This window comes from Acinonyx jubatus, chromosome F2 (genome assembly GCF_027475565.1).
Source record: "Acinonyx jubatus isolate Ajub_Pintada_27869175 chromosome F2, VMU_Ajub_asm_v1.0, whole genome shotgun sequence".
Lineage (NCBI taxonomy): Eukaryota > Metazoa > Chordata > Mammalia > Carnivora > Felidae > Acinonyx > Acinonyx jubatus.
The window spans coordinates 20206692-20316285 of NC_069394.1; the positions used below are offsets into that span (position 1 = coordinate 20206692).

The 109594-nt window shown below is 39.5% G+C and overlaps 1 protein-coding gene across 2 annotated transcripts; it reads right to left on the reverse strand.

Moving 5' to 3' along the window:
- Positions 1 to 50436: 50436 nt before the first annotated feature.
- Positions 50437 to 89403, reverse strand: COLEC10 (collectin subfamily member 10). Of its 2 annotated transcripts, XM_015072845.3 has the most exons (6): positions 89114 to 89398; positions 68158 to 68229; positions 66713 to 66784; positions 56651 to 56704; positions 54915 to 55010; positions 50437 to 53064 (listed from the first exon to the last, which is right to left on the reverse strand). In XM_015072845.3, exons 1-6 carry the CDS (start codon positions 89259 to 89261, stop codon positions 52673 to 52675), a joined length of 834 nt encoding a protein of 277 aa, XP_014928331.1. In that variant the 5' UTR covers positions 89262 to 89398; the 3' UTR covers positions 50437 to 52672. The 2 variants fall into 2 exon arrangements, with proteins under 2 accessions (XP_014928331.1, XP_053064234.1); XM_053208259.1 differs by lacking the exon at positions 56651 to 56704 and having other exon boundaries at positions 89114 to 89403.
- Between the last annotated feature and the right edge of the window lie 20191 nt (positions 89404 to 109594).

Consider the following 109594-nt stretch of genomic DNA (forward strand, 5'->3'; position numbering starts at 1 on the left):
AGCTGCCAACTCTTGATTTTGGCTCAGGTCATGATCTCACAGCTTGTGAGTTCGAGCCCTGGGTCAGGCTCTGTGCTGACAGTGTGGAGCCCACTTGGGATTCTCTCTCTCCCTCTTTCTCTTCCCCTCTCCTGCTCATGCTTGCTCTTTCTTTCTCAAAATAAATAAATAAAATTAAATACATATATTTAACAAACTTTAGTTTACAAACTCTACAAACTTTAGTCATGTTCCTACCTAAGGGTAAAAGGCAGGCTAAATGATCATTCAGAGATTTTTTTTAATGTTTATTTATTTTTGAGAGACAGAGACAGACACAGAGACAGAGAATCTGAAGCAGGCTCTTCACTATCAGAGCAAAAGCCTGACATGGGGCTCGAGCCCATGAACCGTGAGATCATGACTGGCGCTGAAGTTGATGCTCAACCCACTAAGCCACCTATGCGCCCCTCTCTATATTCTAAGACCAAATTACTCATAAGCCTGATTTCACTGTCTATATTCAGTTTGTGAGAAATAGCTGGGTCTAATTGGCTCCTAAGTCTTTAATCAAAATGGAAAGCATTGGTATCTCATCACAAAGCTCTCCATGGCTTCACTTGGAAAAATAAAGCAACATGTTTTTAAATGATCAGTGGGAGGAGGTAGAGGAAACAGAGCAATTCACAAAGATCTCCCTCAATGAAGGGTCTGATAAAAAGGACTGACAGGCTTTGGATCAGAGGTTCTATAGGTGCTTAGAAACTGGGTCCTGTCCAGGCAGTGCTGGGAGATAGAGGTTTTAAGGGACAGAATGGAGCTGACACTGGAGCGTGAGTGGCTCAGAGCTGGGCACAAACCAAAGAGGAAATGGGTATCCTCGTGTCAGCAATCAAGAACTAGGAGGTTATCGACACCCAAGGGGAAAGTAACATGAAGACTCCAGAGTCTGAATGGGCAGGTAGTTACAAACAGACAGTGCCACAGGGAAGGGAAAGCAGGGAACCAGAAACTTGGGAGGCTGTGTGAGTACCGGCACCAGTAACAAAAGACCTCAATAAAAGGACCAAGCCCTGTTTATGATGTAGTTGGAAAGGCATGAGCCCAAAGAATCTGTCCTCATATCCCTCCCTGACCACACCCTGTGGCCCTGAACTTCTAGCCCAGTGCCCCAGTGCCTGGCACAGAAAAAGGAGAAATAAATCACCATGAAACCCAATTTCTCAAGTGCAGAATAGAGATTTTACTTGCCTCACTGGGTTGCTATCAGGAAAAAAAAAAAAAAAGGAATGTGGTAAAGGTATCAGGAAATACCTAACATGCTTTGAACAGGTACTCCACAAATACCGGTTCCTTTTCCTTCTTGTCAGTGACGATCTTCCACATTTACCTTCAGTTGAGGCAGGAGACAAAGAATGATAATAAGGAAAGGTCAGTGGTTCATGTAACTTGAAAGGGAGGGGAGAGGCCGTAGAAAAAGACTCCTACTGACACATGGTTGGGAACCTGCCGGCAGGATGTGGTGTATTTAAATTGTTGGTAGCTTTTAGAAGCAACTTCCAGCTGCAAATTCTTATTAGGACAGAATTGTGTGATGTTTTCTGTTTTGAACTCAAATAAACTAATGCTTTAAAATAGCCTGGTTAGTTTCTGTGCGTGATCTCTTGACCTTATTTCCATTGTCAGTGAAGTCTCTCTTGGGAGGTCGTGGTGGTCTTGTGGGCAGTATGTATCCACATGTAATGGCAGGTAAGGAGAGAGAGAGGGATTGTCTTGAAGCTGTGTTTGCAAAGTGAGTGTAATGTTTTTCCTTCCATAATGTATTATTTGAAGTGGGTTGTTAGGTGTGTGTGGTGGGGTGGGGGAGGCTTGGTGAAGAGAACTTTCTACTACAAAGAGATGATCTAAAACTAAATTCTGATTATGTCATTCCCTTGGTTATAACCCTCAGCGATCCCGTGGCCTCTCCTCCCCAAACCAGTGCCCCAAGGATAGAATCCCAACTCCTCAAGACGACAGGCAAACCTTGTGATTTATCCTTAGCATTCTGTGTGGCCTCACTGGTCAGTCTTCACCCCTTCACAACAGCCTGAAGCCAGACTAAACTATTTTAGGTTCCAGTAGCATCCCTTGTTCTCTCTGAATCCTTGTAACTGATATTCACTCTACCTGCAATCTTTTTTCTCCTTCTACCCTGTTTATCTTTAAACTCCTGCTTCTGCTTTACATCCTGATTTAGAAGTCGCTTCTTCCAGGAAGTCTCCCTGAATCTCCTAACACCAGGCCAATGTCCTTCTCACCTGTGCGTCCGTAGTACCTGGTGCCTATTTCTATTGCAGCAAAAAAATAAAAAAAAAATAAATAAATAAAAATCACACCATGTACTAGTTATCTACATACTAATCTTTTTTTCCTCCTACAAAACGGTGACTACTTAAGGGATAAGACCTGTCCAGTTAATCCTGTATACCGAACACCTGAAAGATAGTAAATATTCAATGAATATTTGTTAAATAAAGAGTCAACTGACTGTGTCTAACCTCTATATTTCCAGAACTGAAATGAATACCTGGTGCATAGCAGTGTGCAATGAAGTTATGAGGAATAAAAAGATGAGGGAATGAATAAATGGATTATATAGTTGCGAAAGAAATGTGAATACACTATGAAGTTATTATTTGGATCTCAGGATAAGTCTTTGTTTCAGTCTCTGCCTGTACAAGCTTCGCCCTAACTCCCAAATGATGCCTGCCCCCTCATGCTCAGCTTCCAGGCTTATACCCAGGCTGAGTTATGGTGTCTGTCATGTGTTGGGGTCATCACCTTCTGCCTTGGTCTTGGTTTCCAGATACACTGTGACTTCCTGTTGTGACTTCCTGTAATGGCTCGTGTCCAGTGTTGGTCACCAGTGGACACCCTGGAGCTCCTGACATTAGATACTTGCTCTCACATTCTCAGGCTGTTTTCCCACAGGCTTCCCTACATGGTGTGTGGTCCCATGCAGCTATATGGGTGGTGAAAGCAAAATCTCAGTGAGTTTTGAATAGAAGAATGTACTGAGCCTGAAAAACACCAGTACTCTGAAATCTTGGTTTTCTATGTAGGAACCTCAATCCTTGGCCACTGAACTTCACCCATAATGGATTCGAGTTTGCCATAATTCCTTGGGTTTGTTTTGAAACGCTGACACCCTTCATGGTCATTGTTTTCCTCCGGACTCTATTATATGTTGGCCCAGTTTCAAGTTATCTCTTAATTTTATTCCTTTATTATGTTATATCCCATGATTTGGACAATAGGATGTATTTATATTGGCTCTATTCCAAAAAAAACATATTATCGTTTGTTGACATCATATTAAAATTTCAGGACCGAGCTCTGAGGGGAAAACAATCCTATAAGAGTTGAATCTTGAAATACCGTGTGATAAAATGATTGCTCAGTCTCGTGGTGGCATCTTTCACTCCTCCCCCACCATTACTACACTCCGTGTGGAAAAAGTATCTGGTAAGACAGTCTTTAAGGTTTCCCACTTCATTCAGCATACCATGTTCTCCTGTCCCTGGCCTTCACACTACCTGTACTGCCTGCCTCAGCAGTACCCTTCTTTACTCTTCATTCGGCTGATTTGGTTTAGGGTGTTATATTCTCCCAAATCTTTTCACTGAGCACCCAAGACTGAATCTTCATTTGCCCTGTAGTAACAGCCTATTATCTGCTTTTTCTGCAACTAATTAGCTTTCAACCCCTGGATAATAGGATGAATATTGGCCCCCAGGGGCATGGTCCTAAAGCCTAGAACCCATGAACAATACCTTATATGGCAAAAGAGATTTTGCAGACGTTATTAAGAATTTTGAGGTGGGTTATCCAGGTGGGTCTTATATGCAATCGCAAGCACCCTTATAAGAGAGAAGCAGAGGCAGACTGGACACACAGAAGAGGAGGGCATGTGACCACTGAAGCAAGATGCTGTCACGGGCTTTGAAGATGGAGGAAGAAGACTCCATGAGCCAAGGAATGCTAAGGACTCTATATGTTGAAGCTGGAGAAGGCAAGGAAATAAATTCCTCCCAGAGTCTCCAGAGGTAGTTCAATCCTGCCTATACCTTGATTTTGCCCCATGAAACCAATTTTGGGTTCCTGATTTCCAGAACAATAAGAGAATAAAGGAATGTGTTATTTTAATCCACCAAATTTGTGGTAATTTGTTGCAGTAGCTTTAGGGAAGCTAATATCCCTCCAAACTATTATGACCCACTCGTTTGGTTTCTCTGAGGAGAGCTTTTTCTTGCCCTACCTTTACCCCTTTGAGTGTGGTTCATGGGTAGATGCTATTTTCTGCCATAACATCCTTTGTTTCTTTCCCCTTGGCACATTGTTTGTGTGCCTCACTACCTGAAGCATCAGTTTTGTGAGCACAGGGCCCACATTTGTCTGGTTAATCATGGCATCCTTAACCCTTCATCTCAGGTATTTTACATTTGATTGTATGAAATTACTTTTAACCTTAAAAATATAAAACTGCCTGTTACTTTACCAGCCAAAATGGGTTTATTCAGGAATAGCAGAGAATTGGGTCCAGGACAAGCAAGTTATAGGCCAGTCCACAGAACAGAGAGGAATGCTCTGTTATAGAGGAAAGGGGAGGTAGAAAGACTATTACAAACAAAAAATCTCTGGGAGTAAACTGGACGCTTGAGCTATAGTGGGCTTTTCATTGACTGAGTTGTGACTGTTTTTGGCGGGGTGTTGCCAGGGGAGGAGAAAAGCCTTTCTTCCTCCTACTGGGATAGTAAAGTAGTGTCCATGTACAGGGTCCCTCTTTTCCTGTTGGGTGTGCACTTGATAAGGAGTGATAGGGTGTGAGTTCCCCCTGCTTGCCTCCCCACTTCATTCTAAACAAGATTTCCTTTTATTAATTTTCATATTACCCGTGTTAGAACATTTGCAATTTCATATGATTCAGCTCAATAGGTTCACAATAAAGATGTATTGAATGCACACATCTAAGAAGGGTATTTTAAGTGACAGGGGCTGGTCCTGGACACCATCCCCACCTCTTGAAGTTTCCCGATCAAAGAAGCTGGTAAGACCACATAAGTGAGAGAGTCGTGCGGCTGGAAGCCTCTTTTCCTGTAAATCCTGCTCCAAAATACAATAGTTACACCCAATTACTAAATGTTAGCAAATCCAGAATTATAAGACAAAGAACGGGAGTCTGGATCTCATCATGTTAAGTGTTTTGCAAGCATTAGCTCACTAACCCTGGCAGCAGCCCTAATGTAGATGCCATTTGATTCTCAGTTTACAGACAAGGAAATCGAGACCCAGAGAGTTTAAGTAGCTTGTCCAGGGTCGTGTTTCTTGCTAGTGTTAGCGCTGGGATTCAAGTTCAAAGGGACTCCAAACCCCACCCTCCATTGCCTCCTGTTAGAGGCATTAACACAACGAGTAACATATGAGAAATTTGTGTGTGTCTGCCCCTCCTGGCAGGGTGGCTGTCGCTGTGACTTGGCACGCTAGGGAAGGACTCATGAAAGTGTACACGAGCACAGTGGGCCCCACTATTTGGGAAAAGGAGACAGTTCTGCTGATAACGCTTCCTCCGTAATGTAGTAAGTCATGTTTTCTGCCGCATGGGTGCTAATATTTTTGCTAGAAAGCTTACATTTTACAAGACCTGAAAGTTTAAACAGTTCAGAAAGGTCACAGGAAACAAGAGACAAAGAGAGTGGGTCTGTGTGAAAATAAAATAATTGTATACAAACCTTCTTTGGAGTGCTACTATATTATTAAGATAAAATTAACACATTTATGCTATTATCATATGGTCATAAAGAAGGTGGGTTGTTTTGTTTTGAGGATAATTTTCCTTGATAGGCTATTTCCTCCCAGATTTATTAAGGTATAATTGACAAATCAAATTTGTATCTATTTAAAATACACAACAGGATGATTAGATACATGTATATATTGTGAAATGATTACCATAACCCCATTAATTAACACATCCATCACCTCACATAGCTAGCTACCTTTGTGTGTGTGTGTGTGTGTGTGTGTGTGTGTGTGTGGTAAGAATACTTAGGATTTACTCTCTTAGCAGATGTCAACTGTAAAATACGGTATTATTAACTATAGCTATGATGCTCTGCATTAAACAACCAGAACTTACTCATCTTATGACTAGAAGTTTGTACCCTTTGACATCTCTCCATTCTCTCCAACCTCCCAGTGCCTGGACCCTCTGTTTCTATGTTTTTGACTTTTTAGATTCTGCAAGTAAGCGATGCCATGCAGTATTTGTCTATCTCTGTCTGACTTATCATAGATAAGTCTTTACCTTTTTTACATTGCAATTTTCTGAGATCTGTCATTTTGCAAACTCCAACAAGGTTTAGCGAAAATAACCCAAGGTGGGTTTTTGAATAACAGCAATGGTAGATTTATCACTGCCCCACCTGCAACTTGAATGCACTAATTGAGAACCCATGGTTTTTGTTATAATAGAGGCTATAGTAGAGGTAGAGTCTTCTGAGACTAAATGCATGACGCTGGCGCATTTCTCATTATAAACATGTAAAGATCTAAATGTCCAAGTTTTTTTATTCTGGGTATTTAGTTGAGCTTCCAAACATCAAGAGCCACATTTACATGGCAAATGAAAGATGTCAAAGGTAAGGGATATCTGCTGTATCTTATTTCGTACAAGTGTGCCTTACCACAGAGTAATGTCCTTTTTATTAACTGGTGTTGAGACTCAACACTGCAATGCCCACTTGCAATCTCCTTCCTTATCACTTTGGAAATGAGACAGATGGTGAGGGGCACTCAGGACCCACATTTGCTACATGCATCACACTGTCCAAGTTAAATGGAGCTTTTGATTCAATTTTGTCGAGTGCAGTATTTGTTGAAAGCCAGCTATTTCTAAGATGCCTTGATAGTCACAGCTGTTGATTGATGGCTGTTATTCAACCTCATTTTCTGGAGTGCATCCAGAGTAGAAAGGATGACCTGAGAACACTTATTTATACCTGGAGGTTGGGATCGTGAGTGGAGTTTCGTCAGAGGTGTGCTTCAGATGAGTGAATTTTGTGAATACCTATTGTGCTATTCTGTGCCTTTCTCACAACACAACCCCAAATACTTAACTCAGTGGCCGTTCACTGCATATTCAGAGGCTGCCTATCATGAGCCGAGTGCAGCGTGGAGTGGAGGAGATTTGTTGCAGAGCAGTTGAGTCTTCAAAGAATGTACATTCTAGAAGCATGATGAGAAAACAAAGTCAGCAGAGGGGCAGCTACAATACAGCAGAGCCTCAAGCAACTCAGCTTCCGGCCCTGGTTGTTTTCATTTGCTCCTCCTGACTCTGTTTCCCCTTTTCTCAACCCTGCTCTGCACCAAGGAGGCCAGTCTGTAAGTACTGCTTGGGGGACGCCATTTCCCTCTGGCTCCATGTTGTGCATGGGGACCACCAGAAGGAGACTGAAGAAGTGAACACGGTGAGGTCTGGACATGGGTCCCCAGCATCTTCCCTGGTCTCTCCTTTAGACCCTCTAGGCTGTAGCATTTGGCCTACAGGTACTTGACCTGATAGCACAGTTATCTTTGTGGATTCTTTTACCCTACCCACATCTTGTAAATGGTCCCCTTATTCATCAGTCCTTAAACTTCTCCCCGTATGTGGTGTGTGTTTTCTGTATATTGCAGGCACACAACTGTACAGTCCCTCCATTCCCACATGAAGTAGAACCTGCAGCTGACCTATAATAAACCTCTGTTGGCTTAAGTCTCTGAAGTGTGGAGGTTAATGTGCAGTGAGGCTGTGCTTAATATAGCCATCAACACAGCTGAACCGGTGTGTGAAGGTCTTAAACACCATTCAAATCTACAGGATTGGAGGAAACCATCCCAAGGTGTATGGCTTCCTCTAAAATACAGTAAGTTCGGGAAGGGAATGAACTATGTTAAGAGGCTTCACGCTTGAAGACCAATTGGACAATTGGTTACTGAACAAAGAATCTGCACCAGAGATGCCCATCACCAATAGTCTTTGAAGACTTAGGCAGTTGGGCACAATTAGACACTAGAAACTTAGGAGATGTTCCTTCTCTTGATCCCCCTTGGGGATCTACTGGATATGATGAGGGGCGCTGGCCTGACATTCTCCCTAGTATAAATAGATGAGTATCTGGAAAATATTTCTCATCTCCCTTTTCTATCATTTTCCTCCAGTGGAGAGTTGAAGCTTATTAGAATATAAAGCAGAATCAAACAGAGGAGTTATACTTTTGCCAGAAACCTGGCCTTAGTCATGTTAGTCCACACGGATATTTACATAAATGTACAAACTATTGAAGTAAAACCATCAGGCTTTGAATTACCTTAGGCATGAGTGCTTATTTATTTTGGGGGTTCATCCTTAGCAAGTAGCTCAGACCCTAACATAAAGGATAGATTCACATTTATTTAATGAATGAGAAATTAATGAGGGAAAGAATAAGAGTACAAAAGTAAATGGTAGTAGCTTTGTATTATGGCACGCTGTTATTGTCTTTCAGAGTCGGCCATGCATTCTTTTAGATAGTGGCAAATATCAATCCTGTGGGAGTTTAGTTCTTTTGTTTTAAAACTGCTGAAAGTTATACAGACTCACCTTTTGCATGCATGTATATTACATATTGTATGTATGCATAAATATATACATACACACAGTCATATATAGTTTTTAAAAAGGCATGATTGCAAACTAATGAGATAGCTTTCTTTTTATTTTCCCTATTGACACAAATGTGCTACGGACGTAATTGAATTTCAAAGTGTAGCAATTCCACAGATATTCTGAGCAATGCCAGGCTGGAAAAGTGAGTGTATAGTTTACCGAGGTGATTAGTGTGAAGGGTAACAACTGTTTGAATGTTTAGTTTCTGGCCTGTTTCTTGAATAAATGTTACCTTACAGTGCCTGGTACTTGGCAAACATTCAATACAAATTAGTTGAATGAAAGTATCATTTCCTTATAATTACACTTCAGTTTTCCCTCCCTCCCTCCCATCTTCTTTTCCTTCCTTCCTTCCTTCCTTCCTTCCTTCCTTCCTTCCTTCCTTCCTTCCTTCCCTCACTCTGGATCTCTTCCACAATTCATGGCACACTCTCACTGTTGGTCTATGGAAGATCCTACTTTTAAAAAATATCATTTGACCATTTTCCCATTTTTTTCTGATCCTCACTACTGTCCCTCACCCTTCCCCTGTCTGGCACCTTTTAAAATCTATTTGTATATATTTTTGGATGTATATGTGTCTATAATAATGTAGAGTGTTGTTTGAGGAGGCATATTTTTTCCTATTTTTCACTCAATATTATGTTTTAACATTATATTTTCATGTTCCTGGATACGCCTCTAGCTCATTGCTTTTGACTTGCATGGTATGCCCTTGCTTCTAGTGATGGAGACCCAGGGTGCTTTCACCTCCATGCTACAGTTGATATCCTTGGCATGTTCCCTTATGGAACTATGGGTGACTTTTGTCTCTGGGGAGTGTACCGGCAAATGAGACTGCAAATTTAATTCCACTGTGTTATCAAATTTCTCTTCAAAAAAGCGACATTAGAATATGCCCTATCAAATAGTGTGCAAGAGTCTGTGTTTCTTTTCTTCAGGTCCATAGTGTCGTTGGGTATTTTCCAACTTTCTCATTTTTACCACCGTGGCAGATACAAAGTGGTTGCCGTTATCATTTTAAGTTACATTACTCATACGGTCAGTGGGCTGGGGCATCTCTTCATATGCTTGTGGTTCATTTGGAAATCGCCTTCAGAATACTGCCTAATCCTGTTTTTGCCTCTTTTTATCTTGTTTGGTTCCATGCCTATTATCTTGTTGATTTGCTGGAGTTCCTTATACATTCTAATTTTTGTTCCTAACAATCTGGATCTATATTTATTCTTTTCTAAGTGATTCATTCCTGTGACCTGTTGTTATTTTCTAGACTATTTAGCTAGTTTGAGATAAATGGTGCTAATTAACAACACATTAGAAGAATTTTAATGATTCAAGGTCAAATATTCACCCTTCTGTTTTTTAATATATACATTTTTTGTACATTTGATTTATTCTTGATAGACAGAGAGAGGCAGAACACAAGTGGGGGAGGGGCAGAGAGAGACGGAGTCACAGAATCTGAAGCAGGCGACAGGCTCCGAGCTGTCAGCACAGAGCCCGACGCGGGGCTTGAACTCACAAACCGCAAGATCATGACCTAAGCCCAAGCCAGACGCTTAACCGACTGAGCCACCCAGGTGCCCCTAATATTCATCCTTCTTAATACTTGTTCCCAATAAGCTTATTCTGTAGGTAACTTCTGCCATTGCCACAGATGTCTGTCTGATCTAGAGCTCACCGACTTCTGTCTTCTATTAAAGATCTCATCAAGGCTACCAACAAACTTGGGAGTGGCCAGGAGGTGAATCTGTCAGTCATAAAGATTGAGGGCTAAAACACTAAATAAACCATAATATCTAAAGCAAATAATCACAGTGTTGTTTAAATTTAGATTATTCTGTCTGTTGACATGCGTTTTTTTCTTAGCACTGTATATTAAAAACCCCATTTTTTTCCCCCAAAATAAGATTACATCTGAGGAGACTGGTAATACGCAAAGAAATTCCTTCCCAGAGTACTTCATCCTTATGTACCAGGTAGACTGAGAATTAAAGATTAGCCTGATTGTAGCAATACACTGGGATCATCTTTACATAAGGAATGATGCGACTGCCTCGTGAAGGAGGTACCAGTGGAGCAGCGATTTCATACACTTCTTTCCTATGTTTCTTCAACAACCAACAGAATGTTCTAAGTTCAGTACCCTTGCCTGCATATAGCAATGCTCTGGAAGAGCTGACTTAACAATTTAGTTAACATAGATAATATGTGAACCCAACAGTCAGTTTCTTAAACTAAACTTCCAGTCCCTTATCATCTGGCTTCTAATTCCATCTTTGGGTTTTATGCTTTACGACCTTCCTACACATTCCAGACTGAACTGGACACTTCACAATTCCCTGAACTCTTCAACACATTCTCACTTTCATGCTCTTGACCCTCTTCTGGTCAAGAGCTGGTACCTCCTGCTGAAATCCTCCCCATCCTCGAGGCTCAAAAAGAGGCCATGCCTCCATGATGTCATCACACACCTATCACTAGATGTGACCTCACTTTTCTGTTAAACACCATGGCATTTATTTATTTATTTATTTATTTATTTATGAGAGAGTGTGCACACAAGTGGGGGAGGGGGAGAGAGAGAATCTCAAGCAGGCTCCACGCCTAGCATAGAGCCCAATGTGGGGCTCCATCTCATGACCCACCATGAGATTATGACCTGAGCCAAAGTCAGGAGTCACACACTTAACCAACTGAGCCACCCAGGTGTCCCTAAATACCATGGCATTTAAAACATGCATCTTATATGGCTCTTTTAAAATAATCTATTTCTGGGGCACCTGGGTGGCTCCGTCCATTTGGGCATCTGACTTTGGCTCAGGTCATGATCTCACAGCATGTGAGTTCAAGCCCCATGTCAGGCTCTGTGCTGACAGCTCAGAGAGTGGAGCCTGCTTAGGATTCTGTGTCTCCCTCTCTCTCTGCCCCTCCCCTGCACACACTCTGTCTCTCTCCCTCTCTCTCTCCTTCAAAAATAGATAAACATTAAAAAAATAAATAAAATAATCGATTTCCTGGAATTCTGCATACTGGGATATTTGAATTTGTTCACAGATGAGAGTGTTAACTCTGCAGGACAAAGCTCGGGTCTTGTTGATGTCTATCCTAATGGTGCCTGGCATGGTGCTGCTTACAAACCGAGTGTTCAAGTAATAATTACTGAATATTAAATGAATGTGCAGGAGATCAATGAACTGTTAAAAATATTGCACAGAGGATGAGGAAGAAATTGTCTCATATTTGCAGTGGACCAAGGATGTGTGGCAGTAATATCTCTGAAGCCTGGGAAAAGCCAAGACAAGCCTTCTCGATTTACAGCCCTACTCCACCATTTGGAAGACTGTTGTTCTTGACCATGGGCTCAAACACTTTAATCCTTATTTCCTCATTTGTATAATAGCAATAATAATATCACCCACCCAAAGTAATTTTGTTTAGGATTAAATAAAATAATTTGTATGAAAGACTTTTCCTGAATGTCCATATACTCATTATCTGTTGGTTGGGGTAAGTATTGTTTTTGTTAGGATCTTCATGTGGGTACAGATTTTATTTAAAATTATGTTGGTTGTAGGTGGTATTTTGCCTGCCTAAATGACAGTCAGTGATGAGAAATATGTAACCAAAAAATATTAGAAGGTAAAATGAAAACTTAGTCAATGTAATTGGAGAAGTTTTTTGTTAAAACAGAATGTACCCAAGTTCAAGAATAAAATTACAAGATTCTTCTTATATCAGTCATTTCTTTGTATATTACTATTCAATTGAGCAATATTTTTTCATCCAAGAGCTCCTTTAATAACCAAATTGACTTTTTAGATTTGGTTGGAAATGTAGGCTTTGGAAATTAGGTAGAAAAAAACTTTCTAATTTCATCTCAATTTTCCAGGACATGCTCTTTCACAATTTTATCATAAATTAAATATAAGCTTGAACAAACATGAAATGTAGTGTCAAAGCAAATTAATTCTATTGGATATCAGTGCTCAGATCAGTGAGCACATTCCCAGATTGATTTCCCAGTTCTCTGATGAATGTGTAAGGGGAGTAGAAAAGAAAGAGAAAGACATGAGTTAACCTCCAGCTTGCAGTTTCAGCATAAGAGCATGGAGGAGTGAGATTCGTATTTTGAGCTTCAGAACCAGACAGATGGACTCACATCCTGTCTTGCTCAGTCATTCGCTGCATGCGTCTTTCAGGCTTTCAGATGGTTCCTTCATTTACAATATGGGAGAGATGTTAGCTACATTATGAATCTGTTGTCTGAGTGGCTTGTGATTTATGCCAAGTGCTCACATCACAAAATTATCTTAATAATTAATGTAAAATTTTGAGCTCAAAAATGCACTAAAGTACATCCATGACACTGTGAATTTGAGGGGAGGGATGCATCTTTGCATGCCCCATGCCAACCACAAGGCCCGTACATAGTGGGTGAGTGTTAAATATAATCAGATGAAAAGAAAGACTTCAACCTCATTCTGTGGATACAGAGTAAATATCCTATAATTTTCATGCTCTGTATGTATAGACATCTCTTGTCAATTCTTCTTTGGGATACAATGGCATTTGGCAGGAACTCAAGATCCAGGAGTTCTCCAATAGCTGGTTAACACCTCCGTTGATTCAAGAATGCATTCTACCAAAGGGATACTCTAGGAAAAATCGTTCTGTTTATTTTTTAAAGACTTTTCACCAAATCCCAATAGAGTCTTCTTATCGTATAATGCCGTGAGAAAGCCTTTAGCAGGGACTATAGTCAGCAGGACAGCTGGTCTCCTTGGCCTCATTTTTCTAGGTCTACACCCTAATCTCAACTTTCCATCTTAATACCACAATGGTGAATAAAGTAGATCCCAAAGAAAAGAAAGTAGAGCAATTATTTATTTATACTTCTTGTACTAATAATAAAGTAACATGGCCTGAATTGTCCTTGGACTTGATCCCTGCACAGCAATAAATCTCTTGTGAGGGCTCATGTAAAGATGAGCCCTGAACACCAATCACTACTTTCTCATAATTTCCACCATCAATTGAATCTGCACCAGCCCCACTGCATTTTTTTCTTTTCCAATTGAATGTACACAGGTCTCTAGTTGCAGCTTAGCCCTTGCTAATTATGTCATCTTGAAGCAGCTATTTATTATCACTGAGTATTAATTTGTTTATATGGGAAAGGAGTTATCTCACTTCAGGGCTGTTTGAGGGAGAAAATAAAAGATTGTAGAAGAAATTTCTGGAAATTGGCTGGTACTCAAGAAGTATTAATTCTCCAACAAAGCTTTTTTTTCAGATTCATTTGCTTTTCCTATTCATTAGTCACCTTGACTTTAAGAAAGATTGCACATAAACAAAAGGCAGAGATTAATAGGGAAAATAGGAAAACCAAAAGAGCAAAAGATAATATGCCAACTGGGTATTTACTCCAATAAACAGTCATTGCTTTGTCCAGTCATTCCCCTCTCCTCCTTCTGGAAGTTGTTTCTCTGCACTCTCTCCTTTTGGGAAATGATATTTCTCCCACTGAAGCCATCTGTTTTGAACGGGAGCTGTCACTTGTTGTATATCCCAGCAACACTTAATGATCTGAGGTGAGTAAATAAATCCAGAGTAACACCACTTACTGCCTGACCTTAGCTGCTTGGTCTGGGAATGAACCCTTCCGTCAAACTGGACAAAGTACACATCTTCTCCCTGGTTTTTAATTTGAGAAAAAGAGACGGCAGAAGCCAGCCATTTTCTGGTGATGACTCTGGAAGACTGAAGACGGAGGTGCTGCCAGATTCTGTGTTTCCTGCTGGTGGGAAAACCTTTCCTAAGAAAATGAAGCCAACATGTGGATACAAGACATGTAGTACATTCTGGAGACACTGGAGTTTCTATTCCCGGTTGGTCCCTGGGCCATATTTGCTCTTTTTGTGGTTATATGTCTTCCAATAAATTTCCATTTTTTGGCTCAACTAGTTTTGTGTTGGCTTGCTGCCACTTTCAACTAGAAATAAACCTGACTTAGGCAATTTTTCAAAACTCAAGACTCCATAAACTTTCACTCCAGGGCCAACAGGAGATTCTAGGATCTGCCCAGATAGGAGAACTTGAAGCTGGGGCTGACTGAGGAGTGGATGTTGCCCTTGCCTGGCTCTAAGCAGGACTAAGTTGTAAGGGACCCAAGGTGGAGACAAAGGAGAGGCTGGGGACTAAGAGGCCATCCTCATGAATCTTCTAATCCTTATGAGCTCAGTCACATAATAAGTAACAAGAATAACAAACATAGAATCAAAGGAGGGGAGGTATGTCAAAATCCAGAATCTGTGACAGGTCATAGTCAAATGGAGCAAACAGGCTAGAATGGGTAGTTAAGAGTCAGTATCTATCATACAGATGACAGTGTTTGGGGACTGACACAAAAAGGCCAGTACTTTAGTTAAAGAGTGACTGTGACTCTGCTTGCAGAAGGAACCCCATTAATTATTAAATGAGTAATAGTGTTTTAATTCTTTACTTATATTGTCTGTTAGTCCCACGCAGCTACTTTTTCCTAGTTCACATTAAAACAAAATCCTGGTGGCGTATATCCCCACTTTCACAATACTAGGCTTATAAAAATCCAAATTTACAAGACCATTATTTTTCTATAGTGAAGGACTCTTTATTCTATAAAAAAAAATTATCACAGCATTTCTTTAAATAATAACCTGTTTCCAATATGAGTCAATTTGTATGTAACATATTTGGATACATCTCTTACATGAAGAAAAACAAACCTATAAGCATAAGTAAATTGTACAATGTATTTAAATTTGCAAGGTTTTAAGCCTGCTGTCGATGACATGTAGGAGTTCAGAGGTTGGACATAAATGCATCTCATTCCAGATGAGTCATATTTACTTTACTATTTTAACATTTCTGAGATGTTCTTTCTATGTTGATTCATTCATGCTACAATCAGGAAGAAAATGTTGTAAGGTCTTTAGAACTCAACATCCAAGGTCATAAATTCGCTAATACCATGGCAAGGACTATTGAATGGAGAATCATAACCATCATCTCTTAGATGAGTAGTCTTTTAGAACAGAGAGCACTTTCGCATTTATGATCTTATATGAGCCTCATTGTGGTCCTTTGAAGCAGGTATTATAGCCTTTTTAAGGATGATAAAATTGAGACTGTGACATTAAATGACTTGCCCAAGATTATACATGAGAGTAGTACATGGGAGAGCCAGGATTCATATCCATTTCTTGTGACTATTTCCTTTTCCAATACAATACAGCTGCTTCACAGCAAAATACCGTCCTTGTCCTTGAATGAGCTGTCTGAGATATCTTACAAATGACAGTAACAACTTCCTCTTAAGGCAGTTTCCTGTTTTCCAAGCATGATACTGCATAATTGGCCCAGGACTGAACTTCTTGATAGTTGCTCAGAAGTCAGAGCATGAAATGCATTCAAGCAGTTTCTCAATTACTTGGCACCAAACTTTTCTTGGCTATGATCTTGCTGTCAGATAACTGATAGATATGCCCGATTTCTATCTGGTAAATTGACTACTGCTATTTGTCTGTGTTAAACTGATTTAGCGAAACATGTTTATTCTAAAACCAGCTGAAGTATATACTAAAGTGGAGTAAAACTTTGGTGGTTAATTTTGCATGAATAAGTCAGAGAATCATTTTTTAAAAATTGAATCCATATTTAAATATTTGAATTTTATTGCATTTTTAGAGGCTTTATTACATTTTTAGAGGTTTATATATTCACCATGAACATATATTTTTATGAGTGTGAGAAATACATAGTCATCATTTGTATGGCAATGTGTTTGCTTTATTGAGCAAATCCCCAGCTAAATACTCATTAGAGGCTAGGGACAATAACGTAGGATAATGAGATTGCTTTGTTTTAATTGACGGATAGGTTTGTAGAAGGACAAAATATTACAACCATGTTAGAAATAAGACACCTTTAGGGATTCATCAAAAGTATTAGGGAAAGTTAGAATGTGCTTACGATTATAGGCAAGCAAAAACTTGAGAAATAGAGAAACTGTGATTAGCTAGGTTGTTTAATAAATAATTAGAAAAAAATTAACCTTCTCTAGTCAACTAATTCCACCACATCACTTACCCTCCTCAAATGGGAAGTTTTAATTATGTAATAAAACTCTGTTTGTATGAGGGAGTAAATATTACTAGCCTTAACATGTTCTCATTATGGTTTTACATACACATCTACATATTTTAAAAAATAAAAGGAAGAACTTAATCACTTCACACTAGAGAATTTTGAGGGGACAGAGAATTAAGTAGCTGTTATTCTGCTTTAAAATCTGTAACAACTCTATCATATTAATGTTGGTGACATTCAGAGAGCCCCTTAGTGGGCATGTTCAGTCTTCAGCTAATTTGAATCTGTGAAAAGGTAAAAGTTTGTCTGAAGAATCCTATTGTTTCCATGGTTGCTTCCGTCTTAAAATCATTATCTGGTAAGGTTATCTGCTGAGCCCTTTTCCTTCAAATATGTATGCAAAAGACGTTCGATTTAGTACTCCATTTATATGTGTTATTTACAGCACAAATCTTACAGCAAGGATTTCATGCTTGGAAAAGCCCTCTTGAAATGACTGCACGTTTTGCTTAATTTACAGTGTTGCAATCTGCAGCCAGTTTTTCAAATAAATGCCACATTAACAGGGTAATTATTTACATACGGGCTTCATCTTACAGTAGGAGAACCCAGGCCTTCCACATATGGTATCAGACACTCTGACCATGTCACATAATTAAGTCAATAAAACATTATACCTAGACGTGCTTGCAGCATAGGTATTTATACAAACTCTTCCCAGACACTTGGCCCATATTCATGGCCTTAGGGAGAGTGCTCTCAAGGGAAGCCAACCAGTTTTGGCCCTTCATCCTGTCTTGGAATGAGATTTTTGTGGGTTAGATTCCAAATGTTATTGAAGTTGCCTAGCTACCATGTCTCAGTAGAAGAAACAGAACATAGACAGCAATTGGTCATGTAGCCAATTACCAGAGCCTTTCTTGACACCTGGGTGGTACGGAGTTTTCCATTTTCACCTACCAGATCTCCTCTGAGTAAGACTGACTGTGGGCAAGGGCTAGGGTGGATATTCCCCCTTTGCTCCTGATGCACATTAAGTTGTAGAAGCTTTCGGGCCCTTGTGACCTGGGAGAGAAGTTAAAAGTCAGGGAACATGTATTGTGGAGCCCTGATTGTGTGTCAGGATAGGATAGAGAGGTACATAATGCCTGTTCTGAGGGAGCGGTGATGCTGAAGGAAACTTCCCCGAGGAAGAGATCATCAATCTGGAGCAGGAAGAGTGTGCTGGCACAGAAAAGAGCAAGAGACCTGTAGGCAGGAGCCAGTGCCTGTGTGACTCAAGGAAGAGAGCATCATGTGTTCAAGGCTCTTGGGCATGCTTACCGGGGCTGAAAACAAGATGATCACCTAAGAGGAGCAAGAGGTTTGGGCCGATCCTTGCAAGGTCTTAAAAGAATTATGAAGAATCTTAGACTTTCTTCTAAACACAATAGGGAATTATTACAGGGCCTTCGCAGAGGAGATTTATGAGTCACAGTTATGGTTTTCAAGAGAACCTGCTGGCTCCTATAAAGAAAATGGATCGGCACTGGCATGAGTGAGGCGGTATTGGATGCAGGAGACCAACAGGAAGCTATGATGTTTTTATTCTACTATTCCAGACAGAAGATGGTGGAGACATGTACTAGGATAATGCCACCAGAGATGGAGGGGATGAGGGACCCAGGGGGCATTTTAGAGGTACAACTGGCAGGACTGGATGTCTGGTTTGGCAAGTGATAAAGGGGAAGTAGGGGTCAAGGACAAAGACATATTCTCATGAATGCCCATGAGAAGCAGAGGAGGAGCAGGAATCCTTCTTTGGGAAGGTAGAGTTCTAGATACTTGTGAGAAATGCGAATCTTAAGTGATCGCTGGTTTTCACTGGCTCTCCCCTATTGGCTCGTCTGGATCTCTGATGCAGCTGTATTTATGTTCATTGCGTTTGCTGTTTCTTTTTCTGGTTAATTTATGCATATAATAATAGGATCTAGGGGGAAAATAAACCTTTTCTCTTTTTTCTTCCTCTATAATTTTCCCCCTAATTTCTCTTTTGAGGCCATCCAGAAAGGCTATGAAATAGAAAGCAGAAGAGGGTACGTGGATTGTTGTTGGTATTTGGGGAAGTTTTAATTTATGGTGAGTCTACCAATGATTGCTAAAATCGCCTTAAACCCACCACTCCCAAGACTTAAATGAAAAAACTCATGATAGTTCAGTATAATATCTCTGCCAGGAGATTTCTAATAACTATAATTTGTGCTAATAGAAAATGCATGATCTCTCATTACAGAGTTTGTGGGAAGGTAATAATTGCTCTATTGCCTAGACAAGAGGAGGAGTCCTAACCAGTAATGGCAGGGAAGGAAAACAGGAAGAAGCACCCATTTCCCCTGCCTGTTACTCTCAGAATAGTTTTTGTTAAGTCTATTCAAAATTCCTACCTGAGTTTTGGAATCCACATTATTTAGTAATTTCAATCACTCACAATAAGACGTTTATGAAAAACATGGAGCATAAAGCCCCCTTTAGATGAATTCCAACTAAGAAATGCAGAAAGAATGGTAAATTAGAGAAATCACAATTTTATAATTCCTAATCAGGCAGAAGGGCCTTTAGGGCTCCTGTTTATGACTTATCCCCTTAGATCTTGTAGAGTCCCATGGCTAGTAATGACATGGGCAACCGAGCAGAGCGATATGTTTCTGAAGTCGCCATTTTCTACCTGTGGGACCACATAGGGAATTTACATAGCCAGAATACGTTTGTTTTCTCATCTGTAAAATGGTGCCATTAATCACATCTGTCTCTCACTAAGGATGAAATGCTATAAGACATAAAGTGTTTAGCCTTCGTTAACAAAAAGTCTCTAAGTACCTACTCTGTAACAGGCACCAATTTAACACTCAGTTTGTTGTAGACATTGCTCCAGGTGCTAAAAATCAAAAGTGTCGGGGCGCCTGGGTGGCTCAGTCGGTTGAGCGTCCGACTTCGGCTCAGGTCACGATCTCGCGGTCCCTGAGTTCGAGCCCCGCGTCAGGCTCCGGGCTGATGGCTCAGAGCCTGGAGCCTGCTTCCGATTCTGTGTCTCCCTCTCTCTCTGCCCTTCCCCCGTTCATGCTCTGTCTCTCTCTGTCTCAAAAATAAATAAATGTTAAAAAAATTTTTTTTCAAAAGTGGACAAGACACCCCAGCCTCAAGCTTCATAAAACTTACGTGTTTGTGGTGGGAAGGCACCAAACACGGTGTAGAGACCAATAAGGAAACAATTACACGTCATAATAAATGCTGGAAGGAAAGTAACTATCTCATTCTGGGTGGTCAGGGAAGGCATCTCTGAGGAGGTGACATTTTAACAGTGCAAAAAGAGGGCATATGTGGGTGGGGGAAGGAATATTTGTGTCAAGACTCTAAAAAGCTTTGGCTTCTTTGTGGAATCTGCTCTAGATTGAATGTTTGTGCCCACACCCCCAATTCATTTGTTAAAATCTAAGCCACAATGTGATGGTATTAGGAAGCAGAGTCTTTGGGAGATGAATAGGTATATGAGGATGAAACTCTCGTCTATAGGATTGTGCCTTTATTAAAGAGCTCCCTTGACCCTTCTGTCACATGAGACACTATGAAACAGGAAGTGGGCCCTCACCAGACACAGGACCTTGATCTTGGACTTTCCAGCCTTCTGAACTATAAGAAATAAATTTGTGTTGTTTATATGTTACACAGTTCATGGTGTTTTTGTTATAGCAGCATGAACGGACTAAGACAATCCATGGAGATAAAGCCGGCGCTGTGTCAAGGAGCAGGAGAAAATGAGCCTGAAGTCAGAGCCAGAGCCTGATCATTCCAGGTGTTATAGGTAAGGTTAGAAATTAGGATTTTTTTCCCAAGAGTGACAGGAAACCAGAGCATAGCTTTGAGAGAGATACGTTGAGTGACCCGGTGTATGTTTTAAGCACACCTTTAATGTTATACGGACTGAGAGTGGGTAAGAGTGGAGAGTGCACAGTCAGGAGACTGTCGTGCTGATCCGTGAAAGGAACAATGGCGGCCGGTCTAAGGTGGCAGGAGTGGAGAGGGAGAGAAAGACAGGGATTCCAGATGCACTTGTGACAGAATAAAGAGGACTGGATGGCAATTGGTGCAAGGAAATAGAGAGGAGAAAGTGGGAATCAGGATGGGGACCTGGGCTTCTGGCTAATTCACTGGGTGGGTGGCCATGCCATTTACAGGGCTGAGGAGAGAATAGGACCAGGGAGGAAATGGCCAGATCAAATCAGCAGTTCTTTCCAAGAAATGCTAAATGTGAGCCATCTAGGAGAAAATCGAGGACAGAAACTTTATCCAGCATGGGAACAAATCAGTGTCATTCATTATTATTAATAATAACCTTACTATCTTTAGTGAATGGAACTGTTGCTTGGAGTATTTCCTTAGCAATTCTTCCTTGTGAACCTCAGATAATTACAAGTAACTATTCAGATATTTGGGGATTCTATTTTGGCAAAATGTAATTTTATCACGATTAAATTCAGTGTACTAAATGATGTCAGAATTTGTGAATTTTTGAAAACCATAATTTTAAACACCGCACAAATAGAAAAAAAATAAGAACATTAAATCCCGAGTGGCCACATTGAAATGGAGACCTCGCTTCCTTCAGTCAATAAAATCAGTCAGTAAAACTGTGCAGTTTTGAAAGCCAATGATAGCTCACCAATTTTTATTGTAGTTACATGAAAGGACAATATACATTCTTGGATTGAGTTAATGTGTTTGTTTTATGCTCCAAATTACCTTAACAGCAGCATTCTTGAAAAAGCAAATGGTATAATACCTTTCCTTCAAATCCTGGAACGTTTAATCTACATCGCTATAAAAACAGATGTTCATTCACACTTGTCACTTAAAAATATAGATACAAGGCCCCAGAGGGAGGTGATTGGAAGTTACTGTTCCCTCAGCAATTATAAATTGCTTGCGTTCAGCTGACATTTCTTGTTTAACTGAGACCCATATGATTTGAAGGCTTGCACCTTGTTATCATTTGAAAAGTATAAGGCATTGTTATCATTTGAAAAGTATCAGGCACCTTGTTATCATTTGAAAAGTATTACTGATTTTTCAAATAAAGAGATAAATAAAACTAAAACATTCTGTTCATTATGTGTGTTACGTTGACCAACAATCAAATGCTTGGTTGGAGCGAAAGTTTATATATTATTCGTAGCAGAGCACTAGACACAGCTGAGCAAAACCATTGAGCGCTTTTTAAATTAAACTAACTTGAATCTGGTCACGTGTGAGCAGGGTAGCCCTGTGCCCTAGCCCACTCAGGACTGAGGGAGTTTCAGCACAGAGACTGTTTTTAAATTGGGACTTTCTTGGGGCGCCTGGGTGGCGCAGTCGGTTAAGCGTCCGACTTCAGCCAGGTCATGATCTCGCGGTCCGTGAGTTCGAGCCCCGCGTCGGGCTCTGGGCTGATGGCTCAGAGCCTGGAGCCTGTTTCCGATTCTGTGTCTCCCTCTCTCTCTGCCCCTCCCCCGTTCATGCTCTGTCTCTCTCTGTCCCAAAAGTAAAAATAAACGTTGAAAAAAAATTAAAAAAAAAAAAGAAATTTACCTTGGGGGGGAGAGAAATGTGTGAGAAACTTTCAGTTTCCAGACTGATGCAAAAAGTTTTATGAGCCAGAATGCAGCTTGGTAATAAAAGCATTCTCTTCATCAGAACTAGAGTTTGTTATATCGCTGCGACAAAGCCAAATATTAAGCCAAATTTGTCCCTTTTTTTGCTCTTTAATGAAATAGCTGTTCTTTCATGTATTTTTCAATGTTTAACTGAAGCATTTGATTGGTAGATTTTAAAGAAACTAAAGTTAAAGGAAACATTCTCTTTCTGTTCCTTTTATTTAATTTTTACAAAATAAACCCCAGCAAACCAGTTAGTCTACATTCTTGGTAAAGCATTACCTGTTTCTTAACACGAGGAAGTAAAAATACATAAAATATATATAAAGCAGTGTTGGATCAAGGCCACGTACCTCACTGCTTATGTTGTCATTTGAGACCAAAGATCAGAAACTCCCTTTTGCCACCCACATCCTCATTTCCAGCCAAGCAATTGATTCAAAGGAGATGCTAAGTGCATCTGTGAACACAGGTAAAGTTTCATTGTAAATGGGAAAAGGAGCAAGGCAGAAACGTTAGTGGGTTTCCCATTCCTGTCATTTATAAACAGGGATAGATTAAAGTTACTGAACGAGAACTGGGTGTGGGGGATGCCAAGGGAATAGGCGGTAGGGGTGGGGGGTGGGTAGTGCCAGCAAAAGGGGAGGCTTCTGTCACGGGCTTAAACGTCTCAGGAGCAGTGGAATAACAAGACAATTTTCTCACCATGTCGATTATATCCTCATTTTCACAAAATTGGACAAGTTGCATAATGGCAGATATTCTCAAAATCCTGGAAATGTTTGTATCAATAATAGGTGTTCGTTTTAAAGCAAAAATATACTTAGTAGTAGTTTTTGTGACTGCCTGCCAATGTACATGCAGATACACATCTTTTTGCCCCTTTTATTTAAGAACTCTGCATTTAAAGAGATGTCTGACTTAGGTATCTTGTCTTTGGAGATTATAGTTAAATTCCTGTGAATTGCTACAGCAATTTGGAATGAGTTCAGAGAGATTTGAAAAAAAAAATTTTTTTTAACGTTTATTTATTTTTGAGACAGAGAGAGACAGAGCATGAACGGGGGAGGGTCAGAGAGAGGGAGACACAGAATCTGAAACAGGCTCCAGGCTCTGAGCCGTCAGCACAGAGCCCGACGCGGGGCTTGAACTCACAGACCTCGAGATCATGACCTGAGCTGAAGTCGGCCGCTTAACCGACTGAGCCACCCATGCACCCCGAGTTCAGAGAGATTTGGATGGGTTGTGTCTACCCATAAACTATTAGATTAAACAAATTCCGAAAAGAATAAAAGGAAAATGTACTAGTTTCCTATTGCTTCCCTAAGAAATTCAGTGGCATGGAATAAACTTAAATACGTTATCTGACAGTTCTGAAAGCCAGAATTAGTGAAAACATATGTCTAAGAAATTTGCAAATGCATGACCTAAGATGGTTTTCCCAAAATAGCCCCAAACTAAAAACACCCAAAATATCTATCAGTAGGTAAATGGCTGAACGAATTGTGATGTAGCCATTTACCCTACTGAATACACATGACCACATGGATGCGTCTCCCAAACGTTCCACTGATCCAAAGAAGCAGGACAGAAAGGCAGGAATTCATAGGAATTCTGCATGCTTCCATTTATAAGAAGTTTTCCAGAACAGGCAAAATTAACCCGTGGCCGTAGAAATCAGAACAGGGTTTTCCGCAGTTGGAGGTATTGATTGCAAAGGAACACAAGGAAAGTTTCTGGGGTAAAGGGACTGTTCCATACCTCGATGAGGCTATTGGGTATATGGGTACCCACATTTGCCAAAACTTTTTGAACCGCATTTTATTTCTAAAAGGTGTGAATTGTAGTTGATACTAATTTTAGCTTTATAATAAGCAAATAAAAATAATAGCGAACTAAATACATAGCATTATTCTAATTTTATTTTCATGAAAAGTATGTTTTATGTTTTCCACAAATTACTAGAGGTAAATAGATTCATGAATAAGGGTTATCTCCAGTTGGTAAAATCATTGGTACTTTTGCTTCTTTACATTGTCGATGTTGCCTGCAATCTATATTTTGTAAGGAAGTCACTTAATAAATGCCTGCCACCACATACATGTCAGGTCTATGACAAAAGTATTTGTAACTTTTCATATCCTATTTTATATTTATTTATTTAACTTAGATGTTAGTTATTAATAATATTTATTGTATTATATTTATTTACTTATCTATGTGTATATATTTATAATATATCACATATAATGCTTATTTCATTATATTTGGTTGTTTTTATATTTATCTTTATTTTAAATTATATATTACTTATTTTATTATTTTTATTTTATTAATTATGTTATTTTATACAAGTAATCTTTATTGGAAGCCAAACATAATTTTTCAGTATAAACACTGTTTAAAAATTAAAACCAAATTGCGATGCCTGGGTGGCTCAGTCCGTTAAGCATACGACTCTTGGTTTTGGCTCAGCTCATGATCTCATAGTTTGTGATTTGGAGTCCCATGTTGGGCTCTACACTGACAGTGTGGAGCCTGCTTGGGATATTCTCTCTCCTCTCTCTCCTCCCCTCCCCTGCTCACACTCTCAATCCTTCTCAAAATAAATAAATAAAACTTTTTAAAAAATTAAAACCTAACAACAAAGAATGTCTTGAAGAAATCAAGACTTGATCCTGAGAAGCATGGCGGAGCTCTTTAAATGTTGGGTAGTTCCAGGGTTTCTGTCATTGGTTCCCTATCTTTTTATCCACTCTATATGCATTTTCGAGTGACCTTAATTATGTTTAATAACTGCCTCACCGCCAAGCTAACAACTTCCAATGTCTTTTTCTATAGGGCTAATCTCTCTCCTGAGTTTCACTCCTACATATTTATCTACCTTCTGGGTATCTCCAGCTGAATGGCAATTACCTCAAATTCAACACTTTCCTATTGGAAATAATTAACAAACCACTTGCCTAACTTTTTATGCATCTTTAGGACACACACTTGCTCCTCACTTAGCCAGGAACCAAAGGATTCCCCTGGTTTCCCCCTTTACCTTCACTGTGCATCTCATGGGCGCTAAGTTCTGGCCATTGAATCTTCTAGATAGCTCTTGTGTCTGCCTCTTGCTTTTTCTCCTGTTGTCACACAGAACCACAGTTTGGTCTGTCCTTTATTAGCTTGAGCCTGACCCATGTCAGTAACCTGCTGCCTTATTTTTCTGCTCCCACCTCAACTTTTATAGCTATTGTGTTTGGGCCAGGTGCCAGTGTGCCCTTATCAAATGCAACTTGGCTTCCAAAGAGGACAGAGAGCAGTAAGCAGTGTGGGTGCTAGAATTTGCTGCTTACTATGTGCGACGTGGGCTAGGTAATTAACTTTGACTTCCTCATCTACAGTGAGCAAATAATAATACTTATATCAAAGTGCAGTAAGGAGCCTTAAATGAAATGATCGATAAAAAGCGCTTTACATGGTGACTGGCTCATTCCAAGAGATCAATAAATTCTATGTTTTTACCTGTTATTCATTAAAAAAATGTTTTGTCCATTTTTTATTGGTGGTTTCATTCTGTTTTTATTTTTATTTATTTATTTTGAGAGAGAGAGAGGGAGAGAGAAAGCAATCGGGGGTAGGGGGGCAGATAGACGGGGAGAGAGAGAATCCCAAGCAGGCTCCACACTGTCAGCATGGAGCCCAATGCGGGGCCTGAACCCACGAACCTGTGAAATCATGACCTAAGCTGAAACCAAGAGTCGCACGTTGAACCGACTGAGCCACCCAGGAGCCCCTCACCTGTTCTTCATAAACTTAGCTTGATTCTGTAGTTTAGCATATCTGAAATCTTGGAATAACTTATTGCAATTTGCTATTTTCTGTCTACTCAGTCATTTCTGTCCACTGTCTACAGTACAAAAAACAAGGCTGAGGTTAAAAAGAATCCGTTGATTAATGGAATGCACTGAAGTGTACATACTACAAAAACACACCCAAATTCTCTTTTCTTTCTGCAACAGAAGGCATAACCTGACTTCTAACTGAGTAGTCTGTACCTATGTGTACTTCACAAGTTCTGACTAGGAATGTCTCCTTCTCTTTCTTTCCTTTTTCTTTCCTTCTTTCCTTCTTTCCTTCCTTTTCTTTTTCTGTAGTCATAAAAGAAGTTTGCCAAACAGTGAAGGTGACATTGTTTTCCATTTATTTTTTACTACCTATAGAATTAGGCTGTTTCTTTCTCTGTAAAATAGGAATAAAACTGCAATGACCTAGTAGTGCAGTTGTGAGAATTAATTCATGTAAAGCGCATATTCCTGGCACATAGTAAGGACTCTATAAATGTTTATATATATTATTTATTGCTGCTACTATTACTATTATTATTATATCCTCAACTCATTCAAACTCTATGGCAATCTAGAGATGGCATCAAAATGGACACATGCACACACATTTAGACAGCAATATTTGTATATATACGTACATAACACATAAAATACATTAAGGACTTCAGTTCATTTTCTTTGATGTAGTTTGAATTTTCTTTGCAGTAGGAATTTCTCATATTTTCAATAATGATTGAAATGACTTCCATACTGCTTCACCTGTTCAGTTTTGTTCCATTTAACTGATATTTATTGGGCTGAATATTATGTGTCAGGCACTTTTGTGTGGTAATGGGTACCAAGTGGCAGGTGGTATTAATATATCCCTGTTCTTGTGGGGTTTAGAGTCCAATCGTGAATATAAATATTAAACAAGAGATTACAAGTTTGATTAATGTTATGTTTGGGGAGATAAATGGTACTATGGGAAGGTGTGGCTGTCATCCATTGATTTATTGGTTTCCAGGCAGTGCATTAACCGAGTTATTTAATTCATTTTGATAATAGTTTCTCAGACTATATATCCTAAACAAGGAAACTTTTGCACTTCTTGCCTATATTATTTTAAAAACAAAACCTTTGAGCAGTGGACTTACCTTGGTAATCAGACATTTAAAAGCTTAGAATGAAATAACAAAAGTTTTGAACCAGGTTACTCGTAAAATTAGAATGTACAAAGTAAGTGAAAGAAATTTAGGCACTAAATCATACTCTGGAGAGATCAGTGCATTTAACGAATGAATAAGTGAATTCAAGAAGTAGAATAGAAGTTTAATTATTACATAATTAATTATCTAATTAAATTAATTAAATAATAATTAAAAATACATTATTTTTTTTCAGTGCATACTATTTTGCTGCTCGCTTTTTTCTCATAGCAGTACATCATGACTTTCTATATCCATGAATAGAATCATAGTGGGTTTTTTGTTTTGTTTTTTTATTTATTTTTGAGAGACAGAGAGAGACAGACAGTGAGCAGGTGGCAGGGCAGAGAGAGAGGGAGACACAGAATCTGAAGCAGGCTCCGGGCTCTGAGCTGTCAACACAGAGCCTGACGCAGGGCTTAAACCCAAGAACCGTGAGATCATGACCTAAGCTGAAGTCGGAAGCTCAACCAACTGAGCCACCCAGGCACCCCAAATAACATTCTTTAATTTTAGATTTTCCACATACTAACTTTGTAACCCTTGGCAATTCATATTTGATCTCTTTTTCTAAGGTAGCACTTTCAAGACAAACAATTAGAGATAAAATTGTGTATCTTAAAGTCTACAAACTACATCAACTATTTTGAATAAAAGTAGGTAATAAATGTGAGAAATCACATTGTAAAATTTTATAAACTTCAGTTTTTCTTGACATTTAAAAAAGCTATGCTGCCGAATATTGCAGAAACAAACCAGCCTTAGATGTTGTCGTGCATGTTATATCGTTCAAAGGAACCACAGTCCTCTTTAAGGCAGGAAGTTTCATTGATCCATTTAACTTAAACACAATACATAAATATCTTTGCAAGGAATGAAGCGGTTTTATTTATAATTAATCAAATAACTAATGAAAGATTTTTTCCCAATTCATTTATCTATATATGTATGCGTGTGTTCATTGACATAGCCAGCCAGCCAGCCAGCCAGCCATGTGTTTTGAGTTTATGCGAAGTTGACAGTCATTCTTTCAAAAACCCTTTCTAAGCACCTGCTGCATGCAGTGCTAGGCTAGGTGTGGATGGGAAGCGAGATGAACAAGATTGGTCCCTGGCTTCAAGCGGTTTACATTTATTTTCTAAAGATTATTCTCTAAATATAAATTATGTTAATCATTTGTTTGCTCAAAGGCACTAAATTTTTATGGCTGAAACCATGTAATTCATGTAGTTTAATGTAATGTAGACTGCCACTGAAAATAGTATGGACCAAACATTTCTTCAAATAATTTTCCATTTTTACGTTGCAATTCTTTTATAGTTGCAATTTCAGAATTTGAATTGTAATCCTGCCATCAGTCTAATATTTCTCTATCAAAGTCTTTTTCTTGGTTTCTTTCTTAATCTCACTCGCTTTACTATATCTTCAAGTATGTAAATATAATTGTCTATTATGAAATCATAATACCATAATCCTTCCCTTCCTTATAACATATGCTTCATGCCTTACACTGTGTGTGTGCATATATGCAGTACGCACACAGGATGCACACACGTGTATTTACTTCCACATCATGTATGAGACTGCCTTTGTATGAGGGGCACAGTGAGATGCACAGAAATGAGAATGAGCAAACAAGTGAGCAAGAGAGAGACAGAGAGAGAGTTAGGTTTACTGCGAACCTAAAATGGCTGGCAAATAGCACAACTTAGAAGGCCAAGGAGCTTTACAACAGGGTGCCTTTAAGCTGTCAGTCATTAACTCCAGCTTACATACACTTCCTCTTCCTTAGAAAATAAGGGCACCAGGCACCTGGGTGGCTCAGTCGGTTAAGCATCCAACTCTTGGTTCCAGCTCAGGTCATGATCTCATGTTTCCTGAGATGGAGCCCCGTGTCAAGGTCTTGGCTGGCAGCATGGAGCATGCTGGGGATTCTCTCTCCTCTCTCTCTCTCTCTCTCTCTCTGTCTCTGCCCCTCCCCTCTGCTTGCTCACTCTCTCTATTTCAAAATAAATAAACATTAAAAAAAAAGAGAGAGAAAGTAAGGGCACCCAAACTTACGGACCAGCCAGTGAGAACCTAAAGTCATTAAACCCATAATAGGAAAGGATAACTGGTAACTTAACATAAAGAAGGCTAATGTTTATGATGATGATGATGATGATGATGATGATAGCAATAATAATAATAATAATAATAATAATGATATCCAGACACAAAAATTCTGAATGCATAGACATCAGGATTAGTGAAAAACTCCAAATACTTCAGAAGTCCTCAAGGCATTTTTATTTTATAATACAATACCATAATTTATATTCATCATAATCACTTCAGCTATCAAAAATGTTTCTACATTTCATGTGGCCTTTTGAAGAAGAAATGAAGTTATAATGATTTGGTGTGTAAAGTTGTCTTCTAAAATAGTTAACATTGTTTAAGAGTTTGATCACCCCACAGGGAAAGTTCCAAGAATCTAGACACCCTTCTGTGAAATACTTCAATCCCAAATATCTGTGTAAACAAAACACTCACTTCCTTTTCCTGGGCTCTCATGCTATGCTATTCTTTCTTTATGGATCTTCTCCAATTAATTTTCCTCCCCTCAGTAATGAGATTTCCTTTAAACTAATGCAGTATTCTAAGCATCAATAAACAGCAGGTTTGCCTCTGCTGTGCAATGGGGTATCACTTTGTTTGCCATGCCTTGTCAGTGACAAAGTTCTTAGAAGTTTTTACCAGAAATATTGTATTTTCAAAGTTACTCCAAAGTCAAGAATATGACTCAATCATATGATCTTCCATTTGTGGTGTGCAATTCCATTTACTTGGCTTTTTTGTTAATGTATCCAATTTCTCTGAATGACTATAACATTTCTTGGCTGTTGACACCACCGGCCCTTCCAGAATCCTGAAATTTAAAAGCACAAGACCTTATAAATCTTTCAAAAAATATTATCTAATGTCTGTCTTCGATTATTTTAATTCCTTATACAACCACCAAATCTGATTACAATTTGGTTTTCAATCCAGATTCGGTGACTTATTGCTTATGTTGTTTCCAGTTTCTTTTTTCCCTTTCTTCTACTTTTTCCCCCTGGTCGTCTACATCCATTTCTTCTTCTTCTGTTAACCCCAATTTCCCTCCCCTACTAAGGGCAATGGTTGGTGGTCTGCCCATCAGAGTTCCTTGCCCTTTCTTAGCTAAGAGGCGTCTGAAGTCTCAAAGACTGAAGTGTGAATTTGCGTAAATAAGTCATATAGGAATGCAGAAGATTATAGATTTTACGCTATCCACCAGGGAAAAAATGGGTAATATCTTTTCTTCATGTGCCAACTAGGTGATTATCTTTATGAGTTATTCCCATTATTTCCTAGTGCAGATGGCTCTCTTCATGCAAAGGAAGATTTCTGTGATAGCTCTTGTTTCCATAACCTTTATTGTTTATACTCCCAGAGGAAGACAGATGCATAAACTCTACCATCATACAAATATATTAAACCTTGAAAAAAAGTGACTGGACTTGTGCTGGAGTCACATGCCTACTTCTTTTTTTTTTTTTTCTTTTCATGTTTATCTATTTTTGAGAGAAAGAGAGACAGAGCTTGAGCAGGGAAGGGCAGACAGAGGGAGACACAGAATCAGAAGCAAGCTCCAGGCTCAGAGCTATCAGCACAGAGCCAGACACAGGGCTCAAACCCTCGAACAATGAGATCATGACCTGAGCCAAAGTTGGACACTTAACCAACTGGGCTACCCAAGGGCCCCATCACATGCCTCTTTCTGAACCAACCATAATAGTTGGAGAAAGAAATGTATCTAATTGGTCATTTTAGCCCTTGTCCCCATCCATGGCAAGAAAGAGGCCAATTCACATTTGGTAGCTGGATCACAACCACGTAGAAGTATTAAGCAAATTTCACCAATGTCTAATACAGAGAACATTCCAGCACTCTACTTTAGTAGACACCTGGTTTTATTTGTAATATTAAACACACAAATTCTACATTTAAAAAATGCTGTCTTGGGGTCAAATGTCCATTGATTAGACCTGCAGCTTTGTAGTAAATGTTTTTCTTTTCTAAATGGAACATAATAAATTGTCACCTGGAATGCAGGTTGACTTTTTAAAAAATGTAAGTCTGTGGATAGTGCCTAACAATGACAAGTAACAACACGTAAACCAGGAACATGAAAAGATCATATAAGAGCAGAATCATGTTAACAGTGGTGAAGTCTATTTTAAATCCATTAGAAAGGCTTCAGTAGGTACAAGTAATGAGTTTTAAAGCACCTCGGCCAGACACACCAAACAAGCTGCTAGTTCACCACACAGGATTCATTCATCATTTATGTTGCCTGCCAAACTGGTCGCTTAAAATGGACCAGGCATGCGGTGGAGATGCTGATCCAGGAGATTTTCAGACATGAGGCCTGCACAGATGTTAACTACCAACAACAGCTTCAATAAGAAATGCAAGAGTTTTGATACTACAAGGAAGAAAAGATTAGGAAAAATGACTTCTAGAATATTCTAGCCAGACACATATTTCTCCATTTAAGGTTCCAAGCAAAACAGCCAGATGCTCAGCATAGAACTTCACTAGAGGCTCTCTTTTCTTCAAGTCTGATGTGCTGGTTTCTCTGATGTACTTCCTCACTTGGTAAACCATAATGACCCGTTCCTCTGGCTGCTGAATTCCTACAGAGACCAGGCACCTGTGTTACGTCTGCTGCTTCAGCTATTGCCCGCTGATATGCGCGCCTGTTGAGAGTGAAATGGGTGATGTGTTTGTTCCCAAACCTGGTTTGGCCAGGTCGTTTATTACTATAATAAAATAATTAAGTATTAATAAACTGAGGTAGTATTTACAGTAAACGAGAGTTGTTTATATAAAAATTAGGTTAAATCCGTTGTAAAATCTTGGCTAATATAATTTTTTAAATGCTGTGTAATTAGGTGTGTGAACCAATTTTAAAGTGGTTGTGGTGGCCACTTTGTTTTCTACCTCAGATTCATTTTCCTCCATTTTTCACCTGTGATATCATCTGATGCCCCCCACAAATTCACTCTTCTTTCTTTTCCCTCTCTTCTTCGGTTCTTTGGAAGGCTGACCTGCAAGCACTCATTCAGCAACGGGCTCCCCTGATCTCTGACTTCTGCTTGTTTTGGTCAGTGAGGGTCCCTGGCAGGAAATCAAAGAGAAGGAAGTACTGAGTATTTCTTGCCTCGGTTCCTTCCCTGTGGGATCACATTAGGTTGGCTACACTCTTGGACCAAAATTCTCATTTTCTGACAGGGAGCCTTCTCTCTCTGGCTTCTGGCAACCATCCTTTCTCTCTTCCTTTCCAACCTACAGGTAGGAACTTTAGTAAGATTATACCAGCCCTACTGTACAACATTACCCCTGGTGTCTCCTCATACTTTGCCCACATTTTTATTTGTAGTCCCTTTTGAGAACTCACCTTGACTTACCCGTTTTGAGTGCACCAGCCATTTCCTGCCAGTGTTCTGGCTGACATGCTGGAGGGGTGAAACGAGGGGAGCTACTGACACGAGATAACCTGGATGCAAATTTTAACTCTTCTCCTATAGTAAGCGGAGAAAGCAGGCATCAGTGGTATCTTTTCAAACTCCGCATTCTTCTTCTTTTTAAATTTAGAGAGAGAATGTGTATGAGGAGGGGACGGGGCAGAGAGAGAGAGAGAGAGAGAGAGAGAGAGAGAGAGGGACTTAAGCAGGCTCCACACTCAGCATGAAGCCCAAAGAGGGGCTCAGTCCCACGACCCTGGGATCACAACCTGAGCCAAAATCAAGAGTCTGACACTCAACCAACTGAGCCACCCAGGTACCTCTCCACATCCTCCTCCTCCCCCTTCTTCTTCTCTTCTTCTTCTTCGTCTTCTCCTCCTCCTCCTCCTCCCCTCCCCCTTCTCCTCCTCCTCCTTCTTTTTTAAGTTTATTTGTTTACTTTTGAGAGTGACAGAAAGCACAAGCGGGGTGGGGGGGGGGGGTTGGTGGTGGTGGTGGTGAGGATCTGAAGCAGGCTCTGTGCTGACAGCAGAGAGCCTGACACGAAGCTCCAACTCATGGACTGTGACATCATGACCTGAGCCGGAAGTTAGATGCTAACTGACTGAGCCACCCAGGCGCCTCCTTCTTTGTAAAAATGTAGATAATAATAAATGCTACTCCACAGACATACCATCTCCTTCTACTGTCACAGGGAGAATCCATTATGTGTAGCTTTTTTTTGGTTAGCTCAGTGTCTGGCACATGCTAAGTGCTTATTAAGTTTTGATACATGAATCAGTTATTTTATGAATGAACGACAGTTATCTTCTCGTGCAGACTCACTTCTTGGTAAATTTGGCAGTCATCAATCAGACGACTCCTTAAGTGTCTTTAGGAAGAACTCCTCGACTGAGAACACATCTGAAGAACTTTCACTAATGTCTCATCCCACTGGTTTAATACATAATCTGAAATAAATCCTGCAAAACTGAAATGAGCTAAAGTAAAAGGACAAAACGAGTTATGAAGGTTTGCACTATTTTGGCCTTAAAGCCATATGGGTTAGGATGTTTAAATGTCTGACTTCCTAACCAACTAGACTTTCTAGAAAATGGCACAATTGCTAATTATCCTGGTGTGCTCTGTACTGACATATTAACAGTTTGTTATTCAACACTTATATAACCTTACATAACACTTCCTGTGGACCAGACTTATTCGGATTACTCTATATATACAAAAACACCTTGGTTTGTGAGCATAATTCATTCCAGAAACATGCTTATGATACAAAGCACTTGTATATCAAAGCAAATTTATCCATAAAAAAGAATGGAAACTCAGATATTTGTTCCACAACCCCAAAATATTGATATAAAAATGATTACAATACTGTAATCTAATACAAAATAATAAATAAAATACAAAATAAAAATAAACACATCAACCTGCACTTACGTTTGAAAACCTCCATGGCTGGTGTGAGGGAAACAAGAGAGAAGAGGGTTATTGTGTAGGACAACTTTCACTATCCCTATCAGAATCACTGCTATCTATTGGCTCAATGGAATCTATTTCTGTGCGAGGGCCATTGTATACACTTGGCCGGAAGTTGACTACAGTACAGTATTAATAAACTTGTGTCAAATGCTGTATTTAATGTAACTGGGGATAAGGCAGCAGAGGAAAGGATCTACAATCTGCAGGCAGCCTGAACTAGAATGAAGCAAAGTATTCCTAAGCTTCCTCTTGTATGGAAAAGCAAGCAAAGAAAGGACTGTCCACGGGTGCTTTGAAGTGACAAAAAACACACTAGTGCCAGATGTGGGCATCTTCCAATGTTCTGAAACATCACTGATTTCTGCCAAACACCGTGGCCTGACACTGAGCAACCAAGCATGGGAGAAGATTACCCACAATCCTGCAGTGAGAGGGAGAGAGAGAGCGAGAGAGAGAACCATTGGCTCAGTTGTGATCATGTGATGTTCGGGGTCACATACTACTCCTATTGCAAGACATTGCTCGTTTATCAGGTTAAAATTTATTACAAATGTTTGCTCATCTTGCAGAACACTCACAGAACAAGTTACTTGCAATCCAAGGCTTTACTGTATAAACTTATGACCACCCCCCCCACTGCCCGCCATGTACTAATCCTTTTATGAGCCCATTTTACAGAGAAAGAAACTGAAGCACACAGAGGTTAAGTAACTTGCTTAGTGGCCCATGGCCTATGCATGGTGAAATCAGAACCTGTACACTTAACTACTAGCTTGTAGTTGCCTATAGCAGAGAAACGGTTATGTGTTTACTACAATGTTTCCTTTTTCAGATAACACAGAGAGGCTACATTTCCTAGATTGTCCTGCAACTAGATGGGGCCTATTAACTGGGTTCTGGACAGAGGAATGTAGGTAATGGTGTAACCTCCCCTTTCAGGCTTGGCCTTTGAAATCACCGTATGTAGTCCTCCCACTCTTCTGTGGCAGCTTAGGAAGTCAGGGGCCCACAGGGGACCACAGGGGGCCACTATCAGATGGAAAAGGGCTGCCTGACCTATTTTCAACTATGTATGAATAAGAAACTTTCATTACCTCAAACTATTATTATTTAAGAGTGCACTTATTCAGACATAGCTTAGTGTGTGCTAACAAAGAAATTGGTATTTTGAATCATATTGCTTTAACGTAAAACAGTAATCTATGTCATTGGCTTCATTGTTAGGCAACAGCAAGGCCAATATGAGAGATGAGGATATATAAGAAATGAAGTCTCCATTTCATACTGTGGAAGCAGCTGGAAAAAACTGTTGCCTGTAGTAACTTGGGAGACAGAGTAAGTGTCTTTAACTTGTATGTTAAAAGAAATAGAATAATGGGATTAGAGAATTAGTGTCTATTGGCTATTATTGGCTGCCTTTGGAAAGGTTAGTGCCAAAAAAAAAAAATCAGAAGATACCTGGCCAGCATGAAAGCAGAATTGAAAGAGAATAGATTCTGGAAAATGGGGTCCTGCTAAGTGAGAAGATGCAACCAGATAGTTAAAGATGAGACTTTGGGAGACACTCAAGAAAAGAACCAGGCTTCAAAGGTTGTCAGGCCCCCAAAGAAGACATTGTCTCTTACACCCACATCAGACTGTATCCAAGAAGAATAAGGTACAAGGAGGAACTTCCCTGCAGATAGAACCTGGGGCAGCCGAGAACAGTGGTCAAATACACCCCCTGGGAGTAGAGCAGGAGCAGTGGGTCAGCAGAACAAGAGAGTACTCGTGCCCATATTCCCGCACCCTGAACAACTTCACGTTCTCAAACTGGCTGATGGCCCTGTCATATTGCCAGGTACAGTGTGCCAATTTAACAGCGATATCTTGCCTTAAATCATAAAACAGCAGCTTTCTCACCTCAAAAATGCCACCTTGATAAAAAAAAAAAATATAACAGATAATAAGATCACCATGGACATGGCAATAATTTTAAATATCTCATGGCAGCTGCTTTCTGAAAAACTGTAATTGCTCTTTCCGCTTTTGGGAAATATCTAGTAATTGTCAAAACACTTAGGGGAACTGAAATTTTATTTTTTTAATTTTTTTTAACGTTTATTTATTTTTGAGACAGAGAGAGACAGAGCACGAACAGGGGAGGGGCAGAGAGAGAGGGAGACACAGAATCTGAAACAGGCTCCAGGCTCCGAGCTGTCAGCACAGAGCCTGACATGGGGCTCAAACTCACGGACCATGAGATCATGACCTGAGCCGAAGTCGGACGCTTAACCGACCAAGCCACCCAGGCGCCCCGGGAACTGAAATTTTAGTATGAACGTGATACTGGAACACAGGATTGATCTCTGACTGGCAGGCATATCCCCATGGGCTTACCCACGTTTGGTTTCTGTGTGAGGTAGGAAGCTGAACCTTGTCTGTTGGATGAAGGTATTCAGAGCAGGGTGCAGAAGAGGCACAGGACGAAGGAGAAATATGGTGGGCGGCATTCTTCTACTGCTAGTTTTACTTAAATGACTGGTAGATACATTCTTTTACCTTAAAACCAAAACATTACATTGTAGATGAGCTTGTAGCGTCTAGATGAGTTTTTGAGATAAGATATAGAACTACAAATAAATTTATTTCTGCATCATCCATAGACTTCAGCTTCCCTGGGCTGAATCACTTGGCAGGAATGAGTTTGTGTGTCTAAGTTAGCCGAGAAGCCGGGAGGTGAGAGAGAACAGAAGGAAAGAAGGGGTGTAGGAGGCATCTTACAATTTAGCAGAATGGGGGTTGGTGCTTCTTGATATTTATATCTAAATCCCAGTGGTCTTAGGTCACTGGAAAGCAGAACAAAATTCAGGCCTGGGATTTCTAAGGGTGAATGTTCCAAGTAATTATGATGCATGATGCCCTCCTGGCAGAATGAAGATGGAGTAACGGCACACCTGTGCCCTTTGTCCCTTTTCCTTTCTTTCCCTTTCTCTCCTTAAGTCCTTCAGTTCAGTTCAAATGAACATGATTCCAAATGCTACCACTCCAAACAATGGTATATTGATTTCTAGATAAGTGAATGGATGTATGGATAGAAAGATAGAAAGAAAAAGAGAGACACAGAGAAAGGGAGAGATCCCATGAGTTAATTAAAACATTACTCCTCTCCCCCAATCACCATTTCACCCATTCACCTGCCACCGTGATGGCACAAGACCAAGACCAAGCTACTTGGGGACAACAACAGGACATTGTGCCGCAGAAAGCAGGGCACACCGTATTTTTTTCTGCAGTTGGTAAAGTGGAAGAATGGGGACCCGGGCTTGCAAGGGATCATCTTTCTTATCATGGGATGAGTCTGTAGAAAGGAGTCGAGCAAAGACCAGAGAACCCAGAGAAGACAGAGCCTTTTCAGGGCCTGGATCCAGATGAGTCATAGTCTAGCCCTCGTGTTTCCCACTTTCGTTCCCTGCTTCAATTAGTCTGAGTTGAGTTTCTCTTTCTTCCCATTAAAAGATTCTGGGCTGAAGCAGAACGAGAAGGCATCTACAAGAGTTGGTGGTGCAGAGGGAACGGGTGTAGTCTGGAGAAACCATTACTTTTCCAAACGACCTTTTTCTTGATTGAACTGATGTGTTGAGATTTTATTAGAATTTAGATAACATTCAAAAAGGCAACTCACTGGTAATTTTTTTGAAAAACATAAGAATATCATTATAATATAATTATCTAATAATATAATTATAACATAATTATATTATAACATAATTATATTAATAATGTATTTGATTATGTATTTAATACTACATTCATATTTATAATGATAAAATCTATAATAATATATTATTATAATTAGCATATAATTAATATATAATGGTATAATTGATATATAATGTTAATCATTTGTTATATTGTTGTTATGTATGTGCATATATATATATATACATATATATATATATATACATATATGCACTTTATAAGCATGATGGCCGTGATGTCAAAGAATTTCAGAGTCTTTTGGAAATGTTCAAAAATAATTCTCAAGTATTGGGGTCACAAGAGATATGTAATAGAACTGAGATGCTAAGATATGCCAAGGGGTAGACAGCACTCTTGGAATGCATCCAGCCCCTTTGATTTTAGCAATTTAGGATGTTCCTAAAGTTAGGAGTCCTATATTTTTTTTTTTTTAATTTAAATTCGAGTTAGTTAACATACAGTGTAGTCTTGGCTTCAGGAGTAGAACCCAGTGATATATCTCTTACATATGACACCCGGTGGTCATCCCAAAAAGTGCCCTCCTTAATCGCCATCACCCATTTAACTCACCTCCCCACCCACCTCCCCTCCAGTCTCCTATGGTTTGCTTCCCTCTCTATTTTTATCTTATTTTTCCTTCCCTTCCCCTATGTTCATCTATTGTGTTTCTCAAATTCCACATATGAGTGAAATCATATGATATCTGTCTTTGACTTATTTCACCTAGCATAATACATGTAGTTGAAAATGACAAGATTTCATTCTTTTTCATCACCGAGTAGTATTCCATTGCATATATATACCACATCTTCCAGCAATTACATTAGTAGGTATTTATCCAAAGGATACAAAAATGTTGATTTGTAGGTGCACATGCGCCCCAATGTTTGTAGCAGCGCTATCCACAATAGCCAAATTATGGAAAAAGCCCAAATGTCCATGGATTGATGAACATATAAAGAAGGAGTCACATCTTAATCCTCTTTGTTATCTGCCAAAACCAGTTCTGTAGACTTACCAGCTCCTTCTTCACCTATGAGTAAATCTGTATATATTTTGAAAACAAGGCACAACAACCAACTGTATTGTTTTAGATAATTTATCCTGGCCACACCTTCTTTATTTCATTAAAACTACCAGAAATCTGCCTAGCTCTTTACTAGCTCTGATGCTTTATGAGGATTGACCATACTAATCCTGGCTGTACACTATTAGTTGCCTTTCTAATTTTGAAGCTCTTTCAACTTCTCCATCTCATCCTGGTCCCCAGAATTCACAATAAACCATCATCAGACTGCTTGCTAAAGAAGAGTTTGGACTCCAGTCTCTGTGCTGGATACCTTTGTTCAACCTTCGGTTCCAATTCTATCTGGTTCCACCATGTTCAAAGCCTCAGAAGGCTGAATTTTATAGCTTACAACTGGGGAATAAGATTAGGAACTCCCTAGGCTTGCACCAATGGGTTAACAAGGCATAAAGAAGTACAAAGTCATAGGATGAGATGGAGAAGTTGGAAGAGCTTCTTTTCTCAAGTTTGGATAAACAAGATTAAGACCCAGGATAGAAAGGGGGGTGCAAGGCACCCAGAATGGAGAGGGGGTGAAAAGGCACCCAGAATAGAGAGAAGGGCAAAGGCCCCCAAAATCAAAGGTATATGAAGTAAGCAAGATTGGGCATTCAGGGCGAAAATGCCCCCCAATTTAGTATTATAGCAGAAAGCTGCTTTCACAGGAGGGAAGGACCAAATTAGGTAAGCAGATAAATACAGCCATAGACCACTGCACTGTGCTGTGGGTGATGCTGCCCAGAGCACAGATGGTTAACAAAAGAAAAGGTGCTTTGTTAACCCTGAGGTTATTTGCCCTATCTGTCTTATCCCCTAGGCTAGCTAAGATAAATAGATACGGCGCCTCCTGTCTGCTGTTAACAACCATCTGCCCATCTGCTCAGTGCCAGGATTTTGTTTTATATTGACCCAAACCCCAAACACCGTGTATCTTCAAAACCCCTTTTCCCTCATGCCCATGAGTTAATGCTCACCGATTCATTGTCTCTTTGTGCACGCCCATCATGTTTTTAAGCCTCCTGATATTTAATTTTTTTTTTCAACGTTTATTTATCTTTGGGACAGAGAGAGACAGAGCATGAACGGGGGAGGGACACAGAGAGAGGGAGACACAGAATCGGAAGCAGGCTCCAGGCTCTGAGCCATCAGCCCAGAGCCCGACGCGGGGCTCGAACTCACGGACCACGAGATCGTGACCTGGCTGAAGTCGGACGCTTAACCGACTGCGCCACCCAGGCGCCCCAAGCCTCCTGATCTTAATAAATACAGGGCAAGGACCCTTATTCGGGGTTCTTGTCTTTTCCCAGACATCAGCCATGTCTCGCTTTTCATCCTGCATCCTGCTCTCTTGCGGGATACGAGAGAACTTCAGACCCAGAGTCTATGACGACAACAACTGGATCCTTTACCCTCTGGCTCCCAGTTGGGATTGGCCAATGGGAAGCATTTTTATGAGAACAGAGAACAGTGAGAGATGTGAGTCAACTAATGACCTCTTGGCTTCCCTGTGGTCCCAGCAGCAGAAGTGGGACCTCGCTGCTAAGGCCATAGGTCCTGTCAGGTATCTCTCACCTGTGGCTCTTTCCACATCTGGTAAGCTGACTCACGCTGGCTCCTACAGGCTTTGCTGCCCTTCATGTTTCATGACCCCTAATGGTTTCCCTTAATTCTATTTACACCTTTGTGGAAGATTTCCCTTTCAACTCCTCAATTACCTCATTTATGTGTGACATGTCTTTCCCATAAAGACCCGGATTGAAACATCCCTAGTTTCTAGAATTCTGCCCTGCACATAGTGGGGCACCAGGAGACCTTGAATTCTATTCCTGGATTCGCCACTTTTAACATAGTTATTGGGCAAACATGCACTGGTTAGTTCCTATATCCTGGACACTTTGCCTTTGCCTTTAATCCCTGTCCTCAACACAAGATGCCATGACAGGAACATGTAGAGCTGGGCTTACAGAACAGTGGGAGAGCCCCTGAGGGTCTTTGGGAAGCCAAGGTTGTGAGCCGCATCCCACTAGATGCATGAGAGGTTGCTGAACACAAAACAGGGAACAATACACAAGGGCAAAACACACAAATCAGAGAGATGAACTTGTTGTGGAAACTTCTAGCACATGTGTAGATTTGTAGATTTGTAGATTTGCTACCCACCTGGAAGTGGGTAGCATAAGGAGGGACTAAAAAGGCTGGCAGAAGCCATATTACAAAGAGTGCATATTCATTTATCAAATATCCAAGTTTGATAATACATTATATTATGAATTTGTGGCTCTATTCTTTTTTTAAAATTTAAATCCAAGTTAGTTAACACATAGTGTAATGATGGTTTCAGGAATAGAATTTAGTGATTTGCCACTTGCATATAACACCCAGTGCTCATCCCAACAAATGCCCTCCTTAATGCCTGTCACCCATTTAGTCCATCCCCCTACCGACCCCCCCCCTCCAGAAACCCTCAGTGTGTTCTCTGTGTTTAAGAGTCTTTTATGGTTTGCCTCCCTCTCTGTTTTTTGTGTTATTTTTCCTTCCCTTCTCCTATATCCGTTTTGTTTCTTGAGTTTCACATATGGGTGAAATCATATGATATTTGTCTTTCTCTGACTGACTTATTTTGCTTAGCGTAAGACACTCTAGTCCTATCCACGTTGTTTCAAATGGCAAGATTTCATTCTTTGTGATTGTGTGGCTCTATTCTATAAGACTACGGGTACGAGATATAATTGGACATTAGAGTTAAGTGACTTTATACCTGCAACATTTAAAAAGTTGCTTCCATCATGGAATAAGTGATTTTGCATTCTTAAAATTAAATAAAGACAACATATCATATTAAGTACATCACAATAATAAGAGAGGGAGACAGCAATCATTTAAAAGAGCTAGGGGGTTGTTTTCCCAGTCTAGAATACTATCTGTACAGCAGAGGGACCCGAACGCTTTCAGAATCCCAAACAGCGGACTTGATGTCCTCACCACATGGAATTCCCTCCAGAGGCACTCATGGTGTCCTAAAGGAGGATCTTGTGTTCTCCATCTTCCTGTCACACTCCATCCCAGGATAACATCACTTCAGCCCAGGGGACCCCAATTATGTCATTTTTCCTTCTCTTAGAGCAATTGCTTCTCAAGGTTTTTTTCAGAGACTTCATGTTTGGTTTTAAGTGTTTTCAACCAGATCCCCCTGGAACAATCTATCTCTATTAGAATGTTTTCCTTTATGTGAGGCAGTGTTTTTCCTTGCCTTCTGAAGGACAGAATAAAAGAGTTGTCTTCAGAATTCTTGAAATATCTGTTTATTCTTTTTGGGGAATGGATGAAATGTTCCTGAGTTTCCAACCTATTCATAACTGATGGAGGTATTGTGAAACAGTCAGGGCTTTGTACAGTTTTTCCTCTTTTCCATACATCCATCAATACGTGCATTGTATACACAGATAACAAGCTCAGAAAAGTTATGTGAATTGTGAGCAGCCGCATAGAACATGAGTAGCAAGGCAGAAACTCTGGACCTTCCAGATATGCCCATTATCCTATGGTGAGACAGAATAGTGCAGTAATTAATAATGCAAATGCTGGACTGGATGGCCTGCATGGAATCTCAGCAGGGTGAACTTAGGGATGTTACTTAATCTTTGTGTCCCAATTTACCCATAAGCAGACACAGATAATAATAGTATGTACCACATAGGGTTGGTTTGTGGATTAAATTAAAAACCACAAACCTCATGTAAAATGCTTAGCATAACACTCGAGTTACATCAGTTATTACCTTTGTTTTGATTGCCAATGTCCAACCACCATTCTTGATCTTGTTGCTTTAACTCTCCTTTACAGAAGCTTCTTAAAAATATTTTTCGTCAGTAGATGTGACTTCCCTTTTCTGTCAAATCCTGTGGTTTTAAATTAAAACATGTGTCTCACATGGCACTTTTATTTTTTTATTTTTTATTTAAAAATTTTTTTAAACTGTTTATTTATTATTGAGAGACAGAGAGAGACAGAGAGACAGGGAGACACAGAATCCGAAGCAGGCTCCAGGCTCTGAGCTGTCAGCACAGAGCCTGACCCGGGGCTCGAACTCACAAACCGCGAGTTCCTGACCTGAGCTGCAGTCGGACGCTTAACCGAATGAGCCACCCAAAGCGCCCCTCACATTGTACTTTTAAAACGATCTACTTCCTGGAATTCTGTATGTTGGGATGTTTTCTATATATACCATCTCTACCTTCTTACAGCCCATTTCTCCATCAACCCTACTGTACTTTGTCTTCTGCCTCCATCATACTACTGATATGTCTTCTGCTAAGTTCCTTTATGACTTCATGTTGACAAATTCATCATCATTGGGTACCAATAGAAGAAACCATACTAACAGTAAAGGAACTAAGGACCTATAATCCCAGTGGCTACATCGTTATTATACTTCAGGAAAGTGTGAGGGTATTTTCCAACAACTATGGCTAGAAATGCCCAGGAAATAAGGGGCCATAAAGATTATGATAAATGCAAGGATGTTTCAGAATCTTAAACTCCTAAAATTATTTAGGAGTATTTGCAGAAAATTTAACAGTAAATATTTCCAGTGTAAGGAGATTGCACACCAGGACCCAGATATCACGTAATTTCTATCCATACGGATCTGAGGGCGTGTTTGTGGTGCTCAGAGGAACACATTCTTTGGTGTGTATAATTTCACCCCGTAAATATTATCTTGATAATTGGTAGTGGTATGAATCGGTGAGGCCAGAACATTAATGCATACCGAGCTACTGAATTTTTGAAAACGTAGGAAGGAGGGAAACTGATAATATAACATTTTGAAGGAAGGCAGCAGTATCATGCCCCCTCCCATTCCCAATGAGACGTTAGCTGAAAAAGGAAGAGCTTAGGTAGTTTTCCTTTTGCACTTTCAAAGGTGGAGATACAAACACACATATTCACCCCCTTCCTTTTTTTTTTTTTTTTTTTTTTTTTTTTTTTTTTTTTAATAAAATCTCTCCATGCAGGGGCACCTGGGTGGCTCAGTCAGTTAAGCGAACAACTTTTGATTTTGACTCAGGTCACGATCTCAAGATTTATGAGTTCAAGCCCCACACACACACAAAAAAAAAACTCTCTATGAATCCTTCTGGGTTTCTTAACACTAAATATTTTATTTTATTTTATTTTATTTTTTATTTTATTTTATTTTAAAGATTTCTTTTTTTAAATATTTGTTTATTTTTGACAGAGAGAGTGTGTGAGCACGAACTGAAGAGGGTCAGACAGAAGGAGACAGAAGATCCAAAGCAGCTCTGTGCATCAGCGCAGAGCCCGATGCAGGGCTTGAACTCATGAACTGCGAGATCATGACCCGAGCTGAAATCAAGAGTTGGACGCTTAACTGACTGAGCCACCCAGGCGTACCGGCATAGTAAGATTTTATTAAAAAACAAAACAAAACAAAACAAAAAAGTAAGGAAGGGGGTAAATATGTGGGTTTGTATCTCCACCTGTGTAAGTGCAAAAGGAAAACTACCTAAGCTCTTCTTTTTTCAGATAATCTCTTATTGGGAATGGGATGGGACTTGGAGAAATTTAACAGAAGACCATGGGGGAAGGGAAGGAGGAAGACAGTTACAAACAGAGAGGGAGGCAAACCATAAGAGACTCTTGAATACAGAGAACAAACTGAGGGTTGATGGGGGAGGCAAGGGAGAGGGGAAAATGGGTGATGGGCACTGAGGAGGGCACTTGTTGGGAGGAGCGCTGGGTGTTATATGTAAGTGATGAATCATGGGAATCTACTCCCGAAGCAAAGAGCACACTGTATACACTGTATGTTAGCTAACTTGACAATGAATTATATTAAAAAAATAAATGAATAAATAAAAGTTAAAAAAAAAGAAAGAAAGAAACCCAGAAAAAATATTTTCAAGCTTCTTTAAAAACTGCGCTTTTTGGTACTTTATTTTAGCGTCTCCATATGTATTTTTGGATATATCAACTTATCACTTTTCTCAAGTATAGAGACCAAAATTAGAAATAACTTCTTGTGTTCATTCACTCTATTCTTTAAGTTCTAAGGTCCTTTAGGGCAAAGATAATAACCCGATTCTGTGGAAGAGAGAATTATAGTGCTTGTAAGTTGCTAGTACAAAAATCCTCATCCACCCTGAAGGTTGTGTCTCTGTACAATACCAAGCTCATCAAATTCAAAGAGAAGATTACACAAAACGGGGTTGGGGAAGATATTTTTAAACATAAACATTTCCAGAAATCATCCACTTATACAACACATGTTTCTCCTGGTAGCCTTCTCCAGAATCACCCTCTCCAAGTTGATTTAGGAAATATCCATGTGAAATTATTATCTACTATGAGAAGAGTCTCCCATAATTCTTTGCCATGTTAACTGTACTTAATAAAAATATTCATCTAGACTTTATTAGATTTCAATTAAATGTGTTTGCAATTACATCTCTCCTTACCTCAGTTTCTCAAGACTTAGAAAATATTCCTATGCCTGCCTGGGCTTTTCACACATCGTGAAAGAGCTTATGAGTACTCGTCCCTGGAGCTGACATTCTATCAATATATCCAGGGATTGACTGTAGACAGTCCTCATCTCCATCCCCTCTCCCAAAGGCCTACCAATCAGGTTTACACAAAGAGGAAGTATTACCTATTGATAAATTAGTCTGCTTAAGGGTTTTAAAGTGAAAAATACATGTGCCAAAGGGTCATATAGCTTTAAAATTGCGTGGACACACATTAATCTCCATTATCTCTCAAATGCAGAGGCTAACATAGTGATTAATTTGGGGTTGCTGTACTCACATTTTAATGAATTGCAAAATGTCTGACTCACTTCTCGTCCCTTCCTCCTAAGTGTCCCTATTTTATTATGAAAGTGACAATCTATGGCAAATCTGAGTTTCACTGAAGGTCAGCTATAGGTCGCCAGGAAAAAATAAGGCAAGGGGACATTTACCAGGTATCAATGCTCATTTATGCACAACCTCAAGGATACATTCTATCTTTGTGAGGAAGTGATGTGGGTGAGCATAGACACTGATATGAGAGCTTTTTGTTCACCTCAAAATGAGTCAGTTAAAATGGATGTGTAAATGTATTCAAAGGAATGTGTCTATGTTACTCTTTGAGAAAGGGTAATGGGGTATTGTGACATGAAAATTCCTTGCCCAACTTATTTCAGTAGATCTTTGAAGAGGTGTTATGTTGAAGAGGAAGTACACATAAAAATAGGATAGATTTATATATTCCATCCCTGACAATGGAATAAATCTTGGGCCTCAGCGTGGTAGACTTGCTGTTCAATGAGCATGAGGGGAGTTCTGCCCATCAGTCTAGAAATCTGATTTGTCTTCTTTTCCATTGTGTCTCCAGCCTTATCATAGTGCCTGCCACTTAACACATATTCAATGCTCCGTAAATATATTTGATACATTAATGAACTCTACTATCCACCCAGGCCAATTGCTCATAGTGTAGGCTCTATGCACATAGATTCTGATTTTGACTTCATTCTCCCACTAGCATTGGGACACCTGCTCTGAACCCTCTCATCGAGGCCTTCCCCCACCATCTACCTTTTAACTGTATCCTTCCTGGGGTTGAACCCTGTGCACCCATGCACCTTCCTAATAAATAGATTGTTTATGACTGAGATGCCCCACATGACTTCGAACACCATTCATACTCTACCTCTGTGCCCCTCATGCCTCACCAAAAAAATTTGAATTCATTGAATGTGGAGAATACCATCTAGGTTTAAAGAAACGTGTAAAACTGGATATCCACCTTAGTAGTCAGTGCCATACTGAGGACAGTTCTCCTTGCCCTGATTCGTACTTTCATTAAGTACCTGCTCTAGCTTGTCTCTGGGCCAGAACTTTCAGAGATATAAACAGCAGAGACCGTAACAAGGACGATGGGTGGGAATTAGAAGGAAGAAGATTTTAGTTCACCATCAGGAAAATTTCTCTAATGGGGTTAGCAAATTACCAAAACCATTCAAATATGGATTGTATTACCATCTGTTACAAGTGCGGTGAAAGAAATTCCTATATTCAGAGAAAGATTTGTGTATAGAATATCTGTGGCAAATGGTTCCTTTCCTTTAATCTTCACTCTAAAGGACATGACTATTTTCCCTTCAAATTTTAAGGGACGCAGCTAGATGATGAAGGCTTACAACCTCAAGGTGATGGTTTCCTTTTTAATTTTTAAAAAATAGTTACCTTTTTATGTGATCAACATGAGTTCAGATGAACCGCATCTTAGGAAAAGTAGAAACGATTTTAGGCATCAATCATATCCAGGTATGAAACTCAACACTAATTCTAATCAGCAAATTTATTCACTGCCCTGAGGATGAAAATTTTCTCTAGAAATGAGGATAAGAAAAGTTATCTGCCTGTGTATACATACACAGACACACATATACAGCACATTCATATATATATATATACACACACACATACATATATATAATGTGTATATATGTGTATAATGTGTACAGAAATACATGCATATAGCGTATATGCTGTATACATATATTTTTTCACTCAAGTAATTTTTTGTATATAAAATGTATATAGGTATCCCCCACTTTAAGAAAGTTCACATTGTGCCACTTTGCTTTTACAGAAGACCTACATTAGTATCTGCTTTCACTAACTGAAAGAATCTGCAGAGAATTTTCACTTCCCCGGGAAAAAATCTGAAAAGTGAACACAGCGTTCAGCGTTGGTCTTGCAGGAGCTGGGAGAGAAGGAGCCACACCCTGAGGAGCGGGAGTCTTCTGCCAAGCTCCGTCCCTTGTGACCTACACTCAACATCTCAGCATCAACCGCCAGAGCTTTGACGTGTGCCCATGAGCATCTAGGCTTTACCTCGATTTATTTTGCGGATCATTAGCAAGATGTGTCCAAAGGCATCAAAAAAGCCTAAGACAGGTGATCTTTTTTTTTTTTTCTTAGGTCTGGAATGCTCAAAAAATATTCCATATACATTAATAGTAATTGTTTCTTCACACCATTTCAGTTCACAAAAAGGTTTCATGGGAATGCTCTACTTTCGGATACTAGGGGCAAACCTGTAGCTTAGAATATGACTTGTTTCTTTTCAACATGTGGCTGATAGTAATGGTCAAGTTTTATCGCACCCCTGTAATGTGCCTGGCTGGTACCCTGGTTCTTACCTCATTACACATCCTGTCTTTAATTGTCACAGTACTCTGTGGAGGAATTATACAGATTAGGAAAATGAGGTTTAGAGCATGGAAATTTCCTCCTTAATAGGGCTAATAAGTGGCACAGTTGGCATTGGAATTCAAGACATCATGACACCAGATCTGGATTTATAATTTTTTTTTAATTTGTATTTATTTCTGAGAGAGAGAGAGAGAGAGAGAACCAGCAGAGGAGAGGCAGAAAGAGAGGAAGACACAGAATCCAAAGCAGGCTCCAGGCTCTGAGCTGTCAGCACAGAGCCCAAGGCGTGGCTTGGACCCACAAACTGTGAGATCATGACCTGAGCCAAAGTCGGACTCTTAACTGACTGAGCCATCCAAGCATCCCTGGATTTTTACTTTTAAAGTGATACTCAAAGCTGCAGGGTTTTACATGGAATCCCATCATGATTTTCTTTCCTTTTTCTAAGTTTATTTATTTACTTTGAGAAAGAGAGGAAGAGGAAAAGGGAGAGAGAGAGAGAGAGAGAGAGAGAGAGAGATAGACAGACAGACCCGAGCAGGCTCCACATTGCCAGCATGGAGCCTGAAGTGGGGCTTGAACTCACGAACCTCAAGATCATGACCTGAGCCAAAATCTCGAGTCAGAAGCTTAACCGACTGAGTCACCCAGACGCCCCATAATTTTTTTTATTAGAGATCATACCCGAAGACATTTAGTCTCAAATCTGTTGACAATGTAGTGGGTGCTGCTATTTAATTAACCTTTCCTATTCAATAGGTATCTTATTGTCTCAAAGTATGCAATCCAGAGAGCTGAAAATTAGTTGGTTAGTAACAATCAAATCAGCCCATATTTGGTTAATATATATCTAAGCAGGACAAAATACACATATATTTTTAATGCCAAGTTTTTATGGGTGAAGTGTCCAAAGTGTAATCAAGTGTCAGTTGTATATGTCTCAACTCTGGGTATACACCTTTCCACAGTGTTTGGGCAATAACTCAATGATATTTCTTCTCACCTAGTTATGGAATGTGTTCCTCTGAGAAGGTAGTGCTGTGAAGTTGTCAATGTATTTTTAAAATTTTCTTCCCATGGAAACTCTATGTAGTCTTTGGGAGGTACACAGATGTACCCCTGAAAAGTTGAGTATAAACTTAACTTTTTGAGAGTAAAATTGATTTTAAATGCTAATTATTTAAGGGAGTTCTTATGAATTTTATGGGGCAAATAAATTATTTTTTCATCTTTACTTTGAGCAGATCTTGATTTTCATATATCTGTTCTGCTTTCCTTTAGCAGTAGTTATCTGCAAAACTATAGGGAGGTCGTACTAAGTCACCTCCCCAGCACTAAGGCCATGTAAAGACATTTATGAATTAAAAAATAAGCTAGTGAACACCAAATTTGTAAGGCAAGTTTCTCTATCTCCAGCATGTCTGTTAATTGACTCTAATCTTTAGCTTTGGAAAGTAATCAAGAGAGATAATTTGAGTGCCCACTATCATGAGAGAATCATGAATGAGCTTCCATTTAACATGATCAGTAAACAGGCTGGAGAGAACACTGGAGAGAACACTGGATTGGCAGTTGTGATCAGCAGGTTGGTCTTGTTTTTCTCCCAAATGAATTGACTTTGGTAAATTGGTTAGTTTTCTTGGGTTTCAGTATTCTCGTTGTGAAAATGGCAGCAAAATGTCTTCCCTTCCTACTGCACAAAGCGTATCAGGACCAAATTAGAAATGGTGTGTAAGGGAATTTATTTTGCTATTTTGTAAAGCACATAGGGCTTCATAAAACTGAAGCAAGTTTTTAGTAAATCTAAATGTGTGGTACCTTAGACATTCTGTCATCTTCTCTTAAAAGCATTGGCAGCAAAGATGAGTCATTGAAAGAAATGTTTTAATAGTAACAATGATAATAATAACTAATAATAGTGCTTACAGTACACACAATAAATATTCATATTTCTGCCACTTAGAACAAATCAGAATATGGATCTCACTGCAAGTGACCTCTAAGCAATGCTTGCTGTCCATTCTTTCTCTCCTTTCTTCTTATTTCTTTCTTTTCCTCCAACTGTTTCTAGGTTCTTGTTCCTTAGGCTCCATCCAAGGTTACTGGCTTTGATATAGTTTCCTGCTTTGTAATTTTTATTAAACTGTCTTGCCTTCCAAATATCATATGCCACATTCTCAAAAGTCTGATTAAGTAACGAGTTTATTAACTCGATTAATGGCAAACCCTGGACAAATTCCTGTAATTGAGCTGAACTGATTGAAGTACAAATGGGAGACCTTGACTTTGATGTCATTGTATCCTAATGACATTCAACATGGTTAGAACCTTCAGAACTTTTCCTCAGAGGTGAGAAATGAAAAGTTCAGCCTTTTGGCTAGGAGACTGTTTTGTATAACTTAGATATTTGGGCTAAAAATGGACTGATTGCAGTATTTTCAAATATGGATATACATTATGAAGTTGCAGGTTTCTGACTTCTCTTGAAATATCAGAGCATGTAGGGATATTGGATCTTCCATAGGAAAAACAGCAGTGACTGAGGAGCAGCCGGTTTCTTTACGAGAATAAGCTGTGTTCAGCACTGGGATCCCCACCCGTTCCGCTTGATTTATTTATGTCATCTTGTATGGCCCCTGTAGGACCTGAGTCTGTGACTCTCAATAAACCCACAGAAATAACCTAATTAAATCTTATCTCATAACCAGTTAGTCAGGGGTGAAATCATGGACAGATGGTTGAAGGTGAACATATGTTGTTGATCTGTTTCTCTTATTTCATTAACCATTTTGCCAGCATTTTGAATAGTCTGATCATATGTCACAAACTATAACTGGCGCAGCAGTTTAGAAGGGGAAAAATCTAGAGTTTTGTTGACTATATTATTTTCAAATTTGAAACGAAAGCTGCTTTGAGTTTTGATTTGCAGTTCAAAGTAGAATTTTACCAGCTCAATAAATGTGAGTTCTAGGCAAGTTCCAAGCTCCACACCCACCACATTCCTATGATGTCAGAGCATGACAAAGAGCATCTCTGGTATGGGGTTTTTATAACATACAGTTACGGAAAGTAAAAGGTCTCCCATGAAATGTCACCGTAAGTGATATATTAGAGGCAAGAAGGAGAGGACTTAGCAATTTGACATTGGTAGCACCTTGAAGCTTCTAGAGTTTTCTGAAGGTTTCACAAACTCCTTCCTTTGTTCCCCATGCCTACGGGGAAGAAAGTTGATATGGATAAACCCAAGACACAGAAAAATGGAGCGATATTAGTAGCAAGGGGCAATTTAACAGGTTTACAAATAATACTGTTTGGGAAAAAATTCTCCCTTCCTTTTTTCTTTTCAATTTCTAAAGTTCCCCTTTCTTCAAATCAGAGTCAGAACCTGGAGCCCTAGGATTAAGTTGTGGGCCTACAGAAAGAGACCAAAGCAACTTCCTGGTAGATCTCAGTGAACGCTGTTAATCAGAAGCACAGTTCTCTGTGTGATTCCTTACGGTCTGGAACAGGTCATGGGCTAGAAGTTTCTCATACAGAGGCTTGGGGATGAAAATAATCTTATATCTGAGCAAACAAGAGGACCTTGCAAGTGTGGCTACAGGCATGGTGGGTGACCACTAAAAGAATAGGGGATCTCGGCTTCAAAGACAGATAACATCTCTGCACCCCTAGCAGAAGGCCTTCCCATGCATCTGGCTTTGAGCAAGGGTAAGTTAGCCAAATCGTCACCAACCAGCTGTCCAATTATCCACTGGGTTAAATGGACAGTGGTTTAGGAACCTAAGGAGAGACAGCGGAGCAAATGCCAAGAGAACACTTCATCTGACACATGGATAGCCACATTCTGCACAACTAGTAATTCAAACTCTCTCTCAGGATCCCTGTAACTCGGTGAGCTACTGACTCAATAATATACTGTGTATGGAAATGTTCAAGATCATCAGAGAAGACGACAGCAATGGAGATTCCAAACCTCAGTTCAGCATTTTCTACTTGTTTTGAGTCAGAATGAATTTGGCATAATTAGAAAGAAAAGGATGGATAAAAATAACTGCAATGGTAGTCGCAGAGAAAGAACAAATGTGTAGCACGAGGGAAGTTACTTTTTCTTCTTGACAAACTCACAGACAAAGTACATGGTAAGATGGCACTCTGTGTCATTCCATCTGCCTGAACTCAGCATTTCCACACAGTCCTCATGACCATAAGGGTCACTGGGCTCCCCCTCTCTCCAGTTGCTGTAGTTCTGCAGTGGAGTGTTGTCTGTGAACACATACTGTCCCTCCTTCTCAAGGTCGTTCACCCCGATGAACACCCGGAAGAAGCCACTCTTGGCGACATAGTCGGCAATGAGGGTGTTGGCAGCTTCGTCCTTTGGCATGGCCAGCATTCCACCCCGGATCCGGCAGTGGGTCAGGGATTCCCGATAGTTCTTCTCCTCCTGCACGATGTAGTAGAATTTCTCCTCAGTTTCCCTAATCCCTGCGATGACTTGGCAGAGAGGAAAAGATGAGCACGATTATGTATCTCAAAAAGGGAAAAAGCAAGTATATAATATTGCTGTGATTAAATTCGTGTATTCGATGTTCAACAATTATTTTGCAAGCCCCTAGTATGAGGTAGGCACTGGTTTAATATTTTTATCACCCTCGTAGTTATCAAATGGAGAACAAAGCCTTCCCATTTGCCCTCCTTGTCCTTCTTCCTTAACTTCCCACACGACTGTGAAGAAGAGACTGTTTTGACAAAGACTTGTCATATGAACTGCGCTGAGCTCCTCTCAGACTGTTCTCCCATCCTACTTTACGCTCTTCCATACAGAGTCCAACAGCCTGTCCTTCTCTCTTCCACTTCAATGACTTTTATGCCTGGGAAGTCTTCTCACTGATTTACCTGGAAAACTCCTTGTCAATTAGATCTAAGTGGAAGTATTTTCTCCTGTACGAGCTTTTCTAACATTCCCACACAGACACAGGGCTCTTGTGCACCTTCCCCGCGTTTCCACTGCTCTTGGCTTTTTCTCTTGTGTATCCCTCAGTGCCTTCCAGTCTAATGATTTGTCTGTATGTCTCGTGTACTAAACTATGAGTGTCTTGAGGACAATGTCTGTGTCTTTACCACTCTGTAGGCTCAGAGCCTGCAATAGTGCCCAGGATGGTAAAAGCTTATCAAGCGGATATTGGAATAATGCAGAAATGTGTCCGTTTGGGGCCGAATTTCTGGGCTATGAACGTGTACATAGATTGAAATTGTCCATAGTTCACTCCAGATACATGAAGTACTGAGCTACTGAATAAGATTCAGGGCAGAATTGGGGACTCAGAATCATCCTGAGCTCATAATATGGTAAATATGTTTTAGGCTTCAGGGACATCTGCATATATTTCTTAGGGTCTATAAATTAAAATTTGCCAAGAAATCTGTGACCATGCCAATATAGATCAAAAACTGTTGCTCTGTGTTGAACCTCAAGGGTCTGGGGTTTTCATGAGAATCCAAGTCATGTCAGAGACAACATCTCTAAGAGTAGTTTACAAGATGAAGAGGAACACAGATGGTATATGTGTGTTTCTAATAATGTACAACAAACATAGTTGGATTACAGTAAATAAAAGTGTAGCAAAGGAAACCAATTTCAACTGTAACTACCATAGATTCTTCATTCATACTGTCTCCGAAGAGAACACATAGGCCCTACTTTAAGGGTTTCACCGCTAACTACAATGGGGAAATGGACCAGGGATAACAAAAATGGCTAGCGTGGGAAGTTGCACAGTTCTGAGAAACACGTAATGATCTGTTGGTTTGTATTAAGGGTAGAGGAATCAGTGAAACCCACAGTCAAATCCCCGCTCCCCTGTTAATTAGTTCTGTATCTATGGGCAAGGTAATTTCTCTAAGCTTCAGTGTAAACATAATACCCACATGGCGATCACTATTTCAAATTCTCAAGAAAGTAGCTATTGTTTTTACTATTACTTCTCTTTTCTGAGATGCTAACTCTGTTGGATTCTTCCTGTCCTTTTTTATTCTTAAGGCATGGCTTGTTAAACTCTGCCCTTTTCTCCATTCCCTTTTCTCCAAAAAGTATCTTTTTCTATCCATAGGCAAATGAATGTATTATGTATGAATATATGTAGGTAGTGTCCTGGAGTCTGAAGGGATAATTAGCATTTGAGAGACCTGCAAAGTGGTGACACTATCTCAGTAGGCCTTTGCCTGACCCAAGGTATTTGCCGCTAAAATACTGGAAATACTTTGGAATTGTATTCTTGAATACTGGAATTACAGTGTTGAAAGAGGTTGAATTGACAGCATAAAGCAAAAGAGGATATACTCACCATTCTTGACAAACTTCATAGATGTCTTGAGGCGAGCAACACTAATATCCAGTTGTCCAACAACTTTCCGGTATCTTCCACAATCACAGACAGTGCCTTTGAAATGACAAAAACTGTGAATTCATGTTGAAGTACACATAGTTCAGTTGGAAAGGGCAATGACTCCCTTCTCAATATTTACTATCATCTTTTCCTAGTCTGGCTGTGTCTTTCTGTGAATGGCTATAATTTTAGTCTTTTATTTAAAACAAAGTTTCCAGGGGCGCCTAGGTGGCTCAGTCGGTTAAGCGGCCGGCTTCGGCCTGGGTCATGATCTCGCGGTCCATGAGTTCGAGCCCCGCGTCGGGCTCTGTGCTCTGACCGCTCAGAGCCCGGAGCCCGTTTCAGATTCTGTGTCTCCCTCTCTCTGACTCTCCCCTGCTCATGCTCTGTCTCTCCCTGCCTCAAAAATAAAAAAATAAGAAAAATAAAAAATAAATAAGTAAAACAAAGTTTCCAATTGACATTGTCTTCAGGAATTTACAGAATATCTTTTGAAGTATTTTGGATGAGATAAAACACAGCCCTAAGCCAGATTTTTAAAGTGAAGAGTAAATTGTGGCAAACCACTGCACACACACTGTGGACCACTTGGCATTTTTGTTGAACACAGAATGTGCCCATCCAATCTCAAAATAGAATCTTTACAGCTTTCTTAAAACAAACTTCTAGCCAGTCTTCTCTTCTGTTACTGCATTGCTCACTGGCTCACACAACTCTCCCAAGACAGGAGAAAACTTTCATGATGAAATCGAATGGTAATTTTGATTATCCATTTCAAGTATAGCTTGAATGATCCTTGAATGTTTCAAGGACTAAATTTAAATCTTGTGAATAGATTCAACTTATAATTTCAAGAGGCAGTCCCCCCATTTGTGGATTAACTCTGATTTTAATTTCCACCATTCATTCCCGCTTTGCTCATTTACCTTTTCAACTACCTGCTGATGCTGAGGCAGAGAAAGAATTGTAAGGGAAGTGATGTGAAATTCAAATGATTCCCTTTTTCTATTTAATGGCTGCTTCGTGTAATCAGTTCCTTTTGCCTTCTTTTTTGGCAATCGAGAAGCAAAAAAATCTTATTAGCCAAAGGGGGGGAAATTTGTGGCTTTATTTATCCGTGTTCACAGTTAAATATAAGGAATTTAAAACAGTTCTTACAATTAGTCTTCACTGCACCTCTGTGAGCTCCCCTCGAAGCAATCTACCTACTTTCCCTGCACAGAGCATTGGAAACAAAACTCTTTCAGGAGGAAAGAGAAGACTTTCTGGCCACCGAAGGTGTGTCCTGTACCCATGGGGTCTCTCTGGATCAGGCCAGTTTGCTGCGGGCCTCCCCTCCATTTGGTTGAGATGCTGGTGGAATGCAGGGAACGCCGCTTCGGTCCCACTGCCACGGCCACAGTGGATTTTCCTCTGGCTCTGGGAGAATGAGGGCTGCTTCCTGATGTGCTGGGTTTGCTTCTCCCACTAAGCATGACTGGGATGGAATGTGCCATCACTCCCTTCCCCAGGGCTTGGAAAGTCACCAGCAGATGGAAAGGAAAGTTCCCTTCTTTCCTTTCCCCCAGCCCGAGTAAAACCAGGTTAAGCACCGAGAGGACTATTTTTTTCTTTCATAAAAATGTATTTATTTTTAAAGATGAATATATTTGGAATGATGCCAGACATTGAAGAGAAAAATGAGCAAGCCTTACCTGCTTTGCCTTTTCCTCCTGGGATCCCTGGCAAACCCTTTTCCCCTTTGTCACCTGAATAAAAACAATCACCATGAAAAGAACAATGAACTAAAATGGCAGATTGTTTCTGGCAGACAATATCTTATACACCTAAAATCATAGGAAACAGTTTTTGAATTTCACTTGTAGTGTCGCCAACTAATATTCTTTGGTTTTATGTAAATAATTTGATTTTGCGTTGGCTGCACAGGTACGACTAATCAAACAAGTCATCATTTATTTAGATTGAATGTAGAATTCCGATAGAATGGGTAGGGAACATTTAAATTTGTGTCACCTGCCCTACTAACGTGGCCTTCTGAGAAAGGCTAATACAATGCTCTGCATATTTTTAACTTTAAAAGCACCATTGTTTTGTATACCTGGATCAGTTGATTAGCACATTGTGGTGCCCCAATTCTCCCATATGGCTTCACCCTTGGCTTCTCAAAAACATATATTGTGCTTTTCCAATTTAATTCAAATATTTACTATTTATTACTTACACTGTGCAAGACAAAAGGCTTGGTACTTTGAGAAGGTATAAAGAGAGACAAGATTAAACTTCTGACTTGAAGGGGTTTATACATTTTGGAAAAGATGTGATGTATGCAAATATCTGTAATATAAAACTGTGTCAAATATATTACGCCAAAATATCAACCTTGATAATTTTCTCTTCTGCTCTTCTTTGTATGTGTCCATTTTCTTATTCAGTCAGAGGCATCCACAAAATAACTCTCAGAGAATCAGGAGTATTAAAGCAGAGAGGAAAAAATGTTGATTTTTTTTTTTCAACTTCAAAATAAGCCCTTGAAGCCTACATCAGACACAATAATTGAAAGCAAAAGCTTTTGATTTCCAAGAGGAAATGTTTGGCTGAAGTTCTTGAGAATCAAAAGAGAAGACCCTGATAGAATTAAAATAGAGTTTATGCTTCAATGGTGAACTAGAAAAAGAAAGAAAAAAAAAAAAGGAATTTGGGAGGGATGAATATAGGGTGAAGGTCATCCAGGCCAGAAGGGTATGGGGCTTATCTCTGTAGGAGTTTGGTGAGTCCAGGGAATTAGTTATGTGCCCCAAAGGGGCAATATGAATGGAAATGGAGTCAGCATGAAGGTTCTACCTAACCCCATCCTTTACCAGCAAAAGGGAAAAAAATGGGAGCCACTCTAAAACCCGTAGGGTGGCCCATGTTGCCTGCTCATTAGCTATTCTTTTCATCACTGTCTGCTGAGTGCCTTTCATTAAGAGTCCTGTACATATTGGGGGCACCTCAGTGGCTCAGTCCGTTAAGCGTCCCACTTTGGCTTGGGTCCTGATCTCACAGTTGGTGAGTTCGAGCCCGGTGTCAGGCTCTGTGCTGACAGCTCAGAGCCTGGAGCCTGCTTCAGATTCTGTGTCTCCCTCGCTCTCTGCCCTTTCCCCACTCTCACTCTGTCTCTTTATCTCTCTCAAAAACAAAGATTAAAAAAAAAGGAGTCCTGTACGTATTGACTGTTGATCTTTCAGGAAAGCCCGCTTGCCCAGGCCCCAGGAATTTGCTGAACATTTCCAAATTGACCCATGTGGACACTTCTTTTTACAGGGATGCCAGACATTCACAGGCTCCCCAAAGAGAAAAAGCAGTCCTTGAAACCCAAAATGCAATTTAAGTGTGTAGGAGGAAGCCTCAGAACTTGCACTTGAATGAAATAAGGCAATGATGAAACCCATGACAACAGAATGTGATAAATGCTGTAAGAGAGACATTGAACATTGGACAGAGATAACATCCTCTGGTTGGGGGAGGTAGACGAGGCAGTACTTCAGCTGGAGGGATGAAGAAGACAGCACTGGAGCTTGGTTCTGGAGAACTTCAGCAGGTGAAGATGGGAGCAAGTTAGGGGACAATGTCCAACAGAGGTACACTGGAAGAAGCATGGGAAACATGCCATGCACCCTGATGAGGAAGACTGATCTGCTCACACCTAAGTTGTGTCCTGCAAATGCCTCCATTTCTCTTTTATGTAAATTGTTAAAGGTAAAAATAGAATTTGAGGACATATTAATGGAAGAAAGGAATATGCCTTTGCTAAGTGCCAATCATTTTGTAAGTACTGTTCCAGATACTTTATAGATATTCATATTATTATAGATATTATCAAGTTAAATCCATTAAGCTAGCTATTATCATTATCTTTATTCTACAACTGAAAGAATGGAAGATCCTGGAGGCAAAATAACTTGTTCATGGACATCTAGCAATTCAGTGGCAGTGCTGGCATTTTTGACTCCCTAGTTCATGGTGCTTCCCAAATGAGTGAACCAATGATTTAATGAAAGGAAGTGAAGTATTCAAAAAATGCTGTCAGTAGTTGAAAGGCATGCCAAGTCCTTGTCACCACGAGACACAATATGGACTTAAAAGTTCATATGAATATAGTTTAATATGCTATCTTTTTAAAACAGTGTGTTTTCTTTATATGTGGATCCCTTTCAATTCAACATGGGCTGAAAGTTGACTCTAGTCCTGCTATCATCCTAGTTCTGGGCTAAACCCAGTGGTGGACATTAAAGAAGCCTAAATGGAGTATTTGCTTTATAAAAGTAATGGGGTTTTAAGGAAAACAAAGCACACATCGCAGACCAAGGAAATGGGACACGATCACTATTACCTACTCACAGAATGAAATAAAGGAAATGCCTGCTGGGTTTTTGGCCAAGATGGCCGTGGATCCGGGCAGAGAAGATGTTCACTGAAGCAAGAGCCTTCAGCTGGATCCTAATAATGTGGAAAACGGATTTTTGAATTGAAAAATGGCATTTTTTGGAAGCATATAAGTTTACAGATGTAAGCACTGTGACTACTTTCCAGTATTTTCCCATGAATGTCTTTCCTTTTTTGACAGATGGGAAAGTCAAACCAGTGTGGTAGAGTGAACAACCAAGGCAGTCTGAAAAACCAGGACTTCAATCCTGGCTCTGCCGCTCACTAGCTAAACGTGCCCAGGTTACTTAATTTCTTTAAGCCTTTGTTTCTTCATTTTTTAAGTGAAAATAATGGCACCTAAAATCAGAAGATTATTAAGGAGGATTCATTGGATAATGTCATCTTATCATGGGATTAGCTCTGTGCTTAAGCCATAGAGGCTGCTCAACCAATGTGAGCTTCTGCCAAATACTTAGCTGGTTCATGGAGGATGTGGGCTTACAATGCCTGTTTCCTGAAAATGAATTCAGGTTTAAGGCCATACACAAAAACTTATTTTGGCCCATGAGTGGGAACGTGTCAGTAATAACTGTCTTAAGCTTGAAGAATTAGAGGTTGTATTTAAAAAACAAACAAACAAAAAAATCATAATGCTTCCACTGTAAAAGGATTATTGACCTTAAGTAAAAACATTTATTTTGCTATGAGGTTGAATTTGCCTGTACTAAATCATTCTCTCTTATTCCTAAAATGAAATATTGACATCCAGAAAGCTACCTTGTCCACGCAAGTGACAACATTAAGGTCATCCCAGAAAGTTGAGATTAATCTGAGTCAGTGAAAAATTTAGAAGAGCCCCTGACAAAATGAGGACAATAAATTTCAAAGTACAGATTAAAAATGAAATTAATCCAGGTGAGCCAGAACACTAAACCTCAATTTTTTTTAAACTCCGAGACATGCTCATAAATTTTGATGGCATATCTCTGGAAGAGAAAGAAATTAGTGAATGGTGGAAATTGATGTTAAGGGACAGTAGTACTTATAGAAACAAAGAGTCAAAAAGAGGGCCACATCACAGGAAATAAAATATTTTATCATTCACGTTTTCCTTCTTAATGCAAAAAACATTTAGAAAGTTTCCACTGTACAATAGGCACTAGGATAAAAATGATTAAAAGGTAGGGTCCCCACATAGAGCTTATCTTTAAGCGAATAGAGCCAGTAAATCTTTCATTCATTTGTTCTTCCAGAAGTTCACAGTCTAGAGGGGGCAAAAAAGACAAGCTAATAAACCATGACAGTGAATAAAGTAATAACGGTATGCAGGTATGGAATTGTCTTGACGAAGATAAGGTTAGTTAACCCTATAATTTCCAGACTGTTACTTATTCAACATTTGTGGAAATTCATCCACTGAGGCTCAGAAAATCACTGAACTCGACTCTTCATCATCTCTGTTATCTACCACCCTCCCAAGACACATTGTCTTATTCTACGAAAGGTTTAAGACTTGATTCAAGATCACAAACTCCAATTCCCCTAGCTGGAGCCTCATCTGTGTTTGACACACTTAAATCTGGAAAATGAAGTCTTGAATTCTGGACGTGTTCATGAGCGTGACTCTCCCTCCGCCTCCACTTCTGCTCATCTCCAGGGAAATACTTAGGATCTCAACCTTATTGAACATGGCTGTATCTCAGAAATCTTGAAGTCTGGCATCCCACTTTCTGGCTACATCTTTCCTTCTCTTAACTAGTTGCTACATGAAACTGACATAGCCAGGGGCAGATCCATGATTCATTTTATCTGAAACTTATACAATTCGGGGAGCCCTGTTTAAGAAAAATAATACACAATTACAAATAGAAAAGTGGTATAAAAATGAATACTTATAAGAAATAAAAACAAATCATTAAACTTTAAAAGTAGGCAAACACCACAAAATTCACTAATAATCATAACACTTTAATTAATAAATTTGTGCCTCTATAATTCTTTTTTCATACCTATGGCCTGCATATGTTTGGCTGCTTTCATGAGTATCCAATTGACCTCGCACTATTTATCGATAAATGCGTCATTTCCCATTGCCAAGTAATGTCAACTTTGCATAAACCAAATTTAGGAGTCTGTTTCTGCATATTCCATTCCCTTTCATTGGTGTATTTAACAATCTCTGCATAAATTAACACTATCTTGATGGATGTAGCTTTAAAATAAATGTTTAAATTCAGGCTCCCAGCTTTGTTTTTCTTTTTTAAGATTGTCTTTGGGTATTCTTGGCGCCTTTCATTTCCAAATAAATTTTGAATTGGCTTATTAAATTCCAAGAGAGCTGCTTCTGGGATGTTGATGGAGATAACATTGATCGATACATAAATTTGGGGATCAAGTTAACAATATTGATCATCTTAACGATATTGAGTGTTTCAAGCTCTGAATGTAGTTTTAGTTCCATTTTTTCAAACATTCATTAATTTCTCTCATTATCATTATGTATTGTTTGTTGAAGAAGACTAAGCACCTTCTTTTTTAGCTTTGTTTCTAGATATTTAAGAATTTTAATGCTGTAATAAGTGGCATCATTTTAATTTCATTTTTAACTGTTTCTGATATGTAGAAACAAAATTGATTTTGGTGTGGCTGAACTGTGTAAAAAACTTAATACAAATAGTTAATCTGTAGATTCTTTTTTTTTTTTAATTTTTAAAATTTTATTTTTGAGACAGAGAGAGAGAGAGAGCAGGGCAGGGGCAGAGAGAGAGAGGGAGACACAGAATTCCGAAGCAGGCTCCAGGCTCTGAACTGTCAGCACAGAGCCTGACTCAGGGTTTGAACCCACGAACCATGAGGTTGTGACCTGAACCAAAGTCAGACGCTTAACCAACTGAGCCACCCAGGCACCCCAATCTGTAGATTCTTTTGTATTTTCTGATCATGCAGTCACATCATCTGCAAAAAATGGCCCTTTTATTTCTTTGTTTCCAATGATTGTGATTCTTCTCTCTCATGCTTGCAGCTTTACTCTAGCTAGAACCACTGCTATTATGCTGGTTAAAATTGGTGATGAGGGCTCCAAATCTCAGGAGAGAAGTTTCATTATTCGAGGTTTCATTATTGAGTATGATTTTTTTTTTAATTTTTTTTTCAACGTTTATTTATTTTTGGGACAGAGAGAGACAGAGCATGAACAGGGGAGGGGCAGAGAGAGAGGGAGACACAGAATCGGAAACAGGCTCCAGGCTGTGAGCCATCAGCCCAGAGCCTGACTTGGGGCTGGAACTCACGGACCGCGAGATCGTGACCTGGCTGAAGTCGGACGCCTAACCGACTGCGCCACCCAGGCGCCCCTGAGTATGATTTTTAATGGGTTTTTGTTGCTGTTTTTGATGTTCTCTTTCATATTGAATATGTTACCCTCTATTTCTAGCTTGCTAATAGTTTTTGAAACGTGAATGGGTTTATGTTTAATTCAGTGTTTTTCAGAATTTCTGGAGTTCTAACTGAAAATGTTGATTTTTGAAATGAAAAAGAGTACCATTTTCCTGGGCCACCCTTCTTTGGCAGGCCTTGAATACCAACTCAGTTTGAGCAACTTTCTGCTTGAGCTTCTTAGTCTCATAGTGCTGCCTCGCTCATGAATTGATGAACAACTTGAAAGGAAAATTAGAATAGAATGTATAGCTCATCTTACTGTGGTTCCCTTCTCCTCCAGATCAAGACCCTAAAGTCCTATTCAATTTGGTACCTCTCCCATTTGTTTTGTCTTGTGGTTTTTTCTTTTTCCTTTCTTTTTTTCTTTTTTTAATTTTTTGGTGGTGGTTGTTTGCTTTTTTTTTTTCCTTTTTTTTTTTTGACTCAGGTAGTCATTCTTTTTTTCTTTTTGATTTTTTTTAACGTTTATTTATTTTGAGACAGAGAGAGACAGAGCATGAACGGGGGAGGGGCAGAGAGAGAGGGAGACACAGAATCGGAAGCAGGCTCCAGGCTCTGAGCCAACAGCCCAGAGCCCAACGCGGGGCTCGAACTCATGGCCCAAGAGATCGTGACCTGAGTCAAAGTCCGACGCTTAACCAACTGAGCCACCCAGGTACCCCTCCTTTTGATTTTTTTAATGTTTACTTACTTTTGAGAGAGAAAGAGAGAGACAGAGTGCAAGCAGGGGAGGGACAGAGAGAGAGGGAGACACAGAATCTGAAGCAGGCTCCATGCTCTGAGCTGTTAGCACAGGGCCCTACATGGGGCTCAAACTCACAAACAGGGAGATCATGACCTAAGCCAAAGTTGGATGCTTAGCTGACTGAGCCACGTGGGCGCCCCTTAGGTAGTCATTCTTAAAGGATTAATGCAAGTGAATTTCTCATGACTTATAGCAGAAATCTGGCTTTTGTTTTATTATTAATGATGTAAGAAATTTCTTTCACCTTTACAACTTATTATTGATGATGTATGTAAATTAAGAATATTGTCAAATTTGAGAACACCTCTGTAAAGTCTTTTCCATATAGGAGCTGTTGGATTTAGAAAAATTTTCCACAGCCTCTCTCTTGCCCTGTACATTTCAAATGTTGTTTCTTTTCTGCAACTCACACATTTCTTGTGCTGGGGTCCCAAGACACATTCTTGTGATGATTGGATCTCTGCACTTTTTCATCATGACTTCAGATAGATCTGTGCAGTAAGTGGTAGGAATATTCTTGGAAGCTATTCCTACACTGAAATTGTTAGCAATAACTTAATTGTACCTGGAAGTAACTGCACACTATGTAAGTATATCCCATGAAGTCCAAACTAAATGTTTCTTTCCCCCACTCAGATTCCTCTTGGCAAGCTCCCTGAATACTTGTGTCCACTCCCATAAGCAGCTGACACAAAGAGAAGTCTGATGGAAGGAAGCTGGAGCAGAGGGAGACAGTAGGGGCACCTGTGTGGCTCAGTCAGTTAAGTCTGACCTAGATTTCAGCTCAGGTCATGGTCTCATGGTTTGTGAGTTCGAGCCCTGCATCAGGCTCTGTGCTGACAGTGTGGATCTTGCTTGGGACTCTCTCCTTCTTTCTCCCTCTCAAAGTAAATAAACAAACTTTTTTTTTTTTTTAAAGGAAGGAGACAGTAGTGTTAACCTGCGCATTCTTGATAAGGACAATACCAGTTCAAGGATATAAAAGTCGGTTCTAGAAGGGTGAAAAATCTTGCTCTCTTTTATATATAAAGCACAAATATACACATAATACATAATAGGTATATAGTCCATGGATGGTATTAAAAATTCATTGGGAAGGGCAATTAGAAAAAAAATACGCATAAAAAGGCTTGTAAGGGGGGAAATAGTTTTGTTTTGTTTGTTTGTTTGTTTGTTTGTTTGTTTTTATGTTGAGGGGTACTATTTTAACCAATTGAGGATAAATGCCTTACTTCACAAACTTTCCCAAGCCATACGGACATGTGCACCCATTGCTAAGGCTCCTTGTCAGGGTCTTGGGAAGGACCCAAATAAGTGTGGGGCTCCAAAGCCAAACTTCATTCGTTTCATGGTAAAACCACCCCAAATGCATAAAATGGGAAGAGTCATAATCTCTGAGGAGTCCACGTAGCTCTTCCCCAACTATGAGAATTTCAGTCACAGGCAAACATACACTATAAGCCACGGGATAAAAAAAAAGCACAGCACTTTCTTTTCAGTGGCACTACCCTCTGTTCCTGCCCTCAAATGCAGCTGAGGGAAAATTCTCAAAGGAATGAGTTGGAAAAGGATGGGAGAGAGGAGATAACCCAGCTCCAGGATGAATGGAGAGGGACGGCAGCCTCTCTCCCGCTGCGCCAGTTCACCCCTCAAGAACGCACCTCTGGTGACCGGGAGCACAATATTGATTATGCCGCTGCTGGAGACGCGGATGGCAGGAAGGCTCCTGGGTACACATCCAGATTGCAGAGTGCCATCGCCTGTGGCACTGGGTTTCCCCGGATCTGTACCTTTGCACTAGCATCTCTTGCCTCCCCGTCAAATGTCTTTCCCTCCATTTCCATACACATGTCACCGCTCCTCAAGACCTAGGTAGGTTTCTTTATATCAGTCAGGCCTTCCTCTCCCACCTGGCTCCTATAGTAGTCTTTTAGTTATTCAGAATTATGATTCTTTCTGAGCAAGTCCCGTCTTCCCAAATAGTCTATGAACTTCTTGCAAGAAAATTGTGATTCTCATTCAGCTTGGTATCTTCAAACCAAGTGGAACAAAGCATGAACTGCTGACCATCAGGAACAGTTAGAACCTGCTGTCATTGTGGGGCTTTATAAGAAGACAGTAGGGAGGAGTGCTCAGATGATAAAGAGGAAGCCACTCCTATTGTATAAGAGGAAAGCAGTAATGTTGTGCAGGATGGGGACAGGATGCAAAACAAAAGAAAATACATACATACACTCAAAGCTTCTAACCTGTTAATAAATTCCAGATGAAGAATCTTTATTATTTCATTCAGTTTAAGAAAGAAAATTCCAGGGGCGCCTGGGTGGCTCAATCCGTTAAGCATCCAACTTCACCTCAGGTCATGATCTCACCGTTCATGGGTTAAAGCCTTACGTTGGGCTCTGTGCTGACAGTTCAGAGCCTGGAGCCTGCTTCGGATTCTGTGTCTCCCTCTCCCTCTGCTCCTCCCCTGCTCATGCTCTGTCTCTCTGTCTCTGTCTCTGTCTCTCTCAAAAATAAATAAACATTAAAAAAATTTTTTAAAGAAAATTCTACTGCCCTTCACTGCATTGAGTTTTAGGAATAATTGTTTTCTGTTACTGAACATGCATCATGATGGTGATACCCATTTTAATTGTATCAAGGATTACAACCAGCAGATCCCAGGAAATAGTTCAATGTAGAGACCACCAATACTATTTTTTTAATTAATTAATTAATTTATTTATTTATTAATTTTGAGAGAGAGAGAGAGCATGCATACAAGCAGGGGAGGGACAGAGAGAGAATCCCAAGCAGGCTCCACGCTGTCAGCACAGAATCTGACGCAGGGCTGGAACTCACGAACCATGAGCTCATGACCTGAGTCGAAATCAAGGAGTCAGCTGCTTAACGGACTGAGCCACCTGGGCGTCCCAAGGCTACCAGAACTTTATGTTTGATTCTGTCCCTGAATTTCTGTTTAGTTTTGTTCAAGCCCCTTATTTATTTTTTAGACACATTGTTTATGTAAAGAAGGAATAGCCAAGATATGAAGAAAGAAAAAACTCATATTTTAAAAGAAAGACAAGGGGTCATTTTCATGATACAGAACGTTTTGGAATATATCAAGGGTATGCTTGATTTGCCTTAAATTACCACTGGAGGAAAGAAAAATGCAGCTTACCCTTCTTGCCAATGGGCCCGGTCTTGCCAATGTTGCCCTGGTCTCCTGCATCACCCAGCTCCCCCTTAATTCCTGAAAAGCAAAGCATGTGTCATCTTTACATCCTAAGGTTTTAAATTCCCTTTGAAGATGTGGCTAGTACATGATATCCGCTTGAAGGAAATACAAAAAGCATACTCTTCTGTCTGTGGTATGGAACATATATCCTATGTTTTATTATCTATCTTAATAGCATTGTAGTGTATATACGAAAACTAAATGTGGGTAAGAATGACAATCCTGGACCGAATGGTATTGAAATGTTTACTGATACGATATTCCTAAAAGGTCTATAGCAGAGGATGTCTAATCTAGAGGTCAAATAAGGGGCTGAGTGGAAGAATTCTTGAGTTTTATTCTAATTCTGTTCCTTTCTAGATCCTTTTGGGCTTCACTTGGGAATTCTGTTTCCTCCCTATTTCAAAACAAGATTTGACTATCTTAGCCATTTTTAAGAAGGGGAGAGAATGTATAATCGTAAAACTTCATGATCAAGGGGACATCAGAGATTGCCCTACTGAGTTTTTACCCCCCAAAAATATGATCGGGATCATGATTTCCTCCAAAATTATCAGTTTTGTTTTTTTTCTACGATGACCTAAAAAACATTTACCAGTAATAAAGCTGTATAATTTTGCAAGTGATTGTACATAATTATAGAATATTATACATATTTATAGAATAGGAAGAGTATAAATCAGCATTTCTCAAACTGAGGTTTCAAAAGCTTGTGAGTCTTTTCTTCTCTTTAACTTGCTAAAGATTTTGAAGTCAGTGGTCTAGGGCCACCACCTTGTAACAGTTGATGGAGAATATGTCCAGTGCTTGGAAGACACACACTTAGACACCACAATCCAGAAGCTATGTATTGGTTAAGCCACTCTTGGCGTTATGAGTAAAAACACTCCCTAATGGCCTTTGTGTCATTCTCATCTTCCTTTGCCCTGTTCCTCCCACTCCATCGTCTACTGACAGATCTTAGAAAGGTGAGTAAGCCAATGGATCAGTCAACTCTTTCTGTTCTTCTCATCCCCCTCCTTACACTCTAGGTCAGCCAAAAGGAGTTGCTTAGCAGTGGATTCTGAGAAAAGACACAGCTATGAACCCAGCTGTGTTTCTAAAACTCGTGGTTTCTTAGATATTTCTGGAGACTGCTCCTCCCTAGGTCTCCTGGAATACCCCACCCCTGCTCATCCTAAGGAGGCAGCCTGAGAAATGTGTGGTGACTTATTGACAGCCACTGTCATAGGAGCTCTCTGGTAGCAAGTACATTCATATCTGAAGTACCTTTCATTCATCTTTGGAGCCAACAGTGTTCCAAAAGCTGCCAATCTCCAGGACAAGGCCAGTAGAGAGAGGAAAGCAATTCTAATATTACAGTGTCACATTCACATCATTGCACTTACCTTTCGGGCCCATGCGTCCCACTTTGCCATGTTTCCCCTCCTCTCCTGGATCTCCCTTTTCGCCATCATCTCCTTTGGAAATGGAAAATGAATGAGTGGAGCAGCTCGAATAATAACATAGCACATCCTCCCCAGGATATGGTGGTGAACATGGTTGGAATCCATTCCTCAGCCAAGGGCTTGCCTTATAACTCTGATGTGACTATGTTCATGGGCCCACATAGACTGGACAGTCAGGGAAAGAGAGGACACTTCTGGTATCTTTACTCTTTCACTTTTCACACGCTGTTGGGGAAGGTCATTAAAGGGATGTGACCACCCATTGACCTCTGAACCAGACCCAGGAAATCAGTTAAAAGCTACTCACCCCTTTTCCTATCTTGCAATGTATGACCACCATTCCCACAGTGGGAGCCATTTCAAGGATGCAGCTTTGACAGAGTGAGGTGTTGTTGAGACCATCTGGCAGGTATATGTGACTGAACCCTGAAAAGGCATCTATATAAACTTTTGAGATTCTGGCAGGCAGGTGTAGAAACTTTCTTGTCTTACCACCACTGAAGACAAGCCTCATATGTAACTTCCCTTGCTTATTCACATCACCACCTACCAATCTGGAGTGGTCTGCCTCTTTCCTTCATCTCCCCTTGCTCTCAGTATAGGTAGGATAGGAGGGCAGTTTCAAATTTTTCCCAAGAAATTCTCAAGTTTGCAAACCTAGCTAACTGTTTGAAGAAATGTCTTTGCTGGTGAATTCCTGAGAAGTTTGCAAATCTTTTTTTTTTTAATGTTTATTTATTTTTGAGAGAGAGAATGTGCATGAGTGGGGTAGGAGCAGAGAGAGAGAGAGGCAGAGAGGGAATCCCAAGCAGGCTCCACACTGTCCGTGTAGTCAGATGTGGAACTCGATCTTACAAACCATGATATCATAACTTGAGTCCAAATCAAGAGTTGGATGCTTAACCAACTGAGCCACCCACGCTCCCCTCTTTTTTTTTTAACTGAAGTATAGTGGACAATTTTATGTTAGTTTCAGGTATACAAGTCTGATCTGTCAAGTCTGTAGGTCATGTTACGCTTGCCACAAGTGTAGCTACCATCTATCACCATACAAACTATTACAATACCATGGACTATATTCCTTATGCTGTACCTTTCATCTCTGTGATTTATTCATTTCATGACTGGAAGGAAGCCTGTATCTCCTATTCCCCTTCACCCATTTTTCCCATCTCCCCACCTCCTTTCCTTTTGGGAACTACCAGTTAGTTCTCCATATTTACATCTGTTTCTGCTTTTTGTTTGCTCATTTTTTTTGCTTTTTAGGTTCTACATTTAAGTAAAATCATATGGTATTTGTCTTTTTCTGTCTGACTTATTTTACTTAACATAATTCTCTCTAGGTCTATCCATGTTATTGCAAATGGCAGGATCTCACTCTTACTTATGGCTGAGTAATATTCCAGTGTGTGTGTGTGTGTGTGTGTGTGTGTGTGTGTGTGTATCATATCTGGCATGACAAGTCTTTATTTTTATAGTGAATTTGGCCAGTTCTGGAAGCATGTACATGTTCAAACGTGTATATTGATGTGTAATACATATATAAATAATATTCTATACTTATATATAATTATCTAAATATATACAAATTATAAAATATATAAACTATAACTTATACTTTGTAAACTCTTACTCTCGGACTGCATGTTTGAGAGACCCCAAGTAGTAGGCATAGACCAGGAAGCTAAGAATAGAAGACAGGTAGGAAACGGGAACAGCTGCAAAGCAGTTCTGTGTGGGCAGCAACTATCTTTTTTTTTTTTTTTAACGTTTATTATTTATTGAGAGACAGAGCATGAGCATGGGAGGGGCAGAGAGAAGAGGAGACACAGAATACAAAGCAGGCTCCAGGCTCTTAGCTGTTCACACAGAGCCCGATGTGGGGCTCGAACTCACAAACCACAAGATCATGACCTGAGCTGAAGTTGGACCCTTAACCGACTGAGCCACCCAGGTGGGCAGCAACTATCTTAGTCATAGGTGGATCTAGCTCTCACACCCCATCTAGTCAAGGACAGAATGAGTGTTTTAATGAAAAGTGTCCTGGACCATAAATCAGGAGCCCTGGGTTCGAAGGTCATGTTAGTCTCTGATGGGTTGAGCAACCCTTCAAAAGTCAGTGATAGAGTTTATTGGCTTTAGAATAAGGCAGATCTGGACTTTATCACTTGACCACTCATTATCTGGAGAAAGTTAGGTATGTGACGTCCCTTTCTGAGTCTCGATTTCCCCCCATACAAATTGAGCTAATAATGCCTACAAAACAAGGGCCCTTATAAGAACTTTAATAAGATAAAATACATAAAAGACCTGGAACATAATCTGTTCTTAGCAATGGTGGATATTGTTATTCTTTATATCTCAGTGTCCTCATCCTTAATGTGGACTTAATACCTGCCTTCCCTACCTCTCTCAGTTATTTTAGCATCAACAAGGTAAGTATGCAATTGTGCTTTGAAAATAAAGAACACAACACACACGATATTATGACCAGCTACCTTAATTATCACCACAGCAATCTCAGGATATGAAGGAGTCCTGTCCATCACTAATGGAAAGAAGTAGATAAAAAAAAAAACAAAAACAACAACAAAAAAAAAACAACTTCTAAGGACAAAAGTGAAGCTCCTCAGACTAGACAGTTTGGGAGAGAGAAAGTTGAGATGTCATTTACTTGTCCAGAAAAAGCATGCTCAGCCATTCTCTATGTTTTCCTGACAGCAGAACGTGAATATTTTAAATGAAAGCTTAAGTCAAGTATGGAACCGTTGGATTTCCAGGTCAAAAAGCCAAGTATGGAACGGTTGGATTTCCAGGTCATGAGATGGGTCAAGCATTAAAACACTTCCCACGTGAAGCTCTAAAATCTCCTTCCGGGGAAGCTTTCAAAAAAGAACACACAGATGATTTGTGTGATCAGACCAGAGGGGTGAAGTGGATGGACAAAGTGGCATTTCTTTAGATAAAGTTAGTAGCCAATGTTTATTGAGTTATTATATGTATGCCAGCACTGTTGATCATCATACCAATTCTAGGAGGTGAAAACTATTATTGTGCCATTTTTTGAATGGAAAAATAGACTCAGTGAGGTTAAGTTCCTTGCCTAGTGTCATAGAGCTTGTGGATGGCAGAGCTAGGATTCAACATGTGTATTTCTGTGCCTCCAGATCCCTACCAGATCCCTCCATTTATCCCTTCTAATCCAGGATTCTGTGACCCTTAGCAAATTGTGGATTTTAAATAATTTGATATTGTGTCAAATTTTTCAGGGAGAAAAAGGGGAGATGCAGAAAGAATGGCTGTTTTTGTTCCTTTTTGAAAAAAGAAACAGTGGGGAAGAAAACAAACAAAAAAACCAGCCAAGCATCTCAATGACTTAATCCACAGGGAATGTATCCTTGAGGTAGTTCAGTATAATTGAGACCTGGCTTTGCCACTCACTAGCTGACAGAGCTTGGGACGTCCTTGACCTTTGTTGAGCCTTGATTCACTGATTTGGAGAATGGACAAAATACTATCTTCTGCAGAGCTTCAGAGGGTTTTAGTAAAGGTAAAATTAGGAAAGTATTTTCCTTCAGGAAGCCCTTTCTAACACTTTCAGGCTGGGCTAAATCCTCCCTTTAATTACCTTCATTGTTGAAAATATCACTGTATCCTGAGTCCACTTTTCTGTGTTATTCCTTACACTCATCTGTGACCTGTGGGATGGCTGGGGTTATGGGTGATTTAGTCTAGCATCTTCATAAATTAACACATTGTTTGTGTCTGGTGCCTAATAAATACAGTTGAGCTGGATATATTTTGTGAGCCATAAAACATTTTACAAGTGTAATGATAGTGTTTATTGAATACTATGGGCCAAAGGGTACCTAGCACTTGATATACATCTTATCATTTGGCCTCTACAACAACTTTGAGATGGATATTATTCTTAGCTCCATTCTACAGGTGAAGAAATGGGTCAAAGAAAGGTTAAGTAACTTCCTAGGGTCACAGAGCTTGTAACTAATAAAGCCAGGATTCAAACCAGGGCAGTTGCCTTCAAAGCCCATGTTCTTAACAAACTGTCTGATTGGGAACAAATTCTTGTTAACATTTCTGGGTTTTAGATTGCTATTCTGTACAATGGGACCAAAGATACGTGTCCTGCTCACCAAAAAGTGAGATCAAAGGCAGGGATGTATGTGAAACACTTTGTGAATCATGAAACCACAAAAATTATTGGTGCCGTTATTACTTCTCCTTCTTTTCCACCTTCCTCTGAGCTTTCCCATTTGTTTTCAAGCAAGTATCTAACTGAAAGCAGCCAGATGAGGGACTTAGTCATCTACTGCTCCCTGGTGGCTCCTGATGGAGACCTGGGAGGGTGAAAATAGGATTATTATTCTTCTGACCTGTGTGCATGCATCCCAGCCCGGTGCTGAGCAGGCTGCTGGCAGAGATGAAGTAAACAACTCGTGCCCTTGCCTTCAGCTTGAACCCTGGGTTCATTTGATCTTTGAGACTTGCTTTAATGAGAACAGAAGAGAGGTATAAAAGCAAGCTTTGGAAAGGATCCCCCACATGGCTCACAGTTGTCTGCTTTCATCCTCTTGGCAATATTTCATTGGATTAGTAGTGCAATTTAGACTTTCTTTTTTCCTTTTAAAAATAGCTACTTACATTTTAAAATTAAATGAAAAGCTATCAATTGAAATGAACTAATTTCAATTTTACAAAAATGATTTGTTTCGGCCCCCCCAGGCCGCCAGCTTGCTGTGATAATCTCTGCACCAGAATTCCAGCAGAGCGCACAGCTGACTAATTTTTCTTAGGGAAAGGGAAAGTTTTTTTTTCCCCAACAAGCAAAAAGTCTTTAAAAATTAAAGTCTAGTTTGAGTTGAAATTGCTGAACCTAGGTCAGTACCCCCTGCTCAAAGGAAGCAATTATTAAAAATTAGTGAATTGGTTTTGGAAATGCTAAAGAAAAATCACTAGAAGCTGAACTTTTCCCACTGCCAAAATAGTCTTATGGACTAGGAGGAGGTTGTTAGCAATCCTCCTCCTGATCAGCCTTTGAATTGAGTGCAGGAGGTGGTATGGGGTGCTTTATTAACGGGGCCAGCACTCTTCTCTAAAATATATCCCTCTCGTCTCTACCTACACCTTCTTGCCAATTACATTCTCATTCTTGGAAAGCTCTGTTGTCATATCGATTATTCCCTGGACCTCTCCTATACACCACATATCTTAGTGCAGTCATAAAATGGACTATCTCCCAGTACTTTTACCTCCTGGATCACCACCTCATCCTTTTACTGAAATATTCAGCCATCCTTGGGACCTACTACTTTTGCCTTCTCCCCAGTCCCTCTGTTTATCAGTCCCTCTGTGCCTTTACTTCTCTCCCCATTAATCCTGAATTCTTTCAACTCAGTCACTCCTACACAGCTCTCCCTAAGGCAAAGGGACTGCCCTCCTTTGGTGAAGAGAGCTCTGGGACAAATTCTATCATTTTTCTGAATCCCAGTGCCATCCATTAAATGAAGTAACAATAATCGTTACTTCATAGGATTGTTGTAGACTAATGGAGACAATGCATGAAAAGTGTGCAGCACGGTGCCTGGTGCTTGGCAAACTCATCTGTTCTTCTTTTAACAAGAATAGAAGGGAGGTGTAAGAATGATTAGCATCATCATCATCATCACCACCAGAAATGACATTTCTTTTAAACCTTCCTTTGTATTCACTACCTCAATCCTTATCCTACAATCATCACTTACCTTTTTACTTAACTATGTGTGCTAAGTAAATTTTCACACAATTAAAGATAAATGGAAATAGATATATACCCATTACTGAGGTTTAACAATTAACATGTTGTCATTGCTTCATCTATGTATTTTTATTGATTTTTTTTTAAAAAGTATATAACGGACATCACGACATATCTTCCTTAAATACTTCAGCAGGTCTCTAAATGGTAGGAACATTCTCCTGTGTACACATAACATCATTATGTCAATCTTAAATTTTAATTGACTACCGGGATTTGCTAAAGCCATCTTTATAGAGTTCTGTGACCTCGTTTATCTTGAGCCTGTGCTACTGTGCTGCATATAAACTAATAAAAAGAGGTGAGCCCTTAGAAAGAAAGACAGACATTCAGAGGAATAAACCTAGGTTCACTGAAAACAAATCATGACAAAAATTCCATTTTTAATTCTGAAAGGACTCCTAATAAATCAAGAAACTGTCATGACCAGAGTGGCTGGGAGAAGACACATTTCCATTGGTCATTCACAGAAGACTGCAGTCCCTGTGAGGCTGGGAGGATATATTGATAAAATCCATGGGCTTCATTCTTACAGATCTTGAATTCAATTTCTAATTATATCCCTTTGTGTGTGTGGTATTTAACCTCTCAAAGTTTCTGTTTTGTCTGTAAATGGAAATAAATAGAGTAACTACCTGTTTAGTCTCCCGAATTGAGGGCTGTTTCCTTATGCTGAAACACATGATATTTTTCTTTCATTTCAATAGCTTTGTGATGGAAATTGCAGGTAGAGGAAGAAATCAGTACAAAGGTTTCTTATTTCCTTTTTCCCCTATCCAGTGTATTGCCAGGTTATGTCTAGTGTTACCTGCCCATTCCTTGAAGGTGGGATTTTTCAGCTCTCCAAATGGTCTCATATCCTAGGACTGGCAACAAACACTCGGATAACAGGAACCAACAGGAGAAGGTGATCTGTAATTTAAAATCAGGCTTCTGCAAGCATGGCTCACTGACCCTCAAAGATAGTGGTCATAAACTGTGGAGAGATTACAGACCCTTGGTGACATTTCATCACAGCTCTCTTTCCCCATTTCAGACATGGAGGGGGTTTTCTTCATATTTCTTTTAATGAAAGCAGAAAAAATGAGCAAGCATAGTTTTTAAAGGAAGAATGACGTGTAGACATTACTTTGCATCTTCACTGCCATGAGGCAACTTATCTGTGGGTCAAGGGAGACCCAGACCTTGGCCATCTTGGCTTAAGAAGAACAGCAAAATAATAATAATAATAATAATAATAATAATAAAATACTATGTTCCTCATGAATGGAAAAACATCTTTCCATGACAGTAGGGCAGGGGTCCTCTAAGAGATTTTTCTGAGCTCCTCCCTAACATTATCTCACCCAGTTATAAAGAATGTGCATGAAATAAGACCATCCTTGTAAAACAATTAACATCTTTCCCAATACATTTAAAGCATTTGCAAAATGTTTATTTTGGTCCTACAGTCGGGATTTGATTACAAAAGAACTAAGTTCATTTTAGTCCATAGGAAGCTGCCTGCCTCTAAGGAGAAAAGCTGTCCAAGGGACAATCTTCTGTGGAAGAAAGCAGCTCTTAACCAAGATACAATTTGGCAAGGGTCTCAGCCTTCAGAACCACAGGTCTTTGGAAGCTTGGTGCAATGGGAAGAATAGGAGTTTTATAGCCTGTTATGGGCTGAATTGTTTCCTCATCTCCAAAATTCATATTGGAGCCCTTCATGTTGAAGCCCTACTCCCAGTACTTCAGAAGGCAAATGCATTTAGACATAAGGCCTTTAACGAGATGAGTAAGTTAAATTCTGGCTGTTTGGGCAGTCCTAATCCAATCTGGCAGTGTCCTTATGAGAAGAGGAAATTTGGACATACAAAAGGATACAAGGACAAATGTAAAAAAAAAAAAAAATCCCTGCAAAGGCCATGTGCGGACACAGTGAGAAGGCGGCCGTCTGCAAGCCAAGGAGAGAGGTCTTCGCTAAGAGAGACCAAATTTGTCAACAGCTTGGCCTTGGCCTTTCAGCCTCCAGAACTGCAAGACAATGACTTCCCGATGTTTAAGCCACTCAGTTTGTGGTATTTTGTTATGGTAGCCCTAGCAGACTAATGCATAGTCACAGAGACCTGGGCTCAACTCCTACGTCTCCACTTAACGGCGCTTTCATATTATACTAATATGAGTATAGTGGGTACTCTCTCTGCTTCAGTTTCCTAAACTAGAAAGTTGAGATAGTTACATTTTTCTTACACGGAGTTGCTTGAAGATTAAACAATATTATGGATGGCAAATTTCACAGAGGATACCTGTGCACGGAGTGTGCCCTTCATGATCCACTAAATGTTGAGTGTGTAGTGGGGATCTCTTGCTTTTACCTTCCTGGTGTCTTCTTCTGTGCTTCTAGTACCAGTCCCACAAATTTCCATAGGAAACCACGCTTGCTTATTCTACGTCCATGTGTTTTAAACCGAACCCACAGTGATTGGTTCAGCAATGGACATGTGACTCACCAAGAGCCAGTGGGTCTCAATTTGTAGATAAGTCTCCTCAACAACTCAAGCAGTTATAACCTTCAAAAATGGAGACTTGCTCTTTCGGCAAGGGTTGCAGAGAGGATAAACTACTATTGAAATATCTGAATCTATTTGACCACCACGAAGGGAGAAGCTTCTTTAAAGTGAAGTCATTATTGAGGAAAGCAGAAGCAAGGTATGAAGACTGAGTCCTGAGCACCTCACTCCGGACTGGATATAGTGCAGCTTGAATCCCTCCCTGTTACATGAGTCTATAAATTCCCCTTCTCTCCTCTGTTTGCTTGTTTGACTAACCAGTTTAAGTTTACTTCCTTACTAATGTAAGGAAACTTATGTGTCTACTAGACACAGATCAGGACAAAAGGGCCTTCCTATGAGGAAATCAAAACCTCAGGAGAAGATAGGCATGTAATTACTGTGATAAATGCTAGAAGAGGGGCTGTTATGGGAGCACAATGGAGGAAACACCTGCCTTTACCTGCTTACACCTGAAACTCTCTCTTCTTCTTTCTCCGGAAGAAATGGGATCCCTTGCACTGGGCTCCACCAGAATAAATTCATAACTTAAGTGAAAAAATAAGATAAAATACAAATTTGTCATTATAGGAGGGCAGGCTGTTACTACACTGTTCTCATCAATAAAAGTTCATGTGGATTTTTATTTTCCATCCAAACCATGCATCCTATGGGTTCTGCTCACATGTCACGTCCTTTCCCCAGGAGTCTTCTTGGTACAGCCTTTCTTGCTGCCATCTCCCTCCTTAACTGTCAGGATCATCTCATTTTCTGAAGGGAACACCCCTCCTACTTCAAAGCATCCACCACACTGTGTCACATGATGGGACAGGTCAGAGATATGCACTATATTCTCTGTATCCCTAGCACTTGGCACAGCGTCTCAGACGTAATGGGTGCTTTCTCAACAAAGGTTTTCAAAAGAAAGGGAATAACACCCTTAAAGTTAAGATAGATAAATGTGAGCTTAATGAGAATACAGTTAAATAAATTAGTAATTGATTGAAATGTCATTCTCTCAAATGGCTGATTAATGAATTGACTTGAGTCAGCTGAGAAAGGTCTGTGTGATGGCTTGTAATCTAGGAAGGCAGCCAGACTGGCTCTACTACTCTCTCCACCCCATATTTTTGTCCCCTCTTCTTTTTTTTTTTTTTTAAGTTTACTCATTTATTTTGAGAGAGAGAAAGAGAGTAAGTGCATGCACATAAGCGGGGTAGAGGCAGAGAGAGAGGGGAAGAGAGAGAATCCCAAGAGGTTGAACTCATGAACCATGAGATCATGACCTGAGCTGAAATCAAGAGTCAGAGCCCAACCGACTGAGACACCCAGGCATCCCTGTTCCCTCTTCTAATTTGCCCGTGTCTCCCAGTGTTGCCACCATGCTCTAATCTCCCAGGCTCAGTACCCAGATTGGCTTTGGCTATTCCTCCTTCCTAACTTCCACCTTGATTCTTACTTTTTCTCACATGTGTCCTTTCTTTTTCTTCCTAACACTACTGCCATCATTCTACCTCTTCCTGTCCTCATATAATCCCTATTCCTTGTGGGTGGTCCCTAAATGGTCTGCATGGTGTTTTATTCACCAGTGACTCCAAGGGCCTAGAATAGTGTCTATTCAATGAATAATTGTTTAAATACTGGTTTCCTTAGATCTGAACTTCACTTTTTCAAACCATCTTGCAGACTAATCTTTATAAAATAGCATTTTCATTATAAAACTGCCCCATTCAAAACATTTCAGCAGTTCCTCTGTGTTTATAGGCCAAGCCCAAACTAGTTAGTCTAGCATTTGGACTTTCACAGACTGGCATCGGTGGAAATTTCTGGTGTTATTTTCTGTCACTGAGTTGCATAACCTTCTATTCCTGTTCAACTTGGTTATTCATTTTTTTTTATTAAAATGTCTTTCAATTCATGCCTCCATTGAGTGCCACACACTTTTCTCTCTGTTTGAAGTTCGTCTCTTCAGAGGAAAAAAACACAGACGTCATAAAAGAAAAGAAAAACATATATGACCATATGAGAAATTAAAAGTTTTTATATGATAAAAGATGCCTCGTAAATATATACAGTTTATAAACAAATATATGACAGACAAGGGAAAAAATCAAGCACTAAGATACAGAAAATGATTGATATTCTTAACATGCAAAAAGCCTTTGCAAAAAGATAATAAGTGAAATAAAAAGATGATCTAAAAATATAAGTAATAAATGGTAGATGAAAAGTGTCCGTACTATTAGTCAGAACAATAGTACATATGGACATGTCTTTATGGTACTTTGCCTTTAGATTTAGTAATAATCTAAAAAGACTAGTAGCATCAAACGATGCCACAGATGCAGAGAGCACTCAGTCATTGCTTCTGGCAACATCAACTGCTACACCATTTCTGGAAGCTAGTCTGTCAATAAGGATTAAAATAAAGAATCCAAACCATCTATTTTACCTTAGGGAACCTATTTTATGGGAATAACTGTAAGAACTAAAAACTACTTGTAAGAACGTGTGTGTGTGTGTGTGTATTTATGTATATGAAAACACTTGTTTGCTGTGGCAAAAACAAAAACCATAAACCATCTGAAAGTTTGTCATCATGGAACTGATGAAAATACAAGGAGAAATACTGTGCAGTTACTAAAAATAATGAGTTAGAGCGAGACCTCTGGAGAAAGTACGAGCTCCATGTTATAGTATATAAAGAATGTCTCTTGGAGAGTCACATGCATATGATCTTACTTAGAAGAAAGAATAATAAACAGAAAAAATATAGAGAAAAGTGCCAATACCAAGCTCTTCATGATGATTACATGGGAGAAGTGGGTCTGGAAAAGGAAGAGTGACAGTGAAATGTGAAATCATTAGTTTTTTCTTTACACATCTTTATTCTGCATATATTTATACATGCTATATGTTTAACAAGCATAAAATACTCTTTCAATTTAAGAAATAAATCACTAATAATATAAAGAAACTATGGCCCTTCTCTCCCTTTGTAAATTTTACCCATCAGTCTGTCTCAAATTCTAAATTCTCTGAATTTATTGATAGAATTATTTCCTTGGTAATTCACCATCTGCTTCCCTGTTACTACTCTATAATTGCTGCCTTGGAGTATTATTTTAAAATGCACTGTTATTTAACTTTTTTGTGTTAATGTCAACTCCTTAATTGGAGTGTAAGTTCCTTGTGATGAGGGCAGATATTTTACACTTTGCTCTCAAGAGCTGCTCAAAACTTCACAATTTGCTCACTCATTCTTGAACAAATATTTATGGAGTCTCTACCAACTACTAAGTCCTGTGTTGAGTCCTAGGCATACGGCACGGTCTCAGACTAGACATGATCTAAGCCTAAAAGTTTGGTTGGAAGGAGACACCAAACAAGGTCTTCTAAATGTCATGAGTATTACGAAAGGGAAATTGTCATGTGTGTTGTTGGCACCTAACAGGGTGCGATTTTGAAAAGATCAGTGATATGGGAGTAAGGAGATTTGGCTTTTATTAAACTCTACTGCTCTCTCCTCAGATGACAAGATAATGTGTCAAATAAGGAAACAGAAAAGAGCTGCTTGTTCTATATTAATATGCTAAGTAATGCAAGGAAATAACATATATAAGGACATATAATTAAGTTATCTAATAACAATATCAATGTCAGTAATGATAACAACTGTGTTTACGGGGGGCTTCCTGTGATCCAACCCAGGTTGTTGACGTGCATGACCATGATATCAACCAGTTCTTTTATTGTGCCCCATCAGTTTCAGAGACCAAAAAACTTTATTCCTCCTTCAGCTCATTCCTGTATGACCTGGCAAAGAAAAGTGAAGATTTCAAATATCCTGCAATATTTCCCACTTGGATTATAAAGCACCTCCTCTTGTTTTCAGCTTTACTTGGTTTAAAAAGAATTTCTACTTGGAACCTACAAGTCTTTTGTAGTCACTGCATGTCTGAGTAACGGGAAGAAAAAAACCCAACAACAACTAACATTGTACTTAATGAAAAATACAATATCAAGGTTTGTTGGGCAGGTTTCTTCTGCCTGCACATATCATTCACTATTAAAATTCATTCACAGCCATGTCAGTAGAAACAAATGCAAGGAGAAATCCCATCCATCCAGGACTAAGTGGCGAGTGCTTTTGCAATGCAGTGCGGTAGTTAGGAGTGGAAGATCTGGGATCTAAGGGCTCAGTTCAAGTCCTGGATCCATCACTGGCCCACTGGCCACCCACTTAAATTGTACAGGTCTAAGTTGTTTATAAATCAGAGTAGTGAAATATCTCCCTCACAGTGTTGTTGAGGGGAGTAATGTGACAATTCACATGAAGGGTCAAACGGCGCCTGGAATGAGGTGAGCACTGGAGAAATTTATAACAGTATCATCCAATAGCCACCTAGAATTTCTAGCCAGTAGAAATTAGAGGGATGCAAAGAAGAGGCCAAGGGCAAGCAGTGCCTCTTTTAGCCCATTCCTTGGCTGTGCAGATTTGCAACTCCCTGGCTGAAGTGTATTTTTGCTTCCAGAGATTTATGCCACTGGCATTGAAACGTTCACAACACTCTGTAGATGTAACATACAACATTCTGTCTAAAATTCTTTTCAGTACAAAGTGGGGCAGAAACTAATTTGAAGAAAAAGAGTAGCATTGTAAGTAATAACTGTGCGATTATATCCCGGCATCCCAATCCATGGGCGTCCCACCTATCTGTGAGAATGGCGGTGTCCTCCTCCCTGATGATTCCCCTAAATGAGACAAGTCACAAAAACCGTGAGTCAAGACAAATAGTGTGATTTGTTTTTGTAGAGAAGAAATGCCTAAAAAATGTTTGCGATATCTATTTTCAACTGCCTGCTGGACTTTTCCATCTGAATGTCCAGAGGCAGCCCAAACTGTTTAGAACTCGTTATAACCTGCCAGTTTTGCTTCTGAAATCTCTCTTTAATCTCCCCCTCTCTTCTTATCCCAACAGCCCTCATTAATCTCTTGCTTTTAGTTCATATCCCACTGGGAGCTTCTCACATCCTTCAGTGTTTCAGTCTACCTTCAACCTTGCCAAGAGATTCATCTACCTGAAAAAAAAATCTAAGTTGCTTCCTTCTCCTACTCAGACTTCCAATGGCTCTTCTGGTTTAAACTATCATTTGGCTGGTCAGACCTGATACAATCTTACAACTTCTACAAAATAGCATGAAAACTGAAAAAAGAAAAAAAAAAGAAGAAAGAAAACCCAAGGTATAATGAAAATTAGGTTAACAAAATGTAATGAGCTTCCATTTACAATGAAGCCATTGGAGCTGGAATAGGGAAAACATTCTGTGCTCTACTTTATTAAAAGATTGATTTTAATAAAAGGAGATGGAATAACACTTACTTTCTCCTCCAGTGGACACCCCTGTTCCAAGAGTAAGTTGCCACTGACCAGAAAATTAAGTCAATAACTTTGTTGCATTAGTGATGCATTTTTGACATGTTTCTAAATCCAAAAAGTAAGATAGGAAGGAATACAGGAGAACAGGGAGTAAGAGTGATGCATTTGGGAGATTCAGTTCTCAATAGAAAAGCCTTATAGGCAGGTGCAGAAACACCCTGGCATCAATGAATGCTGAGCATTTTAATTTTGCATACACTCATCTGTGCAGAGTTAAAATGTTAGAGAATCAGGAAGAGGGAGCAGGAGAAAGTTCCACATTGGCATGATCGGGTCACCTTCAAAACATACTAACATGATATTTCCTCCTTTGATCATGAGGAGACAAAATATAGAGACAGTTGAGATAGGGAGAGAGAGAGAAAGAGAGAGAGATTAATCAAAATGTTGAGTCCATTCTAATTTGAAAAATAAAATGTTATCTTAATGGTCCTCTAACCCAGGCAAGTTGGTCATCTCCCTTGCTTTTGCACACTCTATGTGAGTATTATTTCAGTCTGTGTCTGTGGACTAGTACTGACTTTGCCCTAAGATCACTGGCCCAGCCTTACTCTTCAAGTGCTAGGGTAACACTGATAAATGCATTCCAGAGAACTTCCTTTGTAATATGTCAAAGTCCCTCCATCTCTTTGGGGACTGTCGCTTTGGTCTAGAGCATATTGTCTTACTTGCTTACTTACTAGAGCATATTGTCCATCTCCCATTGGACATAAGGGTCTGTTTGGTCACAGAGCATGTGGTCTGAGGAGTGGGTGGGGTGGGGAACTTTGGTGCTGCCTGTCAAAATCCTTTTCTAGATTTTTGTTCGTCTCAAGCCAGGCAGAGCAACATCATTTAAACTATTTTTGGCTGTACTCAAGACTGCAGTGCCTGCACATACAGTCGCCCCTGGGTGATAGCAAATAAATGACCCTCAGAAGGGTCACAGGCAAGAGTAGTGTGCTTTAGTTTCTTCTCTTTAAATAGGAATAATGATTCCTGTAGTATGTCACTACAGCCAATGAAAAATAATTGATAAACCTTTGTGAATTCTAAAGACTCGTATTCATATACTTTATTTAACAGATACCAGTATTTTCAAGTGGCCGCAAGAGACGTGAAACGATGCTCTAGAGTTTTCAAATAAAGAATGATTATAGTAAATAATTTGCAAACAATTACATTCTTTAGCTGCTACTTCACTTGAGCCTTTGACTGCCATATTTTCACTGCACATATTTGCAGCAGAGAACGCTACAAACGAATTTTGTGAAAGTATAGAATATTGCAGATCAAGTATGTGGTACAAAAACCAGCCAGACTGGTTATAGGTTGGAATATCCTGAAACTATGTGAAAAGGCCAAAACACACCATTTCTAACAGAAGTATATGTCATAAACATAAAAAAGAGTGAGAGACTTAAGTTTGTATCTGGCCTACGTATATGGTCAAGATCCAAGGAGAACAAACCTGCCGGCCTGGGTCACGGGAAAATATGCTTTAAAGGAAGAAAAAAAGACCCCCAACACAAGAGACACATTCCTGTTCTGTCTTGAGTTTTGCTAATCCACAGTTTTCTAATATTTAAAGAGTCCTTGGCAATCTGTGAGAGACAGTGCTAAGTGCTTTGTGTGGCCTAACTCATTTCTCCTCACCACTAACCTATGAAGTACTCACACTATTATTATCCCATCTTTTCTTACTGGAAAGAAAACTGACTTTTGGTTTTGTGGGTTTTAACGCCTCTAATCCCATTCCATCCATAGGGGTATTTACACTGTTGTTATTCCTGTTTCATTGGTAAAGATTACCGGGCTCAGCTGGAGAACTGCCAACTGCGGAAAGAAGGCAACATTCGAGAAGGGTAAGGGTGGTCTCAAGTCTGCGAGCTACTGATGAACAAAAGTGCGCTTTGCCTTGGGGCTACCCTAGGCAGGAAATTGCAGCAACCTGCAGAAGATAGTGGCATTTCCTGGGTAGGTTTCTATCCATAGAGCCAACTTTACAGTCTGTGAGCCTTTTGTCAGGATGGGGGAAAGAAGCGGCTTATGGTGGCCGGTAATCGAAAATGGAAGCTAATGGCAAAAATGAGGATGGCTAAGCTATATGCCGAACATGTTCTACTTTTCAAATGAAGTATTTGACACGGACAATGTCATCATCTACATTTGAAAAATGGAGGCCCTGAGGCTTGAAGTTCTCGTGAACAGGTAAGTAGCGGAGCTCAAATTCAAAGTCCATGATCTTTACCAACATGCAGGTGCCTACTACTGTGGCCCTAGCAGTGACAAATAGGTGGTCAAGTTACTGTGCAAGAGAGTTGGGGAAAGAGGGGGCATGAGTAAAGGACACATCCTGATTAAAACGAAACAAGCTAACTTTTTTAAATCATTATCATTCAGGGCCTCCTGACTCGTCTTTGCCCACACTTTGATTGACTGGAGTTTTACTCTTCTTTTTCTGGTTTAACCTTGAAGTACTTTCTTGGTATCTATCCAAAAGGAAAAGGAGAGGAAAAATCGTTCAGAACAACCTGGCCAAACCATTTAAAATTTTGGTTTGTCTTCAGGCGTAGAATGCATATTAAAACTCTCAATGAAAGAATCTAGTGAATTAATGCCGTTAATGTAAAGGTCTTGGGAAAACACCTACTTGCTTAACCTCTCTGATAAAGTCACCAGAAAGAAATTAGCAACTCAATTTATATCAAGGTGACCGAGCTAAAACAATTCTGTACCATGTTTATACATTGACCTCACAGAACTCCTTTTCTAATGTTAATTTATAAAACTAAGGGAAGGATCATTTCATGCTTAATGAGAATGACAAAACGTGAGGATGATGATATAACATGGTAGAATGGAACAATGACTGGCCTGACAAATGGAATATGAGTTCCGGTTCTAGCCCTGCCACCAATTAACCACTGTGTGACCTAGACCAAGTTATTCTACCTCTCTGGGCTTCAGCTTTAACGAATGTAAAATTCGTAATTTGGGATGAAACCAAATTACCTCTGATAGTTACATTACAGGTAGTGAGACTTCCAATTTGGCTGTGAAGGTGATCCCGACATTTCTGGGCATATTTGGCCATCCGTCTGGGGAAGTCACAAGAAGGCTTGTTTGCACTAGAGACTGAGAAGATTCCTGGAAACAACTCAAGTTTGTGCCAATTACCAGGACCAGAAAATGAAGGGTATCAGGTAGGGCCTCCTGTGAAAATGGCATTTGAGCTAAAACCTGAATGAGGAGAAGGAACTACCTTTGGGAAAATCTGCACTGGGGTAAGGTTGGGCCAGACAGAGGGGAGCACTGAGTACAAAGGTTCTGGATTAAGAATGAGAGACAAAGCAACAGCGCCTGAAGCAGACTACAGGTGAAGAAGCAGTTTCATGTGGTACAAGTAGGGAGAAGCCAGATGGATCACAAAGGAACTTTTAGGCCACACACACAAAAGTCATTGAAAAGCAAAAATCTCCGAAAGAAAAGAAAACTAATGGAAGCCAACATAAGCTGTTAGGCAAAATACCTTTAATTTCCAAGCGAACTAACAAGGTAATGGAGTTGATTATCAAAGCGGAGGCAATCATTATTTTCAGCATATACTGGTACAATGTTGAGCTGTGATGTTGCATGAACACTGTGTTCTTAGGCATTCTTGCATCCATTTCTTACCAGCAAGGGTCAGTGGAATATACTTCCAAACCTGACTCTAATAGAAACCAGTGGGGGCGCCTGGGTGGCTCAGTCGGTTGGGCGTCCACCTTCGGCTCAGGTCATGATCTCGTGGTCCATGAGTTTGAGCCCCACGTGGGGCTCTGTGCTGACAGTTCAGAGCCTGGAGCCTGTTTCAGATTCTGTGCCTCCCTCTCTCTGACCCTCCCCCGTTCATGCTCTGTCTCTGTCTCAAAGATAAATAAATGTTAAAGAAATTAACAGAAACCAGCAGATGTCATGGAATGGCACTGGACCCAGAGCCAGACGCCCAGGGCTAAAGTTCAAATTGCATATCTGTTCTGTAAGTATGTGAAAGAGTTTGAGAGTTCCTCTTGGCCTCATTGAGATTGTTTCCTTATCTTTAAGTTTAAAGTAATTGCTACCACTTAGGGAAATTGTGAGAATTAAACAAGATAATCTACTTGAAAATACTTTGGAAATTGTGAATCATCACTCAAATATTTATTGTTTTACATTTCTTTTTAACATTTCTTGTTAAAATTTATCACCCCTGCTGTTTTCAATTAAAACCACTAGAGGTCAGAATTTTACACGAATTGTTTAAAGAAACAACGTAGGTGGGAAAGAAAGAACATTTTCTGGCCGAACAGCATACAATAGTAAACTTAAGGCACAGAAAGAAAAGACGACTTTCAACAAAGAAGTTTTGATAATTGGAACAATGCTTATTCCCAAAATTGTTACTCAACAGACTTAGATAAACAGGGAGAGGAAGGAAAGATAAGTAGAATTTAATTATCTATTTATGATGTCTACATGGCTTAAAGTTTACATTGTTTACCTTATATTATTCTTCAAACAGTTCTCTGATGAAGCTCACTTTGCAAATAAAGAAAGTAAAACTCAATAGGTGTAATAACATACCGAAGATCAGATTGAATTCAACTTCTTTCTTACCACCAAGTCATGCTCAGGAAATAATGCAGTAAAAAATGATCAGTGTATGTTGGAAAACATAATATATGACACATTAGCATTACTGGTTTTCCACGTACAACTCTAAATGATGTATTTAGCTCCCAGTCTCCCAAATGAATTTAGGGAAAACTCCTTTTAATGTTTCTCAGGGTATCTAGAGAAGTTTCTGCATGCGATACTAGTAACTATGGTACTGACGTGATTAGCCTTGAAGAAAAATATAGACCAGCTTGCTCGTAGGAAAATATATTGAAAAGAAGCAATAGTTCAGTCCTTTAAAATGTTTCTTTATCCGTCAAGCTTGTTTCTTTATCTTTCTTTTCTTCTTCCTTCCTTCCTTCCTTTTTTTGTGGAAATAAATATGCAAATCTGCCTTGTTGGGAGGGGAGGAGCTATGCTCACTTTCAGGAAGGAATGAGGTAGGGTAGATGGCAGTTTACATCTTGAGAGAAGACAAAAACTAAGTCCTGTTTTTCCCTGTAAGCACAGCATCCAGCACAGTGCCTCGAGTGGCAGAAAGGCAGGGATGAACATGTATAAGTTGCTCCATGTGCGTGCATACAGGCAACTTGCAAAGAGAAAATGAATTAATTGAGCCCTGAGTCCAAGAGTCTGCAATCTGATAGCTTGAAATGCAGACACGTTTTAGGACAAGTGCTTTCATTTGAAACCTTTAGTATCTAACATGAGGCCTGAGATGTCGTAGGTATTCAGTACGTTCCAGAATTGGGGAATCTCTTTTATAAGAAGGGACTTAAAATTCATTTTAATGCAAAGTCCCCAGGCTCTGGGAAAAGAAGAAGACATCATACCAGGTCCCTAATAGACTTAGTTCTGGAACCCAGGGTTCTAGAGGGCTCCTTTCCAAGTATCTCCACCCAGGAAGACTTAGTTCTTCATTCTGTCATATTTTTGCTTGTAATCATCTCATAATTTCTACAAGGCTCAGGAAGAGAGTGAAGGAGATTTACATCGTTTGAAATCTTAGCAAGGTTTCTAGGAGGAAGGGGGAAATTTTGCATTAAGAAATGAGGGTAAGAAGACCATGGCAAATAGGCTGCTGCTACGCAATAAATATTAATTGCCCTCCTTCCCTCCTAAATTTTTTCTCTACTGTTCATGACACTGATGTATGTTATTGAATGCATCTATTATGCCTAAAACAATGCTTGGAACTTAATAGGTACTCAGTATATGTTGGCTGATTGAAATAAATAGAATTGTTGAATAGGAATCCATTATATTTTGGATATTATTTTCGCAGAGCTTTGCCCATTCTTCTTATAGCTTGAACATTGTAGTTTCTCTGCAAGGAAAATTGTTCAACAGTGCTATTCTCAAATGGACTCTCCCATTTGCAGGAACAAAGAAAACTTAATTTTCAGCATTTTCCATGAGAGCCCAGGAATGGCACAAAGTTTCTTATACTCTTGATGGAAAGGCCACTAATGGTTCTAAGTAAATACTTTTATTTCTAATCAAAACTTTCTTTTCTGAACATTTGCCCTCACATTATTCATTTATTCACCCAAGAAATTATTTGGAAGCCCCAAGGTCTCATTGTTCTTCCTTGCATTTATTTTATGGTATCAAAGGTTAAAGCTTGGATTGCAATCTTAGGAGGAAATTAATTCACTGATTACGAAAAATGCACTTTAAGCAATACACATTTAAATAACAGACAAGCATAGGGCGATGTATTTCTGCTTTTTCTGAAAGACCCTTTTTTTCTGCTTAAAATTTTAAGCAGCTGTGATTCTTCCACCCTATAGCCTGGAGAAACATAGCAGGAATTACTAATAAGGGCACCGATCTACACTGCAGTGACCACTTTCAGAACAAAAGGGTCAGAACTGAACCCAGGAAAACAGCAACATTTTTTGTCAACCAGTTGCTTGAAGCACATTTAGACCTTGGCTCTACTGGAAAAAATTTTGCAATAGTCTATCCTCCTTCCACTGAAGGCACTTGGCCCCGAAGACTCCACTTTCAATGAAGAAATGTTCATTTATATACTACCTGCAATCCTCAACAAAAATTTTCCTCCTCTTTGGAAACCAGAACCCCACGAATTTATGAGATATATGAAAGATTTAATTTTCTCTTTACTGAGCTTTTGCCTGGTAGCTTTACCAAAATCAGTACCGAGAAAGGCATTGGAATAGAGCAGCCCAAGAACAGAGATGATCTTCAGGAAAGTATCCCTGAAAGACCAAAGTTGTGGCTTGTGTATCTTCCCCTGGAGCAGCACAGAGGAGGGAATTTTCTCCTGACCTGGGCGCGTCCTGCCCCCTCCCCACATTCTCCTGCCTAACATGAAGGGAGGTTTTAAAATAAATAACAGGTTTTGCAAAATAGAAGGAAAGAAGGAGGAAGAGGGAGAAGAGAAAGTCATTGAGAGCTCCAGTAGGGTTGAGGGAGGAGAAAAGAGAGTTCGCTTATTATATATGAACATTTTGTTTTTCTTTCCTCACCTTTGGGTCCTGGTGCTATAGTGTGTGTGGCACAGACTTCAGTGGTAGGACGACTCTCCATGTCCAGACCCAGACTCTGAATTTGCAAAAGAAAAAGCACCAGAAGGATGAACTGGTTTCTTCCAAGTAGGGCTCCAAAGCCACTCATGGCTGTGGTTCTTCAAAAATGATTGCCCAGAAGTGCCAAACAAGCAGCTTTATTTTAAATAAAACTTCTGCTTTGGGGAAGAAGGTAGTGTATCTGGAGCACACATTCCAAAAAGGGCTACAAAGACAAGAAGAAAGCATATCCTAGGTTGTTTATTTTCTCAGTGCTCCAAATGGACCATACATTATCCAGACTGTTTATTTTCAAGTGACAACAGTTTACTGAAAATTATCTCTGAGCTAAACACTCAAGTGTGCAGGTCAGTAGAAACAACCTAGAGAGCAGAGAGGATAGAGATGCCTTCTGCTCAGTACATGAGCTGACAACTTAATATCCTATGTTGCATTTATATGTTGGGTTCCAGAAAGATGGTGTCAGAGACTGCTTGAATTACCTGCATGACATGGAAGCACTATGCAGGGCTTTGAGCTTTTTCTTAAGGAAATATTCATTACCTGTTGGCGGCAGCTGAAAGCTAGGGCTCCCGGTGTTCTTCATGACCTTATTTCCTTCTCTCATTACAAAGAGTTGTCTTGGGATTAAACCCCCAAGGAATGAACAGCAGCTTTTCTACGAAGCAATTTGGCAATAAGTACCAAGAATATTAAAAATGTTTATAGCCTTTGGTCCAGTTATTGCCTTTCTGTTACACTATTTTAAGAAAATGTTCTGAAATGTGGACAATATTTTATTTGAGAAAATGTGGCAAAAAGAGGAAGGGACATCAATTGCCTAACAATACATTGTGGCTGGCAAATCATAGTAAATAACAAACATATGAGAGAGTATGACATGACAATTTGACAACATTATTAAAATGATGTTTGTAGTAAGTTTTTGCTAAAATGGGGGGGATTCTATATTATTATATTTCTTTTTTTTTTAAGTTTATTCATTTATTTTGAGAGAGAGTGGGGGAAAAGAGAGAAAATCCCAAGCTCCATGCTGTCAGCACCGAGCTCAATGTAGGGCTCGAACTAATGAACCGCGAGATCATAACCTGAGCTGAAATCGAGTCAGACACTTAACCGACTGAGTCAACCAAGTGCCCCTATTATTGTTGCTTAAAAATCAGGACCTTATCCTGATAAGGGCTAATGAAGAATTATTTCTAAGAGATGTCATTACAAGTAATGCTCAATGTAAGAAATACAGGCGTATTCGTTTTTTAGGGCTGCTGTTAACAAAGTGCTGCAAGCTGAGTGGCTTAAGCAAAGAAAAATTCACTTTTTCATAGTTCTGGAGGCTGGAAGTCTAAGACCAAGGTATTGACAAAGCCATGCTTGCTCTGAAGACACCAGAAAAGGATCTATTCCAAGCCCCTCTCCTAGTTTCTGGTATTTGCTTGCCTTGGGACAGTACAACTCCAGTCTTCTCACAGCTTTCTCCCTGTGTGTTTCTCGATGTCAAAATGTTTCCCTTTTAATAAGCCTACCCATTCTTAGTGGATTAGGGCTGCCCCCCAATGATCTCATTTTAACTTGAATACCTCTTATAATCCTATCTCTGAATATGGTTATGTTATAAGGTACTAGGATTTAGGACTTCAACATATGAAATTTTTTTTTTTTTTTTTTTTTGGTCTGGGAAGACACAATTCAACCCCTAACAAAAGGTTTATCATATGACATAACTGGACCTTTTTATTAGCAATACGAAGAGAGGGAGGAAAGGAAACTGGCATTAATCGAATAGTCATTATGTGCAAAATAGGGTTGATCTCTTAAGTGTATCTTTTTTAAGCCTTAAGATAGCCCTGTGGCATGCCCATTTTGCAGACAAAGTACTTGAGGTTCAAAAAGATAAGCATTCTGTTTAACATCACTGTGAAGGTTAATTTTATGTATCAACTTGACTGCATCATAGAGTGCCCAAGTATTGGGCTAAACATTGTTTCTGGGCTGTATGTGTCACTGTTTCCAGAGGAGGTTAGCAGTGGAATCTGTAGACTGTGTCAAGCAGATTTCCCTCCCCAATCCAGGTAGGCCTCATCCACATCACTGAGGGTTTTACTAGAACAAAAAGGTAGAGGAAGGAAGAATTCCCTCTCTGCCTCATTGGTGAAACTGAGATTTCAGTCTTTTCCTGCACTTGGATTGGCGCTCACAGCATCATCTCCCTGGGTCTCGGGCCTTTGCACCTAGACTGAACTTAACACCATTACTTCCCTGATTCTCAGGCTTTTGGGCTTGGACTGAAACTATGCCACCAGCTTTCTCAGGCCTCCAGCTAGCAGATGGCAGATCATGGGACTTCTCAGCCTCCATAATCATGTGAGCCAATGTCTTCTAACAAATCCTTCCATCTCTCAATTTAGAGATAATACTGATGTATACAGAATATGGATATCGATACAGACATATCTTGATGGTTCTGTTTCCTTGGAGAACTCTGATTAATAGTCACCAATTGAAAAAGGGACCAAAAAAGGAGTGCCGGGGTGGCTCAGTGGGCTAAGTGTTGGACTTCAGCTCAGGTCATGATCTTACAGTTCGTGAGTTGGAGCCCCATGTCAGGTTCTGTGCTGACGGCTCAGAGCCTGGAGCCTGCTTCGGATTCTGTGTCTCCCTCTCTTTCTCCCTCTCTCTCTACCCCTACCCTGCTAGCGCTCTGTTTCTCTCTGTATCTCTCAAAAATAAATAAACATTTAAAAAAACAAAAAAAAAAAAAAAGAAAAAGGGACCAAAATAAGTCTAATCCAAATCACTTCCCCAAATTCCTGCTTTTTAAAATGCTACTTGTCTTCCATAAAGGTGAATAAGCTTAAGCTTTGAAGATGCATTAATTTTCACATATTCTTAAAATGTCAAAATGGTTTCATTTGCCATATTAACAGTGATGGGATAATAGTGGGAATCCATAGAATGGTGTGAGCAACCTCAAATTCCACATCTATCATAACCAGACAAATGACAGAGCAAAACACTCAATTTCAATTGCTATAAGGCGTATAAAGTGAGTTTAGACTTGATATATAATGTATTTTCTTAATTCTAAGATACTCTGAGAATAGGTGTTATTTAAGTTGTTTAGACTATTCTTTTTTTTTTTTCAACGTTTATTTATTTTTGGGACAGAGAGAGACAGAGCATGAACGGGGGAGGGGCAGAGAGAGAGGGAGACACAGAATCGGAAACAGGCTCCAGGCTCTGAGCCATCAGCCCAGAGCCCGACGCGGGGCTCGAACTCAGGGACCGCGAGATCGTGACCTGGCTGAAGTCGGACGCTTAACCGACTGCGCCACCCAGGCGCCCCTAGACTATTCTAAATCTATTTCATTTTTTTTTTCAAGCATTTCCTGGCAAACAGTGAAATACATTCATTACATTTATATGTAGAAATCCACTGGTAGCAGTTTGAAGCAAATAATAGTTCTTAGTACTTTTCCTTGGGATAGCCTATGCCTATTTTTTCCAACCTCTCCCTTCCCCCCGCTCCTTTTTTTTTAGTTCAACAATTAATAGAGACTTCCAGAGAAGATGGCAGAGTAAACTCACTCATCCCACAGATACATCTAGATACACTCAGTTTAAATAACCCAGAAAATGACCCAAAGACTGGTAGAACAGACTCTCCCCAGCTAGATGTAGAGAAGAGGCAACATTGAAGAGGGTGGGAAGGGCAGAGACATGGTCAGAAGCCAAACAGACCCCCAGTACTATCTGTGAGAGGGAGGAACACCACAGGTGTGAAGAGGGGGGAGGACCAGATCCCACCCCAGGCACCCCAGGCATGGGGAACTTGCAGGAAAAACAGAGGGACACAATTGCATGAGTTCTTACTCAGCTACATGCAAAAGAGTGAAACTGGACCACTTTCTTACAGCATACACAAAAATAGACGCAAAATGGGCTAAAGACATACATGTGAGACTTGAAACCATAAAAATCCTACGAGAGAGCACAGGCAGTAATTTCTCTGACATCAGCCATCGCAGGTCTTTCTAGATATTACTCCTGAGGCAAGGGGCATGAGCAGCATGGAGTCTGCTTAAGATTCTCTCTCTCTCCCTCTGCCCCTCCCCTGCTCTTTCTTTCTCAAAATAAATAAATAAATAAATAAATAACCTTTAAAAAATAAATAAAATAGAATAGGTCAGGTGATTGGATAAATGAAAAGAAGTGGTCAAATTATGTTAAGTGTATTCATTTTAGTGTGAGAATAATATACCTAATGCCCAGACAGATACCTAATGCCCCAAAGAATTTCTACTGAGATGTAAAACAATTCAATTGTTTTCTTTTTAGAAAAACATGGTTTGGAAATAGACAATAAAACCTATCAAGTTTTCAGCAGGTATAAAATTGGAAGAAGTTAATGGTAACTCTAAAAAGACAGGACTTAGTGACTGGCTTATGAAACTGTCTCTGTAATTCCACATTTTCCCGAATGTTTTTGTCTTCCTCTTCCCAAGGCATTGAAATTTCAGGCTTGGTTTTGTGCTTGTCTGAATAAAACATTCCACTAAAGCGAATGATATGTGATATTTCCCCATTCTTATTCTTTGACCCATTTTTCATGGGGTTGAATGGTGAGCCCATGAAAAATATGCCCACAACTTAATCCCTAGAACTTGTAAATGTGATCTTAGTTGGCAAAAGTGTCTTTGCAGATGTAATTAAGCTAAGGCTCTCAAGAGGGAATAATCTTGTATTATCTGGGTGATGGTGACAAGTGTCCTTAGGAGACACCCACAGGAGGGACATAGGGACAAAAGGAGAAGGTCATGTGAAGACAGAGTCTGGAGAGGCTGAAATTATGCAGCTGAGGAACACTGGGAGCCACCAGAAACTAGAAGAGACAAGGAAGGGTCCTCTTGAACCTTCAGAAGGCATGCAGCTCTGCTGATGCCTTGATTCACTTCAGGCCTTCAGAACTGTGAGTTCATAAATTTTTCTTCTTTTTAATAATTTTTTTAATGTTTAATTATTTTGGGGGGGGAGAGAGAGAGAGCATGAGTGGGGGAGGAGCAGAGAGAGAGAGAGGGAGACATAGAATCCCACGCAGGCTCCACACACACTGTCAGCACACAGCCTGGTGTTGGGCTCGAACCCATGAACTGTGAGGTCATGACCTGAGCTGAAATAAAGAGTTGGATGCTCAACTGACTGAGCCACCCAGGTGCCCCCTCAAATTTTCTTGTTTTAAGCCATCACATTTGTGGTAATTTGTTACAGGAGCCCTAGGGAATTAATACACCATTCTTATGATATTCATATACAGTTACTGGAAGGAATGACACATCAAAACGTTTACTCAGTGCCTGACAGAGACCGAGCAACATCTATTCTTGTGCATTTAGTTGTCATGCATCCAGCTTATGTGATATCTGGAGGGAGATGAAATACATATGAAACCAGCACATCCTAGGCAGAACTCAGGCTATCTTCAGGATGGCAACAAAATGACACACTCCTCTCCTGAAGGAATCTCCTGACAAATTGCTATACTTCCATTTTGGACTTGGTTTTGTATGTGTCCATTCACATAAGCATCTTATTGGACTCAGGTTCTCTCTTGTGAGTTAATTCAATTGAATGCAGTTTGTAAAAAAATGGGAATGAGTAGAATAGCTTTTAAAATGACATATAGTTAGGAAACAACATGCTAACAAACACACTCATAAAATTATTTTATTATCGTTCGCTTTTTAAATTTCATATTTATAAAAGCATATTTTTAAAAAATGGTTTTAACTGGCTTCTGAGATTAAATAGAAACCTCCTACTGTTCCCATCCCATTCTTGATTCTTACTTCTGTAAGAAAATTATTTTAATAATTGTAATGCTTCTTCTTTTATCTCTTCCATATTTTAAAATAAATTTATGCTAATGTTCTTGATTTTTATTTGTTTCAATTTGGATACTCATTGTCTTCTTAATATGGAAAATGGAGATTTTTTTTCTCTTTCATTCTTAGCCCTACACCCCCCTCCATACACATTTCCTTTCTTTCTCTTGGTAATTTAATAATGTTATCATTTAATATAATATTCAATATTTATATCATAAGGATGCTATAACAATTATTCATGCCGAATCACATGGTGCATTATGATTACATTCTGTTTCTTGTACTAATTTTGTTTTCACAAGGTTTAATAATTGGGTTGTTTTCTTTTGCATAGCTTTCAATGTACCAATCCCACAATAACTACTAATTCTTTGAGATTTGTCAGTTCTGTGGAAAATGCAAAATGTCCAATTAGTTTTCATTGCTTTTCTAAGAAATACTTATTCTGGAACACTCATGCTTTTTGCTGCATCTGGACTGGATATTCTTTAGGCTTCTGGTAGAGCTATTCAATTGGGATGGGTCTTTGCCATTGTTTAGCAATCTGTTACAGCTCCTTTTCCTGTATCCACCTCTTTTTTTTTCTGGTTTCATAGTTGGTTTCTTTTCTCATTTTATGGTAGCATAAGTAATTTCTTATAAAGCATGTAGCTGTATATACATTTTTGAGATAGTGCACATCTGAAAATATGATAACTGTACCTCCAAATTATGACTATTTTGGCTGGGTATAGAATAAAACTTGTAGAAGAAAACATAATAGAAGATCGTTGTGACCTTGGGTTAGGGAAAAATTTCTTAGATATTGCACCCAAGCCATGGTTCATAAAAAAAATTTGATAAATCATACCAATTCAAAAGGTAAAATATTTATGCTTCGAACACACACACACACATGCACGCACACATCTTTAAGGAAAAAAAAACAGACAAATCACAGACTGGAAGAAAATATTTGCAAATCATACATCCAATAAAGGACTTTTATCTAACTCAATAATAAGAATACTAATGACTAAGAAACATGACCTAAGTACTTGAACAGACACATCTACAAAGAAGATGAATAGCTAATATACGTAGGAAAAGATGCCCTATGTCATCATTTATTAAATCACAATGAGATACCACTACACACAGAGGAGACTAGTCACAATACTAAAGATTGTGACAAGAGTAAGTGTTGGCTAATAAACTGGAACTCTGATATACTGTTGGTATGGATGTAAAGTGGCACAGTCACTTTAGAAAGCAGTTTGGCAGTTTCTTAAGAAGTTAGTATAAACTTAAAATATAACCCAACAATTCAACTCTTAGATATCCAACCAAGAGAAATTAAAAAGTGTGTCCACACAAACACTTGTACATGAATGTTCATAATAGTATTATTCATAGTAGTAAAACACTGGAAACAATACACATGTCCATCAGGCAGTGAATGCATTTTGCCTGTCAAGTAGCGTATGTGTACAATGGAATGCTCTTCAATAATAAAAGGGAAAAACGACTGACAGATGCAGCAACATGGATGACATCTCCTCTCCAAATTATGCTACGTGAAAGAATTAAGAAACAAATGACTACGTACGACATGATTCTTTTTACATTACATTTCTAGAAAAAGCAAGATTTTACAGATAGAAAGTAGATGAGTGATTGCCTAGAACTGGGGGTAGAAGCAGGGATTGATCGCATATTGGCACGATGGAACTTCTGGAAGCGACAGATAGCTATGTTGTAAAACCGAATCACAGGGATGGTTGTGCAAGTACACAAATACACTAAAGAATCCAACTCTCTACTTCCAGCGGGTCTGTTGTATGGTATATGATTTGTACCTCCATAAAACTGTAAAAAATTTAACAATTTGCAATCAAAACTCTTAGAACATTTTCATTCTCAAGAAGTGTTTGTAAGCCTGGAAATCATGAATGAGACAAACTTGGTTTTGCTCTACTTCGGAAAGCAGTCCTTACATGTTCAGTAAGTCATCGATCCTAAGATTGTTTCCAGTCCAGTGTACGTGGGTTTGGCACACCTAAAGAGTGTCTTTTTTCAGTTAAAGAAATCGATAGAAAATTACCAGAGAAAAGAAAAAATATGACTATACGTACACAGCTAAATTATATTACTTAAATACATCTAAGTATAAAGTTAATTATAACAATTAATTACAGTAAAGAGCACAGGCATCGCCAATCTTTTTTACCTACTAAGGGATCAATACCTTCTGCTGGCCCTAATGGAACTAGGGGCGAATTCTTGATTTTCATTATGTTTGTTCTGTGATTAATTATATATAGTAATCTCTTGAATAATATTGGATTAATGAGAATGGATAATTATACAGGCACATAATGATGGAAGTTTGAGTTTGGAAGATAGAAATGTGTGATGAAAATGCATTAATTCATCTACTCATTCGACAACTGGTACAATATCTGTAGCTACAATCACCCACAAGACAGTCTCTTCCTTAAGGATTTTATCATTGTCTTGTTGAGAAAACATAGAAGTTTAAAGTAGTTGTCATTACCTTTTTTTCCCCACCATTCAGATGGAGATAAATACCAGGTATCCAATTTCATAGAAGCCTAGAGGAGAGGGACCTAGCTTAGACTTGGAGGCTCAGGAAACGTTTCCTTTAGGGGATATTTCCTAAGTGGGGTTTGGGAACCTGTCAGCGTTAGACAAATAGACTTGAAAAGGAATAAAGGGAAGATATTCCACATAAACAGACTAGTATATGCTAGTCTGTAGGAAGTAAAAGTAGTTCACTGAGGCTAGAGTTTGGAACTTGGTGGGGAAGATGAGGCTCAAGCTATCAATAAAAACCAGATCCTGAAAGCACTTATGTGCCGCTCAAGAGTTTGAAAAATATTCTAAGGCCAGTGGGAGCACATAAAGGATTTTAAGAAAAGGGATGTCACTATTAGAACTAATAATCAGAATGTAAGAGATGTGTCAGAGATAAAACTTCATCAGCTTCGTGTAATAGAAACCCAGCAACAGTAACTTACTGGCTTAGTGAAATAAGACGTGTTTGGTTTGTTTGTTTGTTTGTTTTGATAATAAGGAATCTGAAGGCAGAGAATCCTAACAGAGCATTTCCATGCTGTCACCGTCACCAGGAACTATGACTTCCACTTTCTGGCTTTTCCGTAATTTATTTGTGGCTTTTCTCCTCATTGTCACAAAAGGGCTGCTATAGTTCAAACACTCCACCTAAATTCTAGGCAGGATGAAGGGAATGGTTGTAGACAAAAGACTAAGAAAACAAGACAGCGAAGTTAGTCACATTTTTAAAGAACATTCCTGGAGAGCTTCTGGGGTGAAATCAATTTACACCTCATTAGCCAGGATTAGGTCCTACTGTGGCAGCAAGGGAGGCTAAGAGATCAACTATTTCAATTGGGTAAACCTGGGCTTTGGAAGCAAGAATGGATAGTAAGCAGGTAAACAGTAGTGCCTGACTCTGCGTGCCCTGAACTTTAGCAGGGCCAATGGGAATATAGAGAAGCAAATGGATTAAAAAAAAAAAAAAGGGGAGGTAGCAAGACTTACTGTTTAGAAATGGAAGGGAGGGGAGGGAAGAGTCTGAGGGATTCTCAGGTTCTTAACTTGAACAGTTGGACGTGGTGCCATTTACTGGGATATGAAAAGCAAATTTGGGGGGAAAGATGCTGAATTAAATTTTTGGATACATTAGTTCAATGTCCTTCTGTATTATTCAAGGGGATGCATCTGACGACCTGGAAGAAATCTCAGATTAGGTACAGTTTAGAACGTCATCCCCATATACACTATATTTAAAGCCATGGGAGTGGATAAGACCTTGAGAGAATAAAAAGTGAGAAGAAAAGATAGTCAAGGTATTTCAAAGGTAGAATCAATAGAGTTTGGTAAGTTGTCAAATCTGTGTAGAGAAGGAAAGTTCACATTTTATAACCGGGAGATGCTTGGATGCTTTTAGCAGCACAAAAACGAAATAATACTTTATGGCGTTTTTTTTTTTTTCCTTTTGACAAGGCATTTTATTATTTGCAGTCTGCTCAAATACATGATCTCTTTAGAATTGCTTTAATGCTCTCAAGGACAAATAGATGATTAAATTGAATACGTTTAATAGAAACTATGTTAAACAGTCGTCATGACTTGACATTTAAGAGGCCTGAGCCCAACTTTCAATTCCATCGCAGACTTTGCCTCTGGGAAGATTATTTACTTGTTCTACATCTTGCCTCTCCATGTGGCAAATGTGGAGACCCACATCCCTGCTCTGCTCGTGCAGATGGGTCAAATAAAGGTTCACGGTACCTGAGAGCCAGGACACAGGCACCAGACAGATATAGATCGAGTGACTAAAGGGCATCTTTGTCTCTCTCTTCACTGTGCACAGAGGTCAGGGAAGAGGATTCTTCAGGGTAATTGCTACTGTGCACTCGTCCCCTACCCCTTGCTTCCAAAAAGCCTAAAGCAGCAGGGTTTCCACACAGACAGAGAGTATGTGGTTGACCTACTGTATCTGTTTGACACTCAACATAGAGGAGTTAAAGACAGACTATCAGGCATTTGTTGAACTGATGAAATGCAGAATATAAGCCATTCCTGGGAAAATATTTCCTGCACTGTGGAGATAAATATTTATTTCAGCTGTGCTGGGAAGCATGTGACTAACAAATGGCATGCTCCTTTTTTTTTAACGGTCTGTTTATGTTTTAGAGACTTCACATCACAAATCTTGGTCATTTACATCATATAGAACTCTCAAAACATATTTTCCTGAAATACTTTTGAGAAGATCTAAACTTAATAATCAAGCGAATATCCTTCGTTGCCTAAATTCTCATAAACGACTCTGAAGTTTCTAGTTGATAACATGCAGAGATACTGAAGCCTTTTACGCATGTAATTATTTTTCCTTCAAAGGATCCAAAAGCTCACAAGGATGTGTCACAATATATACAACACCGAAGGACATGTTTGTTTAAAAAATGAGTATTTCGTTACTAAAAATATTTTTTTAATGTGTTAATTTCAGAGGCAAGACTGTATCATAGAAAATGGAAGGCAGAACTTAGGGACTCCCAGGAATAATTTTGTGTATGTTTCTGGGCGCCGCAAGGATAGGTATGCAGGGGAATGTGTTAGGATATTGGGGCCGTACCTCTGAGCTCTGTTCACTTTTGGTGTCGTGTTCTGTTCCTCACTCTCAGTCCCCTGGTGCCTCTGCTAAGCGGCTCCCTGTCTGTCACATGCAATTCATCTCAATGTTCCACCCTGCTTCACTCACATGTAGGTGAACTCTTTCCTTAGATTTCTCTGACGCGTCACCGGCTCGAGATGGTTATATGCGGTCAGCGTCCTACGGGAGCTGACAATTTCAGGGAATCTCAAACAACTGAAGTGTGAGTAGCAGGCATGTTCTTCAAGGTTCTGGAGCCAATAACATATGAGGAATATCCTCTTTGCTATCTTCTCTCGGGCTTTCCTTCTCCACATTTTTCTTGGAAATTTTACCTCTGCTCCTCTCTTGTTGGTTCCAGATACCCTCAGTTTCCATCTTCCCTGAGCTGCCAAAGAAGTTCCAAAATCATTTTTTGGGTTTGTTTTCATTTTGCAGATACTTTTGCTTTCTCACTGTGCGCCTTCACCTAAATTTACCCCATAATTTCTAAAATAAAATACCTTTTTCCCAGTATGAATTGCCACCAGCAACGCTTCTTTCAATTAAATTAAAATGCGAAAATGGTTATTTTTTTCTCTCCTCTAAAAATGGAATGGGCACAAAAACAACATCACCAGCTGATGGGAGAGAACATTGGCTTGCTTTACTGTTTATAATTTGTTCTACAGATATTGCAGTGGTCTGATAGTCTTGTTAAGTAGGCGGAAATGGAGGTTCAGGGACTTTAAGCGACATAATAAATTTGTATAACTAATAAGTGCCACGAACAGAACTTGAGTTATAGGAAATAAAGTATAGAAATTAAGCATAGAATTTAGAAGTTAAAGTACAGAAATTATACTTAAGTAATTAAATAAACACTTAGAATAAATATATATTAAATAAATTATAGATGTATAGTGAAATATTACTCAGCCACAAAAAAGAGTAAAGTCTTGCCGTTTGCAACAACCCAGACCTAGAAGGTATTATGCTGAGTAAAGAAGTCAGGCAGAGAAAGACAGATATCATATGATTTCACTCACGTGGAATCTAAACACCAAACCAAACAAAACAAATGAATAAACAAACAGAAATAGACTCAGAGATACAGACAACAAACTGGCGGTTGCCGGAGGGGAGGCGAGTGGGAAGGTGGATGAAATTGTTAAAGGGGATTAACAGGTACAAACTTCCAGTTATAAGGTAAGAGCACAGCCAAGGGAATATAGTCGATAATATTGTAATAGTGGTAACACTATTGTGGTAATAGTGGTGACCACTGTTACCAGTGGTAATATCTGGTGACAGATGGTAACTACATTTATTGTGGTGAGAATTGTCCAACCCCTACCTTGTACACCTGAAGCTAACGTGGCATTGTATGTCAACTGTACTTCACTAAAAAAATAATAATAATAAACAAAGTAAAAGAAAATTTGTTCGAAAAAATTAAAGTCAGCAATTGTCAGCTGTAGTAGCCTTAAAAACTGAATGAAATTATACCTCGGGAAACGGAAGGATCTGTCATTGTCATCTTAAAACACTTGCCTGGCAGACAAACTTGTACGTGGCTCTCAGGGTTAAGTGTAGGTGACATTACCATCATCTTTGTGACAGATCAGTATGTGCACAGGCTTGGTGTTGCTACTATCCTCCACACCTTGGCTAGCATCTGGCCTACTAGAAAAAAATGCATGTGTCTTGTGAGCCCTCGCCAGACTATGGGATGTTGGTGGAACCACAGCGAATGAAATGTTTTGCTACGACCAAACCAAATGACTTCTACGAATGAGAAACTTTGATAACCTTGCGGGTGAGGATGATTACAGCAATTTCGCCATCCTGGTATATTTTCTATCAGTTCTTCAGGGGCTTACATAGTTACCCCGCAAAGGTCCTATTTTGCTGAGTCCTGGGCACTCTGGCTATCTCTTTTGATGCTGTAAAAATATTAAAAATACATAATAAATAAAACTGTTACCTTTCCCATTGTACATGAGAGAAAACTGAGACACAGAGCGTTTAAGTGGCTGGCTTAGTATCACACGGCAATTGAGGCTCAGAGATGGGATTCAAGCGTGCCCTGGATTTAAGCTGTACTCGGGCTGAGCCTGGGAGTCTCCGAGCTCTGCCACCAGTTTGCCAAGTTGCTTCAACGTGTTAAGCAAAGGGCATGTTACGCATTTGAGACCCTGACAACTTAAACGCGCTCACTGCCTCAAATGAGGGTGATGTCTGTGCCTTTGTCCATACCGGATGCATTTTTTTCTTTTCTTTTCTTTTCTTTTTAAGTTTTAGTTAACATACAGTGCAATATTGGTCTCAGAGGTAGAATTCAGTGCCTCATCGCTTACTTATGACACCCGCTGCTCATCACAGGTGCCCCCCTTAATACATCACCCGTCTAGCCCATCTCCCACCCACCTCCCTCCATCGACTCTCAATTTGTTCTCTATCATTAAGAGTCTCCTGCGGTTTGTTTCCTTCTCTTCTCTCCACCCGACTTCCCATATGCCCATCTGTTTTGTTTCTTAAATTCTACATATGAGTGAAATGAGTTGCAGTTTTATTTTCCTTCCTCAAGCGAAGATAAATGTCACAATCTTTCATCTATTGTACATTAATTTATTCATCCACGCATTGATAAACATTCAAAGAACACGTATTTGGCTCCATCTGTGTGCCAAGCACACTTGTGTGTGATAAAGACCCAGACTTCCTGAGCAAAGTATTTTTGTTGCTGTTTTAAGACACTGATAACATTTTCATTAGATACATGATATTCATCTTCCTCATAAAAACCTGATTTTATAAATATAATAACTCAGGCTCAGGAAGGTCAAAAGACTTGCTTCAGCCTGCTGGTTAGGAAATAGCAGGGACTCGAGTTCAGAGCCTCTGATTGGCTCTCGTGGCTTTTGTCACCGCAGCGCTGAAAAGGAAAGCAGTTGCTGTCAAGCAAGTTCTGCCTAAAACAGTTATCTGGGAAGAGCCAATAATGGGTACATTACTTGTATTTCGTGCTTTTAGTTATTTATTTCATGCTTTTGTTTCCAGTTCTCACAGGTGAATTGAAAATTTTTATTTTATTACAGACTCTTAATGTCCACAAGTAAATGCAGGTATGTTTTGAATTTTGCAGATCTTGGGGCGCCTGGGTGGCTCAGTCAGTTAAGCGTCCAACTCCAGCTCAGGTCATGATCTTGCGATTCGTGAGTTCAAGCCCGCGTGGGGCTCTGTGCTGACAGCTCAGAGCCTGGAGCCTGCTTTGGACTCTGTGTCTCCCTCTCTCTGCCCTTCCCCCACTCGTACTCTGTCTTTCTCTCTCTCTCAAAAATAAATAAACCTTAAAAAAATTGAATTTTGCAGCTCCTACTCCTCCAGCTTGGAAAGGAGCTTAAGTCAATAGCTCTGAAACATACATGTGTTTCAGTGAAACACTTGGTGGTGGGGGCGGGAGGGGGGAGGTTGGAAGGATTTATTCACTTTTAAAAAGCAGTTCATTTTCTCTTTTGCTCTATTTTATCGTTAGCCCAAGTATTTATTGATACATTAGTCTTTCTTGCTGGTAAGGAGGTTTCAGAATATTTTAGATGTGTGAAAAGTTAATTGGCCTCATTGAAAATCGAGCACTGTAGGAGTGCTGGGCACATCACAGAGACCTGACCAAAACAGGCAGCACAAACATGACTTTGGCCTCGTTGTTTCCATTCTGTAAACGAGTCAGTAAACCCAGGACAGAACCACTCAGATGTGGTTTCACAGGGGCAGAGAATTCCTTTGACAAGAATGTGGACTGATTCAATGGACTTTTTATGTCCCAAATATATATATATATTTTTTCACATGGTTCTTAGAATCATGCAGTCATTTACTTAATTTTGTGTTGTCTTAAAAGACAGTAGCTTTATTAAAGTAAAATAAATTACCAAGTCAAACAAGATGAGTTTTTTCCTAAAAAAATATATCCACTCAGACATTTACTCAGACGATGAATGTATATATACTGTTGCTTGCAGATTCTATCTAATTAATAATTGATAAGATTTTTTTGGATAGAAAATCTTTTTACTGGCCAACTTCTGAGAAATTTTATCACTTTAAACCTGCCATAAGGTGATTTCCATAGATGGGGGGTACCTGGGTGACTCAGTTGGTTGACTGTCTGACTCTTGATTTTGGCTCAGGTCATGATCCCAGGGGGTGAGATCAAGCTCCATGCTGGGCCCTGAGCTAAGCATGAAGCCTGCTTGGGATTCTCTCTCTCTCACTCTCTCTCTCTCTCTCTCTCTCTCTTTCCCTCCCTCTGCCCTTATCCCCCACTTGTGCTCTCTCCCTCCCTCTCTCTCTCTCTCAAAAAAAAAAAAAAAGGTGATTTCCATAGGTAACTGTGGGTTTATCATTAAAATTTTAAAGGGAAAATGAACTTTATTATTTATTTGTTTTCCTTGACCTCCAGGAATATATTAAAAGGAAACTCAGTTATTCTCTGGTTACTGTGGAAATTCTTAGAAATTATAAATGACGAGAGCTTTGAAATCAAGTGTTGACTTTTAGTTATCTCGTCAAAAATAGTGTAGCTAAGACATGTGAAGTGCTACGGAGTTCTAGGAAACATCCCATTCTACAAGGTCTTTAATATACGAACTAGATTCTCACAAAAAAGCCAAGTCATCAACTTCAGACTAGTTCAACCACAAACTGTTCAACCATGCCAGTAGTGTGTTCTCTGGAAATTGGAGGGAATTTAATCTTTAAATAACTGAATTCTCAGATCCCTGATGAAGATAGCTGGGAGTGCTGTGGCATGGCTCTTTTCCAGGTTCAGTCAGTGCTGAGGTGACTTTTTGTTTCTTCTTCATAGCCAATTATACACCTTCTCTAATTGATGTTAAAAGAAGATTCCTTTGATTCATCAGAAATTTATGAGTACCTACTCTTCCCTGTACTTACCTAGTCGGTGGAGATAGTACAATGAATGACTTAGTCTTTGAACTTGAGAATCCCTCTTTGTTAAAAAACCAATTAAAAAAATAAACCAAACTTTAAAAATACCATTACACCACTCTTGTGTCTTGGTAAATAAGTATGTTAAAAAATACTTTCTCGCTTTAATGATGAGCTTTGAGGATTGGGGCTGTTATGTGGAATGATGGCCCTTTATCTAGAGTAGATGACTATTATATATGGAGATAACACACAACTTGTTTGAACTCTAGAATTTACATTGAAAATCACCTTTTTCTAACATCTAGGAGATAAATATTTAGCCTGATATTTCCCTCTTTTTTTTAATAAAAGATGTTGGGCGCCTGGGTGGCTCAGCCGGTTAAGCATCAGACTTCAGCTCAGGTCATGACCTCATGGTTTGTGAGTTTGAGACCTGTGTCGGGCTCTGTGCTGACAGCTCAGAGCCTGGAGACTGCTTCAGATTCTGTGTCTCCCTCTCTCTCTTTCTGCCATCTCTGGCTCTCACTCTGTCTCTCTCTGTCTGTCACTCTTTCAAAAATAAATAAACATTAAAAAAATAAAAATAAAAAAATAAAAGAAGGCAACTCAGACTTTCCATGTGTTTGCATCATTGCTGAGAACTGTGCTTTTATTAATTGTTTTCTTTTTAGTATAATTGGCATGATATCCTTGGCATTGGACACTCAAAGCCATTTGTTTTTTCTTTCCTTTTTCTTTTTTTTTAACGTTTATTTATTTTTGAGACAGAGAGAGACAGGGCATGAATGGGAGGAGGGTCAGAAAGAGAGGGAGACACAGAATCGGAAGCAGGCTCCAGGCTCCGAGCTGTCAGCACAGAGCCCAATGCGGGGCTCGAGCTCGTGAACCACGAGATTATGACCTGAGCCGAAGTTGGACACTTAACTGACTGAGCCACCCAGGCACCCCCATTTGTTTTTTCTTACATGTTTTTTAGATTTTCTTTATGTTAGGCAATCATATTCCTACAGAAAAATGTAGAAAATTGGAGAGCTTTAGTTCAGATATTAACAAAAACCATAAGCTAGTGGGATTTATGCTTAATAGAGTAAATATATGCTTTTTGTGCACATTTTTCAGAGAGGAAACTCTTCACCATTCCAACTGATGGGGAAGGTTTTGGAAAACCTGCCTCTGCCTAGTCTATACAGGTTAGCTCTATAAGAAGACAATTATGGATAGGCTTTTGTCTTTTTATAGAAAGTAAAAGTTCACGTTGCATTTTGGTCAGTAGTTTCGCCACCTTTCTACATCCTGATCCTTATAATTCAACTGAAGCTTCCTTGCTGGTGTACCAAATGCAAGAAAGACTCTCCCAACTTGATCTGCAAGGCTAATGGCTGGATTTGACACAGCATATGCTGTAACATACTATTGGTTACTGAGTACACACAGAGGCTAGAGATGGCTGGCCATGGCCACGCTTTTGGCTTGGAGTTGCGCCCTGAACTTCCACATTTGAAACGAGTCCATGATTTTCTGGCAGCCTGATCCATTACCCATGTGACAAGAGAGCCAAAGTGGTAAACCAGTTTCCCCAAGGCTCAGATGTACCCAAAATGTTTACCTTGTACACTGATCTATATATGCTTTTATTGGAAGGTGGTTGCTACTTTGTGAAAGTGCTGTACTGTCTCTTTTGAGATGGTACCCATTAACATCTGTTGTTTTTTGGAATACCATATATTTAAAAAAATACATTTTTGAATAAAGTCCAAGGTAGGAGTGCTTGATGACTTAGGAGAGCTAAATCATCATTTAGGGGTTTCCCAAAGGAATGTTGTTGTCAACATCTTGTCACATTCTTAGCTGAGTTCTTGACATGCAAGTTCATGCTGGTTACTTCATACCAAAAGCTAAAGGTGAAGTAGACAATTCTATGATTCCATGTGTTTTAGGGACCATGGACTACACATGAGGCCATAGGAAGATAGTGTATGGCTCAGGATCAGGATTAAATGAAGAGAAACTTGATTCCTAGGTAAGCAGCAACATGCCAGAATCCATTTTTTATTTGTGTGTTTGGAAGCAGGTAGACAGAGAAGACATCGCATAAAAGTCATGAAGACCGAGATAAAAATTACAACTGTTTGAAAATCAAGTCTTTTTTTTTTTCATATTTGGAAGGAGTCTGACATCTCTAGTTTCGATTTAGAGATGGGATGTGTAGGGTGAGGCGTTTGAACTTTCTATTGTTTGAGAAGTGCCACTAAAGGGATGGGTTGGCCATTATAAAATATGAGCAAAGCAACCGCTAAAATAAGATGCAGCCAATATTTATCTAGATGATAAATTCATGTCAGGAATTCCAATTTACTGTACATCTATGGACTTATGATACCCACCATTAATCATACTTTTACCGAGAGAGCCCATTATCATCGGTACAGAGCCACCAATGAAACAGAAGCAAGGATAAAATAAAAAGAGGTTGCTAGGATGAAGGTTGCAGATTCTAAACAAAGATGAGTGACACACGTTGGGTAGGATAAATCTACAAATAGCCTGGGGCCAGACATCAGACATTATTTGAAATGACAAACTTCACATTAACTAAAAGGGAGAGAAAAAAGTTTATGGATGGAGACAGACGGTGGTGCTAAAAGTTATACAACTGCATGATTCATTTCCAGAAGAAATCAATGTTGAGGTGACTTTTTTCCTCCTTCAGAACCAATAATGAGCCTCCTATAATTAGGTAAACTTTCTCTGTCCTATCAAAACAAACTGTTAAGCCACAGCGAGGCCACTGACACATCTACCCCTCAACCAAAGCTATAGTATTTTAATCTAAGTACAATGCAAAGATGTATGAGTCAATCTACCGTAAATTTTCAGCAAATAGTATGTGTCATTGGAAATAACTTCTGCTTTTCCGAAGACCGTAGATTTATTCTGTAGGAGTTTTAGAAACAAGCAACAATAATTTTAGCTAAAGCAATTCCCTGCGTTCACTAAACCATAACTGTCTGAAACTAGTTATTTCTAGAATTACACAGAACCAAAATAGCAAACATGTAAACAGAGAGCTATGGGTTAGATTCATCAAATGGGGGAAGAAAAAGTTTTGAATTTTAAGGTATAAAATATCACATCTGTGAACTATTTATAGGTGCCCAATTTTAATGCACAATTCAAGCACTAATTAAAAACATTCTCCATAAATAGAAAACCAATTTGCCCGTGTGTGCGCAGAGCGAGTAATACAATCAACTTTCTCCAGCTATCAGTTTTCTCTTCATACAGTCGGTCAAAAAGTAATTGACCTTTGGACTTCTCATTAAAACTCAGCAAGTGAGGCTGGAAAAATGAAGCTGGGTCTATTCATGCCATCAAATAGGGTTATAGCATATCTAATCCTGTCGTTTTCAGCTTTCTCTATTGTCAACACAAGTTGCTGGGCCGTGGTCTGAACCAACTAGGGGAAAGAGCAGAATTGAGCCGATTGGCCATGCCACATTTATGCATCCACACCGACAGAGTCTTGGTTTGCCATAAAGCTAATAGACTAAAAATATAAGACAAGTGACATCTGAGCCAGCCTGGACACTGGGATGGAGAGACGGAGTCTCACTGTATCAACCCTGTGTCTTTAGCTTGTGTGGATGCTTAAGGTAAATTCCAGGAGGAGAAATTCTCTTACCTTCTGAAAGTTCTGGGAAATACTTGTATTATAGACAACTTGGGGCAAATTGGTGGTGGGGGGAGAGATGGGTAATACGTTTTCCTGGGAAAGGATAAAATTATGGAAATTAATAAACAAGTCTATGGGAGTCTAAAATTGGAGCTGGCAATAACCAGAGATAGTGTCATTAATTCCCTTTATTTCACAGATCATGGAAAAATGATAAGACCCAGAGATATAGAGCAACTAGCCCCAAGTCACACTTTGCTAAAATGTGTATTTGGGTCTTATTTTTTTCCTCAGTCACAGCATGGTTTTACTACTCTTTCATGTACTTTCATTTTGTTTGTTAAAAATAAAGAAAAATTTAAAAAGAGAACCAAAATTCTCATTGAGGACATCTTGCAAAGCCACACATATGTGCTTCCTGGTGAGGGTTCCCTCTGCTATGGCCTTCTCATGTGATCTTGGTCATTTTCAAGTACATAGTATCCCCTGCCCCCCTTTTTTAGTCCCAAGCTCTTGTGATGGTTTTTGTGCACTTCTTCATGGAAAGCCAAGATTTAGAATGTATCTTCAGATTTTTCGCAAGTAAAGTGTGAATCTTTACATTCGACATGAAACTTGTGTTTAAATTAAGGTGATCATATGCATTATCTTTCAAAGCACACATTTGTGAGGGTGGATGAAGCGCTTTTCATTATCACAAAAGGGCAAAGGTGCAAACTTGAACTGTTCTTTGCAAACTAGCACAT

Excerpts from the sequence above, each read along its gene's own strand:
- COLEC10 (XM_015072845.3), bottom strand. The coding sequence starts at position 89,261 with ATGAGTGGCTTTGGAGCCCTACTTGGAAGAAACCAGTTCATCCTTCTG. Across the intron at positions 55,011-56,650 it reads AGGAGGAAAAGGCAAAGCAG|GCACTGTCTGTGATTGTGGA; the intron begins GTAAGGCTTGCT and ends GTCATTTCAAAG. Across the intron at positions 53,065-54,914 it reads TATGAAGTTTGTCAAGAATG|TCATCGCAGGGATTAGGGAA; the intron begins GTGAGTATATCC and ends CTCTCTGCCAAG.